At 36.8% G+C, this 144,179-nt stretch overlaps 1 protein-coding gene across 1 annotated transcript; it reads left to right on the top strand.

The window, feature by feature from the left end:
* Positions 1-42,355: 42,355 nt before the first annotated feature.
* SYT10 (synaptotagmin 10) lies at positions 42,356-104,583 on the top strand. Its single transcript, XM_036458657.2, has 7 exons — positions 42,356-42,589; positions 59,982-60,342; positions 75,091-75,658; positions 92,539-92,659; positions 95,931-96,102; positions 99,002-99,131; positions 102,516-104,583. Exons 1-7 carry the CDS (start codon positions 42,439-42,441, stop codon positions 102,585-102,587), a joined length of 1,575 nt encoding a protein of 524 aa, XP_036314550.1. The 5' UTR covers positions 42,356-42,438; the 3' UTR covers positions 102,588-104,583.
* Positions 104,584-144,179: the final 39,596 nt, after the last annotated feature.

Genomic DNA, 144,179 nt, shown 5'->3' with positions numbered 1-144,179 from the left:
CAGGCTAAATGCCTTCCTCTGGTTACCAAATCTACACATAGAGAAGAGACATAAAGCTGGTCCAGTATCAAAACTCCCATGTTCCAAGCCCTAATTTTTTTCTTAGTTTCTGCTGGAATTAGTTAAATCTCAATTAACCTTCTTAAGTTTTAGGGTCCTCATATGTCTATTTTAAAAACAGAAATATTTCCCATGTCATGAAGTTAAAAAGAATCAGTGAGTTGAAGCCTCAGAGTTGCTATTATTTTCATTATTGTAATTAGCAGGTATCCATTTCCCCACTCTAGTAAAAGGTCCCATTGATATAAACATTTATTAAATTTTCAATAAAGAGTTGTGGATTAGCGTTCCTCTCTTTTGCATTTCTAACATTACTTTTAGTTAAGATGCAAGAAACTAGATGTCAAATAGATGCTGTGAGAGTAAAAGTTGTAATTATATAGATTCTTATCATGATTAAATTTTCTCTAGGTATTCATCTAGGTTGCTTAAACATATTTACATGGTTTCACTTAAACAGTCTTGGATAATAAATTTTAGAAGCAGGTAACTAAAATTTATTATCATTAGAATATTACTTTTCTCTAGTATAATTAAGCAATAAAATCTGTTATGTCTACAGGAAAACACATTTGTTGTAAACCTTTAAATATTATCATGTTTTCATTTCATGTAATCAAGAAGAGAAATTAAGAGTAAGAGTCTAAATTCACTTTACTTACAAGCAATCAAAATAGATTCAAAACAGAGATTTAGTCATTTATTTTCTGCTAACAGCTATGAGCAGCTCATCTCAATATTCTTCTCTAATCTTTTTTTATATATATTTTTAAATTGGTTTCAGAGAGAGCAAGGGAGAAGGAGAGAGGGATAGAAACATCATTGATCAGCTGCCTCCTGCATGTCCCTTACTGGGGATGGAGCTCGAAATCCAGGCATTTGCCCTGATGGGGAATGGAACCCTAATCTCCAGGTTCATGAATCCATGTTCAACCACTGAGTGGTCATTAGCTGGGCCCTCTCTAATTTTCTTCCTATTCTCTAGCTTCCTTCCTATTCTGCCCTAATCATGATCATCTTTTCCATGCCACCAACTCCAGCCCATCATATTCTCTTCACTCTCAGCAGATGATTTCACTGGAAGCTTAAGTAAGGAAATAAATACCATAATATCCTCTCAACTTCCCACCCCACCTTTACATTTCCAAATGGTCTTACTGCGGCTAAAGTAAGTATCTTCCCAAGCTGAACCTGTTCCTCACCTCCTGACTCTATCCCCCATCCCTACCTCAAAGATTTTTCATCCGTTGTCCTTTCTTTTGCATCTCTAATCTTTCCCATTACAATTTCTTAAGTTCCATCTACAAAAAGGTTCAAGTTCACATAGTCCTTAAATACCTTTCCTTTTACTCTTTTTCCTTCTCCAGCTCCAGCCCCATTTATCTCCATTCATGTTTCTACAATTTTTTTAAAAAGATAAACCTATATTCTGTTTGGATTTTTTAAAACTCTCACTCACTTCTGAATATTATTGGACCTGTGGTTCCTACTCTCACCATGCCACTGAAGTTATTTGTCTTGTCACCCATGGCATTCTAATCTGAAACTGCTTTTATTATGTTTCCCTTCATCACATAGCTTATCACCCCTCTGTAATGTTGCTTATTTTTGGTCATGTCTTCTGAACTTCTATTTCCTTACATTCATAACACTATTCTCTTCTAAATTTTTCCTTATATCTATCCGCTCTTTCTCAGTCTCTTCCACTTTCTAAATATTAATGTTCCCAAGTATCTGTTCTCAAGTTCTCTCCTGCCTAAGGTCTACCCAAGCCAATTCATGATTTTTAAATCATCCATTCACCAAATACTTTTAAGGCTGTAGCTCCAGTTCATTTTTCTTTTCAAAAGCTTATACTTTTATTTTAAGTTACAAACCCACATTCCCAAGTACTTAGTGGCCATCTCTAGATAGACCTTTTGCACACATTATAAACTCAACATTCTTAAAATAAAATTCACCTTCTTTGAAAGCCACTTCTCCAGAGTTTCTTAAATTCAATGAGGACAACACTATCCAACCAATCAAAAAAAGCTAAAATTTTGAAAGCCATAGTCAATAATTTTTGTTGATTCTCTCTATATATAATATATATGCATATGTGTTATACTCAATTTGAACTATTAATAGCTTTTAATACACTATCTGAATATAGAACCACTATATAGAACTATATTTGTTTTTAATATGAAGTAAATATATAGTTTAAAATAACTTTAAATATGATGTGTCTATCAATATCACAAAATATGTTTAAATCTTTACAGATTTAATTATTTAAAATGTTTAAAATTTAAGTCCTAATTAAATGGACATTTTTGCTGGGCTCATGCCCAGGAAATTAATATCTTAAGGACATGTGCTCCTTGGAATGAAGTATTTATTATTCTTGTATTGTCTACAATATATATAGTTGAGTTCATTATACCTAGTAGCTTACTTCATAAATGTCTATTGAGTGAAGTACATAGGTTAATAATAAGCTATTCAATTGATATAAAATTTTATTTGTGCAAGATAAATAAGTTCTAGAGATCTCTGTAGAATGTGTCTCTAGTTAACAATACTGCATTATAGGTAAGACAAGTAAATCATATATATTCACTTCTTTAGTATGTTCTCAGTAATTTTCCTTAAAGTTTAAACCTTAATTTCTTTTTTTATCTGAAGTTATGCTGAGATTTGGACAAAAAAGAACAAAGAGAAACAAAGTAAAATAAAAAAGTTAGGATAGAACTTTCACTGAACAAGGTCAGCTGTCAGGTACATCAGTAGGAACAGTGCAGCAAGACTTGGGGAGAATTAGGAAGAACCCGCGATAAGAATGGAATATGACCGTGGAGTGGAGTGACTTCCTTTCTGAGGCAGCGGTGCCTCTTGTTTCCCACCTGGTGCTAAGCTTAATTTGACCCTGCAAATACCAAGAGGAAAAGACTATAAGAAACGAGAACAGTTCTCAACGCTGCATTCTACCAATAACCATTTTTAAAATACAGGTCTCAGAGAACCAACACCTTATCTCCTACACTTATTTTGTGCTTAGCCAATAAGACACACAAGTGATTCCAGAATAAAGATTTTTTTCTTCTGCTGAATGCATTTGAAAATAGAAAGGTTTCCCCTTTAGGTAAAATGGTGATTGAAGAATTGTCATCACCATCAGGTAAGGAGCAGGAGATTAAAATGATTCTTCTTTTAATTTCTGAATACACTTATCCTTCTCTGATTTGATGATAACCCAAGTCACTGGAAAGAAAAGTTTAGTAGTGAAGAAAATAAATAACACTGATAATTTGTTTCATAACTTTCTACTGAAAACCTATCCTTTGGGAATAAATATATTTTCCTGAAATAAATCTATTAAATCACTTGTTGAAGAAAGTTATGATTTAATAACAATCTCCATTTGCTATTGTTCACCCCTCAATTCAATCAAAATAAAGTTAGAATAAGAAAATGTATAATAAAACAGATCCTAGTAATGCAACTGTTTCTGGATCTCTTTTCCATTTCCTTCATATTAAAATTTTTTAAATTACCAAAAACTTTAAAAACCTGGTTTGAGAGTCCTATTAAAGGAACACTAAACATTAGCTATAAAAATAAGCATGGTCTCACTTGTGCAGAGCTTAAAAGAAAATTACAGTGGTCTTATTAAGAATCAAAAGAGAGTCTTAATGAGAATGAGTCAGCAGACCTAAAAAGAAATTTTAAAAGCTCCATGCTCTCTTTTTCATCTCATTTTGGCTTGATATTTTTTTGTGTGTGCTGCTCTCTGTTTTGAAGACAATTTAGAGTTTTATGAGCTCTTAGAACATTTTTAGTTTTCTGTATATTGAGCTGGGAAAGAAGAAAAGAATGATTGAAATTTAGGAAACAAAAACTTTTTCCCCAGGCATTTGTATATTATTTTAAAGATGTTAACATTACTATCTGTGCAGGGAAAATTATAAAAAGGTCAAAGACTTATTTTCTATAAGCCCAAGATAAAACCTTACTACAGAAATAACTTTCACTTATTTATAATATGCCTAATCACTGGCCAGGTTGAAAAAAATTAAAGCAACAACAGCATTATCTGGGTTGCATATTATTACATTTCAATTACTTCTATAGATTGTTTGTGGTTTGGTTTTATCATGTGTGTGTATGTGTGTGTGTGTGTGACCAAATATAGAAAACAAAGGAACTAGTTATTTCTAAGTCTGTTACTGATTTCTTACTGATTTTTGTTCTTTTTGTTTAATATTTTCATGCCTTAGTTTCCACATTTCTAAAAAAAAATTGATGTCATTTTATTGTACAAGAATATTGTCAAAGTATTAATAATGCTCTGAACCAAATAAAATATCTGAGCAAATTGAAAAATGAACATAAATAATACTGCTAATAATTATTCAGACCCAATGTCATTTGGAAACATGAGGAAAGAAAATTGTAACTTCACTTGATGTTAGAAAGTTCAAAGTACCAGGATATAATTATGCTTGACCCAAAAACTTCCAATGCAATTATGACTTTTAAGAATTTTTTTTTCATTTTCTGAGGCCAATAGTACCCTAAGGCCAAAACCAAATAAAGATATTACAAGAAAACTAAAAATCAAAATATGTCATGTCATATATCCAAAATTCCTCAACAATATACTAGAAAATTGAATCCAGCAATCTTCAAAAATAATTATACATCATGGTCAAGTGGGATTTATCTCAGGTATGTAAGATTGGTTCAACATTAAAAAATCAATTAATATAATCTATGATAGTCTAAAAAACAATAACATGATCATATCAATAGATGCAGAAAAAGCCTTTGACAAAATCCAATAACCATTCATGATAAAAATTCTCAGGAATATAAAAGAACTTTCTGAATTTGATAAAGAATATATACAAAAACCTACAGCTGACATCATAAACAATGATGAGAAACTTGAAGCTTTTCTACTAATAGCAGATGAAGGAAATGATGTCTCTTCTCACCACTGTTTTCAACATTATAAAGATATAAAACTAAATTTCTTCAAAGATGACATGATCATCTATGTAGAAAATCTGAAAGAATTGACACATAGAGAAAAAATGCCCTAAAACTAATAAGCAATTAGAAAAAGGTTGCAGTATGCAAGGTTAATATACAAAAGTCAAGTCATTTCTTATGTACTAGCAATGGACTAACAGAATTTGAATTTTTTTAAAATGTAATACTATTTATATTAGCATCTTGAAAATGAAATACTTAAGTGTTAATCTAAAAGACATGTATAAGATCTGTATGAGGAAATTATAAAACTCTGATGAATAGAATCAAATAACTAAATAAATGGAGAAATATTCCATGTTCGTGGATAGAAAGACTCAATATTGTAAAGATGTCATTTCTTCCCAACTTTATCTATAAATTCAATACCGAAGCAAGTTATTTTATCAATGTCAACAAATTGATTCTAAAGTTTATAGGGGAAGACAAGAGACCCAGAATATCCCAAAACAATGAGGTATGTTAAAATGTCCTGTTAAAATGTCCAAAATCCAAAACGCTGACATTTAATGATGATGAGGATATGAAGCAACAGGAATTCTCATATATTGCCAGTGTGTATGCAAAATAGTAAAGCACCCAAAATGGTACACTTACAATACAGCGCAACAGTTTCTCATATAACTAAACATACTCTGATCATAAAGTCCTAACAATTGTGTTCCTTGGAATTTACTCAGAGGAGTTGAAATCTTGTGTCCACACAAAAACTTACACACAAATGTTTATAGCAGCTTCATTCATAATTTACCCAAAACTTGGAAGCAACCTAGATGTCTTCAGTAGATGAATAATTAAACAAGTTATGGTACATCCAAACAATGCAATATTATCCAGCAGAAAGAAGAAATGAGCTATAGAGTCATGAAAAGACATGGACCAACCTTAAATGCACTTTGTTAAGTGAAAAAAGCCAATCTGAAGAGCCTACATAAGGTATGATTCATTCCAGAATCATCCCAGAAATGGCAAAATTGTGGAGACAGTAAGATCAGTGGTTGCAGGGAGTAGGGGAGATGAATAGGCAGAGGTCAGAGGATTTTTAGGGCAGTTGATCAATGTATGTCATTATACATTTGGCCAAACTCATATAATGTGCAACACCAAGCTTGAAACCTAAGGCACACTATCAACTTTGAGAAACTTTTTAAAATTCCATAAGGCCCTAAAGTGCCAGAAAACATCTTCAATCTTATTAGATAATTATTATGAATTTTTCCATCCTGAATATTATGAATGCCATTATGAATTGGTATTAGCTGATAACTTCAAAAAATTTTTTCACTAGTTCTGCTCTGGGTCTTTTGCTCTCCAGACAGCAATTTATTACCATGGAGTAGAGTAAGAAATATGTGAGCAGACTGGCTTAGTGTTATGTTTTGCTCTCTATTTTGATTGTAGCACATCCATTATGCAAAGCAAAAATAGCATTTTAAATTTATTGCTGCATAGTTTTTCCTGCTGTACAATGTGCATAAAATGAATTATTCCTTAAATAAAGAAATCTGTCTGTTTGAGTTTAAAATATATAAAGAACTTTAATTAAACGTGTGACTCATTATTCTGGATTTGTAAATGCCACCTTTTTAAGCCCTGAGAGCATGCCTCAAAGATGTTCTTTTCCCCAGCTGAAAGGCAGTACATCGTGACATGTACACTGATCTTAGAACATAAATAACACTTAGAATTCAAGCATCATTTCCTCAATGGAATCTCGAGAATGGATAGGAAACTAGATGAAAATTTCTACTATAGATTATTATTTCCCAAGATCACTAATTCTTTTTTTAACATATATTTTATTGATTTTTTTTTACAGAGAGGAAGGGAGAGGTATAGAGAGCCAGATACATCGATGAGAGAGAAACATCGACCAGCTGCCTCCTGCACACCCCCTACTGGGGATATGCCCACAACCAATATACATGCCCTTGACCAGAATTGAACCTAGGACCCTTGAGTCTGCAGACCAACGCTCTATCCACTGAGCCAAACTGGTTCTGGCAAGATCACTAATTCTTACATGTAGTACAATTTGAAATTAAAAAAAAAAAAGTATACAGTTTGCTTTCACTTAAAGTATTTTCATTAGAAAGATAAGGAAATCACAATAAATATTTGGTATTTTTATTTTGTTTTTTATATTCACGCATTTTTTATCTTAATGTGAAGATGTAGTTATCCAAAGAACTTTAGTTTCAGTTGCATAATGCTATGAAACCATTACAACAGCCCTGCTGAAGTGAAAAGGTTACCTCTGTAGTGAATACTCATAAATGCTTGTTATGAAAGCCATTAGAGGTCTGGCTATCTCTACTAAGTGAAATGATATCAAGAAGCTTTAGATTTATCATCAGGCAGAAACAAAGCTAGAATGCTTCCATATCATACATATTTTAATGAACTTGCACAGAACAAAAATGATTGTCAGTCTGAGGCCCGACAAATCCATTTATTATGTGTAAGAGACAGAAAAACTTAGCTTATTAAAGAGCTCTTAAATTCTTTATCATATCTAGATACCTAACTCATATAAATGAACAAGCAAGATTGTCACCAAATTACTAGCATAATATGTTACTTGCCTCATGCTGTGCAATAACCAAGTAGGTTTGCAAAAGAAACAAAAGTTGCCACAAATTCCTTATAATGTAAAATACTGAATGGAAAAACTATCTGGCTGAGGGCCCCCCTCCATGCACAAATTTCATGCACCAGGCCTCTAGTAACACAAATAATGTTGATGCCTTAAAGTTTTTTATTAGGAAGAAGGTGGAAATCATCATATAAGAATCACTTGTTTGTAATATATATATATATATATATATATATATATATATATATATATATATATATATATATATGTTTTACTTATTTATTTTATGGTATTTTTATCCAAAAAACTTTGGTCTCCGTGATTATGTATTATTACCCATTTGCACAAAATTTTCAACTATGTACATTTTGCATGATATACATTACTACAAGTTACATTTAAATTATCTTACTTACAGAGATTTGTTCTCCTAAGTTCTTATAGTTTTAATGCCTGTTTTCTGAATCCCTTAGCATAAATCTCTATTTTTAATGCATTTTTTTCCAAATAGTTTTATACTGAGTATTTTTATTTTAGTGATTACTTTAAAGTAAACTCTGATGTTCCATTTGGAAAATAGACATGGCATGTGCCTTATTTAGTTCTGCCTCTAATGACAAAGTGTCTCTAATATCTCATACTATAAAGCAAAGATGCAGTTCATGAATATCTGCCATACCAACCCTGTTTTCTCAGCAGAAAACACGAGGTAAGTGTTATGTTTTTAAAAGTTAAACACCTCTTATAAATCATATCATAATATTACAGTATAATGGATACAATTATCCATTCCTTTGAAAAGGAGTAATTCTGTATTATATTGGATACTATTGTATCATGGATTATCAATCATTGTTTTCAGGCATATTACAGTTGTGCTAAACATAAAGGAAGGAAAGTAGAAAATACACCGATCATTCCCTACATGAATCCTAAATAGCTACCATAGTAAAATATTTATAACTAAAGTTACTCACATGGAAAATACACATAAACTACTTCTGATCTATTTAAATGTAACGTCTAGATTAGAATATTTAAAACATTGTCACAATATTTCCCTGAATGCTAGTCTTAAAAACAGCATTTGTAGTTGTAGCCCTTCTCGTAAGTATATTCTTACTGTTCTCTCAAAGCAGAATAATAAAACAATAACTTATTATTATTTTTTATTAATAAGATGCCACGTATACCTCTGTTCACATGCCATAATAGCAGAACTTAATGTTACAAGTTATAATCAGGTTCCAAGGTAAAGTTTCTCTTCTGAATTTCAACTACTTCCATAAATATATGTGTAGATGTATATTTATAGGTAGAGATAAATATATATTACAGGTATAGATAGATAAAGACATAGAAGCTGGAGAGAATTTCCCCATAATTCTAATTTAGTAATCAAAGGACACAATATCGTTCAGTTTCCCATTTAATCTGACTGTTAGAGCCATAACATTGAAATAGTTAAGAAAGAGTTCAGGTGCAGTTGGATTCATCCAGGAAAACAGAAAACATCTACATATTTCCACCAAAGAACTTCAATATAGAAAATTGGTTACATAACTTTTGGAGTATTGAAAGAACAAAGGGAGATAGTAGGATAACTCAGAGATCACAGCCATAGAAATTAGCATACCACCCTAAAGAGAACATAGAATGTTTATCTCAATGTCTTAAAAAGTAAAATATTATAGTACATAAGTAACCAAAATGATAATTATTTCAATATTGGACTTTAAAAAGTTTAAAGGACATTATTGCTTCCCAAACAGATATACGGTATGTACTGAACAATTAAATAACACCATCCACACCACATGTTCCTGGACATAAATGATTAACGCTGCCTTTGGTGATACATACTCTAAATTCCACACACACTAGTAGAGACAGTAAAATAGATGTAATACTCACTTCACTGTTTCTTAGTTGGATATATTGATAAACCTTAAGAGGTAATGTATTATGCTGAACTGATGTTGATCTGCCAGGAATCTAGATAATAAGAATTAGTCACATAGTTGGAATTTTGCAAGTTTGCACTTGCAAACGTTTTACCTCTCTATGAGAACGCCTGATCTCACTGACTTGAGTACATAGGCCATAAAATCTGATGCTGTTAAGCATAAAACACTATTTGTAGCTCCCATTGCTCAAGGCTATATGTATTCACTAAAAGTCCTGCTGATAACTTAGCTTCTTCTGTAGTTTTTCTGGTGTAAGTAATCAACTACTCAAGATGATTTGCTATCTGTGTTACTGAAAACTAAAATAAATGAACAACTTGACATTCCACATTACACACTGAAAAGTCTCATGATTTTGGTTGTGTCGCCGGGATATTAAAGATCAAGAGTCTGGACTCGAATGTCTGTCATATCTTTGCCATATCCTGCACGTGTGCCTGCCTCTGCATTGAAATACCTTTACTTCCAAAATGAATTACTTTAAACTTTAACACTTTTAAAGCTATTTTCCTGGTTTTGTAACGTAATACGCCATTTTCTCATCTCCTATTAGGTTATAAATGACAGGAGGTCAGATACTTTCTTTGTAAAAATTTATAACATAGATGGAATTACAGAACAAGAAGGGCCTTAAAGATTTCCAAAATCCAAATCCTGATGCCAGGTGTTGTGGTTAGACCTTGAATGCAGCTCTTTAATTCTACTCGTCACTTATCAAAACAAATGTGTCTCCTACTAGGTAATCAATAAATTCTGTTGAGGAAATGAATGAATACATGAATAAAGGTATCAATGAAGTAATACATGCATAAGATAGAACATCTTAAATTCACACAAATATAGAAATTCAGTTTCCATAGAGGCAAGATTTGTTGAACAAGCTTCTTAATGTTATCATTCATGACCCTGTCAGCAATTCCTGTATGTCAACTTTACAATACATAGCACAGGTTATTCGATCTGAATACCAAAGTGATATTGCCAGTTTCAGATAAGGCAACAAATCTTGAGCTTGATATAAAATATTATACTTTGGGCTTCTATCATCCTGCCTCTGAGAAATTCTACCGCATTATGTCAAGGATAAAAAAAATTGGTCTTGTTTCTACTTAAAATACATTGTACACATTCTTTGATGTATCACTAAAATAATGACAAAACTATACAAATTATTAAATTCTTGGTATAAAAATAGTTTACATGGGTATTTAAAAACTAGGTCTCCTTTTAAAGAGGAACCACTATACCAATTTCCAGCTAAAAAAATATTCATAGGAACACAGAGGATAATAGTTGACAAAAGTTCAGCCAGAGTTACTGCATTTCATTTCAAGTATATATTTGGTAATGAAAGAAATATTTTCTGCCACATTTCTTATAAATAATTGATACTCACTATAGTTTAGCTATAAAAAAGGAAACCGTTATATCTTTCTGATTGTTCTTATTACTATTATATATGCTATATTTTTAGGCAGTAGGTTATATTTTTATATAGGAAGACAATATTTAATAAACATTACTCTCTTGGAATAAATCAATTTTAATTGTTATTATTAATGGTTTATTTTAAATTTAATTTTTTTAAGTAATCACTTTTATTTAATGCATATTTATAAGTTACATATTTTCTTGTGCCTAAGAAAAGTTCAAATTATTCCCAAGAGTGTAGAATGCAAAATGAAAGTCCTGCTCTCCTACCACTTCTAAATACATCTATAATATTAACAATGGGACAGAGGATCACAAAGAAATGAACTGTCATTTCCAGTTCTTACTGACAATTGCATTGTCGTATTTTCTTTTGTGAAAAGGAAAGTACACGGATAGAAAACATACAGTGATTCATGGTCCTGGAAAAGACTGGGTACTTTGATGAAGCCACCTCAGTGTTCTCAGGAAATGAGTGTCTTGTCACTCTGTAGTTATTATCATTATAAATGTGGACAGCTTTAATCCACCTTGCCTTCCTTGGAACAAACTATATTTCCCCCTTTTTATTGCTTTTAGTGGGGTGACGCTCGTTAACCAAGTTATAGAGGTTTCTGATGCATAATTCCGCCACACATCATCTGTACTTTACGTTGTGTGTTCACCACACCCCCCAAGTCGTCTCCTTCCATCATCATTTATGCCCCCTAATTTTAAACATTTAGCTTTTTACTTCACTTATATAGAAATGCCATAGATTTTTACATTTCTTCCTTTCTCTTACATTTAAGACTACCTGTTTCTTTCATTGTACAATTTCAAAAGGCTGTACCCACATTTTAATAGGTGATATTTTCAACATACTTATACCTATATTATCATGTACATAAAATATTATTCTTTGTTCTGCAAGGCACTTACAAATATATTATCTTTAACATTTTATTTGTTATTAACTGAGTTGTTCTCAGAGCATATTATCTGTATGGTTTCCAGTTATTTGAAAATTTTGAGTCTTCATTTATGGCATACTAATTTCCAATTTTGGTAAATATTCCATGAATGTTAAAGAAGGACATGAATTGTTCAATTTTTTATTTCATTTTACTTACTTTACCAAGCTTATTAATTTTGTTATATATCCTTATTAATGTCTGCTTGATCTGTCAGTTATTTAATACATATGTTGAAATTCACAAGGTGAAGATAAATTTACCCACCAATGTTTATAACTATTTCAATGTTTTTCTAATATATTCTGAGAGTAGGCTATTGCAAGTTAATGTCTAGAAGTAAATTATGTTCAGAGTCCTAACCTGTTAAATTATAGTTTGACCTTTCTTAAATAGATTTTGCTATAAAATACATGTTATATTGACAATGTAATATAAATATTATTTTAGTAAATAAAAAATAGAAAATTTTAAGTGCTATTTACTTATCCCCAGCTATTTACCTGTTCAAGTCTTATTTAAAGCCTGATTTGGAGAGACTATTCCTGTGTTTTATTTAAGAGTAGAAAATAGAACACTTTATCATTCAAAATATTATACCCTTAAGTGTAAGACTTTTTTGTATAATACTCCTTGATATTGCCCAAGGAATATTTATATAGGAAATGAAAGAAATAGACACACAGAGACTAAGACACATATAAAAACACCATGAAAATATCTCAAAAAAAGCAAAAAAGGATCCATTCATATTTTGGCTTAAACAGCAGAGAATATTTCACATTTGTGATCAAATATTCAATATATTTGTGTGTATTTGGTTATTTTCAGTACCACCTGCGATGGATTGAGTATTTAACATGAGGCAGACACTAAACTATGCATTGCGTGTATATAATCTCAATAAGTATGTACACATGGGAAGTTCATTTGATTTAACCTTTGCCCCAATTTCCTCATCTTTAAAAGAACACAGTAATATCAATTGGTCTTTTGAGCTGCTTTTTAGTGTTATAAATTTTTGGGAGATACACTCTTCTGTGAGTTTTCCTTAGGGGCAGAGGGGAAGCTTTTGTAAATTTATAAAAAAAAGAAAACTCCTAAGTCTTGTATTCCCATACTTAATACATTTGGATCAATAAAGAGAAAAATATAAGCCTTCAATAGGAGAGTTTTTAACTTAAAAACAAATTGTGCATGCACTCACACACAGACAGGACTAATAATTACCTCTCTGAAAATATTTCTAAGTAATGAGGACAGTGATAAAAGGGCAATTTAATAACAACAATAACTGATCTGCTCAGTGCTAGAAATTCATTGATATCCTATCTAATAAAGAGGGAATATGCAAATTGACCATCACACTGTCACAAATATGGTGGCGCCTATAGCCACAAGATGGCGGCACCCAGTCCCCTCAGCCCCTTCCGAGTCCCACAGTCATTTCAGCCATGCTGCGGGGAGGAGGTGGCAGGCAAGCAGTGTGGCCAGATCCACCCTCAGCCTCCTAGCTATCGATACTTAGGGCCAGCCTGAAGGGCAGGCAAGCCTCGGATGTTGGCTTTCCGGCCGATGCCCGAGGCATAGGCAAGTGAGCCTCAGATGGCAGCTGCCCAGACACCCAGGGCCGCCAGAGGTTCAGGTACCAGGGCTGGCCAAGGCTTGTGCTGCCGGCAGTGGCAGCAGCAGAGGTGTGATGGGTCCATTGCCTTCCCCTGATCGCCAGCCCTCCTGTGCCTGACAGCTCCCAGACTGTGAGAGGGGACAGGCTGGGCTGAGGGATCTGCTCCCTCCAGTGCATGGATTTTCATGCACTGGGCCTCTAGCACTTGTCTATAAAAATAAATTTCCTTGCACAATAATTTGTTTTTATTACATTTAGAGAATTTGCCTCCTTTCCTAAATATTCTTATGTATCACTAGTTATACATTCCTTCAAGAAGGGTCGTTTGAATGGAAGTATGAGGAAACCATGTAAAAAGGGGAGGATAGACTGCCAGGCAATAAGAAGGCCAAGGCTCAGAACCACATTCCTGGCCCTTTATTTGGGAACTGGAGCACCAAGAATGATAATCTCTGGCAGGAGGAGAGGAAAAGGCAGTGGTTCAGAGGAGCATAGTGCAATATATTTCATTTTGGAAAGCAGGGCAGGTGAAGAGAGGTAGTATATCATTCCCTAAGGAGCACAAGATGGTAGCTAATAGGCTGGGGAAGTTTATGAAAGCTCTCTGTAAAAAGATAGGAAGTCCTGGCAATTATTCCTTCTGTTGTTCCCTCAAAGGATCTATGAGTGAGTATGCTTTTACAGAATAAATGCCTATCAAATATCTATACAAGATATTTATGAGTGGAAGAGACTTTGGTAAAGACTATAGAACTACACTCAAAGGTTATTTCAAGTTAGTTTCTCCTTTTCTTGGTAGTTTCTCTCTCCATTCTGGCCATACCAATAAAGAGATCGACTATCAGAGGCAAATCTGAATACCTGAAGATTATTTTTTAAATACTCTGTGTGATCATAGTGTCTCCAGAAATCTTTGTGCAAAGTATAACCTTTGTCTGAGTTGCACTTGTAATTAAGGTTTGTATGTTTTCCAGTCTCCTCAATGAAGAAGGAAAGAACAATCATCAGCTGGTAGGAGCCAGCATACACAGCACACCAGGTTCAAGATTAGTGGTGGCAAAGATAATTAACAGATAATGTCAATGCAGTGAAGTGTTGTCACAGATAATGGCCTCCTGCTGATCCATAAATATTGAAGGGAAGCCCATTTTTCAAAAACATACATCCAACTTGAGATGAAAATTATCATCCCATAAAATAATAACTTTTAAACAATCTCCTATTGCAATAATTTTTTCTGATAGATCATAACTTGCTCTAAAAATGCTAGAAAAGTTATTTTATAAGAATGCTATCACTGTGACCTAAAGTTATTTGTTATCATATTCAATGTTACGGTTATTCAACTTGATAATAACTGGGCTTTTAAAATTTTTAACTATTTAGAGATATTTATTTTAGTGTATATTCTAGGACAGCTGGTTATCATCTTCCTCATTATACAGTTACCTTGTACAAGCTCTACTTGAAATAATGATTATCAACTGAGTGTCTATATGGCAGATAATGCCTTTTAATACCAATAAACATATCTTAATTCATGATGTTTTTAAATTAATTGTGACATTTATTTAATACCTTCAATGGAACATTATAGCTTAACTAGAGACCCAGTGCACAAAATTCATGCACAGGGGAGAGTGGGATGTCCCTCAGCTCAGCCTGCAGCCTCTCTAATCTGGGACCCCTTGAGGCATGTCCAACTGCCCATTTAGGCCCAATCCTACCGGTCAGTCATCCCTCTCACAATCAGGACTGCTGGCTCCCAAATGCTCACCTGCCTACCTTCTTGATTGCCCCTAACCACTTCTGCCTGCCAGCCTGATCACCCCCTAACCACTCCCCTGCCAGCCTAATTGCTCCTAACTGCCCTCCCCTGAAGGCCTGGTCATCCCTAACTGCTCTCCCCTGTAAGCTTGGTACCCCCCAACTACCCTTCCCTGTAGGCCCAGTCACCCCCAACTTCCCTCCTCTCCAGGCCTGGTCACCCCTAACTACCGTCCCCTGCAGGCTTGATCACCCCAACTGCCCTCCCTTGCAGGCCTGGTCCTTCCTAATTGCCCACCCCTGCTGACCATCTTGGGGCAGCCATCTTGTGTGTTGGAGTGATGGTCAATTTGCATATCACTCTTTTATTAGATAGGATATGCCTATCTCCCCCCAGCCCCAACTGAGGAATGTATCTTTTCAACTTCCAGATGATTAGAAGTAATAACACAAACCCAAATGACAGCAAAGTAATCACATGATGATTTTTACATGCCTCACAAGTCAATACTGAAAGCTATTGCCAAAATTAGAAATCTTTGTATAACAATTCATCTAAACTTACTTTGTTAAATTAATTTCGTCTCAGTTAACAATTTTATTGTTTCTCAGCTAAAGATGCTCTTTTGCGTCTTGCTATGCAATAATGGAAATCATAATGTGATCTTGTAAACATTTCTCTTTTGCCAGTTGGCACAATGTTCAGCTCTGCTAGTGCCAAGTGCTGGAGGGACCCACCAGGAGGAAAGGTGTTTTCTTCCTGGTTTCAGGGTGCTCCTCTTAGTAAAGACCTACATAGGACAGTAGCAGCAGCACTTCACCTGGGACAGCCTCCCCCAAAAGGCAGCTTCCCGGGTCATCACCCTTGCAGGACATTAGCAATGAGTTCACATGCTGCACCTCAGCAAACATTCCTGTGTTCTGGGTCTCAGCTGTGGAGAGAGATTCTCCCTTGTTCATTCCTTCTTTGGGTGTTCTGTCTCAGCCAAAAAGACAGGGACATCTCCTCATATCTGCTCTTCTTGTATTCTTCAGAGTTCTCTTTTCCCATTAGTAGGTAATCTGTTATAATTAATAATTCTTCATATTAAATTTTCACTGTTACTCTGTGCTTTCTGTCTCTTGATTGGATTCTGACTAGTATGCTTTCAGTTTCATCCCACCTGTTTTTTTAAAAAAATGTAGTGGCCTCTTTACTTTCTTTTTGAGGTGAAATTTACTTAATATAATATTAACCACTAAAAAGTGTACAATTCAGTGCATTTATATATTCCCAATGTTGTTTCACCACCACCACCTACCTCTAGCTAGTTCTAAGACATTTTCATCACCCCAAAATAGCACCTGCTTTCACTAAGTGGTCACTTCCCATTTCCCCTTTGCCTCAGTTCTTGACCATCACCAATCTGCTTTTCGTCTTTATAGGTTTTCCTATTCTGATTATTTCATATAAATGGAACCGTATAGTGTAACCTTTTGTGTCTGCCTTCATTCACATAATAATTATGTTTTCAAGCTTCATCAATATTGTAATTGATAGATCCTTCCTTCTTAGGGGTGTCAAACTCAATCAGAGAAGGGGCCAAAATCTAAAATCCAGCCTAAATCGCGGGCCGAATGGTTTACTGAACAGTCATAAACTGTCATTGTGATGGAAACGCAGCGGAGTGCAGTGATGACAGCGCGGTGCGGGCCACATTGCAAGGCCTGGCGGGACGGATTTGGCCCGAGGGCCTTGTGTTTGACACATGTGCCTAGCTGATGGATGGAGAATGATGTAAACTAAACCTGCAGCATGGACATTCCTGAGCACCTAACCAGGCACCTTATATGGACTGTATGTTGAACCACCAATCAGACCCTGCCAAATACCCTAAACCACCCCCACTCCGCCCCCGATTCCCAAGTCCCTAAATGCCTAATCATGTGCCTTTATGAAACCACCAATCAGCGTGTCCCTAGTACTCTAAGCCCTATCCCTTCCCTTTTCTCCCCTCAAAAGGTCTGTTCACCTTTGCACCTGTTCTCTCTTCCTTTGGGAGTCAGCCCAGCAGGGGTTCTTCTTATCTAATAGAGCCTGTGTCCTGGTCTTCGGCCCTCTGTCTCATCTTTCAGTAGTATGTATTAGTACTTCATTCCTTTTCTCTTTGTAATTTATCACCAACTGATGCATTATGTAAGCCTGGGTGTTTATTATCTGTCTCCCCACCACTAAAATGAAAGAGCCCCATGACGGCAGGGACTCCCTGACATATGCTCAGTGTCTGGACATGTCAGTCTTCAAATAGGAATTTGTCCAGAGGCTGAAGAAATATGTTTTGACACTGACTTTAATTATACAATGCTTTTGATTCAGAGCTTTACAAAAGTAGAAAAAAAAATAATGTGACTACCCATGTGTCCATAAATTTGATGCTAAATATGTTTTTCTTATTCTCTCTACTAAAGAACTGCTATTAAAATACAATTATGCCTTGTTCAACCAGGGGTATCCATTAGCAACATGAATTAATTAAAGTATGAGTCATCAGCAGATGACATGCAGATCATCCCCCCCCCCAAGATTATTGTTTTTCTGTTTTTGTAATTATAAAAATAATACAGCAAAAAGCACTTGCTATGTACCGTTTTGAAAAGATTTCCAAGAAGTGATTTTCATTAAAAAAAAAAAAAAAGAAGAAGAAGAAGAAGAATCGTGTTCATGATATGCTTTTATCCGAGTGGTTAATAATATAATGGTTATGGAGAGCTTACTATTTGCCAAGCACTGGATTATATATGCTACATGACTGATCTCATATAATTATTTCAACACCATGCCATACCTATATCTTTCCCAATTATATATATTTAACGTTTGTTTTTTTAATAGATCCCTTCACCATTATTCTACTACTACTCCCAACAATCTGTTCTCTGACCTAAGAGCTTGCTTTTTTAGATTTCACATATAAGAGAGATAATATGACATACGTCTTTCTCTCTGACTTATTTCACTTATAATTCCCTAGAGGTCCATTCATGTTGTCTTAAATGGCAATATTCCATTCTTTTTTATGGCTGTATAATATTATTCAGCCATAAAATATATATATATATATGAATATATATATATATAGAGAGAGAGGAATATATATAGGAATATATGAATATATATTTCTATATATTCCTATATATATTTATGGCTATATATACATATATAGAAATATGTATAGGAATATATATAGGAATATATATATACACACACACACACATATATGTATACACACACACACACATACATACATATATATTGGAATATTATTCAGCCATAAAAAAGAATGGAATATTGCCACTTATGATTATAGATATAGATATAGATATAGATCTAGATATAGATAGATAGATAGATGAATATAGATAGATATATTGACATATGCTCAGTATCTGGTCATGTCAGTCTTCAAGAAGGGATTTGTCCATAGGTTGAAGAAATGTGTTTTGACACCAGCTTTAATTACACAGTGCTTTTGATTCAGAGCTTTACAAAAGTAGAGCTCTTTACCCATTTACCCATTGAAGTGCACTTAGGTTATTTCCATATCTTGACAGATAATGCTGTAATAAACACGGGGGTGCATATCTCTTATACACTTAGTATTTTCATTTTGTTTGAATAAATACCCAGAAGTAGAATTGCTAGCTTGTATGGTAGTTCTGTTTTTAATTTTTGAAGGAACTTCTATTCTGTTTTTCATCGTGACAGCACCAACTACAGTCCTACCAATAGTGCACCAGGGTTTCCCTTTTCTATATCCTTGACAGCACACATTACTCCTTGTCTTTTTTATAGTAGCATTTTTAACAAGCGTGAGGGTATCTCAGTGTAGTTTTTGTTTGTATTTCCCTGCTGATTAGTAATGTTGATATCTTTTCATGTACCTCTTGGCCCTCTTTAGGTCTTCTTTAGAAGACCTAAAATGTTTGCTCAGATCCTGTGCTCATTTTTTTAATCAATTTGATTATTTTTTTGCTATTGAGTTGTACAAGTTCTTTATATAATTTGGATATTAACCCCTTATCAGATATATGATTTGCAAATATTTTCTCCCATTCAGTAGGTTGCCTTTTTATTTCATTGATAGTTTTCTTTGCTGTGCAAAAGCTTTTTAATTTGATGTGGTCTCATTTACTTTTGCTTTTGTTGTTTTCGCTTTCGGTGTGAAATTTAAAGCATCATTGCCAAAACTTATGTCAAGGGGATTATCACCTTTTTTTTCTATGAATTTTATAGTTTCAGGTCTTACATTCAAGTCTTTAATCAATTTGGAGTTCATTTTTGTGTCTGATATAAGTGCACTTCACTCGTGCACTGCTGGTGGGAATGCAGACTGGTGCAGCCACTGTGAAAAACAATATGGAGTTTCCTCAAAGAATTAAAAATGGAACTCCCATTTGACCCAGAAATCCCACTTCTAGGGATATATCCCAAGAAATCAGAAATACCTATCAGAAAAGACATACCATATTTTCCGGCGTATAAGATGACTTTTGAAACGAAAAAAAGTCAACCGAAAATCAGAGGTCGTCTTATACGCCGAGTATATCCCGAAAAATGTCTCGATATACCGCTAAACAAATTTTCCAACTCGATCCCGCACCAATCACTGCAAGACTGCTCGGACCGCCTCTCTAACTCAGCCAATCCAAGCAGGCTTTTTATGCATGCAAATTATACATGTTCTGTATCCGAAGCTACACTGTGTTCTAGTAAAAGCCTGCTCAGATTGGCCAGAGTCAGAGAGGCAGTTTATTAAAAAAAGAACTAGTGTTGCCTTGGAAGTAGGGGGTAGTCTTATACAGAGAATATAGGCCTAAACCTATGTTTTAAGTGTAAAATTAGGGGGTTGTTTTATACGCCGGAAAATAAGGTATGCATCCCTATGTTCATAGAAGCACAATTTATTACAATAGCTAAGATTTGGAAACAGCTTAACAGACACTAGGGGGGTGAGGGCATGTGCTGGGGGTGGGGTAGCCGGGAGAGGTCAATGAAAGAAAAAGGAGACATATGTACTATTATATACTTTAAACAACAAAGAATTAAAAAAAAAAAAAGATAGTGGTCTATATTCATTCTTTTGCATGTGGCTGTCCAGAAATGAAGAGACTGTCATTTTCCCATTATATATTCTTCTCTCCTGTGTTTTAAGAGAATTGCTTGGAGCTTCTTATTCTGTTCCATTTATCTATGTATCTGTTTTTATGCCAATACCATACTGTTTTTGAAAGATGAGATCTTTCTTTTTTTTAAAAATATATTTTATTGATTTTTTAGAGAGGAAGGGAGAGGGATAAAAAACTAGAAACATCTATGAAAGAGAAATAGACCAGCTGCCTCCTGCATACCTCCCACCGGGGATGTGCCTACAACCAATGTACATGCCCTTGACCGGAATCGAACCTGGGACCTTTCAGTCCGCAGACCAACACTCTTATCCACTCAGCCAAACTGGTTTTGGCATAAAGGGCTTTCTTTAACATTTCTTATATAGCTTTTGTTTCTCTCTGAATGTCTTAATTATCCTTTCATTTTTGAAGGATAGTTTCCCCAGACATACAATCTGGGGTTGATAACTTTTTTCTTTCCACTGTTTTCTGGCCTATATGATCTCTAATGGAAAATCAGTTATTAATCTTATTGAGGATCATTTGCAGGTAATGAATCACTTCTCTCTTGCTACTTTCAAGATTCTCTCTTTGACTTTTTTTTTTAATGTATTTTATTGATTTTTCACAGAGAGGAAGAGAGAGGGATAGAGAGTCAGAAACATTGATGAGAGAGAATCATTGATCAGCTGCTTCTTGCACACCCCCCACTGGGGATGTGCCCGCAACCAAGGTACATGCCCTTGCCCAGAATCGAACCCGGGACCCTTCAGTCCACAGGCCGACGCTCTATCCACTGAGCCAAACCAGTTTCGACTCTCTCTTTGACTTTTAACAGTTTAATTATAATGTGTCTAAATGTGAATCTCTTTTACTTTATCCTATTAAAGTTTGATGAACTTTTGGATTTGTAGCTTTATGTATGTCATCAAATTTTTAAGGTTTCTCCAGCTATATGTCTTCTTATTTTCTTTCTTCCTCTTTAACTCTTTCTCCTCTCTTTCTGGGGCTCCCATAATTCTATGTTACTACAATTGACAGTGCCCAAAAGCTTCCTTAGTATCTGTTTATTTTACTTCATTTTTTTCTTCCCTATTACTCAGAACTGGTAATTTTATTTTATTTATTTTTCTATTTTTTTATTTATTAAATTATTTTCTGTGTACAAATTTTAACATTGCCCCCCCCCATACATACCCTCCCTCCCCAGAGTTTTGTGTCCATTGGTTGTACTTATATGCATCTATACAAGTCCTTCGGTTGATCTCTTCTCTCCCCCAGATCTCCCTACTCTCCCCGCTGTAATTTTACAGTCTGCTTGTTGCTTCACTGTCTTTATATCTATCTTTTGGTTTGTCAGTTTATAATGTTTTTTAATATCCATAAATGAGTGAGGCATGTGGTATTTCTCTTTCATTGACTGGCTTATTTCACTCAGCATGATGTTCTCTAGTTCTATCCAGGTTGCTGCAAATGATGAGAATTCCTTCTTTTTTATGGCAGCATAGTATTCCATTGTGTAGATGTACCATAGTTTTTGGATCCAATCATCTGCTGATGGGCACCTAGGCTGTTTCTAGATTCTAGCTATTGTAGATTGTGCTGCTATGAACATAGGGGTGCATATATCCTTTCTGATTGGTGTTTCTAGTTTCTTGGGATATATTCCTAGAAGTGGGATTACTGGGTCAAATGGGAGTTCCATTTTCAAGAACTGGTAATTTCAATTGTCCTATATTTAAGTTTATTGATTTCTTTTCTGCCTACTCAAATATACATTTTATCCCCTTTAGGGAATCTTTTATTTCAGCTAAGTATATATTTTTTCAGCTCCAAACTTTCTATTTTGTTCCTTTTTATAATTTCTAAGCCCTTATTGGTATTCTCTATCTTAAAAGACATTAGTCTCCTGATTTCATTTAGTTCTTTGTTTCATTTCAATTCAAATGAAATAAGCTCCATAACGTTTCAAAATTTTAATTCCATTTTTGTTTATAGTGCTATTCAAATGTTAATTAGAAAAAATGCACTTATATAACAAACACAATGTTGTCTATTTACCAACATTCACACTGCAAGGGGGGGTGGGCATATTGCTCTTGACACAATGTCCTCAGCAGGTACATTGATATTCCAATTCAAGGGTAGGCACAGGGTTCACTGGTGTCACTTCTTAAAATTTTTTATAAGTTGTGAACATCTTCCATGTAATTCTGATGTAAAAGTATAGAAAAATACATTTCTAAAAGCTTCCTTGGTGTTTTAAAACGTATCTTAAATAGAAGGGGCACGCTCCATTTCTTTAGTGATAACTTCTGTCGTGCTGCAATTCATCCTCATGATTTTGTGCTCCTTACATAATATTGTAAGAGGAAGAATCCTACCCCTTCCAGATAATAGTCCTTACCATAGCACCCAGTAATAATTTCATTTATGACAAGCCTTTGTTCAAACATAGCGCATGGTCTTTCAGTTTCAAAAACATGAATCAAAAATGTTTAGCTGTGAATGCAGGTTTATGCTTTTTTGACACCTTAAGTGCCCCTAGATCCTGAAACATTATAGAGGATTCACAATGAACTTTTCAATATTAACACACAAGCTTTATGAAATATAAATCACATACCATACATAACACTCAGGCTTTTAAAGATGTATATTCTAGTGTTGTTGTTTTAATACAATTGCAGAGTTGTCTAACATCACCACTACAGAATTTTTAAATGTTTTCATCACCCCAGAAAGAAATCCCATATCCACTAGCAATCATTCCCCATTCCCTCATTTTTCCCTCTTACTCTAGAGCAGTGATTCTCAACCTTTTTAATGCTGTGACACTTCAATACGGTTCCTCATGTTTTGGTGATCCCCAAACATAAAATTATTTTCATTGCTACTTCATAACTGTAATTTTGTTACTGTTATGAATCGTAATGTAAATATCTGTGTTTTCCGATTATCTTAGGCGACCCTGCTAGTGGTTCGCAACCTGTGGGTCTTGACTGTAGCGCCTAAGACCATCCGAAAACACAGATATTTTCATTATGACTCATAATAGTAGCAAAATTACAGTTATGAAGCAACAATGAAAATAATTTTATGGTTGGGGGTCACCACAACATGAGGAACTGTATTAAAGGGTCGCAGCATTAGAAAGGTTGAGAACCACTGCTCTAGAGTGTGATTAATGGGTTCTGGCTCTATGGATTTGTGTACTCTAAATACTTCATATACTAGTAAATGGAATCAAATAATAAGTGGTCTTTTGTGATTGACTTCTTTTGCTTAATACAATGTTACAGGGTTCATCCATGCTATAATATAATATTTACCAATACTTCATTTTTACTGGCAAATATATTCCATTATAAGAATATAACATGTTTGTTTATCCATTCATTAGTTCAGGGGTGTGAGGAAATGTCTGACCCACAGGCCGTATAAGGCTCATAAAATCATTTGGTCCGGTCCTGCCAAGGCATTAGGGGTGAGTTAATTAAATGTTTGACCAAATATAGCAGGCTAATTTTTAACTTGATAATTTTGAGCGGCCCACAAATGATGTTATCAATATCCAAATGGCAGCTGGCAGAAAAATGATTCCCCTCCCTGCATTAGTTGATAGATATTACTAAATATATAAAAATAATGATGTTATGAATATTAGTGCTCAATTTTTGTGTGTGTGAACATATGATTTCAACTCTTTTGGATAAATTTCTAGGAGTGGAATTTCTGGTTGTATGTTAACCTATATTAAACATTCTCAGAAACATCCAACCTATTTTCCAAAGTGGCTGCACAATTTACATTCCTTGCTTCTTTGCTCACTGCTGTATCTCCACCACTTAGAACACTGCCTACTGTAGTAGGTCTCAATGAATGAGTAGGTTGAATGAATGAACAAACAAATTAACATTTGTAAATTCTAGTACTTACTAACTAGTTCTCACTTTAACTAATTAGTGGCAAGTGATTATTTATAAGAAGAGGTTGTAAACAAGGAAGTCATCCCTAATCTCATTCTCATTAGTTAAAGCATGAAGTCATTTCAAATAGTTACTTACAACCCAGAAGCCCATCTCAAGGGATAATCCTAATGAACATCATTTTTCTCAAGAATGCAGGATTTATACATTTAAAGTAACAAATAGTGACATATCATGATTTATTCATAATTAATACTTAGCAGCTCAGCTCAGTATATGCCAGTAAAACCAAGGTGATAAGCTTGAATTTTATAAAAGATGGTTTCCTACTTGTTTGTGTTGTGACCACAGGTTGCATTCCTCTCCTGAGGCAATTCAGCATTGCAAAAGAATGTGACTGCAAGGACATCAGTGGAAACCATTAGCTCTACTAAACAAGGAGCTTTGAGCTCACGGACAGTTTTCGAGATATATGGATAATCACACGATATTTAGGTGTACACATAAATACTCTGTGTACTTGAGTTAAAAACCATTCAAAAGCATATTCTTATTTTAAATTTGTCGGAAATTCACTGTGTGCCCTCATTTGCTATCTACTCTGCTAAGACTTGTGATGTGTATCTATGAAAGCACGGACTCCTTAATTATCAGACATTGATGTGCTGCTGTATTTGAAATACCAGGCTGGTACTTGTTTCAATTTGAAACAATTAGTGAGCTGAAAGAATCCTACTAAAGTCACTTGAGTCCAAAGTAACATTTGTTTTCTTCAGCAGTGTCAATGATAATGAAGTATGAGCTCACATGGAGAAATATTTTCATTCTCCTGGCATCTAATTTAAATGAGATCAGGACATTTTTCAAGGTTTATTTTGATGTGGTATAATGAAGTGCAGTTCAAAGAAAAGCATTTAAGAAAGATATACAAGGTTGTTCTTATGACCATGATGGAGAAATGTGAGCTCTATGAAAGTTTAAGGGAGACAGCAAAGGCTCCCACCATTTATTAAATTCCTGTAAAATTTAAACTTTGAGATCTCTGCTTTATACAATTATCTCATTTAATCTTCACATCATAAATTGGCATATTTTTAGTTTATAGAAAATAACTTTGAAGTTTTGGAAGTGTTATTGCTTAAGAATTCTCAGAGAGAAATTGCAGTGCTGGGATTTAAGCCTACAATGTTTTCAGAGCCCAGACTTTTAATTATTAAACTATAATACTTTGTTCCAATGCACTTGAAACCTATATACTCTTATTAACCAACTAGAGGCCCAGTGCACAAAATTCATGAACTGCGAGGGGTCTCTCAGCCTGGTCTGCACCCTTTCAGTGTGGAAACCCTCACATGTTTGACTGACAGCGTAGGCCCACTCCTCCTCGGAGCCATCAGTCAAATATCTTTAGCGTTACCATGGAGGCAGAGAGGCTCCAGCCAGAGGCCTAGATTCTGGCTGAGCAGTGCTCCCCTGTGGGAGTGCATTGAACACCAGGGGGCAGCTCCTGCATTGAGCATCTGTCCCCTAGTGGTCAGTGTGTATCATAGAGACCAGTCGTTCCACTGTTTGGTTGATTTACATATTACCCTTTTATTAAATAAGATATCACACCAATAAATTTAATTTAAAAATGTTTTAATTGCAATCTTAAAAGAAACCCCGTTGTAAACTTTAGGTTTATTTCAAACATTATTACTATTGTCATTACCACTATTATATTGTTTTTATATTACAGCTAGAGGCCTGGTGCATAAAATTTGTGCACTGGGGGGTGGGGGGAGAGGGAAGGTAGTCCCTCAGCCTGGCCTGTGCTCTCTCACAGTCTGGAAGCCCCTGGGGGATGTCCAACTGCCACGGAGGCAGGAGAGGCTCCTGCCACTGCCACTGCGCTCACCAGCCATGAGCCTGGCTTCTGGCTGAGCAGCACTCCCCCTGTGGGAGCTCACTGACCACCAGAGAGCATCTCTTATGGTGAGTGGGATCAGTCCAAAATACCATATTTTTTGGACCATAAGACGCACTTTTTTCCCCCCAGAAGTGGGGGGAAAAAGTCCCTGCATCTTATGGTCCAAATATAGCCTACACATATACTTTTAAAAAAAAAGTTTTTTTACTTGCCCGGCTCTGTGTGGTCTCTGTGTGCTTGCCCGGCTCTAAAATGATTCTAAATGCTGCTGTTTACTTTACAGGGTTGATTACATGTGTTTATGACTGTGATGTTGGGTTTTAATGCACATAAAATATTTTAGGACACTATTTGTTTCAGAATCTTTTTTTCTTCATTTCCCTTCTCTAAAAACTGGTGCGTCTTATGGTCCAGTGCGTCTTATGGTCCGAAAAATACGGTAGGTTCTCCAATACCTCCTGAGGGGTTCCAGATTGTGAGAGGGCACAGGCCAGACCACTAGACCCACCAGTGCACAATTGCCAGGCTGGGGAGAGATGCAGGAGGTTGGCCAGCCAAGGAGGGCTCCAGGGCATGTTCGGCCCTTCTTGCTCAGTCCCAAACCCCAGCAGCAAGCTAACCTGCTGGTGGGAGTGTCTGCCTCCTGGTGTTCAGTGCACATCATAGCAAACAGTTAAGTGGCCTTAGCATATCATTAGCATATTACACTTTGATTAGTTGAATGGACGACCGGATGACTAGACACTTAGCATATTAGACTTTTATTATATACGAAAATGATACACAATTGTGGTAAAACATTTAAATAATGCATATAAACTAAGGAATGAAAACAAAAATAATCCACTTGTATCAATGTTCAGTGTTCATTTGAGAAGGAAAGAATCTTTCTTCCAGTGTTTACTAAGATTTTACTAAGTCCTAAAAGGCTTACCTAACTTTTGTATAGAGTAAGGAGACCGATTCCAGCTTATGCTTTCAGAAATGAATCCCAGCCGAAACCAGTTTGGCTCAGTGGATAGAGCGTCGGCCTGCGGACTGAAGGGTCCTGGGTTGGATTCTGGTCAAGGGCATGTATCTTGGTTGTGGGCACATCCCCAATGGGGGGTGTGCAGGAGGCAGCTGATCAATGATTCTCTCTCATCGATGTTTCTAACTCTCTGTCCCTCTCTCTTCCTCTCTGTAAAAAAATCAATAAAATAAAAAATAAAAAATAAAATGAATCCCATAGCCATACTATTGATTCCTCAAAGATTAGAAGTTAGGATTCAAAATAGTGCCGCCACTGCTCAGCCTAGAAAACTGTTCCATTATCTACCCTGGGCCTGCCATACCCACAACAGCAGAATGGATGTTCCATGCACAGCTTCATGACAATCAGAGTGGCTTGACTTTGGGACCTATGATGATGCTGCAGCAAAAAGTAATTCAAATGTGTCTAAGACATGCTTGCAAGTAGAAACAGAGAAGTAACAGAAGTATATTTCTGCCTTGCTGGCACCTTCCAAAACTCTTGCAATGACATGGGGCTCGCGGATGTTAATTACATACAGAACACAAGCTTCAGAGGAGTCTAAGGAGTGGAATTTCTAACTTTCTGGTCTCTACAGTATAGAAAACCACTAGAGAAGAATTCAGAGGACAATGCTGAGCACCAGTGAGCATAGCCACTAATCCCAATTTCCAGCATAAGAACTGTGAGCAGTTTGTTGCTTATTCTTACTGTCGTAAAGTCAACACACTTGTATCTACTTCCCTGTAATCTGATTTTTAAAAATTAGACAGCTAAATAATTGTTCAATTTTATGGATATACAACAATTGATGTAATAAATTGCCCATTTTGAAAATGCAGATTGTTGTAACATTTTAATATTACAAATAATATTGCAAGAAGTATTTTTATTGCTAAATCAATGAACACATTTATGATATTTTGATATTTCCCTTAGATGAATTGTTAGAAGTCGATTTCTAAGTATGCAAAGCTGTACTGATGTTAGGTTAGATAAATATTGTATCAATTTATTTTCAAATCAGCAGTGCCACACAATTTCCATTTCCCCCAAATCTGGCCCACACAAGACTAGATCTTATCGTTTTTAAAAGGATTATCATATTGTTAAACTTTGTAGATACTTGACTATTAATGTTTATTTTTATGTATTTATTTGTGATATATACATTTTTTCAAAATATGGTTTCTTAATTCATTATTAAAATTTGGATTTGGTTTTAGTTAATTTGTAAGAGATCTTTATTATTAAGATGTTATTTTAATATTGTCATTAACCTTTTTTTGCTTATATGCAAGAATTCAATTACTTTCAGTTCAATTTTTAATGGAATCTTTTCAGTATATTTTTATCCTTTATGTTTCAATGTTTGCAATTTAAGATTCTCTAAAAGAAATTTTCATTTTATGAATAATTTTACGTATTTAAGGCATTTAAAATAAATAAAATGAGCTCTATGGGGGTAAATTAGCTTTAAAAAGATAACTTCAGTGAGATATAATCCACATACCATAAGAGTTGCCTTTAAAATTCTGTGATTCAGGGGGCTTTAGTGTATTCATAGACTTGTACAAACACCCCATTATTTAATTCTGGAACATTTTCATCACTCCACAAAGAAACCCCATCTCTATTAGCAGCTATTCTCCATCCACTCGGACCCTGGAAGCCAGTAATCTATATTCTGTCTCTATGTATTTATATGGTGGACATTTTGTATAAATAGTATCATTCACTATGTATTCTTTTGAAACTGGCTTCTTTCATTTGAGATAAATTTTTGTGACTAACCTATGCACGTGTCAATAATTTACTCCTTTTTATTGACAAAAATATTCCACTGTATGGATATGCCACATTCTGTTTATCATTCATCAACTGATAGAGGTTGCCACTTCTTGATTACTAGGAATAAAGCTGCTGTTAACATCAGTGTACAATTTTTTGTGGGTGAACACGTTTCCAGTTTTCTTAAGTAGATATTAAGTAATGAATTAGTGCATAGATACCTAGTAGGAAGTTTCAAACTATTTCCCAAAGTGACCACATCATTTATATTTCCACCAGAAATGCATGGAAGTTCTATGTACTTAGTCCACATTCTCTCCAAGTCATATTATGTTTGTCTTCTTAGTAATAACTGTCTTAGTAAATCTGAAGTGGTGTTAACATTATAGTTTTAATTGGCATTTCATTAATGACTAATGTTGAGCATCTTTTAAAAAAGTTGTTTATTTGTTTTTGTTGTTGTGCATCTTTTCATATGCATAATGATCATTTATTACCTTCTTTAGAGAAATATCTATTCAAATCCTTTGCCCATTTAAAAAAAATTGTGTTATCTGTCTTTTTATTGTTGACTTGTGAGTTTCTTAAATTTTCTGGATTAAGAAATCTTTTATTATATGTGTGTTTTTCAATATTTTCTCCACATGTGTGGGTTGCCTTTTCACTTTCTTGATGGTTTCCTTCGAAGCACAAGTTTTAATTTTCATGAAGTTGAATTTACCTTTTTTCCTTCATTAATTGAGCTTTAGGTGTCATATGTAAGCAATTATTTTCTAACAAAAGGTGACTAATGAATTTCCTATCTTCTAAAAAGTTTATAATGTTAGCTTTTATATTTAGGCCTATGATTTATTGTGAGGTAATTTTAATAATGTGAATAAAAAGGCCCACCTTCATTCTCTTGTATGTGGGTACCAGTTGTGCCAGCCCCAGTTGTTGGAAAGAATATTCTTCTCATTTAATTGTGCCGGTACCTTTGTTAACTATCAATTGTCCATAAATATAAGGCTTTATTTCTGGGCTCTCAATTCTATTCCATTAATCTATTTGTCTATACCAATGCCTCACTAAAGAATTACTGTCAAGCTTTGCAGTAAGTTTAAAAATGTGAAGTGTGTGTCCTCCAACTTTCTTCTTTTCAATATTATTTTGATTATTCTGAGTGACTTACATTTCCATATTAATTATAGGAATATTCCATCAATTTTTGCAAAAAGGCAGATAGGATTTTTATAAGGATAGTGTTATATTTTCAGATGAATTTTTTGACTCATCAATAAGGGAACTTTTCATTTATTGAAGGTTTTTAAATTCTTTCAACAATGTTTTGTAGTTTTGAGGGTTCTGGTCTTGCATTTCTCTCATTAACTGTGTTCTTATGTATTTTATTCTTTTCTTGCTATTATAAATAGAGCTGTTTACTTAATTTCATTTTGAATTGTTAATTGCCAATGTATAGGAACAGTTTTTAAAATATAGGCCTTGTATCCTGAAACCTTGCTGAACTTGTTTATTAGCTGTAATAGTTTAGATACAGAGTCCTTAGGATTTTTAAGATCAAGTCCTCTGCAAATATAGTTTTACTTCTTCCTTTCAATACGGACACCTTTTTATTTCATTTTCTTGCCTAATTTCCCTACCTAGAATTTCCAGTACGAAGTCGACTGAAAAGGGCCAGTAACCTGATCTTAAGAGGAAAGCTTTCAGTCTTTCACCAGTACTATGATGTTGCTGGGTTTTTTTGTGGATGCCCCTTATTAGGTTGAGGAAGTCTGCCTATATTCCTAATTTACTGAATGTTTTTATCATGAAAGTTTTTTAATATATTTGTTTGTAAAGTCGATCATATTTATCAGCCAGTATTCAAGATTGATAAGTAAAATATTTAATCAGATAACACTATTACAATTTGGGTTTAAACATATTAGTGTTATCCTGGAGTTCTCTGGGTTTTCCTAATAACAGGTGAAGAAGGAATCCCAAAAATATTTTTGTGGTTGTAGCAATATGAAAATTAGTGGTAACCCTATAAAAATAGCTATTCAGAACAATACTATACTGTTTACTTTCCAGGCACAGTCTATGTGTTAGTGCTTACTCTTTAATGTTGGGAGCCAAGAATATTACAAACGCTTCAACAAATTAAAATTGAAATATTGTGAGAACAATAATCATTCTCAGGCAGTAATTTCTCATATTAACCCAAAGCTGCCTTCCTGGAACCTACACCTTTTATCCTATTTCTGTTCTCAAGAGTAGAACACAATTTCATGATCTCTTCTGATGGAAAGTGAACTTGATATTAGGAGAATCATTTGAAGTCTACCAAGTTACTATTGCTTTTTCCTAGGCTAGCTGTCTTGCAAGAACAGGACTTGGAATTCAAAAGTTGCTGAAAATGTACATGCTATTTTTTTAAACATATATAAATTATATGAATATTTGCTCAATGAAGACATTGTAATCGTAGTAGTTTACGAAGCCTTTGATCAACATATTCTCCCTATGACACTTCTCAAAACTAACTAGTAATATTTACATTTTCTGATATTTTTTTAAAAATTGGTATAGCACATATAAGTTCCTAGTTCAAACTTGTCAGTCCCAGATAAAAGTTGCTTACAAGATATTATACAGTTTCATTTTATCACTAAAAAGCTAAATTGTTGTTTTATTTCTAATCTGCCCATCATTGTTCTCAGTTTTGGGGATGTAGTGGGTGAAAAAGTCAGAGATGTGGCTTTCATGCAGTCTGTACCCAAGTATGGGAAGAGAGAATATAAACACGTAGACAAGCAAGCAAGAGGTACAAACTTCCAGTTATAAAATAGTATGTCATTGAAATAGAGAATAGACAATAAAATCAATAATGCTGTAATAACTTTGTATTGTGTCAAATGGCAATTAACCTTATCATAGGAATACTTTTGTAATAAATATATAAATATCAAGTCATATTAGGTACACTTGACATAAGATATTGTATGCTAATTCTACATCTTTGTTTCTTAAATATGTTTTTCAGAAAAGGGCTAATGCTATAGAGATATCCTAGTATGATTTAAAACAACTGGGACTTCACTTTAGTAGCCAGTTTTGCTCAATGGATAGAGCGTCAGTCTGTGGACCAAAGGTCCCAGGTTGGATTCTGATCAAGTGCATACCTTGGTTGTAGGCTCCTCTCAAGCCTGGGCCCTGGTCAGGGCATGTGTAGGAGGCAATCAATCAATGTGTTTCTCTCACATTGATGTTTCTGTCTCTCTTTCCCTCTCTCCCCCACTCTCCCTAAAAATCAGTGGGAAAATATCCTCAAGGGTGAGAATTAACAACAACAAAACAAAACAAAACAAAACACCTCCATCCTCAGTAAGTAGAAATTGGAGAACATTGCCTCAAGAATGATTTTTAGGAAGGTTAATGGTGTGCTGTGTGAGGTTATTCATCACTTCTTGCCTCTTGAGAAAGGTGCATTGCTACTCTTTAAGGATTTTGTGGGTCTCAACTGTTTTACTTTAGAATAAAATCTTGATTTTGAGAGAGGCCTTGACAGGGAGTAACAAGGCTGAGTTGTCACTGGTTCATATATCACGTAATCCTAATCCAAAGAATGATGGTGATGATTTGTATTGGCATAGTGTTCCATATGTTTTTGAGCACTTTCAAACTCACTGTCTCTTTTGAGTCTCGGGACAATCCCTTGATAAAAGTAAAACACACTATTAATTCTAACAGTAGAAAAGTAAATCAAAGCTCAAAGAGTCGGGGTAAGTTATATACCACACAAATGGCAAATGACAGAATCCAGAGCACGACTAAGGTTTTCTATCTACTTTGACTAACACGCACAGTCTTTTGCTATTTTAGATTGGTTATTTGAATTGAGTGGTCATAAATGTTGGAGAACTGAGTTCTGGTGTACATTGTTAGGGATACTTTTTGGTTTTAAGGAGGGCATACAGAACAGCGACTCTCTAGGTGTGGTCCCAGGACCAGCAGCATCATTACCTGGGAAGATGTTGAAAATGCAAATTCTCAGACCACACTTCAGGCTTATTGAATCAGGAACTCTGGAAGTGGGGCCCAGAATTAACAAATGACATACAGTACATTATTCATGGTCCCAGAATTTTTATTTTAACAAGCCTTCAAGGTAATTCTGCCTACCTCCTTTTTTTAATTAAAAATATTTTAAACTTTCATATTAACTTCATTTATATACAAAAATATTATATAGATTAAAATTTACAAATATGTATAAATATGGCCATATAACTTACAATTTTCTAGTGCAGTCTGTGAAAAATATACTCAAAATAATGGCAAGAATTCAAAAATAGTAGCACCTATTTTTGTAAGCAGGGATTGTGAAGAAAATATATTCTTACATATTTTTGGTGGAAATGTGAATTTAAACATGATTTCATGTAGCAGAATTCTCTTCCTTGGGAACCCAGATCATATAAATGAAATCTATCTCAGTATATAAATAAATATTAGGTCTAGTAATAATTAATGTCGTTTTCTAATACTTTTTTTAAATCAAATTTATTTAAACAATACAACAAAATTTAATCAAAAATATAGTTGTTGTTATTTTCTACTACTTGTGCCCAATGCTCAGGAAGCATTTTAATCCCTCTGTTGTAAAATTCTTGTGATTTTGATGCAAAAAATTCGGTCAATGCATTTTTGAGGCATTCTTCATTATTAATTTTTTTTTTCCAAGAAGAAAGTTTTGCAAAGAACGAAACAAATGGTAATCGGAAGGGGCAATATCAGGAGAATATGCAGGTTGAGGGAGAACTTCCCATTCCAACTGGCGCAGTTTTTCAACAGTGATTCTTGCAGTATGCGGTCATGCGTTATCGTGGTGAAGAATTACGCCCTTCCGATTAATCAGCGCGGGTTCTTTTTCTCTTAAAGCTTGGGCTAACCTTTCCAATTGGGCATTATACACTGCACTTGTAATGGTTTGGTTAGATGGTAAAAGTTCATAATGAAGAATTCCTTTAGAATTCCACCAAACACACAACATCACTTTTTTCACATGCAAGTCAGGTTTTGGCGTGGGCTGCGGAGCCTCATTTTTGTCCAACCATTGAGGCCGCCTTTTCAAATTAACATACAGCACCCATTGTTCATCTCCGGTAACAATTTGCTCTAAAAACGGCAAACGGTTTTGACAAGAGAGGAGCGAACTGCAAATTGTGACTTTGATTATGGTTGTTGTCGGTCAACTCATGAGGAACCCATTTTCCAAACTTTTGGACTTTGCCAAGTGCACGCAATTGATTGGAAATTGTTTTTTGTGAACAATTTAAAGTTGTCGCAAGCTCTTGTTGGGTAATTTGAGGATTTTGCACCAAAAGAGCTTGAAGAGCTTCTTGATCAAAATTGGACACACGGCCTCGACCACTCTTGTCATCTAACGAAAAATTTCCCTCGCAAAATTTCTCAAACCAACACTGGCATTTTCTGGCGCTAACTGCATCTTGACCAAGAGCACTACAGATGTTTTTTGCAGCCTCACTTGCTTTTCTTCCTAATTGGAACTCGTAAAGCATGCAGTGCCAAATATGCTCTTCATCCGCCATCTTCTTAGCCCTAGTTTTGCAACAAAATCAAACCAAACACAAACTTTTTCAAGCAAAACTTGTTAATTGCACTTCACACGTTCTGTAGATACCACGTGTTTGAAGGTTATGTCAATACAAGTCAACGCCAAGCAAGATTTTAAACGAATGTTTAAAAACGACATTAATTATTACTAGACCCGATATTACAAGGATGTTTACCACTATGCACTACTACAACATGTGTGAATGCATGACAGAGGACACACAGTGGTGAATAATGAAACATAAAGTGAATCCCCATGAGTAGGAAAACAGTTGAGTAAATTCTGGTATATCATCCCATTGAAAAACCTAGTCATTTAAAATAACTAGTTAAAGGTACTCAGTTGAACTGAAAGGATTTCGTTGATTATTGTTGGGTACAAACTGCACTTTTTTGGAAAATAGACAATGAGACAATGACAGAACAACACCTAATTATCTACATGCTTTTTAAAATTATATCAGAGAGGAGAAGAATTTGACAAGATGCATGGAAATTTCTTAAATGTCATCATTATTGGGGACAAAGACTGGTTGCTAATGTGAATGAAGAAGTAGGTAAAGGCCATGCTATACTTTTATCATAACATGTTTTTATCAAGTACAGCTGCCAGGCTGAATAGCACTTTAATCTCATTCTGCCTACTGTATAATCATCTCATGAGGTTACAAGAAAATCAGCATCTGCAATAAGTTCAGAACCTAAATTCTATAACCTTAAGATCTTATTCCAGCCCCTGTCTGCTACCAATGCAGCATGGCCTAAAACAGTCTACTCCCGCTCTCTGTGGCTCAGTTTTCAAACCTGTAAAATGGGAATAGAATACTACCTATCTCACAAGTTTATTGTAAGGAGTAAGTGGCTTCACATTCTAAAAAGCTTAGAACTATGCCTGCCACTGCTCTACATGTTAGTACCTGAGTTACTATAACAATGAGCTTACAAAGTACTTAGTTTTATGTAGCAAATATAGATTATCATTATTAAATCATATGTATAAGATAAATAGTAGAACTGACACAAAGCAGGTGCTCCAGAGTTAGTCTCTGTGCTTAAGATACAAAGGACCATGTTACTCCTTTAGGCCAACTACTACCACTCCCTCCTCTCCCAACTTCCTTGGAAAGAACCGTTTATCAGTTTTTACTACACCCTGGTATTCCTGAAACAAGAATAAGGCTTTTATTGATGACAACTAGAAGAAAAAAAAGATAGGGTTAATAAATGGCCTACATTATTCACTCAGCAAATATTTACTTAGTGACTATTATTGATGGCACAGTACAAGACACTTGGAAAAGAACAGAGACAAAGGAAAAAATGTTCTCTGCCTAACAGAGTTTACCCAATTATTTGATTTAAGTTCCATGTGCAACAAAAAGGAAGTAGAGAATGAAAAAAAAAGCCCAAAGTCAAAGAATTCCGAAAAGGAAACAGACAGAGGCCAGGTCAGGAAGGCCACACTCAAGGAGCTTGGTGTATCTAAAGCACAATGGGAAGGCACCAGAAGTGACACAACCAGAATTGCCCTTTAAACAGCTAATTAAGAATGACGGGTTAGAGACATGCAGGTGTTCTTTTCCCACCTAAAATTACACTGAAATGACAATAGAGCAATGAAAGCTATAAACCCAAAAGAACATAAAAGAATAGAAGAGGACTCTGAAGACAACAAAAGGCCAAAAGATGTCAGCTGTTTCTGAAGATGGAACAGGTGAAGGCATAGAAACTGCTGAGCAGAGGGAGCTAAGCCTAGAGGGAGACAACACTGGGGAGCTAGTGCTTCACCTCTCAGAGCCTCAGGCAAAGCCAGAAATGGAGGTACCTTGTACTGATTCTGCAAAAGAGGGGGCAAGGTGAGAGGCTGAAAGAGGTGGGGTTAAAGTTGTAATTCTTAAGGCCTCTTGAAGCTCAAGTCTCCAATCACACAACTGTTTAGTCAGGAAATTACCTTTCCCCAAACTTGCAAATAAGAGAGTCTATCCCTAGCACTGTTAAACTAGAAAGGCTCCAACTCAAGACACCAAAACTACAGGAGAGCAGAAGGAGGCCCGAAATTGAAAATGGAGGGTTACGTACAAGCAGGCAGATTTCAATTATTATGCCACATCCCTAATTAAATATTCCCTCTTTAATATCTGGGGGTTCTCCAATTCAAAATATCCTGAATTGCCCCTCAGTGAAGCCCATGGTTATACTAGTAAGCCTTACTCATGCATTTGGAGCTTTAACTAGTATTTACATTTAGTATTTACATTTAGTCATTTATATCAGCAGACACCTGAAATATTCCTACAGCATGAAGAATAACTAAACAACAACATTAGGATGTCATTTAGAGAAAAAGGACACAGACAAAAATGGGGAGAGTAAACTAAAATGCTTTGTTAATATGGTTAAAGAAATAAGCACAGATTATCCTATATAATAAAAACCTAGCAACGTTGTCACAAGATGGCCACCACAAGATGGCTGGCAGAGAAGGGCAATTGTAGGCTATCAGGCCAACAGGGGAGGGCAATTAGGGCAACCAGGTCTACAGGAGAGGAAAGTTGGGGGCAACCAGCCTGGCAGGGGAAGACCATTGGGGGCCTTCAGGCCAGCAGGGGAAGGCAGTTGCGGGTGACCGGGCCTGCAGTAGAGGGCAGTTGGGGCAATCAGATTGGCAGGAGAGGAAAGTTGGGGGTGATCAGGCCTGCTGGGGATGGCAATTGGGAACAACATGGTTGGCAGGGGAGAACAGTTGAGGGTGACTAAGCCTGCAGGGGAGGGCAGTTGGGGATGACTGGGCCTGCAGGGGAGGATAGTTAGGGGGGGGGCAAACAGCAGGGGAGAACAGTTGTGAGCAACCAGGCCTGTAGGGGAGGGCAGTTGGGGGCGACCAAGCTGGCAGGGGAGGGTAGTTGGGGGTAACTGGGTCAGCAAGGAAGGGCAGTTGCGGGTGATCAGATTGTCAGGGGAGCAGTTAGGCATCAAACAGGTTGGCAGGGGAGCGGTTAGGTGGCAATCAGGAAACCAGACAGGTTAGGAGCCAGCAGTCCCAAATTGTGAGAGAGATGTCACAAATTGGAGAGGGTGCAGGCTGGGCTGAGGGACAGCCTTCCCCATGCATAAATTTTGTGCACTGGGCCTTTAGTCTATATATATATAAAACCCTAATATGTAAACAGACCAAAATAGAGAACAAGTGGTCGCTATAATGTGCATTGACCACCAGCAGGCATGCAAGGAACATGCCAGCATCAACTAAGGCAGGATGGTGGAGCAGGTGAGCGGACATTGCCAGATCAAGGCAGGGTGCTGGTTGCTGTCATCTGGGCGAGCTTCTGGTGATTACTGAAAATTCTTTTCTCCCACACACTGAGGTCCCGCCTGGTGCTCACACCCACTGCTGAAGCCAGAGCTGCCACTCACACCCACTGCCAGTGCATGGCACCAGTCCCAATGGCTCGGCATGGTCAGCGGGTGTGAGCGGCTGTGGGCTCCAATCACCCCTAAGGGCTTCTCCACCTTGCTCTGCTCCTGAGGGGTGATTGGGGCAGTAGCCACCACTCACACCTGCTGATAATGTCATCTCATGCTTGCACCCACTGCTGGCGCTGGCCCCAATCACTCTGCACTGTCAGCACATGGGAGAGATGGCAATGAGAGGGCTGCTAGCAGACAGGGGACCAGGGGCATGGTGGAAGTACCCAGGCAGGGGCACAGAGGATGGGCCGAGACCCGCCCCTGTGCCACCTGCAGCCTCCCAGTTCCTTTCAAAGTGCACAAATTTGTGCACTGGGCCCCTAGTGTATTCATAAAATAAAAAACAAAAAATAAATAAATAAACAAAAAGTATGCATATTTTAAAACCATGATAACTAATAGTTGAAACCGCAGTGATATCATTATGCAGGAGGCTCAGAAGAAAAAGTCAAAGAAATCTCCCTAAAATCTAAGTACAAGGAGTAAAAAAAAAAAAAATGATAGAGATGGAAATTGAAGAGAAATACACATTGGAGATTCAATTCTGGTAGTAAAAAATCCAACATAAATGAGTTCCAGGGAGGAACTGCACACAAAAAATGGAACGCAGAGAATTATTGAAAGAATAAATCAATAGAATTTCTCAAAATTGAAGAACTCAAAACTGAATCTCTGAAATATATAGTACCTGTCAGGATGAATGAACAAAGTGAATAAATGGACAATGAAAAGACACCAAATCTTCAGAGTTGAGTTATAATAGAACTGGACTTCTCAGTTCCAATACCCATCCATGCAAATCAGAAGTCTGGTCATCATCATTCTTCATTTTTCTGAATTAAGGAATACAGGAGCAGGTCAAAGCATGGACAGGAAGTTAGAATTGGACTCTTATAAATCTGAGTTAGCTATAGAACACAGAGAAGTAAGGTAGAGATTTTTTTTTTTCCTCCCAGGCCTTTAACTAACTTCTTTCTTTCCCTCCCTTCCATTTTCCTCCCTCCCTCCCTCCTTCCCTCCTTCCCTCCCTCCCTCCTTTCCTCCTTCCCTTCTTCCCTTCCTTATTAAATTAATTGGTTGACATTAGTTGACATGAACATACAGGTTTCAGGTATGGGTTTCTTTGTTACAAGATCTGTCTATTGCACCATGTGATCACTACGGAATTTTTAAGGTAAACTGAGATTTAATATGTGTCTTGGATTTTCATCCAGACCAAGCTCAGCTGTTGTGAGATTTCCTCATTTACCCAACCTCTTAGTTCTTGTCTTGGAGTTTAAGTTACGTTTAAAATTATAATCTCAGAAATGATCCCCCAATTCCTCTTACCTTAGGGATATCTCTGCTTGAAGAGATAACCTCTACCCCTCCAGGCTTTGACAGGGGCTTGGGAAGGGGAGAAAGAAAGAGTCTGAAGAGGCTTGAGCAAGAAGGGAAATGAATGTTGAATGTTCAAGTTTATCACTCAAGAGGCTAGGTTAGCTCACAAGAGAATTCTCTTAAGTTCTTCCCCTCCAAACCAACTCTTCCTCTACTTAATGCAGAGGTTACAAAGAAGGAAGCTGAAACAGACACAATTACAGTTCATATATTTTTACTATCAATATCTCCTATAGCACTTCACACAGCAAATGGTGCTCAGTATCAGTCTAACATGCTCTCCTTTATTGTTTAAGCAATTTCAAAATATGGGTGAAGAAGAATATGCAAATCTGTATTGTTTGGCATACTTATCAGGCTCTTGCTAGTTGAAATAACTGTTAATTTTTTTTAAGATTGTAAATTGAAATTCTTGCCATCTTATCCTTCATTGTTGAAAAAAAAAATTATCTGGAATGCAATTTCTACTTTTCCCTAGATCTTACCTGAACTGTTAATACATAATAAGAAAAACTGATGAGTTGTGAGATAATCTAAAGAACAAAGGAAAAAAACATCAAAACCTTATGGTATTAGTTTTAGATGAAAACAAAAATATGGCAAGCAAATTCAGAAAAATTAGTGAATATCCAATTTCTGTTTGTTGTGGAAACAGCAGTAAGACAACAACGGGTCAGGAACAGCATAAACAAATACTAGAAAAAATTATTCTCTGAATGTGTTTACTTAATATTTAACACTGAAATCAAACCTAAGAGGGTCATATTAGACAGGTCTTCTGCATTACTCCAGTTAAGCAATTAGAGTCTGCATGTAGTATATAAGGTACTCATTCGGTCCTCCCACACAGCAGTGTGTTCATACAGTAAATACAAAGCACAGCACGACATTTCAGTCTAGATTGTGGAGAGCTGGCGAGCAAGGACAATTGGAGAGGGCCTTGTTAAGGTGTGTTACTTCTATTCAAACACACAGCAGATATTTAATATTTTAATTGACAGTGAATTTATTTCTTTAGTCAATCAGACATAAAAAAAAAACACCCAAATCAATGTGCATAAAGACAAAAGCAAATGAAGCCTGCAGATTTTAGTTTGTCTTCATTCATGATAAAAACAGTCCTAGTTATAGCAATTGCTCTATGAATCAGGTCAAAATGATTCAACTACTGAATGCTAGCCTTCTAGGAGTCTGTGCCTAATAATTACAGTAAGTTTTATCATAGTTTCCTTACAAAGGAAAGAATTTATCATATACTGACCAGTAATTGGAAATAAGATTATCTATTCTACTAGTAAAAAATATGCTAACAAGTTCTGGATATTCCACTTCAAAAATCAAGAATCCTCATCTAATTAAAGGTTAAATCAATTCTCAGGTTACAATATGGGATCAAACTCTGCCTAAAAACAATTTAAAAACAAGGTAAGTGCATGTATTGTAACCTTGTGGTACACGTTTATCAACATTATTTTGCAGCGTTAGCTCCATAAGTAATTTGCTCCAGTTCACATTAAAGAAGTATAAAACAGGAAGTCCAAGCCCCTCATTTTACAGACTGGGATGAAGACCTGAAAGCAATTTCTTCAAGAGTAAGCAGAGGTTGTGTGACTGATTTGAATTTAACCTCTCTTCCCTTTAACATATGGCGCCTTGTCTTTTCTCTACTCAAGTCCCTTGTACACGTGGCAAAGGGGACTTATCAAGTGGTGCGTTCTTGATTGCCATTAAGGGACTCATCAACAGAATTCTGACTACTTATACAAATAACACACTTCGTTTTGTGATCTCCTTAAAAGGATCAAAAAAAAAAAAAAGCAAAAGCAAAAAATTTAAACGTGCCTGTTCACTGCACTTATGCATAAAGAAAAACTGGACTGGGTGAAAAATAAACACACCTCCTGTTGAATTTTACCACTATTAATAATAAGACCCCTAGGTAACATTCTGTGTGAAACGATCACTGTTAGAAATCATTTTAAAAATGCTCTCCATGGATGTCTTTCTTCTTCCTATGGACGTCTGATTAGATTTTTCATCTATACATTTTAAACATTTAACTTTTCCCACGAGTCTCCAGTCGGATTGACGCTTCATTAAAGAAGTAGCGGAGAGAACAAGGGAGCACCTGTCTGCACTAAAGTTGAAAGGATGAGGCGGGGGCGGGTCTGAGCCTGGGAAAAGTACAGACAACCAAGATCTCTCTGCCCTGCTGCGCACCAACCCGTGCACCCCGGGCCTCATCCGGGGAGACCCCGCACCAGCGCCGGCCGGCACCCTCCCCCAACTGCCCCCCCACCCCCCTCCTCCCGGCGGAGTGCGGCAGGGGCGCCGCGAGCTCCCCCCGGAGCCGCCCGGACCCGCGCGGGGCTGCGATTGGACGCGCCAGCCTCGGGCGCCCGCCGGGCACACAAAGGCGCTGGGGAGGGGAGGGAGGGAGGGAGGGGGGCGCGCTCCGGAGCCCGGGGCTTTGGCTTCTCATTCCGTCTCCCCCTCTCCGCCGCACTCCATACCCCGGCTCTCCAGGCGGCTCGCCTCGGCTGGCTCTCTGCAGCCGGGACTCGGCGCCCACCTCGCCGCAGCCGTCGCTCCGCCCGCTCCCGCGCCCCCCGCGCCCGCCATGGGGCCAGCGCGGGGCTCCTAGGAGTTGCCGCCTCTATGGCTTAGGGCGCCGGAGGGGCCAGCCTAGAGGTCCAGGCGCGGGGAGGGCAGCCGGCAACTGAGGCAAAAGAAGCCCAACGATGAGTTTCCACAAGGAGGACGGAGTGAACAGCCTGTGCCAGAAGGCGCTGCACATTGTCACCGAGCTGTGCTTCGCGGGCCAGGTGGAGTGGGAGAAGTGCTCTGGCATCTTCCCCCCGGACCGCGGCAGCCGGGGCGGAGGCAGCACAGGTAACCGGGGAGGGAAGGGGAGGGTCCCGGAGGCTCCCCTATCGCGCTCTCGCTCCCCGCTCCTGGCTCCCAGCTCCGTCCCCCCGCGCCGCGCCGGCGGCACCGTTAGGACGCAGCGCCTTCTTCCTACCTGGCTCCTTTCTGGCTACTCGGGGTGCGGGCTTTGCCTGCGTTGTTGTCTCCCCATCTCCACCCGCCCGGCTCCTTCTTCCACTTCTCAGCTCTGCTCCCTGCCCGCCGCTGGCTCCCGGGCTCCCGCGCCCCTTCGCCGCGCACTCCCACGCCCGCGTCTCCCGCCCGGAGCCCAGCGGCTGGCGCGCAGGCTGCGGCGCGGGGACCGCTCGCCCGGGGGGACTCAGGCTGCCTGACCTGGCCCCGTGCCCCTTGCCCCGGGCTTTGGGGGAAGGGGCCTCGCGCATCCGTGCTTTGGTGCAAAGAATTTCCTTGCACAAGGGGCTGGCCGTCTTGGCCTCGGAAGGCAGAGAGCATCCTGGAAAGGGTAACTCGAAGCTGCAACCTGTTGAGCACTTGATAGTTTCCAAAGCCCTTTTATATATATATGTGGTTTTCCAAGGCTTCGTGTCCAGGTTGGGGGAAAAAGGGGGATTATTGATCGCCCCTCAGGACACACGCAGAGTGAGTGGAGGAGAGGGAAAAGGTGATAAATCCTTTCCTCGCACACGCTCTTTCTCATACACACCCCAACCCACAGGCGTCTTCTGGAAACTTGGAAATAAATGGGGTGGGATGAAGGAGGACGATGGCCATGAGAAATCTGGAGACTGGAAGAAATCTCAGGTGGCAGACTTCTCTCCAGAGGGAGGGACGGAGGGAGGGGCCTTCTCAGAGCCTCTGTTTTGGACACGCTTTGGGGCAAGGGACTTAACCAGCTGCGCAATGATGCGGTTAATGCCTGTTGTGCTGTTCACAGGGGAGAGATGGACTCCGGGTTTGTGGTTCGCGTGTTAGCCAGGGTCCCCCAGAGAGCCACTTGTTGCTTTGGGAGATAGACACTGGCTATGGGATTGTTGGCATAGGGTTTTCATGCCTCCAGTCCAGAGGGTCTGGTTTCTAACCCTAAGCTTCCCCATCCCTTCAGTCTCCTAGAGGGGCTTTGTGCGTTGCAGGTAGCCAGGGCAACAAGTGAGAGCTGGACCTCTGAGCCCTGGGAGGAGCGTGGCTGCAGAGAGCCTTGCTTGCTAGGAGGGAGGCCAGAAGGGTGCGACACACACCCACCCTCCCCACCACCTCCACCACCAAAGCAGAGGGAGAGGGGATGGAGGGGGGAATACATTTGGTTTAGCTTTTATGCACCATAATTAAAATGGAATGTCTGCAGGGTTTTGAATCCTCTGATCATAGGTAAGAGAAACCTTGAGAGGCTCCCGCGTGCACCTGAAAAGATGCTGCTCCTTGGACCCGGGAGCAGCAGGATCCGTTACTGCTGCTGTCCACGTGCTGGAAACTTAGACGTTCTATGAATCTCTAGTAACCACAACAGAAGTCTTTCCCACTTGTTCAGTAGGTGTTGAATTCCTAGGAATGGACTATACTCAACTATTAGAGGAAGCGACTGGGTGAACATCACATAGATGCGTGTCATTTGTATGGTTGCTAAGCATGGAGTAAACTGTCAAAATAGTGCGACTATATAAGGTTCTCTGTGGTGATACTTAAGCTCTTCTGAAATAGGGTTCGCATGTTAAAGATTACACTCAGAAAAGGGTGTACAGTGGAAGAAACGGTCCGTCTGAAGACCCGTGTTGTGTGTGTGTGTTGGTTTTTTTGTTGTTGTTGTTTTTTGAGGGGGGGGGGCAGTCATTTAACAGATGATGCTGTGGAGAAAAATACTAACTTCTTCCCTTCCTTCCCCTTTGTGGTCATTGACCAAGTAGTGTTTTCCTAGGTCTCAGACTGGCTGATAATGCGGAAAAATTGTGAGGGCTGGAAACCAAATAGTACTAGCTTCTCAATCTTTGTGAACGTACAACTCTATTAGCCTAAAGTAGAACACAGTGCTGTATATGAATTGAAGAAAGGGTTCTGAGCTTAGCCTAAGAAGTAGTGGTCCTCCTAATTCCTTTGGACTCTCCCTTGGGAACAAAAAGGGGAGGTTAGTCTAAAACAAATACATGGACATTTTTCCCCTTACTAGAAAATATTGTATATGCTATTCACAGGTGGTATTTAACTTGACATATGAATATATATTGAGTGGCTGTCACTAAAGAAGACACTCTGCTAGGCTGTGTCTGACGTATAAAGATGCACCAGGTTTCATCACACTTTCCATTTGTAAATCTGGGAAACGGGAGTAAAATGCTTTAATTGGCAAATAAACTCCCAATAGCAAGAGGTGTCTATGAAGTGAATCCAAGGATTAGTTAGCAAATCTTTAAGTGTATTAATCAGCCACTCAGCCTCACGTGTTTTAAAGTAGATTTTCTTGTAGCTTATGCTCCTGTGCCCTTTATCATAGGTTCCAAAATAACACTTTCAGTAGGTGATCCTTCTACTGACTGTTCACCTAATTAGAAGCACATCACTGGAAGGACCTCGACATTGAATGGTACAGTGCCTATTTACTTTGAATGTTAATCAGCACTGCCCAGATGGTGTCAGTTTGTCTAAGGTTGCAGTGACAATTGCAGGCTTCCAGATTGTGTGTATTTTTAGATGCTTTCACACAGAGTAGCGGGAGAGAAATTGAGGTAATCCCAGTCAAACTCAATCTGCATTAAAGAAGTCATGAGTAACATATATAAATAAGACATTATCCTACAGGTTTTTAAAATGTCAATAAAGAGCAAGTTTCACCACCCCTTTCTCCATATCAGCAGTAGCAGTGATATTGCTATTGAGAGTTTACCAATTAAGTTAACCAATCCCATATAACAGTAAAAATTTTTAAAGACTTAGACTTCCTGAAGCTACCAGCATTAGTTAATTTACTCTTTTGGAGTAGTTTGCTAAAGACATCATTGTACACTAGAAAGCTCATTATGTGTAATTTTTAGAAAATCATATTTTCACAATCTTTTCACCACTGATTCTCCCCTCCCCTTAAAGAGATATGTCACTTTGGCTGGTTTTGCTCAATGGATAGAGCGTTGGCCTGTGGACTGAAGGGTCCCAAGTTTTGGTCAAGGGCACATGCTCAGGTTGTGGGTTCACTCCCAGTAGGAGGCATGCAGAAGGCAGCCAATCAATGATTCTCTCTAATCATTGATGTTTCTTTGTCTCTCTTTCTCTCTGAAATCAGTAAATATCTATAATAATAAAAGCATAATATGCTAATTAGACCAAACAGCGCAACGACCATACAGATGACCTTCCAGATGAAGGCAAGGCTGTGAGGGCCGAGGCCCTTGCATGAATTTTGTGCATCGGGCCTCTAGTGTGTGTGTGTGTGTGTGTGTGTGTGTGTAAAATAAAAGAGATATATCACCCCCTAAATTATCTTAATGCACAATATAATTTAATACTAAAACACTTAAGGAAAATACAAAACAATATATTGGTCTCAAATATTTTTTTTAGATATACTGTGACTAAATATATGTAATATTTTCTGAGCCTGATTTGGGTTCATTTACAGTCAGTCTTTAATTACTACTTCATGTCCCAATGCTTTTAAGGTTCTAGAAAACTACGTAGGTTGTTTGTAAGGCAGACCTCATAAATCTTGGCTAACCAAACCCACTTAAAATCAGTCATATCACAATTGTATACGTAAATAGATTTAATGTAAATAGTTGAAATAAACATTTAATACATCAATGATTTAATTTTGCATTTTGCCACTTTTAATTTGAAGCTAAAATTTTAAAATAAAAGTTTTAGATGTAGTGCTGAGTAGGCAAATGGCAAAGAATTTCACTGAAGTTAATTATTAAGAAAGGAGATGGCTACATAAAATTTTAAAAGTTTTATCATGATTTTTCTCTGTGATTAAGGAACTTAAATTTTAACATAAGAGCTTAAAATGAATAAGGGGACTTCATAAGTTTTTATCTACAGACATAAAGCAATGATTGCTCAGTTAATTTATTTATAATCACAATATCATTAAACTGCTGAGTTTTACGCATTCTAATCAGTGTATAAAGAATTACAATTTAGAAACAGTGAAAAATTTTTTGTTACTTGTAAATTTGGAAGAAAGCAAGTAAATCCAAATGAATTCAGAAGAATAGACCATTTGAAGAAGATGCATGAGAGGATTTCACCCTTCCTCTCCATTGTGGCTCCACTGATGAATGACCTGGTTCTTATATTTCTGGTCTCAGTTTTGCTTGCTCATCAATACATGTTGTGCTTTGTCTAATTTCCTCTAAAGGGAAATGGACCACTACTTTCAAAGGCCAAACAGGTCCCAGCAAGCATCTAATTTTCTTAATTCTAAAACATCAATATTTTTTTCAGTATTAGCAGCATATTTTCTCTTGTAACAAATTAAGATCTATAAATTATCTTTATTTGGGCAGTAAGTCTCTGATATCTGATTCTTACAAGATTGATTTTATGAATAAAGTATATAGCTACCCATTTTATTCAAATCACATTTTCTTTAAAACCCAATCATTAGTGGCAAAAGTATTTTATTTTGGGGGTATATCTGATTCATTTGTTGTATAAAATTCTGGCAGAAAACAAACATTAACATAAATATTTAATAAAATTTCCAGTGCCAATTAAAATGATCTATACTTGAAAATATAATTGTGTTCTTCCTGATTTACATTGTAATCTACTAATGATGTGCGCATTAAATCAATAAAATATAAACTCTTTGAGGACAATAGTTTGTTTACTGTTTTGTGCTTAGTGCCTAGAAAAATCTGTGGCTCCTAATAGAATCTCAGTGAATGAAAGAATGAATAGTTGAATCAATGAATTTGTCCCCAAGAAGCCTCAACTTTCTTATTTATAAAATTATGGGTGGTATTTAGTAACCTCCAAATCCCTTTTGTAAAGAAATTGTATATAGTTGTATGTTTGTGCCTCCAGTTTCTAATACAGTATCCTATTTGGATAAGCATCAAAACATTTAATTTCTGGAATGACAGAAATTATTGTACTTGAGGCATTTAGAAGCTAAAATGTAATGAGCATCATGCCCATGAAAAAGCAATAGACACTGTCACTATATTTGTGTTGTATAATAAATGTATGAGTTTACTGAAGTTCTACTAAAGTGTATATGTCTATTTAATATATCCATGTATAGTGGTAAAAGTAAAGCCTGTTTCCCTAAGTAGAAATGAGCTTGAAAATAATATATTATTATTCAAATTGCTATTAGTCATTCCAGTTAGAACTGGACATCATTGTTTTGCAGATGTGTAAACTATTGCAGGAAAAGTTGGCAACTTCCCTACAAATCACACCTAGTTAGTGATGGAGCTAGGAACCCAGGGCTCCTAAGAACCTACTCTCAACAAACAGTAGGAATAAGAAGAGATCCTGGTGCTAAAGGGCACTGGGACAAATGTTTGTAAAGATAGACTATTATACTGTTGGCTGTAATTAGTGGTATACCATAAAGTATCAATAAGATTTCTTAATATAAAAGTATGACCCAAACCTTAAACTTCCTTTTTATTAGATTTGCTGTCATCCAAATATAAGCTACAGTGTTCATTTTTTTATTGAATGTATTCATACATATGCACTTAAGTATAACAACTGTTTACTCATATTTTGTGCCAAATATATAATTGATTTATTTCAACAGTAAATCTTGTAAAAGGTTTTAGTGTGTTACAAATACACAACTTTGAATTGATATAATTGTAAATATAGCTCCTTTTATATGTTCATTAAAAAACTGATAATGAAAGCAGATATTAAATTACCAGTTACATTGTTTTTAATTTTTTTAAATATATTTTTATTGCTTTCAGAGAGGAAGAGAGAGGGAGAGAGAGAGAGAGAAACATCAATGACGTGAGAGAATTATTGGCTGGCTGTCTCCTGCACTCCCCACACTGGGGATTAAGTCCACAACCTGGGCATGTGCCCTTGACTGGAATCGAACCTGGGACCCTTCAGTCCCTTAGCCAATGCTCTATCCACTGAGCCAAAATGGCTAAGGTATTTTTTATTTTTAATTATAAAAACAATACATTATAATTGCATTGGCTTATTTTCCCACCATATTTTAGCTAAGTAATTTACAGCCCATATTTTATTAAAATTCAATATTATGAGCATTGAAGACAGAATATTACAAAACAGACGAGACCGGTTTAGCTCAATGGATAGAACGTCGGCCTGCGGACTGAAAGGTCCCGGGTTCGATTCTGGTCAAGGGCATGTAGGGGGTGTGCAAGAGGCAGCTGATCGATGATTCTCTCTCATCAATGTTTCTAACTCTCTATCCCTCTCTCTTCCTCTCTGTAAAAAATCAATAAAATATATATTTTTTTAAAAGAATATTACAAAACAGATGAGAGTTATCTATTTATTTAAAGATTCCAAAATATAATTGGTATGAATGTGTCAAAGAAAACTAGACCTCCTGATAGGGAATGTTATTAAAGATCAATAAATTATTTTACTTGTATCTAATTTGTACAATACCAATTTGTTTTGTTGGTGGAATACCTAACACTGGCCAAATTTAGAAACAAAATCCCTGACTGAAGAGATAGCTTCTTGTTATTATCTCACACATTAGTTCTTTTCTTCATAACATTAACTATCCTAAGTGGCCACTGAAGCTGTGAGTGATGACATTAACATGACCTATGTAGACTATTAGAAAACAAAACACCACATATAATTGGAACTGTGCTGTGATGGCTTCAGAGCTACAAAAGTAGAATCATCTTGGGGTGGTTGGGATGGGATGGGGGAGGCGACTGATATTAATAACTCTTTATTTCATTCAGGTACATCCTGAAGTGTGTTATAATCTACTGTCTAATTTAACATTTCATCATTAAATAGGAAACAATTACAGTCAATTTTTTAAATCTTGTAGATGTCAGTTTGTTCATAGGGCAGAATTATTTTAAATGAACAGCAAAGACTGTTGTATTCTCTTCAGCCTTCATATCCCCATAGTTCTCTTTCAGAAGTCAAATTTAAGGGATAATTGATAAAATAGTATGAAAAAACTTACTATCATTTCTAATATATTTCTGTATGAGTTATTAATGTATACATTAAGTGGTTTTTAGTCTTATACTTTTATCCAACAACTATTTATTGAGCACTTACTTTGTGAAAGCCACTGTTCCAGATAGTAAAATTTACTGGTGCCATTAATTGAATGCTATGCATAGTTGTGCAAGTTAATTTAAATATCTAATTAACATACAATCACAGGTTATAAATCGTTTACTCAGGAATGAGCATATATAAAGACTTTTGTTATAAATTTGGATATTTGAATACCATATTGGGATATCATATTATCTTAGAGACTAATCTAATTTTTACTGAATCTAAGATGTTATTGATTATGAGATGTACTGTTATTTTACATGGTACCAGAAAAATAAAACAACCAGTTGGGCTCAAGTAACTTTAAAGTTCTGAATCTCATCTTTCTGAATGCTTTTTTGACTCAGAATTGAAGATGTATTTGTTATTCCACTCATTATTAGACTGTATGCCATCAAGAGTGCTGTCAAGAAAATTATTGACGCATTTTTTTCTTACAATAATTTACAAAACGCAAAGGCTATTTTTGTTGTGCTCCTAAGCTAGCTGTACATTCGGAATGTAGACAATATTGCCAAACTCATCTGACACACACTAGTTTCCCATTTAATCCCAACAAAAATTCGGCTTAACGGGTCAAAGGTATGCTTCACTGTTCTCTCCAACGTTTCCTTCCCAGCCACTGAGATTCATTCACTGGCCTTCAATAATGTTGCTTTTCCTGTGGTGCATACATAGAGAAAGCAATGGCACCATGACTTCCTGGCTATCAGTGATTGTAACAAGCGATTAATACTGATATTCACTCTGATTTCAGGAAGTGAAAATGTTTAAAAATATTGATTTTATAATCAGATCTATAATAATAAAAGCATAATATGCTAATTAGACTGGATGGCTAAACAATCTTAAGGACGACCTTCCAGATGACCTTCTGGATGAAGCCGGGACTGCGAGGGCCATGGCTGTGAGGGCCAAGCCCCCTTGCACAAATTTCATGCATTGGACCTCTATGTACGATACAAAGTTTTTGTGGGTTTTTTTTTTGTGTGTTTTTTTTTGTCATTTACTGAAATTCAAAGCAAAGACAAAAGTCAATACTATTCAAGTGGAATCTGTAAGAGGCATTGCTGCCAGGATAAGTACATTGAATGATTATGTATTGAATTTGTAGATGTGGAAAAGACTGCTAGTTGTTTCCCAATATTCGCTTTCCCCTTCTGTTTCACAGATTGGAATTCTTTCTTTTTAAGTGGCATGTGGCAGAATTAAATTAAAAAAAAAACAAAAAAAAACCAGAACTTAAAAAGGACAACTTTTCTCAGTCTCGCTTGTATTTTGGTGCAGCCATATGACTAAGTTCTGTTGCTAGGAATGTCAGCAGCAGAGATGTGCATTTCTTCCAGATTGTGCCCTTAAAATGAACGGACTGTCACTCAGTGTCCCTTGTCCCTTGTTATTCTTCCTCCATTCAGCCACCTGGAATGTGGACATGGTGTCTTGCTATCTTGGACTTGAAGGAAAAGGCAAAACCCTTTGCATAGCAAAGCAAAAAACGCAGGAGAAACCAGGATTCCAGACACCTGGAAGCTAATGTACTGCTCTGGCCTGCTTACGCCAAGAAAATTAGTTACCTGAGTGAGAAACTTCTGTCTTGTTTAAACCACTATTAATGTTGTCCCTTGTTTTAGAAATCAGAAGTATGCCCCATTATAATAGTATTAGCATAAGTAATTTCAAATTTTCTTCTTAGCAGCAGCTTGCCTCAACTTCCCTGAAGCAGCTCACTTCAGCTTTTTTGAATAGGAGTTTTACTTTGATAAGTTTTACTCCCCCTCTTTCTTGACAGAATGATGCCATAAATGTGATCTGTGGTCAGGCAGCAATGGGAAACCACTAAAAAACAAAAGGTTAGGAATATCTGTGAACTAAATTAGAATTTGATTAATTATGAGAAATAAATTTTTGTACATTCTGAAAATTTACTACCATTTAGAAATTTGGAAACAAGATGCAGAAAGTGCAGATATCAACTGAAGTATCAACTAAAGCAGTGGTAATTGGGAATTCAGAGCATGCCAGTTGGTCTATGCTTTTCTGTGCGATAATAGCCATCTGCATGGGGAGTAGGTAATTAGAGTTAAATTTTCACAATCCACAGTGAATAGGACCATGTGGATATTATGATCTGGTTATACAGAGTTTAGTAAATGTTTCTGAGAAATTGGCATTGTTAGGCTTACTCTGTTTTCTCAGTGTTTCAGAACTGTGTCATTTTATTTTAAGATATCAAGATGTGATAACAAAAAGTGATTTCTACAAAAAAAAATAAATGAGTCAGATATACAGTCAGACAGATAGAGAGTGGTAGAGCAATGGTTATATATGTATGTAAGTAAGCCAGAAATTGAGCAATTTTAAATCTATTATCTTAGAGCCTACCCTAATTTTTAAAAATTTTCATTAACTCTTAGTCTTATCAAGATATAATAGGATGATTATATACTAGTAGTGAGTTTTATAAAATTATACAAAGACTTGCCAAAACCGGTTTGGCTCAATGGATAGAGCATCGGCCTGGAGACTGAAAGGTCCCAGGTTCGATTCCCGTCAAGGGTATGTACCTTGGTTGCGGGCATATCCCCAGTAGGGGGTGTGCAAGAGGCAGCTGATCGATGTCTCTCTCTTATTGATGTTTCTAACTATCTCTCTCCCATCCTCTCTGTACAAAATCAATAAAATATATTTTAAAAAATTATACAAAGACATTAAAAATTTTAGCCAGCAAGTCCTAGTCGTCAAGTTGGCCCATTGCAATGAGCAACTTCATAGTCCTTATGGAAAAGGCAAGCCATTCATACTCATCACCCTGGTGGCACCTTTCCTCCAGTGACCTTCTCCTCTTCTCCACCTTATCTCTTTTCTTCATGATCATGCCCAAACACTTGCTATAATGCTGAAAAAATACTATCTTAGAATTATAAATTCAGGTATCTCAGCCTACAACCAAAAGCTCCTATGATTTCATCTTTCTCATGTAGAAACTTCAAAACATTCACCTTTCTACTTATCTGCAAATTTCCTATCAATAAAATATGGCATCACACTTATGAAACATCCTTCATCATTGCAGTCACTTTCTCCTCTGAGGTTTATCACAGTCTCCTGGGTAGGGAGGGACCTCATTCACCTGTCTCTCTATCCCTACACCAAAGCAACTGAATAATTAGGCAATTTTAAAACCAGGCAGACTAGTATCACTGACTCTATTAGTATAAAATTTCAAAAGAAGCTTCAATTTTGACCAAAAATCTATTTTTTTTTCCTATTGAGTTTTCTTTTGTCCTCTATGTTCCTATTTCGAATTTTCCCACTCTAGCTAAATATTCCAAACTATTCCCAAATAACTGGCGGTTAACCCTCACTTCCACTTTGGAGAGAAAATACAAACAAGAATTTACTTGACTTCCTGCCAAAGACATACAAACTTACTTCATTCCAGAACCACCCTCCTTTGCTTACAAAGGAAGAAGTGATCCAATTATTTTACCTTTGCGTCAGGCCCCATCCATTTTCATGTGTTATGGGACTTCATCATTAATTATTCACTCTGCTTACTTCCTATTTTTTCCTGTCTACTCATTTCTTCCCATAAATTTCTTCCCATAAATTTTAAAACGTACTTGAGTATTACACATCCTACTGAAAGTACCTTCATCAACGCCACATTCTAGTCGAGTTGTTGCTCTAACTCTCCTCTTTTCCTAAATCTGGTTTCCTGAAGGAATTATCTACTCGTAGAATTCACATCCTCATTCCATTAACCTAGTTAACACCTTTGTTTCTCTAGCTTCATTAAATTCATTAAAGACCTGCTTGTTAAAGTTAATGGTTACTTAAACCTCAAATTATTCTCCTTCAAACTTATGAAAACATATTGATCTGATTTTTATTTTTATACTCCTACTCTTTACCAAACTTTATCCATGCAGGCTTTTTGTTCCTTGAAGTTATAGTTCTTAAATATTGGTGTAATCAGGATTTTGTGGAGGAGTTTATTTTTCTTGGATTCAGATTCCACTATTTAAGTAAGTCCTTCAATTTTATCTGGAGTTGCAGTTTGCTCAGAATTTCTACTAGCATGACCACAGGTACTGGAAACTCAGTAAGGCCAAAGCTGAAGTCAGGGTCTTCCTTACATCATCATCCTGTGTGTCTCTTAAAGTGTCACATTCTTGTCCTTCAGTCCACACTCTTACACTATAACTTTGACTTCCCAATTATCTCCGGAATCTGATCTTTTTACCCATTTGAGAAACCCTCATTTGGAGCCGCTATAATCTTCTATGTGGATGACTATTGTAATTCTGCTAACTAGTTCTCTTTTACTCTGGCTTGCACTCTTATCTTCTCCCTAGCCAGAAAAACATTTCTGAAATGTATACCGGACCATTTCAGTAATTGATTTAAAAATGTTATTAGGGCTACTTGTTTTTCTCTGCACTAAATCCAAAGTTATAATATTCTTTATGTCATGGTTAAATGTTGAAATACAATAAAAAAGAGTCATTAAAAACATTTTGATGACTATAAATCCTCCCATAATCTTTTGATAGATTATTTTTTTATTCGGTTAAACAGATTTTGTTGAAAAACTCATGTCATAAAAATCTAAGTATTAAACAGATTTTAAAAATATTTCTAATGATTAGTCATGATTGCAAGGAATGTAAAATTATATAAAATGCAAGAAGCTTATTTTTATAGTCTTTTTTTCATTTTTCAAAAAATAAAATTGCATTTAATCTACCTTCTTTCACTTGTTGCTATTGAGGGGAAATACCTTGTCCCCTTGCTTTATATTTCTGCATGGAAGGAGATTCATGATGGGAATATTTATGGAACTTATCCCACTCCCGTCTCTGAGCTATGACTTCGCAGTTACCCTTCCATTGAGGTGTATGCTCAGGAGACAAATATCCTCTGCTCCTCCATGTAGTGAATTTTACAGGACTGAGTCCTGACGGGGAACACCTATGGTTATCCAGCCAGGCCTATGCCCATATGGGTAAGTTTAATGCATTCAAGGTGATATATTAGCAAGTCCACTTTCTAATAGACCTAAGGTGATATTCCCAAGTATTTTAGTTGCTACCAGCTTGAATACTGTGTCTGTCCCTCAGCTGTGCTCTGCACAAGTAAATAGGAAAATAGAATGTTATTTATTAGCTTCCTAAACATTAACAGTTACTTAGAAATATTGGTCTCCATTATAAAAAATCCACTCTTCAGTACCAGATATCATCACAAGATGAGTCTCTGCTCTCCTTTCTAAACTGTGACCCATCACTCAATTTATACCCAATCCATGTCTTTGCCTCTTTTCTCCTTATTACTTACTCTTTTGTTAATTTGGTATTAACACCTCACCTGAATTGGCATTAACTACTTACAGTCTTCAATTATCCCACTCAGTGTTAACTAATTTGTACAATTCATTATAGATATATTAATGTGTTTAATTACTAGGTGTTATCCCGGATAATGTGTACCATGTTACCTTTGTACTATCCAAAAGAAAATAATGATAATTTTGAAAGATATCATGTTCTAAGAGTGTGGGTTAAAGAATTACAGGCCAATCAATTATTATAATACTAGTGTTAGAGTGGCGGTTGTGCTTTAAAAGCCTATAGGAATAGGAGAAGCAGAGAGAGCTTCAGACAAGAGGTATTATTGTATCTCATTATTGAAGAATGAATAGAAATTTTTCAGGCAGCCGAATAGGAGGAGAAAATATAGTGGAGCTACATGAAACAGCCTGAACAAATTCCTGAGAGAGTAATGGTGTCGTCAGAGTAAGAAATATATGTAGGAGAGTGGCAGAAGAATGAAGCTGGGTCAATAGCCAGGAGTCAAATCACAAAGATGCTATGCAATACCATGCAAAGTTTGGCTAAGGAGGGACCTGGAAGGATGTGAGGCTAAGAGAGCTAAGACAGTGAGTATGTAACTCAGTTGCCAGGACATGACTTGGTGTTACTTCGTGCTACCCTGGAATTATTGATAGCACAGCCCTTCATTTTCTTTCTTTCTTTCTTTTTTATTTAATATATTTTATTGATTTTTTACAGAGAGGAAGAGAGAGGGATAGAGGGTTAGAAACATCGATGAGAGAGAGACATCGATCAGCTGCCTCCTGCACACCCTCTGCTGGGGATGTGCCCGCAACCAAGGTACATGCCCTTGACTGGAATTGAACTTGGGACTCTTCAGTCCACAGGCAGATGCTTTATCCACTGAGCCAAATCTGTTTCATCACAGCCTTTCACTTTCAAAAGCAACTTGGTCGAAATGTTTTATGGTTCCCCCAAATGATAGAACCAGATATTGATTTTAGAAAGAGAATTGTCAGCAAAAGGCAAGATGGAACTGGGATCAGCCACAGGGCTTTTCTCTAAGATGAAAACAACATTATGAATGCCAAAGCCTATCACTAAGGAACAAGGACATAAGAGAATTTCATGAAATCCTTGTGGGTGGAATAATAAAAGATCTCTAATGTCTGACCCCTGTTAGTAAGAAAGGAGGAGTGTTCCATTATAGACTGAAAACTACTCCCCTCCTTTTCCCTACCTTACATTGTCCCACAGTTTTCTTGTTTCTTGATGTTTGGAGAAGTTAGCCTGTTGGAGAAGGTAAATAAAATACAATGTAAATGGAGCTGAAAATACATGAAGATTAGGAAGCCAGCCCTAACTGGTTTGGTTCAGTGGATAGAACATTAGCTTGTGAACTGGAAGGTCCCAGGTTCAATTCTGGTCAAGGGCATGTTCCTTGGTTGTGGGCACATCCCTAATAGGAGATATGCAGGAATCAGCTCATCAATGTTTCTCTCTCATCGATGTTTCTAACTCTGTATTCCTCTCTCTTCTTCTCTGTAAAAAATCAATTTTTAAAAAAAGATTAGGAAGCCAAAATTGTCATATTTATTCTTCTATTGTAAAGCCATAGTTAATACTCAGGAAGAACTTTAATTTTATATTTTTTTTGTCTTTCCCACAAGTATGGTGCTGATTAAAATAAAAAGTAAAAATAAAGTGAAGTACAAAATATTAAATATGATCAGAGATTCCTCACCAAGGGAATATAAATGGGAAATATATTCAATTATCAATGACAGGAAAGTGAGGAAAATATTAATGTCTCTATATCACATATCAAATTAATATTTATCCTTAAAATTAAGTAGCAATAAAAACTTGGAATTATTTTAATCTCTGAATGGATTTCCATTAGCTACAAATTGGGAGTTTAAACAGAACCATTTTATCTTACTAATCAAGAAAATGTAAATTAAAATAAGGTATAATTTCTCCCATCAGTTCAGCTAAAATTAAACTACAACAATATTTGTCTGAAGTTATAGGAACTGACAAACTCACAGATGTTTTTGTTACAGCCACTCTGGGGTCAAAATTTGGAAATATCTAGTAAAATTAGAATTGTGCATAACCTGTGGCCCTACAATTCTTTCTAGATATTAACCTTAGAGAAACATTTCCAGATATGCATATGGAAGAGGGTACAAGGACACTAATTATAGCTGTGTTGTAATAGCAAGACATTGGGCAGAAACTACATATCCATTATGATGATGTATTATACAATAGGTTGCTAGGTGACATGAACTTGGACCTCAAGTGTTGCTGAATAAAAAAAATAATAAAGCAAATTGAAGAAATATGAAGTAAACCATTTATGTAAAAAGTATGTTTTTGTGTATATATATATATATATATATATATATATATATATATATGTGTGTGTGTGTGTGTGTGTGTGTGTGTGTGTGTGTGTGTGTGTTTATTTATTTCGGAGAGGAAGGGAGAAGGAGAGAGAGAGATAGAAACATTAATGATGAAAGAGAATCATTGATTGGCTGCCTCCTGCATGCCCCCTACTGGGGTCAAGCCCACAACCTGGGCATGTACTCTTGACTGGAATCAAATCCAGGACCCTTGAGTCCACAGGCTAACTTTCTATCCACTGAGCCAAACCAGGTAAGGCTGTAAAAAGTATGTTAAACAATTCTGTGTTTTTATGCTTTTCAAGAGATATTTTTGTTTATTAGTGCTTGGCCTGGATAAATACACACCTAACTGAGATCAGTGGTTGCTTCTGGGGAGGAAAAGACGCCCAGATTTATAGTGAAGGAAATTGGGTTTATTCTGTATTTGTTTGCTAAGGTTGCCAAAACAAAATTCCACAGGCAGAGTGGCTTGAGATAAAGGCGTCAGGAAAGGTTGATTTCTTCTGAGGTCTCTCATCTTGGCTTGCAGAGGGCCACTTTCTCCCTTTGTCTCCACATGGCCATCCCTCTGTGAGTGTCTTTGTCCCAATCTCCTCTTCTTGGAAAGATGCCAGTCATATTGGATGAGGGCCATCCATATGACCTCATTTTGCCTTAATCAATAATTTAAAGGCTCTATCTCCAAATGCAGTCACAGTCTGAGGAACTGAGGGTTAGGATTTCAACATAAGAATTTGGATGGGGTAGAGGAACAGACATAATTCAGCCTATAACATATTCCTAACATTTTTATTTAAAACAAATGAAAGAAATTGGATTCATATTTGACACGGAGGCTAAACTATATTTGTGAAATAAATTGCAAAGTTATTTGAATCTAGAACAATTTTCCTTCATAGGAAATCTATTTGGTCTTCAGAACTTGAAGAATACTAGAACACCAGATTGCTAGCATTGATTACCTAGGAATATGAAAATGGAAGCAGATAGGGAGATATTTACTTTTTTAAAATAGACTTTACTTTTTAGAATGGTTTTAGGTGTACAAAAAAAATTGTGAAGATAATAGTAATTTTCTTTTATTATGATTTTATGTTAGAATAGTACATTTATTGCAATTAATGAACCAGTATTGGAACATTGTTAACTGAAGTGTATACTTTATTCAAATTTCCTTAGAGTTTACCTAATATCCCTTTTTACTCCAGGATTCCATCCAGGATACCACATTGCACTTAGTTGTTATGTCTTCTTAGTCTCCTCTTGGCTATGATAGTTTCTTAGACTTTATTTTATTCTTGATAACCTTAACAATTTTGAAGAGTACTGGTCAGGTATTTTGTGGAATGCTCTACTACTGCAATTTGTCTTACATTTTTCTCATAATTGGACTCAGGCTACAGGTTTAAGGGAGGAAGACCACAGAGGTACAGTGTCATTTCCATCAGGTCATATGAAGTGTACATGCTATCAATACGAGTTATCACTCTTAATGTTCAACTTGGCCATCTGAGTGAGGTTTCTCCACTGAAGAGTTATGCCTTTTTTACCCTTTCCATACTGCATTCTTTGTCAGGAAGTTACTACATGCAATCTGCACTTGAGTAAGGGCATGTGCTCCACCTTCCTGAAAGCAAAATATCTCCATAAGTTGTTTGTAATTCTTCTGCATAATTGATGTCACTTCTCTCTCATTTATGTAGTCAATCTTATTAATGTTTGTATTATATTTCTTTGAACCATTTTACATAATAAATATATATTAATTTGTAAATATTTTGCAATGATTATATTGTAAAGGGACTTAGATAACAAATCCTAAACTAGCTTTGGACTTTGGAAATTAAAAGCATGCGAGGTTATCAAACTATGGAGTTTGAAAATACAGCTAATAGTGCACACATTCTTTATGAGTAATATGTTATTCTCATATACACTATATAAAGTGGTTTATACAAATATTTAACATTACTTCCTGCTTAGAGAGAGAAATAGAGAGAAGGTTGAAGTAAAGATGAAGCAAAGCTTTTTCTGCTTATGCAGTTTCTGAGTTTAAGCCTCATGACTTCATGGCAGGTTGCAAGTAGCCAACCTTCATTTTTCAAACTCTTTGACCCTTTGCCATGTCCTTGGAAATAATATGCATCGATCATGCTTTTTTTTTTTTTTTTTTTTGGTATACAACCAAAACTCTCCCTGGGGTGGGATTTTTCAAATATATCCTTTGAGAATTTTCTGACATAATTACTAACTTCTCCCTACCAAGATAACTTGAAATTAAATTTTTGAAATTCTAAATGAGGAAGCTATTATTAATAGCTATCATGTAAAATCACCTCACCACTCCTGCTCTTTTATATATGTATCAATGAACTAATATTTCTTCCCATTGTAATTTCCCCCCAGATATTTCGGTCAGCTTGTTAGCAGTCGTCGTCAGCTTCTGTGGCCTGGCCCTGCTGGTCGTCTCTCTTTTTGTCTTCTGGAAGTTGTGCTGGCCTTGCTGGAAGAGCAAACCAGTGACCTCCAACATCAATGCTCCCCCGCAGACCCCTGCGAGTCCTCCTGCCGAAGTGCTTGAGACAGAAGAGAAGAAAGAGATTAAAGAAAATGGAAAGCCAGCACTGAAAGCTATTATTGAGCCTGCAATAAAAATCAGCCACACTTCCCCCGATATCCCAGCAGAAGTTCAAACTGCTTTAAAAGAACATTTAATTAAGCATGCACGTGTGCAAAGACAAATTACTGAGCCTGCATCTTCAACCCGGTAAGGGAAGTTGAAACATTTAAAACTGTGTGTGTGTGTGTGTGTGTGTGTGTGTGTGTGTGTGTGTGTTATGTATGTGTGTTGTGTGAGTATTGCGTGATTTCAGAAGAAAGAAAAACAGGTGGGAAAGGAGAAAAAAGATAAATAGAAGAAATGAGAAATACGTATGAAACATAATTGAATAGAGGAAATGGGTAGGACAGATTATTATTATTGACTCTTTCCCCTGAAATATCATTAGTTGATAATTACTGCATATAGTCTTTCTTTTTAGTTGAATTCAACCAGTAAATATCAAGAAAACAGACATGGCATGCGATCATCTAGAAGTTCACAATCAAAGCCTAGGAACAGAGATTGATGTTGACTCTACAGTTGTTTAGCACGACATCATAAACGTGGGGTCGCTGGAAAGTTCATGGCTCCTTTGAATTTACTGAGGCCATACTCTTACTCTGGACAGAGAGTATAGTAAGTTCCACAAGAGCTCTGTTGAATATCAGAAACAGACATAAAAGGAACAAAGAGAGAGAGATTTTACCTCAGCCTGGAAAGAAATCATTTAAAATTTGCTTGAATGAAAATAAGTTGCTATAGTGTATTTTAGATTGTGTTAACTGTAAAGGAAAGAGATATTCTTATGAGGAGTCATTTTTTTCTACTAAGTGTGTGTGGTCTTCAATCCTTAAAATGAACAGCATGCTAGTAGCAGTTTTTCTTTATTTCCCAGAAGTAGTAACTAATTTTAACCTAGAGCGGGTAAGTTGTTAATTGATTTTCTGACCTTCCCTAAGTTGAAGGCACAAGCCTAGCTTTCTGACATGACAAATTTTTGTTTAGAAATCTATTAAGTTGAAAAAGTGGGCATTCGTCATGTTTACTACTAGAATTGAAAGAATACATTCAATATATCTTTTATGAAATTAAAAGAATTGTACTTACCAATAAATCCTCTTTCTGAAATAAATTCCAAAAGTATAACTAAAAATAATTATTGTTTGGGGGATAAGAAATTTTGGGATAAAGAGGATATATAAGGGTATCTTTTCAATGTTGTACTTTTCTATTTAAATTTTATTACCAAGGTATGCCTCATATATAGTTATTTTGACAAGTCTTCCTGAGTGGTGGTACTTAGTGTTGTGTTTAAAATTTTTTATGATTTTTATGTAACATGACCCAATAGATGTTTATTATGGATATTTATAAAATAATTATCCCATGTGCCACTTTTTAAAATATCTATAGGAAAAACTTCTTTAAAATTATCTCATGTAGTTACTTGGTAATCTCTTCTATGAGGGCTGCATACTGTGGCCAAATATATATGTAATAAAGTATTAAGACACCTAGGAATTTCACAGTTAAAATATTCAATTGAATTATAAACATTTAAAAAATATTAACAACAGCCATGAATAGATGTCACCTTATTAGCATTCAGAATTATTCAACTCTTTTAGTCAAGAAGTGCACTCTCCATAAGGACACTCAGTTCATGAAAAAAAATTGAGGTAAGCTATGAAAATTGCTTGTTTTTCTCTGCCCAAAAGCTTTTTGGAAACCTCAGAAAAAACACTCTCTTTAAAGTATTATCATCTCTTGAGTGTAAAGAGTTGGCTTAACTTTTTATTCCTAGCTAGGGGAGAATGAAAGAATATGTACTGAGAACACATGTGAAGACTTGGTCTTAGTACAAAATTGGTTTCCAGAAACAATATACAATAGGATTGAAGACACATCATTCTAGATCTCCTTTCCTCAGTAATTATGTGCAATTGAATAAATCAGAAAACACTTTTCCTTTGAATCTTAAAAAACATAAAATTGGATTGAACACATCTCATATTTTCTAAAAGAAAGAGTGAAATAGAGATTCATATTTTTTTTTGGAACCTAATATTATTTCACCAGCCTCTCTGAATTTTCTTGTTTATATGAGTGGTAGGTAAAGAAAGAAAAAAAATATTCTTTTTATTGCTTGCAATTTAGTCACTTTGCCAGGCACCCTTCCTACAAATCCTCCACCAACCTGCATGAAGTAAGTGTTGTTAATTATACTTGTTTGTTAACTGAAGTCTAGAGAGATTTCAAAATTTGCCCAAAGTCATGCAGCTGGTGAAGAGTTAGAGTTCAAATTTATCTAGATAAAATACATTTTAAGCAATAAAGCCAAGCAGATACAGTTTTTCACAAAGATATTGGTTATAAGTCTGCTGAGGACAGATAGTTTGGAGGTTAAAGAATGAGGGCATCATTCTGCTCATTCTACTCAGAAGTAAGGAATTATATATGGTTATTATGAATGACTAGAGTGATGATTTTAATATGTTTGGCCTTGGGATGAATTCCATGCAGAAAACTTAATTATATCTAGTTCTCAAAAATCCCAATCTACATTAATTACTTTATCATGCTAGAAATTACCTTTACATGGAGAGGAAGAGGAAATTGCTAAGTTCATTATGCAGTCCACTTAGGCATAGAGATCAATGGTGCATTATTATAAATCAGATTATTCTGCTCAAATGCTAACTTTTCACTGAGATGTAGCAAAATCAAACCATATATACACCACAAAAAGTGAATTTAACATTAATGCTTGGCTTCCTCACCTTATTAAGCTATCCCAGCTACTCTTCTCTATTTGGCTCAGGCAATAGATGACAAACATCATACTCTTTCAAGTTTTAATTGTCTCTATACTTAACATCCTGATGTGTTCAGAAGTTAACAGCATTGCTGGAAACTGCCACATTTTTTAAATTTCTCATCTCCCTGCTCAAATACCTAGACAGTTGGCCCCATCAGCCTGCCAGGCAACCAAACAACCCAGCAGACTTTCATGTGATAACTTCATTACACATTCTTCTAGTATCCATCTTGATTGATTGTGTTTTTTTCATCCAATAGGCTTATTCTATATATATATTTACTTTTGGGAATAGACAGTGTATTCTACAGACTCTTCCACTCTGCTAACTGTAGGGAGCTGGAAAAAAAATGGCAATATAATGCAGAGATGAGATACTTAACACCAACTTCAATATAAGGAATTGCAAGTGTAAATTGTATAGTGGAGAATGCAAAATTCAGATAATAGGAAAATTATTGCCAGCTGAGGCATGGAGGAGTGCCATCCAGTAAGTTGAGGCTGAAGGAAACTAGGAATTTACATAAATGGCAATTGGGAGAGGTTGTGCATCCCACATGGAAACAATTTATGTGAAAAGACACAGAACAAGAAATCTCTAAGAAAACAGAAGGTAAATTACCTTAATCAGAATATAGGGGAATAATGGAAAATAAAATCTGATGGAATTAAAGTATGAGAAGTCATAGCCAAGATATTCAAAGTCTGTCTTGTGAAAAATATTTGCAGAAGACTCCCTTGAATAAAGAGCTGTGTTTTAGGAAAATCAATTTGGCAAAAGTCCATAGGATAAACTAGAGGAGAAGACATCTTCTAGTATTTTGTATATAATACAGTATTTAAAACATAATGAAAATTAGGAAGTAGCAAGCAACAACAAAAAGACAGAAACCTGAGAAAAGTTGTAGAGGAAGAATGTAAGATTCCCTTATAAAAAATTAATTAAATGTCATGTTAGTCTTTTCAAGTTTAGTTCAAACATCTTAAGAGCCTGACATTCAAACTATTACAATCTGATGATACCAAATTACCATTATAGCACTTTTGGTACTTCCACATACATAGCACTATACTGCTTTCTGAGGCAGAGAACCGGCCAAATTCATTTCTGTATTGCTCTTAACACCTTGACAAAGCACTGTGGGAACTAAGGGTATATAAGGTGGGGGAAAAGTAGGTTTACAGTTGTTCTTATAGAAAATAATATAGAAATTAATAAATAATAATACAAGAGTAAACTTACATTTTGCATACTTAACAACTGTAAACCTACTCTCCCCCACCTCCGTATTTGTTGAATAAAAAATATCAACAACAAATGAATGTAATTACTTCATCTTATCCTTTTTAATAGATATTTCATGGTTGCCAATGAGGAGGGTCCCTGTGTTTTGTTTGTTTGTTTGTTTGTTTTTGTTTTTATCCTCCTATAGACCTTAACTCTGCCTCTGTGCTTTTTGCACATACTGTTTCCTTGGTCTGGAATGATGACCTTTTTGTTTACTGTAAGATCTTCAAAGAAAATGCATCTGGGAGTCTACTTTTTCTGCCCAATCATAAGCTACTATCCAGTATAATTTAAAATCACAGTTACAATGTAGCATTTAATGCTTATTGTCTTAATATTGAAATACTGCTGTCCTGCCAAACTACATCCTAAATTCTCAGAGAACAAAACTTTGAAACCTGATTTCCTTTGCTTTGTAGGTTTCTAATAAACATCAAGTGAGTGCTTTTGATTGACATCTCTCCACTTCACTTTCTCTTTTAAAAGCAGCATCAGGCGGTGATATAAACTGTGCTCATATTAAAAAGAGGTTAATGATAGTATACTCCCAGGAATGAGTATGAGGACCAATTTCCAGGGCATTCATTAGTGGTATAAAGGTAAAGTGAAAAAAAAAATGGCAAAATAATTTGTTGAGGATGATGAATAACACAGGTTAGCCACTATTAGAGAGGATTCTAGGTACCTATTGAAAATAATTAGGAAACCTAATGGCAGACCCAATGAACAAAGGCAGAAAAAGGTACATGGAAAGAAATCATTGACTCATATGTGCTGATGGATTTATAATTAGTTTTGGTTGCTTAGAAAGGTAAGTCTTAAAATCATCACACACAATGTCAGAAAGAAAACTCAATGTATACTCTCTTAAACAAAAAGTGAAGAATTATGTAAAAATATGTAAAACTGGATTGAATAGTATTCTTTATGATATTTTTTTAAATTAAATTTCTCTCAAAAGATAGCTAAAATTGCAGTTATCCATTCCAGGACACTGTAAGGACTGGAAAGCAACATGTAACACCAAGGGACAGTTTAAAGAGTATATAGTTGCCCTGGCCAGTGTAGCACAGTTGGCTGGGTGTCATCCTATGTATTACTACAGTTGGTTGGGTGTCATCCTATGTACCAAAACGTTGCTGGTTTGATTCCTGGTTAGGGTACATGCCCGGTTGTATAATATGTAAGAGGCAACTGATGCATGTTCTGCTCTCCCATGAAAGTTTCTCCCTCTCTCTTCCTCTCTCTCTAAAAAGCAATGAAAAAAAATTAAAAAAAAAAATTTATAGTTAACTAGGATATCAAGAAGCAGGATTTGTCCATAACCATAGGAAAAACTGATATCTAGCTCCTTGAAATAAAATTGCATGAATCATGCTATACAAGTGCTTGAAGTGGTTAAATAATCCCCTTTCTGAAACATATGCATTTGGTGTACCCATTACCTTTTTCCTGAAATGGGATGGCTCTTTGAATCAATCAAGGTCATGTTTAAAACCTTACAAAATAGATTCAAATTTGGGGAGTTTATTTTTCTGACACTGATAAATATCATCTCTTTAGAAACACTGATTTTAAATTGACTGGGCCCTCCTTCTTCACAATACAAACAATGTTTGGGGGGGGGGGGTTGATTCTATTAGTCACAGAAATGTTAAGGTAAATTATTTTGCTACAAATTTTAAATCTCATTTCCTTAGTTCCAGTATATATTATTATGAAATTCATAAAATCATGAATACTATGACTCCACCATCATAAAGACTACAATCAAATAAAAGGATTTTAGAATGGAATGTTAATCTGCAAACAGGGAATTTTAATACACTATTTATAGTATTCTCAATGAAATGTGAAATATAGAAGAGGTGTCACCCAGGGTGGTAGGTGAATTCAGTGGGAAGACTAAGACATTTTCCTCCTCCAAAATCTAGCTGTGCTCACCAGGAAGTAGGCTCATGATAACTAGCAGACACACTGAGCTAGAAATGTAAAGCTATAATACATAGTCTAGATCAAAAAACCCTCTAAAGAACTGGTTATACTAAATAGAAAGTTCTTAAATTTATTATTTTGACCAGATGTTTTTCTGTATTATTATTACAGAGGGTTCTTTTTAATATATATTTAAAGCTTCATTTTGTATTGCTTCTTTTTAGTAATATTAAATATGTTCTCAGAACTTTATTTGTAGATTGAAAAATACCAAGATATATTTCCCAACTTAATTAATAGCTTCATAACATTTCTGTAAATAGATATTAGAGCAAAAGCAATTATTTGTCACCTGTTATGATTTATATATATATATATATATATATATATATATATATATATATATATATATATTAACATGGAGAAAGGGTTAGGGGAAAGTGTTTTCAGAATAACCTTTGAATCTTTATTTTATTAATTTCAGTTAATTTATAGATTGCTGATAAGTAATTTGAACAGAATAAAAATAGATTACTTAAATGAATTTTAATTATTATATTGCATAATTGAGAGGAAAACAGTTTTCCCTCTAAACAACTTTTGTTGTTATTAGATTGTTAATGAAATGACTAAATTTTTTGGGGGGAAAACATTCAATTAACTTATTAATTCAGTGATATTTATTGAACACTTGTTATGTGCCAGGCATTTTTCTAAACATTTGATATATATTAAGGAACAAAATGACCAAAAATTCCTACCCACATTCTTGTGAAAAAGAACCACACAACATGTAAATTACAGGATGTATTAGAAGATAATAAGTTCTATAGAAAATAATAGTGCAAAATAAAGAGATTGGTGGGTCTAAATGGGAGAGTGGGTAGCATTGTAATTTCAAAAATGACAGTCAGTATAGAATTTGCTGAGATGTTTTGGAACATCTTGAAGTGGTGGGAGGGTGGGCAGGAGAGTGCCTGGGAGAGCTCTCCATGCAAAGGCCCTGAGGCTAGAACTTGCCACTTGTGTTCCAACTGCAGCCAGGAGGCCAGTGGCTGTACCAGAGAGAGTAAGACGGAGAATGCTGGGGAGAAAAATCAGAATAGTAACAGAACCTGAAACATTTGAGCTAAAACATTTTTGGCTTTTACTCTGAGTAAAATGAGAAGCCACTAAGGGTTTTTACTCAAAGAGGTGGCATGATCTGACCTATGCTTTGAAAAACTAATTCTGTTGTTTTGAGAATGAATCTTGACAGAGGCACAAGGATAGAAATAGAAAGGCTATATAATCCAGACCACAGGTAATGGTAAATGAGACCAGGAAGGTGGTATTAATGATGGTGAAAACTGGCTGGATTCAGGATCTATTTTGAAGATAGAACAAACAATATCTTTTTTTAAAATATAATTTTATTGACCTCAGAGAAGTAAGGAGAGGGAGGGGAATAGAAACATAATGAGAAAGAATCATCGATTAGCTGCCTCCTGTATGCCCTTCACACACACACACACACACACACACACACACACACACACCCCACTGGGGAATTGAGCCTGCAACCCTGGCATGTGCCCTGACTGGGAATCAAACTGTAACACTCAACCACTGAACCACTCTGGCTGGACTAAACAGAATTCTTTGACAGATTAGCTGAGGCATATGAGTAAAAAGAGGGGAGTCAAGGAAGTCTCGGAGGCCCTGGCCTAAGCAGCTGGAAAGACCAAGTTGAGATAGACAAGATTGTAGATGGGATGAGTGGGAGATTTATTTCTGTTGAGTTTCAGAATTCTATTAGAAATCAAAGTAGAGAATTTAAGTAGGCAACTGGATAATACTTGAATTCTGGAGAGAATCTGTGATACGTATATAAATTTGGGTTACAGCTAGTGTCCAAAAATAGTAGATATCATCAAAGAGGTGATAGTGGACTAAAAAAGAGAGAGAGAAAGAGAAAGAGAGAGAGAGAGAGAGAAAGAGAGAGAGAGAGAGAGAGAGAGAGAGAGAGAGAGAGAGAGAGAGAACCAGAGATGAATTTCTTTTTTAAAAAAATATATTTTATTGATTTTTTACAGAGAGGAAAGGAGAGGGATAGAGAACTAGAAACATCGATGAGAAACATCAACCAGCTGCCTCCTGCACAACCCCCATCGGGATTGTGCCCACAACCAATGTATATGCCCTTGACCGGAATCGAACCTGGGACCCTTGAGTCCGCAGGCCAGGGATGAATTTCTGAAGGACTCTAGTGTTAAGACACAACAAACACACAGTAGAATGAGAAGTAGAGATGCATGAAGTAGGAGGGAAGCCGGTAGGAAATAACTCAGAAGCCAAGCTAAGAGAGTATGTGAACAACCAAGAGTGACTCCTCTCTTCCCAGCTTGGTTGAGGACTATGGATTGACCTGTGAGTTTAGTCATATGGGGGAGACATGGGTGATGTTCTCAAGATCAGTTATGCCGGAGTTGGGATGTGAAAAGCTAATTAGAGTAAGTTCAAATAGAATGGGAAGAGATAAACTGGGTGGTGAACATACCATCCTTAACTCTTTCAAGGAATTTGCTGCAAATGTGTTAGAGAATCAGAACAGTACAGAAAGAAAAAGTGAGGTGAATAGAAGATTCCTTTGAGATAGGAGAAATAAGTGTATGCTGTTATACTTATGACAATAATCTTGCAGGAATTAGAGAGGAGAAGATAACATGAGAGAAAATGGGAATTAGTCTACTACAAGTGGAGAGATTGACTTTAGTTAGGAGCATTGGTGGTTAATTTAATATCAACTAGAAGGCAAAATATATAAGTACAGATTCAGATAGGAGTGTTGATGAGGTATTGTGAGTCTGGAAAGTTTCTGTTCTTTGCCTCAGTTTTCTTAGTGAAGTGCAAAGTCTGGTCATCAGTGGAGACGTACTGAGGAAGAAGTTGACCAATGTGTAAAAAAATATGGGAAAGCGTGAAATAGCCTTCTTGAGATCTAGGAGATTTAAGAGAGAGAATGGATTGCTGTGCAGCATTAGGGTCAACATGAGAAATGTGGTCTTGAATTTAAAGTGAAACCGTGAGAGTTGTTTTATGTTTTACTCCAGTCAGATTCACTTGCATACGTGCAGGTGTAGCAATGATGGAAAATTGAATTTAACTGGTGCTGTGGTTTTGCTCTAGAACTAAGAAAGTAGAGAGCAATAAGGGAATTGGGGATGTGTGCGAAGAGTGGCTTTAATGACTAATCGTGGGATTGAAACTGGGTAAAAAGGGAAAATTATATTAAGGAATACGTGATTATGAAATGGTAGTAAGATCTATGGATTGGAGGTTCTATTAAGTTGGAAAAGTTGAATAAGTTGGAGTAGAAGAGATGAGATGTTATCAGAGAGAGGCATGCATCAAGTAATATTGACTATAGCTACTTTCAGGTGTTCAGATAAGGTGGGGAAAGTTTTCCTTCACCATCTGTGAAAGTACTTGGGTGGTGCTTTCCTAGATTTGAAGGGAAAGAATGGAATCAGAAATAATCAAATGGCCTACACTTGGATTGGTTGAATATTTGTGTGACACTAAATAGCCACTTATCTCTGTCATTCCAAAAGAAAGAAGAGAAGAAAAAGCAAGCAAGACGATCTGTGTTGTCATGGTAATAGTTTAACATTGTAATAATTAAAGCTTTTCTTAGCTGACTAGCTCAACTGTGACTTAGAATATGCACTATTTACCCTGTAATTAGGGCACTGGCTTACTAGAACAAAAATGTTACTACCCTGATTCCTGTTAGAAAGGAGCTCTTCACAGCTCTACAAGTATATTCTGAAGCATAAGAAAGAAATTACTGATTTTTAGGGAGAAGGGTAAAAGATTAAAATTTAATTATATTGAAAAGTATAAGTGAGTGTGAAGTTAGGGAACCAATCTATTGATATAAAAAAATGAGGAATTAATTTTTAGGGGGTTTCTTTTATGCTCACAAAAAATAAAAACTGGTGCATAAGTGAAAGTGATTTTTGATAGAAATATTAGATTATTTTAAAATATTCAAAATCTAGTAGGAACATTGAATATTTAAACTGGGTTATACCAGGCACTTTTAAGAATTCATAATAATATGAACTACCTGTATGCCTTTTTACATTCTTATTTCATATGTACTCTCTGATAGTTCCTTGACACTAATTTAGTCTCTGATTTTGATCTAGTATATCTCAAGGTCAAAATATATTTAATAGTATTATTAATGCATTTAAGTGGGATCAATCTGTGTAGCAGATTTTTTCAAGTTTAATCCAATAAAGATAGATATAGGTACAGGTATTGATAGATATAGATGATATAGATAGATAAAGACATAGATATAGATAGATACAGATATATGCAGAAATTAAAATATTGGGTCTTAAATTCAGTATCATTTTAATTAGGAGCTAATTTCCTCATAAGAATAATCTTACTATATTTCTTTACATAGAAATACTATTTTCATATCTTAGTTTTCAAAGTATAATACAACATAATTACCTTACAAACTTCTTTTTGGTACTTAGTGTTTTAAAATATGTTATTTCATATAAAATAAAAACTACAAAAACTGTAGAATTAATAGGAATTTTGTATATGTAATTATCATAACTTAGAAATTAAACATCTTTGCTTTCTTTCAATTTGTGGTAACTAACCAAAAATATTTAAAACATCTCTAAAAAAAACTCAAATTATTTTAACCAAGTAAACTTTGTACTTTATTGGATTAAATAATGTCATATTTCATGTGTAAGTAGAAAAACTTAATAGATCATATACTATAAATATTGTTAATTATTTTATTCCAGTGGCCTGGTGCATGAATTTGTGCACATTGAAAGGAAACTAATTAGAAGAAATATTTTAATATCACTATTTGCCCTTTCTCTATAATAGAAGTGTCAGCCAAATTCACAATCAACAATGACAAATCGAAATACACAGATGCGATTGGCACCAACAAGAGTTATATATATATATCATGCATACACGAGTCAACTTAGCCTTTTATATTTATACTCGAGACCCAGTGCACAGATTCATACACTGGTGGGGTCCCTCAGCCTGGCCTATTCCCTCTCTCCAGCCGGGGATCAGGCTTAAACCAGCAGTGCGACATCCCCTGAGGGATGAAGTAGTGCACGAAGTGACAGGTGGCTAGGGAGGAGCCTGAGCCCAGGCTGGGCACCACAGCGCTCCCACTCATCCAAGCCCCGCTGCTCCTGCTCCCACCACCACTCAGTAAGCTCGCTGACCCCCACTGAGTAGCACACTGACCACCAGGGGCAGCTCCTGTGTTGAGCATCTGCCCCCTGGTGGTCAGTGCGCATTATAACTTCTGGTTAAATGGTTGACTGGTCTAACAGTTGCCATGCTGGTCAGGGTTTTATATCTATAGATAGAATAAACTTGCTTAATTATACCTGCTTTCTGATGTAGCTAAACTTTTTCCAGCCAGGGAGGCACCCAACTTCTCTTTCAGATAATTGTTAGCAACACAGCAATAAATATCAACATGAAGCAGATTATTATTGTATTAATAGATCATGCAGAGATAATAAAGCGTAAAATATTTAACTGCAGCAGTGTTCAACTATATTCTGCCTAGTGAGAAAACCTGAAGTAATTTTCAAGGTCCACCATTTCTTCTTTCCAGTCCAGTCAAGTTTCTAAGCTTTCTAAATCTCCTTTTTTTGGCTAATGAAAAGAAAATAGGATTCCACTGAGTCTCCTATCTACTGACTCCAGGACTTAGGTTGAATTTGTTTCAATACAACTTAAGCATTTTTTATGGTGTTCAATTAATTGTTTGGTATTTCAGTCCAGTTAGAGAAAATAAGCTAATTAAATGTAAGAGAGTGAACTTGGAACACCTCAGATTATAATTTTTATTTAAAAAAAATCTACTTTATTAATATACATAATAATGAATATTAAATATTTAGACACATAAAATTATCAAAGAACCACAGAATGACAGAGAATCATAGAAATTAAATATAAAAAAACACTTAGAGGTCAAGCATCTCACCTGAGACAGAAATGCTTTTGTTCAACCTCTATCTTTCTACATTTCCTGTTTAGGAAAGTTTATTACCTCTCCATTTTAGACAGCTCTATATAAAAGAGTAATATGAAAATTAACCATTACTCCGCTATACTCATAGGCTATGCCTACCAGCCAATCAGGAGCGAGTATGCAAATTAACCCAATCTAGATGGCTGCAGCCACGGAGCGAGCGGGAGGCTTGCGTTTCCCCAGCAATGGAGAAAGCCAAGCTTTCCACATACCCTGGCTGGTCCAGGCCTCCACTCAAGGTTACAAATTTTCAATTATAGAAGATAAATAAATCCCAACAAACATGGCTGTAGCCATGGAGCAAGCAGAAGGCTTGGCTCTGCTCAAGGCTACAAAGTTTCAATCATAGAAGATAAATGAATCCCAGATACCAGGACCTCTGCTTGGGTCATTGGGGGGCATGCCGGCCTGCCCCACCCTGATTCAGGAAACCTTTCAGGGAAAACTAGCTGGTCCCCACCCATGCACCAGGCTTCTATCCCATCTAATAAAAGAGTAATATGCAAATTGACCATCGCTCCATTACACAAGATGGTTTTCACATGATGGTCAGTAGGAGAGGCCAGTTGGGAAGAACCAGGCTTTAAGGGAGGACAGTTGGGGGCGATCAAGCGTGGAGGAGAGGGCAGTTGGGGAGGGGGGTGAGGCTGGCAGGGGAGGGCAGTTAGGGGTGACCAGGTTTGTAGGGGAGTGCAGTTAGGGGTGAGAAGGCTTACAGGGGAGGGCAGTTAGGGGCAAACAGGCTGGCAGGGGAGTGGTTAGGGGATGATCAGGCTGGCAGGCAGAAGTGGTTAGGAGCAATCAGGAAGGCAGGCAAGCAGTTCGGAGCCAGCAGTCCTGGATTGTGAGAGGGATCCCAGATTGGAGCGGGTGCAGACTGGGCTGAGGAGTCCTGCCCCCTCCACCCCATGCATGAATTTTGTGCACCGGCCTCTAGTCTCTTTATATAAAAGCCTAATATGCAAAGTGTCCCCTTAGGAGTTCCATCGCTCATTATGATGTGCACTAACCAGTAGGTGATGGTACAGAATGAAAGAAGGACCTGGCTGGCAGGGACCACACCCATGCATGAATTTCATGCAGTGGGCCTCTAGTGTTTAAATGTTCCTTTATATAAGCCAAAGTCTGGCTACCTCTAACTCCCACCAATCTGATTAATTATGTCATGACATTCCTTCAGATATTAGAAGACAGCCAGCATTAATCCCATTTTGTTCTCTACTTCTGCTTCTTAATCTTCTTTCTGGATTTAACAGTCTCAGCTCCTCTACTTCTCAAATGGTTAGGTATTTTACTTCTGGATATTTACTAACTTTTTGTTACTCTTAAATGAGTCCTTATGTGTGCATCATGTATTTATTAAACAATGTCATCAGTATTTGTGCTATAAAATATGTAGACCTGATGTAGACAACAGGTAAGTAAAGAATTTTGGAGTAAGTGCTAAATAGGTTTTAAATGTAAGAGAGAGCTGAAAGGAAAGTCAGCTGAAAGCTGCTCTAAGAAAACAAAGTATAAGATGATGAGGATCTGGATTGTGTAGCGATAAAAATGGAACAGAATGGGCAATTATATGTGGTGTTTCAATGCAAACATTATCAGGATTTAGAAAACTGAGTAAATCCCATAGATAAAGGTGATTCAAAGCATACAGTTTCCTAACATGAGTGACTGGTAAAAAATGTTAACACTATTGTCAAAGACTAGTATAGAGACCTAGTTTGAGAGCAAATCAAGAAAATAACAAGTTTGCTTGAAATTGAGACAAAATTAGGACATCCATTTAGAACTCTCTCTTGGAGATAATAGAGAATGAAACTGGAAATGCATGTATCTGAGATATATCTAGATAACCATCAGATTCAAGATAATAATTGTAGTCTAAGAACTGATTAGTTTAATGGACAGATAAGGAAAGAAAAGAACAAAAGACCTGGGACTAAGTTTTGAGGATGCTCACTCCAGAAATCAGGGAAGGAAGTATAAGAGTAGCAGATCTTAATGTCAATCACATTTACAAGACACTAGTAAGATTATAGAGCTAATGTTCTGGAAATCTTGACTAGGTGAAACTATAAGAAAATCAGTTTGAATTTTAAAAACTTGATTATGTTATTATGTCTCAAATTCTAAAAGTCTACACTTTGTTAATCCTTATAATTTCTAAGGATTCACTCCCTGTTGAAAAAAGGAAAATGTACTTATTTGGGCTGCCACAACTTTTTAAAAGTAAATATGCTTTTTAAAAGTAAATAGTCATTTAGTTATCTTAAGTATTAGAAATAATTAACACTCTATAAGAAAATTAGGACTAACACTTTTTTATTTTAATGCTCCAGTCACTGAAACATGGAATCCATGAGACATAAATATCCAGATGAAAAGAAACCAGCCATCCGTATGATGTTTTTACACAATGTTTACATTTGGTTATGCCCAGACAATTGATGATTCATAGTATTTTGTGAAATAATGAATTCAGTTGGTAATTGCGTTTCTTTACAACTAAAATTACAAAATTTCAAAGGACATAAATATTTGCATTTTTGTGTTTCCAGTGTTTCTACAATTTTAGGAGACCTTTCCTTTGAATTATTGCATTTCTGGTTTTTCGTGTGTGTGTGTGTGTGTGTGTGTGTGTGTGTGTGTGTGTGTGTTTTATTGATATAAATATAATGCTTCCATTTCATGGGAGTGGGGGACAGTTTATATGCCACTATTAGATATTGTCACCAATAGTCTGCCTAAATGGTCTTGTGTGTATGTTTGTGTGTACAGCCACAGTTCTTTCAAGAGACATCTACCACGGCAAATGCACGTGTCCAGTGTTGATTTCAGTATAGGCACAGAACCCGTTTTACAAAGAGGAGAAACAACAACCAGCATTGGGAGGATAAAGCCAGAGCTCTACAAACAGAAATCAGTCGACTCCGAGGGCAACAGGAAAGAAGATGTCAAAACCTGTGGGAAACTTAACTTTACCCTCCAGTATGATTATGAAAATGAACTTCTGGTTGTTAAACTCATCAAAGCTTTAGATCTCCCTGCTAAAGACTTCACAGGAACGTCTGACCCGTATGTGAAGATGTATCTTCTCCCAGATAGGAAAAAGAAATTCCAGACCCGCGTGCACAGAAAGACTTTAAATCCTCAATTTGACGAAACTTTTCAATTTCCTGTAGCATATGATCAAATAAGCAACCGAAAACTGCACTTCAGTGTATATGACTTTGACAGATTTTCTAGACATGACATGATTGGAGAAGTGATTCTTGAAAATTTGTTTGATATCTCTGATCTCTCCAGGGAAGCCACAGTATGGAGAGATATCCATTGGGCTACCGCAGTAAGTAATAGTTCTACTAATATATTGCTTTTTATTTGACCTACAGTGGTATATAAAACAAAGAATTACCAAGCTTATTGAAATAAGTTTACAAAGTTGTGGAATTTATGTGCAAAGAACCTGCAAAGGTAGGACTTGATTACATCTAAGTAAAAACTCAGGCATCTAACAGTACATACTAGTAGCTTACATTAGTGATTGGATAAATCTTTAAAAAATGTTCTTATAAGTTACTAAAAATAATAGTTTTTCTAAGAATACCAAAACATCAATCAGAAAGAATATATGCACCCCTCTGTTTATAGCAGGTCTATTTACAATAGCTAAGATCTGGAAACAGCCCAAGTGTCCATTGAGGAATGGATAAAAAAAGCATATTCCATAAGTCATGGAATACTATTTAGCACTAAAAAAGAAGGATTTCACCCTTTGAGATAGCATGGAGGGACCTGGAGAGTATTATGCTAAGTAAAATAAGTCAGTCAGACAAAGTCAAGTATCACATGATCTCACATGTGAAATCTAATGAACAAAATAAGCTGACTAAAAGAATAGATCCAGAGACATAGAAGCAGGGAACAGACTGATGAATTTCAGAAGGAAGAGGGGAGGTAGGGGGTAAGAAGAGATTAACCAAAGAATTTATATGCATATATGCATAACCCATGGACCCAGACAATAGTACAATGAAGACCTGAGGGGATGCAGGGTGGAGAGGTCATTGGATTTTTTAAATTGGTCATCTATAATACTTTCAATAATAATGATACATTTTAAAAAATAAACATAAATAAAATAAAATATTTATTTGTCACCTATTCTCATCACTTATTTACCTCATAGTTAATATTGATGTATTTCCTCAGATCAAGCCTAAAATGTATTTTGGTAATATTTTGAATGGTCTTTGTTAGGTTTAAAACAGCCCATTTCTTCAGAAGCATTTTTGGAATAGACACAATTATAGTATTAGAAATGCTGAATGGTCAACAAGTGATTTTGTACATTAGAAGTTTTTACTACAAAGTGCCTTTTCTGATTACAAAATAACTTCAATTTGAAAAAAAACATAGAGTTAAAGTACTCTATAATGCTATCAATCTATACTAATAAAAGGGTAATATGCTAATATCTTCATATTTTAAATCTTTGACTTTATTCTTGTGATCCTCTAGTCTGCTGTTGGAATTCTGTATATTATTATTTATTTCAGACAGATATGCTTAATTTCTAGTTGGTGCTTTTTTATATCCTCAAAGGACTCACTAAATTTATCGGTGGTTTCTAGAAGATTCTTGAATAACCTTATAACTGTGGTTTTAAACTCTATATCCAGTAGTTTGCTTTCCTCCATTTCTGTCATTTGTGATCTGTTTCTTTGTCTCAGCATTTTGGCTGCTTCCCTGTTGATAGAGTGGCTTTGTGTGCTAGATGTCCTATAGGGCCCAGTGGCTCAGCCTCCCAGTTACCTGAGATAAACACTCTTGGTGCACCCCTTTGCGGGCTGTGTGTACATTCTTATTGTAGTTAAGCCTTGGTTGTTGTTGATATCACTGGGAGGAACTGACCTCCAGGCCAATTGGCTATGAGGATCAGATGTGTCTATGATGGGAGAACTGTGCTCGAGACACCCTTTTGGGGCAGGACTTGCTTCAGTAGGGCTTTGGTGCTCACTGAGTCTGCCCCTTGAGTATGTCCCTTATGGATCTGAGGAGTTGTAATCTGATGGTCCCACTCTGACCATAGGGTACACTGGCTCTTGGATCTCTCAGGAAGCACAAATTTAGCTCTGCCTGAGGCCACCCAGCAGGAACTGCAGATTCCATTTCTTTGTTTGTGGTTTAGAGGTACCCAGATGAGGCCCAGCTGTGAAGCAATGCAAGCTGCTGTGGAGCCTTGGGCCTTCTTTTGGAAGTTCTAGGGCTCTCTGACCCAGCTGCAGTTTGTTAGGTAATTTTAGATTGCAAAGGGCCAGGCCATTCATATGCAAAAGCCTCTGTGCACAGCTGGAGTGGGGTTGTAAATTGGGTGGGGCGGGTCTCAGGGAATATAAGGGGCAGAGCAAACAGCAATGGCTAACCTTCAGCCCTGCCCTAAGAGGCCCCCAGGTCTCAATGTTCTGCGGTAATCTCTGCAAGCACCTCAGAGAGAAAACTGCCCTCGTGTTCAGACCTGATGCCAGACAGTCCAGTGCCCTTCCCCCCTCGCTCCTGTATGAGTCTGGGTTCCCAGAGTCTCACCCAGAACTGGAGTTCAGAGTAGTCGGGAGCTTGTGATTTCCTCCTGATTGAAAAAGACAACCGTGACCTCAATTGCCAGTCCTTTCCATGCGTACTCTGTACCTCCGTACCTCTGCACTTTATTTCTGCACCTCCTTCTGAGTCTCAGTGTGCTTTTCTCTCTCCTTCTAGTTGTAGAATCTCTACTCAGCCAGCCTTCCTGTGGTTCTGGATGATGTCCGTGTCAGAAATTCTATCAAATTGAAACAAAAGTTACACATTTTATATTCATAATTTCCTTACTAATAAATTATTTTTTACAAGAAGTATTTATTTTTAAATTTTTTAAAATTTTATTGTTTAAGGTATTACAAATAGTAGTACATATATCTCCTTTCCCCCCCCATTGACCTCCACCCCCAGCCCTGCCTCCCCTACCTTCCTGCACTTGCCCTCACTCCCCAACCCAGTGTATTGCCTCTGTTGGTTGTGCTTACATGCATGCACACAAGTCCTTCGGTTGATCTCTTACCTACCCAACCCTCCCCCACCTTCCCACTGTAGTTTGACAGTCTTTTCGATGCTTCTTTGCTTCTGTCTATTTTTGTTCAGCAGCTTATAATGTTCTTTATTATCCATAAATGAGTAAGATCACTGACTGGCTTATTTCACTTAGCATATTGCTCTCCAGTTCTATCCATGCTTAATCAGAACTAAGCATATTTAAAAGTTAAATTAGTGCCACCAGATTTAGACTTAATTCAAAACTGATGCCATACTTTTTAAATAAATACAGAATTGTTAAGTAAGCACAGTGTGATATTTTGATTCAGTGAAAGAATATCATCAGAACTTAGTAGTGAAAGCTAACCATATTTTAATCATGATATTTGTTGTTGTTTATAAAGCAGGATGGTTTTTTTCCATATTATTTGTATCTACATAATTTACAATCTAAATTTCTTCATTGTTCTACCTCTAAAGATTATAATTGCCATCTGGCTCCTCCCTCCACATGCCTCTCTCTTTCTCTTTCTCTCTCTCTCTCTCTCTCTCTCTCTCTCTCTCTCTCTCTCTCTCTCTCATTAAAGCAGTGTAGCCTATATGGCTTTGAGCATGTTACTAAATCTCTCTAAGTTGTAATTATTTTATCTGTGCAATGGGAATTATGACAAGGCAAGAAGGCCAACCTTATTTGTTAAATAAACTAAATAAGACACGCCCAGGCATTTGTAAATTCTCACTGTATGTTAACTCCAAAGTATTAGCAGAATGATATCTCAGGATACATTTTAGGTTGTTGATGTAGCTTACATTTTAAGTAGGAAAGTAGATCTTGGTGCTTAAAATGGCTGTCCTATTACTAGGGAAGGAGCTACCTGTAAGTTGTGTTTTTCTACTTGGGTCAGAAAGTTTTGTGTGAGAAGTAATTTAAATCTTTTTAGTTACTGTATGCTGTGACTCTGTGACTCATGTCGCCTAGCATGCCCTTGATTTGACTCTTCCCTTTCCACTAAGCACTTCCTCCTCTGTGTTCCTTCACCAGTCTGTACATGCTCTTACAAAGTGCACCTTTTAAAACCTCAGGAGCTAAGGATGCTGGGTATCTTCTGTGTGCCTTTTAGGCTCACTCTCCACTGTTCTCTTCCCTGTTTGGTGCCACAGAGGCTGCCTTATTTGGTGCCTAGATTCTCTGCCCTCTTCAGAGATGTGAGGTCAGGAGGAGAATGACATTTGGATATGTATTCTCTTCAGATCTTCCTCTGTGAGATTACCCCAGGCTGGTATGTCCTTCACCTGAGGTAGTTCTTCTCAGAGTAGACTTTTCGCTTGAATCCAGGTAACTGTCCCCTCCCTTGCCCTTTCAGACTTAGGGGTCCTTACAGCCTCTCCTGTCACCAGCCTCAGGACAGTTGCACCAGCTCTTATTTCCTACTCCCTGCTCACATCTCTAAATGGTCCCTTGGTTAGGTCTAATCTGTTCATGTCTTCTGCTTCCTCCTGGATCCCTGACTAATAACCTGAAAAAAGAAAAATATTCCTGATTACAATCAGGTTAATTTCCTTTAACCACCTAGGATGGTGCCATGTAACTGTGATACTCTGTGTGTTTATTACCTTGGGAGACGCCAAATTAATTCCTTAAAATCTTGATATCAAGACAAGTCTTTTCTTCCACCATAGAAAGTGAGAGGGAGCCATGACCATTGCTAAACCTCCTAATCTTCATGACACAGAAAATTTCAAATGAACTCTTTAAACTGGAATGTCACATTTCATCAGAATTTTTAAAAAGCTAGAGTTCCTGTCACTTAAACTTTAGACTTCAGTCAAGAATAAGACATTATTTATTTAGAACAACCTGGAAAAAATATTTTACATTCATTTTATAGGATTTAAAACACAGATTTATCTATTCAATGTCTTACTTTAGAAATTTAAAATAAAAATTTCAGTGCTACTTCTAAAATTATATATCTGACCCTTCTTTTTAGGTAGAATCTACTGAATAATTTAACCTTTTCTTAATAGTGGTGATCTTTAGCACCAGGAACCATTACAATACATTTTACAGCAGGCTTTTATTTCTGTTGATTGCTCTTCTATTACACTGTTTTATCTCCACTAAAAAGGTACATGTTTCCTGCATTCTTTACATCTCCAATTTGTTGCTTTTGGATTGTATAATAAAACACCTAAATTGGGAGACTTGTGTATAAATTAAATAAATAAATCTTAAACAATGCCCTGAGATCTTGTTCTCAGAGTAAAGTGCATGAGATTTGTAACAGGTCAGGAGTGTTTTCATATTAATTTAAAAGTTCATGGATATGAGCTGAGTAAAATTTCTGAGAAGTCTTAATGTCTAGATCATATGATCATATTATAGAACTGGTAGAGTTCAAGTGTGATCACTCCATTTTATAGTTTTAAAAATCACTTAAATTCACTCAGATGATTAAAAAAAAAAACCAACTAGGCTCTAAACCTTTAACTCTTAGTTCAGTGTTATTTGCCTTGACTTATATAAAAATATTACCATGCTAAAAAAAAGTTGGAAAAGATTGACTATTTTAACATGAAAGTTCAACTTTTGACTTACAGAATTGAAATCATAGAATACTTAATATAGTTTTAATTAAATAAAATGTTAATGATACGACAAAATATATATACATGATCTTTACAACTTACAATCTTATGAAATCCATCTTAACAATTTTTCTCTAAATTCATGGATAACTAAGCAGTAATTCTGAGCATCATTCAAACAAGCAGTAGGTATATCAGTGTTACTTCAGGAAATTTGTAGGCAATGTTTTTTCTTTCTCTTAAATGTAATTAATGAAAACCATATAATTGGGAAATAACTTAACTGGATCATTTGCATCTTGCAGTATTTTACAACTTGGAGGTAGTAGGATAAAAGGAGAAGCTTTTTAGCCCCACAGTGTTTTAATAACATATAATGTGTTGCAAGTTTTAGGAGTTTAGTATATTTCTAAAGGTACTGTTGAGCTAACCTATCTCTCTTGCATGTAACTATTTTAGTCATTAATTATTAACATGCTACAGTGAAAAGAATATGCAGTTCAATTATAAGTGTGAATGTTCAAAATATTCTCCTCCATAATAGAAGGCATTAAACAGTTTCCTGTAAATCAGGTCACTGATTTTCTAATTTCTAACAATTTTTCATCTGTTAGCTTTGGCATCTAAGATCATGAAAACAATTTTGTCTCCTTCTCTGACTAGTAACATTTTGAAGCACTATTTCCATTAGGGAGGGTGCAGAGGGGAAGAGAAAACTCCAGAAAGTGAAGTGGGTGTTCTTTAACTAGAATCCTGGCTCTGCTGCCTTCTATCTCGCTGACTTGAGTAAGCTGCTTAGCATTTCTGAACTTGTTACTTCATCCATTAAAAAAATAGGTTTATAATAATATCAAATCCATATGATATCTTGAAGTAAACACGAAGTTTTTGTAAAATTTAAAGTTGCAAGTGTCATAATCTTGCACATAAAAAAAACCAAACTATTCGCTACCTAGTTGATTTCTAATATCCCCTTTTCTTTCATGTCTTAAATATCTCACCCTAACATTTAAATTTTTTAAAAGTATACCCTGGTATATTTTTTAATGAGTGAGTGATATTTGTTCTGTACTATTTTTTAAAAAGTATGTTATTGATTTTTTTACAGAGAGGAAGGGAGAGAGATAGAGAGTTAGAACATTGATGAGAGAGAAACATTGATCAGCTGCCTCCTGCACACCCCTGACTGGGGATGTGCCCACAACCAAGGTACATACCCTTGACTGGAATCGAACCTGGGACCCTTCAGTCTGAAGGCTGATGCTCTATCCACTGAGCCAAACTGGTTTCGGCTATTCTGTACTCTTTAACTTAATCTTGAAATTGAATAAAATACAACAATGTAAAAGATTATACCATGGCATATATCGCATGAGGTCTTTCCATAAACTAAGTAAACCAAAGATCTTACTGACCGAACATCAATTTTATTGATGTTTTCAGGGGTGCTTTTAATTTTTTAAAACTATGCACAATCCCATACCCCATGGTAAGTAAAGGGATGCTTTACAAATGTTGTAGGCACCTATCAAATCCCAGACTACAGAAGAGCATAGATGGATAACAAAAGCAGAAAATTATGCCAAATAGATTGCTATCATACCAAGTAGACTGCAAATGTTTAACTTGTGACCTAGTTATATGGAGAGAAGCAATTGTTATGTCTTGCTCATCCAGAGAAAATAATAGCTAAACAAACATTTGTAATAGAGGCTTGTTACCTGCTCTGTCCACTTGTAGAACAAGCCTGTGTTTTTTGTTTGTTTTTTAGAAGAAGCATTTTAAGTTCATCAATTCAACCAACTTCTGTTTAGTTTTTCTATTTACCACCCACTCTCCTGGATGTTACAGGACATAAAATGTCCCCATTCTCTGAGTCCTACTTTGTAAGAAAGAAGACATGTAATAATAACAAAGGAAATACATAATATGCCCAATGAATGCAAGTGCTTTAAGAAACAGGAGGCAGAGTAGGGGACAGGATGTGGCAGTAAGGCCTAGATAGGGTGGTCAGATAAAGCCTTTGATAAGAGTGATAACAGATGAGATCAGAAAGACAGCTGAGGGTCAGATTATTGAGAGGCCTTAGGACATGGAAAAAACTTTGAATTTTATTCTGAATGCCTCTGTAGATTATTCATGACTTTTCAGAAATTAGCGTAGTCTCATTATCAATAAACCCTGGCTACTACGTGAAGAATAGACTTTGGGGAGCAGGAGTGAAGCCATGTGAACCAATTTAAGGTAAACTCGAGAATTGTGAAGCCAAGTTCATCCAGTCCAAGGTTATGTCCAGCAATACTGACAGGATTCTTTTCGTTAGGGATTTTGTAAAGGCACTTAAAAGCATCGAATGCTCCAAGGAGAGCTGTATATTAGTGCAGTTTATTACACTAGTTTCTATGCCCCTATCTATAAATAATGATTAAGGTTTGAGAATAAGCCTTTAGCCCTGCTCACTAAGAAGCTTAAGATATATTTTATCCAGCCAAAACTGGTTTGGCTTAGTGGATAGAGCATCGGCCTATGGACTGAAAGGTCCCAGGTTCGATTCCGGTCAAGGGCATGTATTAATACATTGGTTGCGGGCACATCCCCAGGAGGGGGTGTGCAGGAGGCAGCTGATCGATGTTTCTCTCCCATCGATGTTTCTAACTCTATCCCTCTCCCTTCCTCTCCAAAAAAGCAATAAAATATTTTTTTTTTAAAAAGATATATTTTATCCAGTATGATAAAAGGGAAGAGTTCTCATCAGATTTGTGTCCTCAGGAAAGATTCTTTCCAAAAATCGGTTCTTTTTTAAAACGCCGCGGGACAAATTGTTAAAAATCGGTACTGCCCTGCCAAAAGCAGGACGTCTGGTCACCTTATCTTATATCCTAGGTTGCTCTGGTCCCAGTGTCTGAATTGGGCTTTGCCTCAGGCCCCTCTCTGCTTCAGGCTCCTTATATCAGAGGTATAATAGTTATGAGACTTGATTTGCTAAATCGGGAAAGGCCTCAGCTCCATCTCTACAACCGAGCATGTCCTGGCTGGCGGTGGCTAAGTCCACAGCGGTGTGGGATAGAATAAGAGCTAAACCATTTTGGCAGGCAGAGATATTTCCCACTTGCATTGGAGCTGAAAATGGTCCTCCCACTGAGCAACCACATGGCAGGATTAAATAGCATCCCTGGCAACAATTGCTCTGAGTTGCAGCTGTTAATCACTTAATGCTCCTTGGGGTTTGTAATTACCCGGTCTCTGACACTGCGGTGTTCTCTGCCCTTTTCTGCCCCGAGTTCAGAAAATTTCACCTGGATTGTGTACCATGGCCAAGCACAATTCCTAACAGTATATGCTTAATGCAAAGGGCATCTCTCCTTCTTGCAGAAAAACAAGCAGGTCCTACTGAAGGGAACCTGGTAGCATTTTCTCTGTCTTCAAGTGGAGATGGCAGGAAAAAAAGCCATCAAGGGAAATGTGATAGAAAACTCCAGGAATCTAAGTTTCCTGAGAGAACCCTCCTTTGCCTCTTCCGGACCCCACCCTGATTGAACAGGATGAAATCTAATTTAATCAGAATCACCGGGAGAAGAAAGGGCAGGAAGGAAGTGCTGTGTGAAAACTGGAGTTCTTTGAAAGAAAAGGAAGGAAGCAGGCTAGAAAGTGAGGAAGGGTTAATTATGTTAAAATGTTAATTACACTTCCTAATTGTATACCAAGATAGGAAGCATATCAAACAGCTCCCTCCTTCTCCTGTGCCTCTTGGACTCACTAGACAGCTTCTGCTGCTGGGTTGGAGGAGGTGGTCAGATGTTCAAAGACAAAAAGCAATGTACACACCTTAGGGATACATTTGGCTCCGAAATGCCAATGTGCTATGGAATGACAGCACACAGTATGCCAAGTCACACTAGACCAGAGGCACCTGTGGAGAAATAAAGTTCAATAAAACTAATCGATAAGTATCCTCTAACTTCAGCTCCCCAAACCATAAATATGTCTTTAAATGGCTCAGAACTGTTATGACTGTTAGTGTATTGTAACTCTCAGGGCCACAATATACAGACATGCCCTTGCACAGCCCTCAGGGGTCCCACTCACAAAGCCCACCACACCCACAAACAGTGTTGCAATTTGCTCACTTGTCCCCCTGCTTACTGAGTAGCCTTCACTCTTTGAGCAGCCATCCCTACTGCCATTGAAGTCATGATCAGGCCTGATGCTTTTTCAATTTATTCATTCACTTCTTCATTCAATAAACTTTGTATTAAGCATCAACCTTATGCCAGTCAATGACCCCAGAAGAATTGTTTTAAACAAGAAAAAAAAAAGTAATGTTTGAATATCTACTATGTGTCAGGCAGCAAATGAAACCCATGATATACATTCTCTTTTTAGATTAGCCCCTTTAAATCTAAAGGCAACCTACCCAGGAAGTTGTTATTGGCTATGGAAATGCATCTCATCCTGACTGCAGAGAAAATCAGGGTTGACCTGAATAAGTATTCTGAGGGGTCCTGAGAATGCGGCCAGTGTGTTGCCATTTAAATTGTGGTCTGGCATTGCCAGATCCTGTGGTCTCTGATTGCCTTCTGTTTCTTGTGGGACATTCCAACCCTCAAAGCTTCTTTATATGCATTTCCTTCTGTTTTTAATTCCCTTTACCTTTCCTCATTCTTAAAGGTTCAGATTAAATGTCACGCATTTAATTACCCTGAAGTCCTCTGAGATCCTCATAGGAAGAATCGGATACATTTTTTATCTCTGTTCCTATAATTAAAACCCAAGAATTTCTCTTGAAATCACTTGCAACAATGGATTAAAAAAAATCAACAAAAACAAACAAACGAAAAAGAATGTATTGTAAAATTAAGCAGACATGTATTTTGCTAGCTTGTTTCTTGATTAATTACTTGATATCCTGAGAAGTTACATGACTTATTTAAATCACCTTATAATGAGAAACATTTTGTCTTGATCACCAGTGTTCCCCCAATAACAAGAACATTGCCTGGCATTCTGGATGCTCTCAATAAGTAAGAGTATGCTAATGAATGAAAAAATGTTTAAAGACTGACATGGCATTTGATATCGCTAGAGGGAAGAGTTTTGGAGTTGTGGAAACATCACGAGAAATTTGTAAGGTGAATGTAGAAAAACACATAGGGACCAGATTCTTAAGAACCACATGTGTAATGTGGAGGTGAGTGGACTCTATATTTCAGGCCCTGTGTGTCCAACACATATCAGAGATTAAAAAACAACCCCCTTGAGATTTTTAGCATGGCCAGCCAACAATATAAATGATAATCATATTCATTATCTTGTAAGGTCTTTCCTTATGATCCCCAACCAGATCAACCCGGATGCACACTGCCTTAAGGACTGCATCCTCCTCAGCTAGCAGTGCATCATCTGGAAATCAGGACGATACCCATTTTGTATGACTATCTGCTCTTGAACTTGAAATCAAGTTATTAGCACCAGTTGATCCTTTGTGGTCTTTCTGATGAAGCTACACCAATTCTTTAGCAAACAGGGCTTGAAAATGCCTGTCCCTACATTCCTAAACATGCCTGAACTGTATGTGCTAATTAATCTTCATTTTGCCAGTGCTTAAAATGAAAAACTTTTAGAAATAAAGATAAATTCGTTCATCTCTTTGAGCACCCTCATGCTACACCAAAAAAGCTGAGATCGAGTGAGGTTAAGCGTTTTGCTCAAGGTTAAATGCCATAATCTTTTTTAGGCAAATGGGTGGTGTTCATCAGAGAGAAGTAAAAATGTTAGGGCCCTTTGAATCCAGTAGAACTTTCTGAGTCTGTATGTCACTCTAGCTTCATTTTATGAACAGGTGGATGAAGGACTAGAGTAATGTGATGAAGAATCTCGTTTGCTCTAGTAACTCATTGTTTAACAGCGTGTGGAAAACCATTCATTCTCTTGCCAGCCAGGAAATGTAGAAGGCAGGCTGCATTTAGGGTGCTAAATGGATTTGATGGCTGCTGTCACCTTGGCAACCAACTGCTTGTTTAATGGTGTGTGTTTTTTCCCCCAATAAGTCTTAATGATTTTTACTTTCTAATATATCACCAAATTCAAACCTTTCTTCAGCCAGCATCTTCCCACACTGGTTTACTTCAATGCCTTCCCTCTTCTATCTTTTTCCATTCTAGACTAGCTTTCTCAAAATAGACATTTTTCAAATGTTGTTACCATTCCTACTAACTATAGTTCTCACATACATCGTTATTCCTCTTCTTCCCGCTAAATCCCATCTGTTTAATTTTTCGAGCTCCAGTGTAACGATTATTCTCCTCCTGGAATACTTCCCGTGGCTATCACACCTTGGAGTATGGAGCTCTCAGTGTGCCTTCTCTGGGTCTCTTACACTCAATTGCTGCAGTTCGAGCTTGCTATTAGTTCTGTTAGTTCTGAAATAGGATGTACAGTGCAACTATTTGTGTACCAATTTATTTTTCCAATGGTTTTTATTTTGGTGGAATAGTGCATGGAACAAAACTACTTTACCACTGTGACTTCTTTGTTTGTAAGATTGACAATAGCCCATCACCCAGCTCTGTCTGTGGAGCCAGAGTGAAGAAATCAAATGTATAGACCTTGACCCAGCCAGAAGACTGGGTCAGGGTGAATGTTCAATCAAATACATTAGCGTGTCTGAAATGAGAGAAAGTTCTTAAAATACTATATCCTAGACTTTATAGTCAGCTTTCAAATTATTATTTGCCCAAAGATACCAGTGTTTTAAAATGTACTATGTAAAGTTCATATTTATATAGAATTACAGTAAATAAAATTACCCATAAAGAAACATTTCAGAAACTCAAAGCTTTTCATTGTAGGCCAAAATTACTTCAAACATTTTAAGGATTTTAGATTTAAAAAAAAAAACTGTAAAAAATAGTGTACATGTCTATATCTTCTTGAACAGAACATTTAGGATATTTTCCCTTAGCTTGATGACTCAGAGTCATCATTTTGAATATTAATTTTTTTTCAAGTCTGTAACAAACTCTTGTTTGTAAGTTGCTAAGGCATTAATGTTAGTTCCCCATGATACAAAATGACCTAGATTGCTATCCTTTTCAGAATATTGGCTTCTCTTTTATATGTATGGGGTCTTTGCAGATATCATTTATTTCTGTCTCCACTAGATCTAAAGCTAAAAGTTTTCCCACCTCCCATTCCATACGAGTTTTGACCTGATATATATTGAAATACTAAGTAAACATTCTTATTAGAATTTTGTCTAAAAGAAAGTAAATGGGTGTTGAATAAGAAATGACGTAGTCTCCTTAAATAAGAGGCTTATTTACTGCATAATTTTTTTTATATATTTATGCTTGTTGTTTAAACACTGTTCAACTTATTTCCTGGTTCTTTGCTAGGCAGCAGAGGGTCCAGATTGTTGAGACTGAGTGTGGCCTTATAAACATAGTGGTCTGGAGCAGAGAGAGAAGAGGCAGCAATTAGAACTTGACGGGCTCCCTGGAATTGGGCCATCAACCAGGACAGACTCGGTGGTGGGCAAGGACAGACTCGGTGGTGGGCATTGGGGATCAGTGCACACCAGCTCAGAGAACTGTGGCTAAAATCCAGAACTCTGCTGCTACATCTGCTGGAGGACCTTTTTTAAGGTCCCATAACCATTTTTCTTCATTAAGTTCATTTTTCATGATTATCTCTTTGATCGCTTCCAGGTTTTAAAAGTTGAAGAATAATGGCATTTACCTTAGAGAGCATTCTGCCCTTTTCAGTATGTAGGTAGTCCTAGTTCTTCCACAGCTATACTTCCTGAAGGATCATTTAGTCTACTGAAGAATGAAACTTTTGTGCAATTATCATGGATGCATGTTATAAATCAATTTTTACCACCCAGTTCATTCCAATTAAAAACCCCAAAAAAACTCTTGACTACATGTAGTTTAAATATTAAAGTAGGTTTCTTATTACTGGATTAGGCATAAAGCCAGCTAGCTTGTTAATCGGAGCTGCTCAGAGATCATGCTTTTTGTTTTCCATATATTGGGGCTAGTTCTTTGGTCAACTCCTCACTTTAGACTCTGTGTTTACTAATACCTGTTAATAACGATCAACATTATGTTGCATCTGGATCCATAGGAAGGGTCTTTGAGAGATAGGACCAAACATGATGAACTTGCTTTGTTTCAGCTAGTAAGCATGTCATAAACCCAGAGAAGTATAAAATTACTCCCTCTGATTACTTAATGTGTAAAAGTAAATCCATGTCAGTCAGACACATGAAAATGTTTTGTTTACGAATCCCTTTGGGTGCCTCTTCACACTTTTTTTGAGTTTGCACCTGGTGCACTTCCCATTGGAGTCCGAGCATTTCATCTCTGAGATCGTGTCTCCTATTTCATTCCTTGCTCCTCCATCACCACCGCTCACCCCCATGTTTCTCGGTGGAACTTGGTACCTTGCTCTACATTCATAATTTTTACCAGCTGACAACACAATATGCTGGCTCTCATTGATGGTTCCTGGGAGGAGGAATACCCAATGCAGGAGGGGGATGGCTGCTGACAGGAAGCTTCAGCCTCTTGACTAAGCCTAAAAGAGCATTTGGAAAAAGAGATAGAAAGTGAAACAAGGAGAGACTCATCAGATAAAGACAGAATTCAGAATTATTTTATTTGCCCTTTGCAGACTACTCTTCCTTTTCAACTGAGATCTCCAAGGGCAGAATCCTGCCACATCTATCTTGGTGTCTGTAGCACCTACCGGAAGTAATACTCAGTACTTGCTTGGTGGTGTAAAGAATGAATCCTTGGCAGGAAGCTGTTTTCCCTGAAGCCTCCCCTATTAAGTCTTGCTCACTACTTTGGGTCTGCAACAATCCAATAGCACAGAAGAAACCCAGTTGGATATAACTTTTTAATAAAATACTTATTTTTAATAATTTTCTTAAAAGATAATAATTGCTTCATCTTATTTTTTTTTTTTATCCAGTACTTACAGAGCACATGATATGTTTAAGGCACTGTTCCATGAAATAGCATTACAGCAATGATAGCATCTTTTACCATATGCCAGATACTGTTAAATAAGTTGGGGTTTGTTTAGAGTAGGGGTGTCGAACTCAATCAGAGAAGGGGCCAAAATCTAAAATCCAGCCTAAATCGCGGGCCAAATGGTTTACTGAACAGTCATAAACTGTCATTGTGATGAAAACGCAGCGGAGTGCAGTGATGACAGCACGGTGCGGGCCACATTGCAAGGCCTGGCGGGACGGATTTGGCTCGCGGGCCTTGTGTTTGACACATGTGGTTTAGAGCATGTGGATTAAAACCCTGTGGTATGGGGATTTCTCTCAATTTAAAAAGAAGTTTCAGAGACTCAAAGCTTACTAGTAATTAACTTTTGTAGGATCTCACAGGTGAGAAGCAGAAAACAGGAGTCAAAACTAAGTTTAACTGACTCAAAGTTTATTCTGTTAATTATTTGGCTTTACCACTTCTAGACCATGAGTAAAGAAATGGGGATACATAAATCAGAACCTGATCCTTAAGAATATGTCTAATAAATGATAATAGCTTGTCCTGAACAATTTTTGAGAGCCTAGTTCTTTGACCTAAATGCATAGCAACCTATTTCCCCCAAATTAAATCCAACACAGAGTGTCTTAACGAGGAATGATTTGATTAAATCCTGTAAATGACTTTTTTAAAAAAGATACATATTTTATTGATTTTTTACAGAGAGAAAGGGAGAGAGATAGAGAGCTAGAAACATCGATGAGAGAGAAACATCGACCAGCTGCCTCCTGCACACTCCCTACCGAAGATGTGCCTAAAACCAACGTACATGCCCCTGACCGGAATCGAACCTGGGACCTTTCAGTCCGCAGACCGACGCTCTACCCCTGAGTCAAACCAGTTTCAGCCTGTAAATGACTTTTTGAGAAGAATCCTAAATGCACATTGTTCACACTCATTTTCATTTGTCCACAATCTATGCGCCAATGACAGCAAATACATCTATATCAGGGCACTGTGGACAGTTTATAAATGAAACAAAGTAGGTCATTTTTTTAATCCAGGTTACTTAATAATCTTTTCATTCTTTCAAAAAAGTGCACTGAGAGCTAGCTATGCATCAGCCATTTCAGTAGGATACAAAAATAAGACAGGCAAGAACCCTGCTCTTATATGTGGGAACCAGGGAAACAAAAAGTGAATTTCAAGGATAATTCCTGATAATGGTAACTTCTGTGGGGGGGGAAAAATGTGAGGGATCTGTGAGTAGGGTGAATGCAGGATAGGAAGGGGGAAGGCCTCATGGGAGAGATGCTATTTGAGCTGAGTCCTGCATGGTGAAAAGGAGTCATGTGAAGATTTACAAAATAGAAAATAGAAAATTCAAGACCAAAAGCAAGAACAAAATTTATTTGTTTGAACACCAGAAGAAGAAAAAAAGAGGCAAAAAGGCTTTTGTATCTGCATCAGAGTGAGCTGAGGGGAGAGCCACGAGATAGAGTTAGAGATAAGCGTGGTCCAGATCACACAGGGTCCTGTATGTATTATACAACCTTGTAATGCATTGTCCAAAGGCATATATAAGAATAAAATAGGATGTTCTTAATAATTACACCAAACAATAGGTAGAAAGCCAGAATTTCCCAGATACACCAGGATTTATAGTTACCCCACTTATATGCCAGATAAATAATACCTTTAGATGGTATTAAGTAGGAAAGTGAAATAATTCGATTTGTATTTATAAATAACCTCATTGACCACAGTATGAAGATTAACTCATGAAATGGGAAGTCAATTTTAGAGACGAAATAATCCTGATAAGAGGTGAAAATGGTGATAATGGCTCGAATGGTAGTAATATAGTTGAAAAGAAACTCAGTAATTTGGGATACATTTGTATATAATGTAGATAAGACATGGGTTGGATGTAGGCATGAGGGAAAGCTAAGAATAAAAGTGACTGCTAGCTTTCTGGCTCTAGACTCTGATGAATTATGCAACTATTTGCTGATTGTGGAAGTACTGACAGAGGCATTCATTTCTGAAGACGATGGGAAATGAGTGGAATCAACAGTCTGGTTTTGACTCTATTAAGTTTGAGATTCCTGTTAAAAACAAAAGTGAAGTCTGGCTGGCATGCCTCAGTGGTTGAGCTTTAACCTATGAACCAGGAGTTCACGGTTCAATTCCTGATCAGGGCACATTCCCGGGTTTCAGGCTAGATCCCCAATAGGGACTGTGCAGGAGCATCCAATCAGTGATTCTCTCTCACCATTGATGTTTCCATCCCTTTTCTTCCTCTATGAAATCAATAAAAATATACTTTTAAAAACAAAAATACAAGTAGAGCTGTTAAGAAAACATCTGAGATAGCATATATTCTCTTTTCTTTCTCCACGTGGAACAGCTTTCTCACAATGTTATTTGTATCCTCAATAAAACAATTTAAAATAGCATTCAAATATTCTATTAAAGTGATTTTTCACTTAACCCCTTCAGTTACATTTTGTATTCACTCTCTGATGTTTGAAATTGCTAACATTACCAATTGCTTTTCTAGGAAAGCGTAGACCTGGGTGAAATCATGTTTTCCCTTTGTTATTTGCCAACTGCTGGACGTATGACATTGACAGTCATCAAGTGCAGAAATCTGAAGGCTATGGATATTACTGGCGCATCAGGTATGCACAAGAGTGGTTAGTGAGCCAAAGATACATTCCCGAATAAAATAGTCCATGTACCTACCCAAAAGTATGTGTGACGATGGAATGAATGAGTTCATTTGTCTGCATTGGGTACAATAAAAGTGGAAAAAGAGATTACCAACTGAAGTGCTCCAAATAACCTCTTTTATTTGCATTATCATAAAATTTTAAAAGGTGTTACCAAATAGATTGACTTTGAACTTGAGTTTTTATTTTTGTTTCTTCCTCTATTGATTAACTCTTTCTGAAAAGTATGTGACTTACCATCCACTTCCCTTCTTGCAGCTAATCACTTGCTTATAAAAGATGATTCTTGGACTTGAAGGCATGTACTTGGAACTTGCATTAGTCTATGACTGGGGACTACTTGAAGACATAATTAAACTGAATTTATTTCCCTAACCTGATCTGCAGAGGAATAACCAGGTTTCAAGAACACTATTTGCATTTGCATTCTTACTACCTAACTAAAAATTAGGCAATAATTGGAAGTATGTTCTAGCACATGTGTCAAACACAAGGCCCTCGGGTCAAATCCGTCCCGCCAGGCCTTGCAATGTGGCCCACACCGCGCTGTCATCACTGCACTCCGCTGCGTTTCCATCACAATGACAGTTTATGACTGTTCAGTAAACCATTCGGCCCGCGATTTAGGCTGGATTTTAGATTTTGGCCCCTTCTCTGATTGAGTTCGACACCCCTAATCTAAGGGATGGAAAGAAATAATAAAATAAGTAAATGCTTCTTGAAGTTTCTTGAAAACATTCTTGAAGGAAATGTTTTTAGTGCTAACTTTGTTAGTGTTAAAGCCACATCATTCTTTTATCCTTTCATTTCCATCATTGCAGTTCTGGAGAATTATTTATAACTGAATATGGGACCTTTGGCATACTCTGGGGAAAGAAAACTAAGAGTAGGGAGGCCAGTAACCATTGATTGAAATGAACAGAAATAATAAATATTAATAGAGCTACAACAAAGGATGATATGGGGACAATTTATAATGTTGTGGTTCTTAAGAACAAAAATACCCCCTAAATTTGCAATACAAAAAGCCTGAGGAAACTAAATTCTAGTGTGGGAAGAGGGACAGGATTTAGTATATAAATAAGAAAAATTAGATGCAAATGTAAATATGGATATTATGTTCCCTTTTATGTAAGAATGGGAATTTTTAGGATATATGTTCATGTTGCTAATATCATAAATAAATACTAGAATGGTACAAATAAATTGGGGTTGGAGTTGAGAGGTATGGAGACAGATGGGAGAGTGACTTCTTATTGCACATCCTTTTCTAGCATCTTGACTTTTGAAATATGTCATGATTTACTATTTATTTATTGTATTTGTTGCCATTTTATTGGTCTTTTTTTTTCCTAATCTTTATTGCTACATATGTCTCTTTCCCCCCCCCCCCCCCCCGTTGACTCCCTCCAGCCCACTCCTGCTCCCCACCCCAGGCTCTCATAACCCCACTATTTTTTTATTATTATTATTGGCAATACATAGTTGATATACAAATGTAGAAGAAGGTAAGTAAATTCCACATTTATTTTTAAATAACCCAAGAAAAATTATTGGGTCAACAAATGTTGAAGAACTTAAGTTAAATAGTGTACTCACAAATTATTGTTTATTCTTTTCTTTCTACCACGAATCAAAAGAGATCCAATTTTGAGACAAGCAAACAACATCAAAGTTGTAATTAAGTACAAGATTACTTTTTATTTATATGAGGCTTTTTATGAGATGAGTGCGTGCTTTACCAATACCACCTCATTAATTCTCACAAAAGACTTGTGAATCAACTCAGGAACCGGTAAATTATCCTTGTCATGAGGAGAGTAGAGAAATGTCATCAGAGACATGATGGGGACATGGAAGGATAACCCAGGCCTTGTTCCCATTGTTAATGAAATGCCTTGGCCTAGGGGCTCATACACAAAAATAGAGCACAAAAAAATGAGCTTCTTCCTTAGAACATACTTCCAGTTATTGAAAAATCTAAATATATACATTTTTTTTTGCAAAATAAATAAATGAAAATAAATAGAAAATAGCCATTGAACATTGCCCTTTCACCTTGTTTTCTTCTCCATACCTCAATTCTAGCCACCAGATATGTTTATAACCCATGGAGGATATGCTTATAAAATACATAGATACATTTTTCTAAAGATCAAAAAATATTAATTTGCTCAACTAAAGTTAATATTTCCATCACTTTGGCCTATTCTAAGAAAATAAGATTTATTATGACATTGGTGGAAAGAGAAAAGGTGGTGGTGCTATAAGTTGGAGGGTGACCAGAAAATAAAAAACATAAAGATAGAGCATAGAAATTGATTGTTTTAACCATCTATCATGCCAATACCCCCGCCCAAAACCATGCCTTCTTTTTATAAAAAAGTGAAGGTTTTAAAAAAACTTTTGTGTAATACTATATAACTTTCTATAGTGCTGTAACAATTGTTCTACATAAGGTGTCAGGAGTAAGACAGTAGAGACTAATATAACCCAACTAAATTTTTCTCTTTTCAGTTGGCATCATATAAACAATGTCATAATAGAAACCTTTCTTGTGGCCATCTTTAAGGCACATATTGCCCTCTTTTTGTATGTTCTTGAGCCTCTGATAATTATGTGTAGTAATCATTTCTCAATCTGAGATCTTTATTAAGCACTAATGCTATGATTAAAATGAGACCTCTGATTGTAGTATCTTTTCCAATGATTGCAGAAAATGCCAGCTATTGTAGTTGTTGCTTTCTAATTTCTACTTGATATGATTATATATACTGGTCTAGATAGAGTGTTGCTCTTTCATACGTTTTAGTATTCTTATTCTAAATTATTTTGAAAGAAATTAACTTTAATATAATTATCCTTACTTGTTAGGATCCTATTCCTTAGAAATCACTGCTAGTACACTGTGTCCTCAAATAGCTATGTCTAAAAGACTCACTGTAGCTCTGGATTGGCTCTTGAGAAACAAGTGAGTTCTCTCTGTTATAGTACAAATTGTGAGATCAAGTTAATTATTTTCAAGTTTATTCAAGATAAATGCTTTTACTTAAAGTAAGACGTCCTAGTGAGTCTACTGCTCCCAAATAAGTCATTTGGATTTAAAACTGGTAATATTAAATAGCTTAAGTGCCACTTTTCTTAGTAATAATTAACAGCAATTTTATTTCTACTTAATACCATTACTTGTATTTTAACAAAATTACCTTCCCACTCCTAGATCCTTATGTCAAAGTGTCTCTGATGTGTGAGGGTCGGAGATTAAAAAAGAGGAAAACAACTACAAAGAAAAACACTCTAAACCCTGTGTACAATGAGGCCATTATTTTTGACATCCCTCCGGAGAATGTGGAGCAGGTCAGCCTGTCCATCGCGGTCATGGATTACGACAGGTATGTGTATCTGTGTACTCACTGCTGAACGGTCATGTTTAGTTATATGCAAACCATATTCCACTGTAGTGGTTTTAATGTCCATTGGAAGAGGAAAAAGTTATTCATTCAAAACTCATTTATTCCATATTATAATATTTCTTTTTCTGTTTTTTTTGTTTTTTTTTTCTTCTTCCTCTCCAAAAGAAGTCACTGTTAAGTTGAAGAATGGGACACCTGGGGCTGGAGAAAGAATGGGTACACAGATGCAGTATGGAGCACATTATAGACAGCACTGTGTGAAGCCTTTTGGCAGTGACAACAGAAATTAAAACCCACGGAGTTTGTTTTCCCAACGGAGCTGGAATATGAATATTATGATTCTTATCAGAGCTCTATCATTAACTGGCTGTGTGAAAGGGAAAGTTATGCAATCTTTTGGACAGTGGTCGGCAAACCCATTAGTCAACAGAGCCAAATATCAACAGTACAACCATTGAAATTTCTTTTGAGAGCCAAATTTTTTAAACTTAAACTTCTTCTAAAGCCACTTCTTCAAAATAGACTTGCCCAGGTCATGGTATTTTGTGGAAGAACCCCACACTCAAGGGGCCAAAGAGCCGCATGTGGCTTGTGAGCCGCAGTTTCCCGACCATGGCTCTAGGATAGGGGTGTCGAACTCAATCAGAGAAGGGGCCAAAATCTAAAATCCAGCCTAAATCGCGAGCCAAATGGTTTACTGAACAGTCATAAACTGTCATTGTGATGGAAACGCAGCGGAGTGCAGTGATGACAGCGCGGTGCGGGCCACATTGCAAGGCCTGGCCAGACGGATTTGGCCCGTGGGCCTTGTGTTTGACACATATGCTCTAGGAGATTTGCTTTTCCACTTGTAAAACATCAGCATAATATGGAACTGTGAACAGTGAGCATTAAGAGAGGTTGACTCGTGGCCATAGGAATGCAGCCTTGAGGCTCTCACATCTATCTTAAAACATTGCTGGGTAGCCAGCTCTTCCAGCTCACACACATGGAGTCACTTCTCCTTTCATGAGAGAAATTGCAAACCTTCAGGTACAGCTCTGAAGGTTCCTCCTACTTCAGCCCTTACCTTTTATCTTCCTACCCTCCCCTTGCCTGAGATAGTATCACCTTGCTCTGTGTATCTCTTCCCACCCATGCCTTACAGCCCTGCTCAAGTCGTCACTTCTGTCTTTCTCCGCTAACCCATCCCTTCTTCCTCTGAACTCTTGTCCCACCTTAAATATTCATAACTCTTCTTTGGTCCTTGCTCTATACTTCTTTCTATTGTTTTGCTTTTCATATTTATAAATTCTTTTTGGAAAGGACTACTGTATGTTTAACCTACAAAATTATCAGCAATAGACAGTATCTTGTTACATTTTTGTTGTTCTAATAATAACACAAGTGGAATGGAACACACATATGTAAATATTTTAAAAGAGTGCCCACTATATAGAATCATGAAAGTGATAGTAACCAGGACCCCCTAACCTTGAGTAATTAATATGCTATCTTTTGGCTCAGAGTTAACAAAATGAAGCAGTGAAAAATAAAATGACATGTATCATCTAATATCTGAAATTAAATTATATCACAGTTTACAAAGAAAGCTATCCTACCTAAGAAAAAAGAGAACTCTTGAGTTAGCTGAAATTTCAAATGCTAAACATGTGCTGTTTTCATTGGGAGCCCTTGTCCTGCTTTACCGAGAAAATGAAGAAAATGACTCCTATTGATTTCTCACCCCAGGGATTGCAGGTAGATCCAATGGAGAATTTGTCATTCAGATAAGTTTAAGGAAATGGATCCTGACAATATCCAAAACAGGAGGATGAAAAAAAAACACAAACGTATTTTTAAAAGTATGTTTGTTTGGGAAACTTAATAGTGAGGAAAATGTTAGTAAACATAAAAACCGATATCAGTGACAGGAAGAAAGCAATGAAATGTCCTAAAAATAACCTCAAAGTCTTCTTAGAGGTGTCTTTCAAAATAACCTTTAGAAATGCCTTTAAATTATACTCCATTCTTGAGAAGCAACCTAACCATTTGCACATTTGAGTCAATTGTCTAAATTCAAATGCTGTCTCAACCTTTTACTAAGCAGGCAGGTCCCTGGACTTCTAGCTGTTTGTCTGTAAAATGAGATGATGGTGATGACACTCATTGTCTTGGTGTGAGGATTAAGTGAGGCAGTACCTTCAAATTACTTAGAACAGTGTCTGGTATATAATAAGATCCCAAACTATTAACTGTCGTAATTATTTTGATTTATTGCTGTAAAAACAGGACACGAATGGAAAATACAATGTTGTTCAGTATGCTCTGCTGCTATGCAGTGATAAATCTGTGGTATTGAACATAGCCCTGCCCTGTTTAATTATAGTACAAGTATAACAGTCACTGACACATCATTTAGAGTCAATTAAATATGGTCTTTTATACAAAAAAAAAAAGTGGATACTGAGGTCTTGATGAGAAATATGAGCATCATTATAAAACACTAAGCCTTGTAGAAAGAACAAGATTGTGATTCACCTCACTTAACGTTAATAGGATTGCTTCCAAGAAAGAAACTCATCATATAGGTAAAGACCAGCTGGCATTGCTCATTCACGCTGTTTATTATGGTGCAGTGTGCTCAAGTCACGGAGCACTAAGATGGTTTGTGTGAGCACCTTTACAAATTCATTTTTTAATGCTGCTTCTGTTTAATAACTTTTAGTTTACTTAAGACTTTTTTTATTTGCCCTAAAGTAGTTTGATTTGCAAAATCTTTTAGAACCTGTCACAAAATCCAGTGTTTAAATCATATGTTTAAAATTCTGCTAAGATGTGTAACACTCCGTGTACTTTTGCATATGGAAATGAACATGGAACATTCTCTGAATTGTAGGGTGGGACACAATGAGGTCATAGGAGTGTGCAGAACTGGACTGGACGCTGAGGGCCTTGGGAGAGACCACTGGAATGAAATGCTGGCCTATCACCGAAAACCAATAACACACTGGCACCCCTTGCTGGAGGTGAGTGTGATTCCCTGACATCTATTCCTATTGAAAATCTCTTTTGCTTAAGTATGCTATCTGCTAACCATTCTCTGATGTTTTATATATTCACCTATTCTTTTAAAAACACCACACAGATGTTTCTCTTGCTTTGCCCCACAGACTCTGTCATCCAGTATTCAAAGTTCTGTGTGTCTTGTTAGATTTCCAAAATCGCTCAACTTTCTGGGCTTGATATTCCTTTGGACAGTAAGCCCCTAAAAACTGCAAGTCTATTATTTTCTTTCCATAGCGGGAAAACTTACACCAATGAACGGTGGGGCCCTCCAGTAAATTCATTACTATAATAACTGGAAATGGAATGTCGGTGTTTTTCTTTTGTGAAAACTGCCACCTCACCTAAACTTCTCCAGAAACCTTAGCTGGAGGTCCTATCAATGAATACCACTTATCTATGTAAGAGGACAGGTGTATCTAGCCCAACTCTGGCCAGGAAGGAAAGTGCTCTCAGATTTTTTAAATATAGAGGCGTCCGCTTGTTTGAGACCAAAGCGCGCCTGTGCTGTGTGACTATATATTGGAGAAGCTTGGGGCGAGTTACTCTAAGTTCTGCTATTATTCTGTCTCTTAGTAAACGGAGAGAGTAAAACTAAATAACACGCTGAATGTTGAACTCTTAGCCCTGAGTGTGATGCAGTGTTAGCTTCGAATATAATAATAGCTATTTAGCCAGAATGGGTAACAGTACCAGCTTCTGTCAGGATTTTTAGCCTGAAATTAATTGTCAGTCTACTCAAAACACTGCATGTTGCTAGATGGATAAGCAATTTCTGGAGCCTCTGGAAGAGTCACAGAGTAAGTTGTTTATACGACCTGGTTAACTGAAAGGTGATGCATGTTGGCAGAAGGATTTGTGGCAGATGATGGAATTTATGCAATTCAATAAAAAGAGCAGTTATGATAACCACATGGTAACTGGATGATGGATTGCTATCTCGCTGTGGATATGATTCTGCTCCTTGTTCTAGCACTGGGTGCAATGTAATTAACTACTAAATGCCAGTGGGCTCAGGTCCTAATCTTAGCTTAGTCACAAAAATGTGACCTTGGCCATGTTACTCAGAACATTATAGAGAAAACTGGATGAATGCGTTGCCTGCTCAGACAACAGAGGTGAACTGTCATCAAAGATACCTGCTAGCCAAAACCAGTTTTGCTCAGTGGATAGAGCGTTGGTCTTCGGACTGAAAGGTCCCAGGTTCGATTCTGGTCAAGGGCATGTACATTGGTTGTGGGCATATCCCCAGTAGGGGGTGTGCAGGAGGCAGCTGGTCTATGTTTCTCTCTCATTGATGTTTCTAGCTCTCTATCCCTCTTTCTTTCTTTCTGTAAAGAATCATTAAAATATATTTTGGGGGGGGAAAAGATACCTGCTATATGTGTATGTTTCACATGTTTACCTCACCTTATCACTTAAAAGCCCTACACTCACAGAAGTGCACCTGTACACAGCACTTTCCCCTAGAGTGGTTCAGACAGAGGGACAAGTATATCCTCTGAATAGTTCAGTGAGTCTTGGGAAGGTTGTATTTTATTTCAACAGTGTTTTTGTCTAAAGTATAAAGTTTACTGCTTATGATCATTTTCCTGATTTTCATCTTTGTTTTTATTTAAGGATTGAAAAGTGAATATTGATTTATTTTTTAAAAATATGTTTTTATTGACTTTTCTAAAGAGAGAGATGAAGGGAAAGGGATAGAGAGGTAGGAAGACTGAGGAGAGAGAAAACCACCAACGGGCTGTCTCCTGCTCACTCTCCACTGGGGACTGAGCCCACAACCTGGGTATGTGCCCCAAGTGGAAATCAAACCAGTGACCCCTGGTTCACGCTGGCTGGGTGAAAGTATATATTAATTCTAAGAATCTAGGCATGGGAGTAAAATTTGCTGGGCCAAGAACCGCACTGAAGGGGAGATGTAGATTCTCATTCTCTGCCTGGATTTTCCTGGGCAGACTACCATTCTGCTTACAGTTGCATTTCTCCATAGTTAGTGAAAATGGAAATGCATGCCCCTTAGACTTCACAGGCACTATGTAGAGAGGAATGAGGAAATATGAGCAAGAACTTTAATGAAAGGGCATATGTTGTGCAACCCAGGGCATATGATAATGACATATGACTAATAAGCATTTATACATGTATCTGACAAAGGGGAGCAATGGGTTTGGCAGGTGTTTGTGTCAGGCATTGTAGGATATACAGGAAGAATAAGCTACAATATGAATATCAGAAGATCACAGACATTTTTCTAGCAGTGGAGTATCAGAGGATAAGTGGACTAAAATATGTAAATATACTTTCTCCAGCAAACAGCACCTTTTATCCAACTCCTGTACCTACATTCAATGGTCAGACAAAACATATGGACTAGAGACCTAAGAACTGGCTGGATTTTGCACTGTGGGAAAGTGATACGTGTGTAATAATGTGTTTTGTTGCCAGAGAAAGGATTAAAATGAGAAGGGAACAATTCCAGAGCTGGGTAAGTTGGTGGGCCAGAGACTAAAGCATCATTTAGAGAGTCTGGTTAATTCTACCTAGATGGTCACAAATTTATTCTGTTGTAACTAAACTTTTAAAATACACATAATATTTGGGGACTGAAAGAAATTATTCTTCATCACTTGTGGCTTCCATTTGCCAAACTTAACCCCTGTCATCTCATTAATTGCTCCTATAAAAGTCACTTTCTGCTTTGGAGCAAGTAAAATGCAGTCTCTTGTGCCTAGACTTATTACATTTACCTAGCAATTGCCAACCCTCCACCCCATACAGTAAACCAGTAATTAATTTACAGTAAGAACTAAGCGCCTGTCATAGAATGTGAAAGGAATAGTTGTCCATGCCTGGCTGCTCTGCATACCATCTGTGTGCCATACCCTGCCTACATCTCTATGATATATTGGTGTCCTCTCATGTGACTTCAGGAGGTGAGTAGTGGAGGGCAGGGGGGGTTATGTATTGTATATTTTCTCTTCAGAGGCTTGCATATCATGAATATTCATTGTTAAAAGGTAGCAATAGCTAGGCCAGTGTGGCTCAATAGATGAGTGTCCACCTATGAGCCAGGATATCAAGGTTCGATTCCCGGTCAGGGCATGTACCCGGGTTGCAGGCTTGATCCACGGTAGATGTGCAGGAGGCAGCTGATTGATCTCTCTCTCTCGCTTTCTCTCTCTCTCATCATTGATGTTTCTGTCTCTCTTTCTCCCTCCCTCCTTAACCCTTTCTCCCTGAAATCAATAAAAATAAAATTTTAAAAAATAAATAAAAGGTAGCAACAATTACCCACTTTATTATTTTTATACTAGGTCATACATTATGAAATTATTGTCTTTCAGTTACCTGGCCGGGCGAACAGTTTTGATAGTCAAGGATCCTGTTCATCTCCCAAACCACCTTCCACACCGTAATGCCTCCGAAATAAGATCATTGTAGTGAGGACCCAGGACATGTGCTCATCAAATCAGAAAAAAAGAAAATAAGGAAAGCAGGTTTGATTTCCTCATTTAAAATATATCCTGGTAGTAAACAAAATTGTGCAATTTTTCGTTTACCTTTTTATCTGTGTATTGACTTTGGACATCTTTATATATTTTACTTGAAAACAGATAGTCCTTACTTCCACAAGGCATTTTATTCTTCTTGTCACATGGCTATTAGCACAAAGAGTGTTTTATTAAGTTGTCATTATTTGCATAAGTAAAGAAATACATTTTAAAAAAGAATCAATACTTATCTAAAATGTAATATAGTCTATGCTGCTATTGTATAAAATAGCACATTTCCTATGTGTGGTTTGGATTTTATTAAACTGTTCATTTCCCATTATGCACATATTTCCAAATAAGCTTTAATGGAAATTTTTAATGTGATTTGCACAGGATTAAATCCTTGTGCCATCAAATTTTCTGAAAATCTTTCATTCTCAGTAAATTATTTTCTTGATGAGGTTTGGCTCTGCTAAACTCAGAACGTTGTCTCTCAAGCTTATTGTTTAAAGAAACATTTTTACTATAAATGTAAAAAGTAATATTTAGTAGCTAGAAAATGGAGGTTGAGCCACTTGGGCTACCATTTTATACCGTCTTAATGTTACATTAGTTCACCCATCTGTTACCTTGTTTAACTGATACCTTAAAATTCTAATAATCTTAATCTCAAATGTAGCACTAGTATTCTTAAGTAAATAGAATTAGAACTTGTTCATTTTTTGTGTTCGTAAGGTTTTCAAGTACTGTGACGTATATTTTGTGACATGAAGCGTCTGTGTAGACCTTGTGTTTCTGACAGATCATACTAACAGACACCAAAGGTACAATGAATATCTGTGCTCATTGTCATTCAGGTTGTACACAGTACTGGTGACTTTCAAACCCAATCAGAAGCTAATGGTTAAAACTCGGTATTTTCTTAAAGAAAAGGATGACCTATTTTTTAGGAAATTATAGAATGTACCATAAATAATACAATTTCAATATTTAATAAAAATAAATTCTGATGGCCCAGACCCATAGTCCTTTCATAAAAGGCATTTGCCTTAAATAAGGATCAAGGATCAGGCCACTGGCGTAAAAACTATGCAAATGTTTTTACAAGACAGAACTTCCTTCTAAATCATGTCAACTTTTTATTGTCCTACTTCTTGGCCCTTTTGAAGGTATCTATATTGAACAACCCAACCTTACTTTTGAGATTTGTACTGTAGATAGTGCATATTTCAAACTTATTCCAAGATAGGTGGTTAAAAGAATACAACAAAAAGGCAAGAAAATATGTACTTAATATATAAAAGCACCTTCATCAAAATGAGAAATTTGTATTTAGCAGTTTTAAAATTTTATCCCATATTTCTAAATATTAAAACATAAAAGTTTTAAAAATCTTGAAATTTGTTTATTGGCATTTCTCATAATGATGGCATCACTGTTCATTAAGATGTAATTTGCACTTTTAACAGTATAAAGGCAAACACAATTTCCCAAAATTTCTCAAATGCTTGTTAGCATCCTAATGAAAACAAGTATTTCTAGCTAAATTTTCTAATTGAAAACAGTAGAAGAAACCTGTTTGAAAATACCTGACTATCTTATCAAGCCCAAAAGAATCATTGCTGTAGACAGAATCACTGAATATGACACTCCCATTGTGGAATTCTTTATTTTACTGGAAAACAGCAATGGTCATATGGGAAAACAAATTATCCTCTTAATAAAATGACATTTTTGGAGGCACTTGTTTTATTAGTAGATATAACTGCAGCTTACGATTGACTAGTGAATATATTTCCTAAGTGAATGTAATAACTATTTTCATCTGCAAACATATTTTTAGGACTTTATACTCATTCTTAAAGCTAATGCTTTTCTTTGCCTCATATGGAGAAAAAGCTAATGATTGTGTTGGGGGGAAAAAATGCCATCAGCCAAACAAGATTATAGATTAAAATAAGTTTTAAAGATAATTTTTAAGAAATGTTTCCCATGGATTAAAATAAACTCAGCAAGTCGTCTTTCACGCAATATATGAGAGAGGTTTACACTCATAATTGATCAAGCATAATCATTTAAAATGATTGTTCATATTATAAAATTGTAATCCCACCGCTTTTCAATACCATACCTCCTCACTCCACAGAACCAGAATTTATCCCCTTCCTACTTGTGATTGAAGGTAAAATGTGTTTATATTTCCTCCACTAGTTTGTGTGGGATACCACATTTTAATGATAACACTGACACATTATGAAGTTGCAGTTTAGGTAATGAATGCCTAATTTTCAGGGATTTATTCAGGGACTTGCCAAACTTAAGTCTAGGAAAAAGGAGCCAATGTTGATTCATTTGCATAACAACACCAATGTTCTTTTTTCGGTATTTATTTGTTTGTTTGTTTGTTTGTTTATTTATTTATTTTACCTGATCCTCTTAAGTCAGTGGTCTGTAAACTGCTGCTCTCTAGCTACATGCGGCTCTTTGGCCCCTTGAGAGTGGCTCTTCCGCAAAATACCACATGCCAGCGCGCACAGACCGTGCGATTAAAACTTTGTGGCCCATGTGCAGAAGTCGGTTTCAAATGAAATTTCAATCTTTGTACTGGTGATATTTGGCTCTGTTGACTAATGAGTTTGCCGACCACGGCACTAAGTGATCAGGAGAATGAGGAAACTGAATATGAAGAGCATTAGTGTTTGTGGAATATGTAATCTCACAGAATTCTGAACAATTGACTTTTTTTTACACTGGCTCCTTAAAAATATTTTTCTTGACAATTTTAATTTTTTGGTCAGGCCAGCCCTGTTTCTGGTACTTTATTTACATGGAAAACTCATGATATTCATATACCCACTGTTGAGTGAAAATTTCACCCAGATTATTGCCAGGGAACAAGACACAGGAAGGCAGAGCCAAGCACCCACTTTCTTATGCAGTTTTGGGGAGTGAGTGCGTGTTCTATTGTAGTTACTGCAGGGAGATCACACTGATCAATACTGACTCAGGTTTTAGATAAAAGCAAATATATTTGAACCTGTTTGATTGTGATATTTAATTGACATTTTCACCTGTGTTTATTCTCCTGTGATATTTATTATTTAAACATTTGCAGACTCAATAAAGAACTATCAATGTCTTAAGGCTTTCAGTAAATGATTAACTGCTTCAAAAATGAAAAAGTCAAACTTCCACTCTTTTATCAAATTTTACTACCCATAAAAAAATTGTAAGTTATTTCACAAAGAGTTATCCAAAGAGCCAAAGGACTATTACAAATAAAAAGACACAAAATGTTAACATTGAACACGTGGTCATTTCTTAAGTTACTTCTTTAAAAAGAGTACTAGATATTATCTCAGAATAAAAGTTTTCATAGAATGGAGTTCCATGTGAAAAAAAAAATTTTTTTTTGCTACTTTAGTTGTGACTATGACCAGGTAATTTAATAACCTGATAATTTAAAAAATGAAATTAGAGTTGATAAGGATGTAAGAAAGAGATTTCTATTAAATCTAAGTGAAAATGCAGAGATCTGTTTTCTTCACAACTTGTTTTTGAAACAACTCCGGTTATTCCAAGGTACTTCAAATTAATAAACTAGTTTCCAGTATAAAAATGTATTGCTGACAATTAGAAATTATACAAAAGCAAGAAACATAAAATAACTTAAACAAAGAATCTGCATTGGTAAATGAATGTATTATAGCAAATGGAAATAAATATATTTGAATGCAAAACAAAAAAGTCCTTAGTATTTTAACTTTTAATGGAAAGTGAATCCTCTACTATTATTCAAAAAACAACAACCCATGACACTATTTTATTAGTTAGTGAAATGGCTCAGGATATGATTCATCTGAACCTATTATGACCCAATATGTAGAGAAAATAGTGATTTGTATTTTACATAAACAACAAAGCTAATCAAACTAAGTGCTATTTCTAACACGTTATTCAGTGATGCTCTTTAAAGTAAGAATTTTCTGTTTCATTAAAAAACTTCCTACATTGACTCAATCTTACATTAATTAGAGTGGACTGTAATTTAATAAAGGATGTATTGTCTTCTGCCATTAACAGTTCACCAAAAGTATGTATATTTGAACAGAGGCATTTAATAATCAGTTCAGGTGTTTCTCATCAAAAGTAAAGAATTGTTTTTATTTTTGTCCTGTTCATCATAAAGATAGGTAACCAGGGTTTGACTTGATATGATGACAATATCATGCCATAGAGACTTAAAAAAATCAGTAAATTAAGGTTTGAGATGGAATTTAATGATTTATTGAATACCAACATTTTAAATACTAGAAATGGTGATTGAAAGAAAAAGTGGAAGATGTTTAAGAGAAAAATAGATGTTTTCATGCCTAAAATGACTTAAATATACTCCTACAAGGAGGAATTGATTAGAATAATCGTATTTTTACTAGTATCGATGCTGACACACTGGAAGTGACTTGATATTGAGGATCTAGAGATAGAGATAGTATTTATATGGAAACACTTTCATCTCAAACTGACAATAACTTCTAAGCTCACCTGGGTCATGAGAACCTTTTCCAAAGAACAAGCTATATCTGATGTGGTCATGAAAGGGTAAAAATAGACCATTTTCTTTGGAAATTATGTTGAGATTTGCATTTTCTTTGCACAGAATCCCTATTTACTGTACAGGCTGGTGGATTCCAATGACTCAATTTCATGTTTTGTTCCCTCAAAAACTAATTTGCTAGAAAACAATGCATGTTATAGAAATGAGTCAAAATTGTTAAGAGAAGTAAGTCTCAATGTTGAAAGGTTAATACATTGGATTTTTGTCTTTTTCCGTCTTTCAAAGAAAATTTTCCCCATTTAAACACCAATACATGAAATTATGTTTAACTAGCTAGTTGTAGAATAAAATTTGTGAACCAAAAGAATTCCTATCATTCCTAAAGCTATGTACAAACTGGCCACAGAATTGTTTGTTATAAAAATCGCATGTTTTTTTCTATTTATATAGATTGTTTGTGGGTTTTATTATAAATTTTTTTTTGCTTTTTTCCTTTAAAAAGACCCTCTAAGCTTTCTATTAAAAAAAAAAACAATAACCCCCAGTGTAACTAACTTTATAGATTCTATTACTGTATAAGAAAGAATCAAGTAGACAAGACATAAAATATTTATAATTTTTTGTAAACAAATAGTTCAACCAGGTTCATATCATTCACATTAATTTTTTATTGACCTTTCCAACTGAAAATGTGATTTAGTTTATCTGCAAAATAGGGATAAATTATGGATCACAATGAAGTGAGACCTTCATTTTATTATGAAGAAAGAAGAAGTCAAAATAGAAAAGAACTGCCTGACATTGTAAATGTAGCAATTTCACTAATGGATAGTCTAATATATTTTCCAATTATTCTAAACTGGCAGCAACCATGAAAATTGAATAATTTGGATCCATCATATTTAATCCTTCTTTGTATCCTTCAGTCATTGTTCATAGGTGACTTTTTAACTGAATTTTGTGATGTAATACGTAGCCATTGTTCAAATCAATATTGTTGACTTCCGTAATATAGAAGAAACATTTTTAAATCGTTTGAAATTCGTGTTTCTGGCTTTTGTACACAGTAACCAGCCATTTGTGAAACTTGACAGCATATAATTGTATTCCTGAGAACAAATGTTTTGCAACTCCCTTTAAAAGATGTACACATTTCAGTATTTTTACAATGTCTTCTTTAGAATGTGTGAACATATTTGTCAGGTTCAGATGAATTATGTAACAATGAAACCTCAAAGCTGTTATGAAGTGTACAGTTTATGATTACTTTTGTAAAAGAAAATGGAAAAGCACTTGAAATATAATTTTACTGTTTCATATGTATTTTGAAAAAAATAAACAAAGTGATTATAAATTATTTTTGTCTTTGAAAGAAATAACTTTTTTCATATCTAATTTTGAGACATCTGTGTTGCTAAGTGTTTCTGTATTAGTCATCTTTTTGGCACTCATGAGAGAGCAGTGTAAACCATGTATCAATATTTTAACATTTCAAGCAACTATCTATATCTATATTTATGGGTGAGATAAATATTTTTAGGAGCCATTACATAGGTGTATATACAGATCAAATTGCTAAGAAGGTAATTAATATACCAAATTGACTCTGACATGACAAAAAAAAAAATAGCAAAGAAGGAAAGAGAAGGAACCTGGTGATTAAGCTTAAGTTCGATAGATTTTTGCTAATCACATCTCATTTTAAAATTACTTTTCCATTGCAACAATTTTGAGTTCAGGCCCTCGAACCTTTTATCCACATTTTATATGTCTTGCCAATTGATTTAACAACGTCCAGATCCTTCTCATTGAAGACACTCTCTAGTTAGGTTGCTTCCATAAATTGCCTATTGTAAATAGTACTGCAGTGATCTTCAGAGTGTATGTATCTCTTCAAATAATTTTATGAAATTATTAGTGTTTTTGTTTTCTTCAGATGAATACTCAGAAGTGGAATTGCTGGATTATATAGTTCTATTTTTAATTCCTTGAGGGATCTCCATATTGTTTTTCATAGTGGCTGCAACAATTAACATTACCACTAATAGTTTATGAGGGTTCCCTTTTCTCCACATCTTCACCAACGTTTATTATTTTTTGTCTTTTTTATAATAGCTATTTTAACAAGTGAGAGCTCATATCAGATTGTGACTTTGATATGCTTTGCTCTGACAATTAGTGATGTAGTACATCTTTCCATGTGTCTGTTGGCCTTTTGTTTGTGTTTTTAGAAAAAAGTTTAGTGAAAGTGTCTTTTGTTTTGCTGATCTTCTCCTTGGATTTTTATATATCAATCTCAACAGAAAAATTGGGACAGCTGAATTCTCTTGCAAAATTAAAGAAAGAAGTATTTGAATTAACAGTAGGTGAGATTGAAGCCAACAAGACTTGGTAACTATAAGGAAAGTTCAGAGAAACTTCTGGTGACAACAAAGCCAAGGGCATCAGAGAACATAGTGCCTAAAGAGATTTTAAGATTCTGTTATTACCCCCTCCTTAACATTCTTTCTTCTATAAAGCCTTCATTGTTCGCATTGACATTTGTGTGAGCAGACAGATGGTGTAGGGGACTTGTAAATGTGCTAAGTTCCAAGGTAGGGTGATGGAGAGGAGAGGAGAGAGAGCACACCGCAGTGTAGAAGAGGTAGAGTGGTCTTATTGGCATCTCAGTTATATCTTCTTCTATAGAAAAAGTTTAAAAGTGGGTAAAATGGTGACTGCTTCAGGATAGTGCGCTCTGGTGTGATTGGTTTCTTCTTTATTTAATACATTTTACGTACAGAGAACACATTTTACAAAACATGCCAATGATTTTCTAACAAGAAAAAACGAAAAGACAATTCTTTCTTCATTAGTTCATTCAATAAATACCTACTGAGCAGCTACTTTGTCAGCCATTTTTCTTGAGTTGTAAAAATAATCAAAATCTGTGATCTTATGGAAATTAAATTCTAGCCAAAACCGGTTTGGCTCAATGGATAGAGCACCGGCCTGTGGACCGAAAGGTCCCAGGTTCGATTCTGTCAAGGGCAAGTACCTTGGTTGCGGGCACAATAGGGGGTGTGCAAGAGGCAGCAGATTGATGTTTCTCTCTCATCGATGTTTCTAACTCTCTATCCCTCTCTCTTCCTCTCTGTAAAAAATCAATAAAATATATATTTTTTTAAAAAGAAAAGAAAAAAAAAAGAAATGAAATTCTAGCCAGATAGTTAGACAATAGAAGGGTGGGGCCAACATCTGACTCGGAGAAGGAAAGCAGGGGTTAAGAGATAAATTAGAGGTGAGGGCTTTTGAGTCAGTGAACAGGAGATTTTTGTAAAGAGCAGAAGAATGGGACTATATTTAGTGGCGAAAGTGGGATCAAACAAAGATTTAGTATTTTTTTTTCATATGGGAAAAATAACATTGTACTTCTTGAGAATAACAGTATAAACTGGGAAAACATAATATTAGAGGGGGAGGGGCAGATTTCTGGAGCAATGTCTTTACCTGAGTAGAGGAGCTGAGGTCAAATACACCGGTGGAAGGATCCACCTAAATCAGGTGCAGGGGTGTTATATTGTTAATCAGAAGACGCCTTACTCAATAAGCCAAATTTATTTGGAGTCCTTTTCATTTTGCTAGTGCTAGCGGGCCCGGAGGAAATCTTGCCTCTCAAATTCTGGGGGCCCAATATGGAGGCAGTCTTTTCTATTTATATGTTTTTCAGCTCTTTGTTTTCCAAATTTGGAATGAGATTTCTGGACCTTCTGAGAAAAAGTCCTGTGTGCTGGGACAGGGCCGTGAGACCATATCTCAAGGCCTGGCCTGGCGCCAGCACTGACAACTCCGCCTGGAGCATAGTTTATGGCCTCTCTGGAATGGGAAGCAGTTTTATTTTTCCCTATGATTTAAGCAAACAAACGTTTACAGAAGCCAGAATAGCAAGGTTAAATTTTAAACAGCAGCTTTTATCCAAGATGGAGGTTACTATGCTTCAGAGGCAGCTCATGCACCAATGTGTTGTCAGAGCTTTTAGCTACAGGTGTCGGTACATTAGTAGATGTGATGGTGGGATCTAGTAGATGGGGAGCGCTCCTTTGAATGCTTCAGTGTTCTAGGGGGAGAAGGAAGCAATGATGTCAGTTAAGGGTGAAGGCCACAGGTACGTATTCAAAATAAACTGATGAACAAAATAGATCCAGAGACATAAAAGCAAGGAATAGACTGGAACCCCAGAAGGAAGGTAAGGGAGGATGGGTGGGTGGGAAGAGACCAACCAAAGAATTTGTATACAAATATACATAATCCATGGTCACTGACAATTGGGTGGTGAAGGCCTGGGGATGGGGGAGGGAGGCAGGCTAGAAGAGATCAATGGGGGATAAAAGGGAACATATGTAATACTTTCAACAATAAAGATTAAAAAAAAAAAATCTTGAGAAAGGAAGAGATGAGAAAATCTTCCAGAAGAGTGGAGAGTGAGCAGCCTGGGGGAAATGTAATATGATTGCTGGCCAGAATTAATCTTTGCTTCTAGGTTTGTGACCATGAATTTAAACTAGGAACAGTCAGCATGGCTGTGTGATTTTCTCCAGTCATGCTCAGCTTCAGGGGCATAGGCACAGAATTTTGATAGAATAGGATTAACAAAGAAAGTACGCTGGAAAAATAGGAGCTAGTGATCCAAGAGCAGGCATGAAATTGAGAAAATAGAAGGGCTGCAGTTATTTATGTCTTCTAATGAGAAAAGAAAAGTATACAGCTGCTAGTCACAATAAAGAGGAAAAATTGTAAGGCATTTTAATTAAATTTATGGAGATGATATCTATAATAATAAAAATGTAATATGCTAATTAGACCAGAGGTCCTTCTGGACAAAGCCTCCGTGGCAGGGGTGGGGGGCAAGCCCCTTGATTCTATGATACAGTATCTGTGTATTGCACTGTGGTTACCACCCAAAGTCAAATCCCCTTCCATAGCCATATATCTGATCTCCTTTACCCTTAATACTCCTTCCCTCCCCTTTCCCTCTGGTAACCACCATACTGTTGTCTGTGTCTATGAGTTTTTGTTTGTCTTGTTTGTTCATTTGTTACTTTCAGTTTTATACACTACATAGTGAAATTATATGGTTCTTTACCCTTTCTGTCTGATGTATTTTGCTTGGCATGATAGTCTCAAGATTTATCCATGTTGTTGCAAATGACAATATTTCATCTTTTCTTACAGTTGAGTAGTATTCCATTGTATAATGTAACACATCTTCTTTATGCAACTCTCTGTCAAAGAACATTTCAGTCGTTTCCATGTCCTGGCCACCATGAATAATGTCACAATGACCTAGGGGTGCATATATCTTTGCAAATAAATGTTTTCTAATGTTTTGGGTAGTTACCCAGAAAATAGGTCATTGTGACATATGGTACTGGATTCTTAATTTTGAGGTATCTCCATACTCTTCCATAGCAACTACATCCTTTTACATTATTACCAGCCATCAATGAGGATTCCGTTTTCTCCTCTTGAACACTTGTTATTGGCTTTCTTTTTTGATAATAGTCATTCTGACAGATTTGAGGTGGTATCTTATTTTAATTTGTATTTCCCTAAAAGCTAAGAAGTTGAGCATCTTTTCATATAACTGTTGGCCATTTGTATGTCGTCCTGGGAGAAATGTCTGTTCAGGTCCTCTGCCCATTTTTTTAATTAGATTTTTTTGGGTTTTGTTGTGTTGTATGAATTCTTTATATATTTTGCAATTTTTAAAGTGTAGTAAACAGGCTGATTTGAAGTCATTCCTTCATTTAAAAAAAAAAAAGTATATTTTTAATTAACTTCAAAGAGTGGAAGAAAGAGAGAGAGTGGCCGAAGCCAGTTTGGCTCAGTGGTAGAGCGTAGGTCTGCAGACTGAAAGGTCCCAGGTTCGATTCCGGTCAAGGGCATGTACATTGGTTGCGGGCACATCCCCAGTTGGGGGTGTGCAAGAGGCAGCTGGCTGATGTTTCTCTCTCATCGACGTTTCTAGCTCTCTATCTCTCTCCCTTCCTCTCTGTGAAAAATCAATAAAATATATTAAAAAAAGAAAAGAAAAGAAAAGAAAGAGAGAGAGCGATAAAAACATCAATGATGAGTGAGAATCATTGATCAGCTGCCTCCTGCATGTCCCCTACTGGGGATCCAGCCCACAACCCAGGCATGTGCCCAGACTGGGAATTGAACCTCCTATCCAGGTTCATAGATCAATGCTCAACCACTGAGCCATGCTGGTTAGGCCATTCACTTTTTTCATGGATGTTATCGATCATCTATATGAGTAAACAAAATTGATCCAGTCTCTACCATTATGGAGCATAAATTGAGGTAGGAAAGAGATTTTAATCAATACTTCTAATTGAGACATGCAACTTTTTAATACTGTGTTACAACTAGACCTAACCTAGTCTGCTGGAGCTTGGTCAGTGGAAATTTCATTAGAAGAAGGGATATTTCAGTTGAGTCATGAAGTCTGAAAAGGTGGTAGGTGTGATGGAAAACAGAGAGTAGCACCTGTGCAAAGATCCTGGGTATATAAAGAAATAAAAGATGCTGACTATGGATGGAACAAAAAGATTAGCAGTGAGGAGCCATACAATATATGACTGGAGAGATAGCTAGGTGGGTGCCAGCTTATGCAGCTTCTTTCCAATAGAAGAATGGGATTACCCTCCTCCCCCCTCCAAGACAGGAGAGTTTCCAGTTTACACGTTTAAAGTATTGATAGAATGGACTGTAAGGATGCAAGAGTGAAACAGAGAACACTGAAGAAGGGGTATTTTTGATGGAGGAGGGGAGATCATAAAACATTTTCCACATACTCAATTTGAGATGATGGAAAGATCTAAATATCTGTGGAAAGCAGTCCAAATTATTTGCTAAGAATAAGATGGAAGCAAGGTGCTTAAGGAAATAGATGACAATTCTAAAATACAATAGTTACTGAAAAACATGAGAAAGTTACTTGTGTTCGCTACCCTTATTGTAGTAATCATTTTGTAATATCCACATCTATCTATCAAACTGGTACAGTATACTTCTCAAACTTACACACTATCATTATATGTCAATTATATCTTAACCAAATTGGGGAAGAACAATTATGTCAATAGTCTATATAAGCTGACAAGCAATATAAGAAGTTGTGGCCTTAAGTGAAATTTCTGAATTGGATATTTTAAGGTTAAAAAAAGGTACAGGATGAAAATGGGGAGGTGAGTCTCTCAGGTGTATAAAATAACACCACTTCGGGCAGGTGGCCAAGGCATAGTAGCTTAAGTATTTGACATGATCTGACCTAGAGATGAATGCTAGCAGGTGAACAACCAGGAGGTGGTCAGGTAAAGACAAACATGTGAAAGACACTGAGGCTATGCAATGTTTTGCTGATCGTGGATTAGGAATAGCAAATGGCACACACAGAGAAAGGGGAGTGTAAAAGGTGTGAAGGACTACAATAGTAGAGAAACCCCAGAGCATGGTGAGAATGTAAACCTGAAAGTGGTTGAGAATGACTAGAGTGTCTAAAACCACGGGAATGCCAAGCAGCGGATTTCACTTCAGAAGTTCCTAGAGGGTGGTGGGCTCTCAGCTTCCCATGGTCGCTGAAGTTTGGAAAGATGCCCTGTGGTTTGAGATGGGGTAAGGGGAAAATATTTCTTGATATCTTTAAGTGACAATTTAGGAATTTTAAAAAAGAGGTTTTGCTTTAAGCTCTCTCTTTTTTTTTAACCAAAAGCACTGAGCAAACTCTCAGGAGATAAACGACACAATATCCTGGCTTCTCATTCCCCAGAATTCAAAACTCATCTCCAATAGCATGTATTCCTTTCCTTAGTTGGGAGAAAGACTGAGAGCAAGAGCCCTCCACAACCCCAACCTGAAAAGGTACCATTTCCCAAACTTCAAATGAGCATGAACCTTCCTTTGCTTTCTGAACTTGGTAATCCTGTTTCTTCTTTTAGGAGAGTTAATACAATTAGTAGTCCTAACAGACTTTGAGTGCTTATTAAGAACCGTTTATCCATAACTGACCATGTTTTTGGTAGGAGTATTTACAACTCTAGTTTACTAACAGATGAAGAAAGTGAGTCATGGAACATTTCAACAGCCTCCCCTGAATCACACAGTAGGGTCAGGTTCTTAGTCCATAAACCCAATTCCAAAGACTCATACACTGAAAGTTGTACTCCACCATTTTAAGGAGGTTGAAAGAGAGGGTGGATTTTTTCCTTCCCTCCCAGAGTATAAGATTTTTGTTCTATTGTCTCTCAATCTCTTTCTGTGCTCAATTCAGTGATTATAATCCCAAATACAATATCTCTTGTTCTGAAATGAAATTGATAGCATGCAGTAAAGGATTAACTCAGCCGACCTGAGTTGTCCAAACCTTGCACATTCCAAACAAAGGTTTGGCCCTTGACTGGCTCTTGGAAGGTAATATCTGAGCCCTTAAAATGTTATGCCTGAAAAGAGTGTCTATGTTTACCTATGGCTTTGGGTCACAGCAGACGGTTTATGTTAACGAAGTAATTTATGGGGCCACACAATGTCAATTTGATCTTGAAGTTGCTGGAGACTGAGTAAGGTCAGCCATATTGGTATTCCATAACTATGTGACTGACCCCCAGCAAAAATCCTGGGTGCCATGGTCTAAGTGAGCTGGCAACACTTCCTACATGTTGTGGCTGAAGAACTCAACACTGTCCATGTGACTCCACTGGGAGACAACAATCATGAGCTTGAATCTGATCTCCCTGGAGTCTGCTCTAAGCATACAAGATATTTACTTTAATATGAAAGAACACATGAAGGAAAGTTATCTATAATAAAAGTGTAATAGACTAACTAGACTGGACAGCCAAACGTCCTTCCAGACAAAACCGGGGCTGCGAGGGCTGAGGCAAGCTGCTGCGGCCGCGAGGGCCAACCCTCTCGCATGAATCTTGTGCATCAGGCCTCTAGTTTATAATAAAATAATAGATATTTAAACATGAAATTGTCTGGGCCTGATTACACTATGTAATGTAGTCAGATGATTGGACTTAGACCACTAAAGAGCACCATTTATCTTTGGAGGAATGATTTTTCCAAACAGTTAACAACTCTCAGCAAATTTCAAAGTATAATCTACCCCCAATAGCATTATTCCTGGAAAATTAAATGCATTTCAACACTATGCAAAAATACTTTGTGTTTATATGTAAAACAGAGGTAAGTTTTGAGTTTAGATAATTATGAGTAGCTTTTTATCTATTTGATGTTCTGTAGATGAATTGAAAATCATGTAGGACACTGGACAATTCTTTCTTGTAAAGGCTGCCCCTAAAAATTTCAGGACAATATCACCCCTGGTCTTTTCTCATTAAATGAGTTAGGACTATGACATCCTGGGAGAATGTCATTCTTACTGAAAACTACTGATCCAATGATATTACTTCTTTCTCCATGGTTTAAGCCTGTGTGACATTTCTAAACATGCTCCCGGTTCTTTAAATTCTTCTTAAGAATCTATTAATAGAAAAAGGCTCATAGCATTTTACATGCATACATGAATACAACCAGTGGCATAACAAGCATTTTTAGAGGTTTGGCATTGTTGTTGCTTTTTCCTTCCTCCTTGGAGTTTACTTTTTCTCACCTGCTTTCTTCTTTTGCTTGCCACAGTCAAAGCAGCTGTACAGTATTTTCCATGATCATTTTCTCAGGGGAAAAACATGACAGAAGAAAAAAAAGAGTTTCTTCTTGGCTTTTTTGTTTCAAAAGCCAATACTCATTGGGGCACAGACATGGCTTAGTCAAATTAAGGCAGAGTTTTCTTCCGTTTCAACTCCTGTGAGTCTAGAACAGGTTTTATAGACTGAATGATGGGGAGCTGAGCAGCCAGGATGAGAAGGCCTGACATGACAGGAATGAGGGATTTTGAAGCAAAGGATCACTCTCAGGAAGCATTTTACTCAAGGACTTGGCAGCTGCAGAAAAGCTGACCTTCCCCAGTTACAGTGAAGGAAGCACTGCCCACCACCATTCCCATTGGTTAAGCTCCCTACTGATTACAAGACTTCTCTGGCACCACAGCCAACTCTAAACTGAGTGTCACCTAGCAGGGAGTGAGTCTGCCAGTGCTGTAATGCTGCTGGACCCTTACAGATGTATTGCAACTACAAAGTACTCACTTCGATCTCATAGAAGAAGGGGTAGAGATTTGACCTAACCTTACTAGTAGGGGCCCACCCTGAACACAGCAGTGTGGGTGCCTCACATGGTCCTCGAAGTCCCCATGTCAGAACATCTGGAGCATAGGTTCAGTGAACCCCTCACACATAACCTACTGCCCAGTGAAAACAGGAAGAGATTCTGAAAGCAACTTGTAAGCATTACATTGGGCACTGGATTACATGTGTGTTAACAGAACAAGACTAGGATAACTTACCATGTATTCACAAAATGTTTTATTAATAATAGGTTTTAAACTTAAAATTTTTTAAGACTTGATTGTACTGAACTGTCACCTACAATGATAATGTCACATTGAAGAAGACAAACATGGTTTTGATAGGTATATCAATGTTCAGGAGCTGGAAAGCCAGGCTGCTGGCCCCAGTGCTGTTGGTCTCCAACCCCAAATGCACTTTGGAGCTGTCTGACCTCCGGTTAATGCTAGGTTCTTTGTTTTTTGCCTCATGGCTCAGACAAGGTAGACCCAGGGAAGCCAGGATTCACAGTCATGTCTACATGTTCATACATGATTCTTGGTTTGAGGTTTTGTTTAGGGGAGAGGGGCAGATAGTGGTGTTTTATATTTGAATTTTATGCTCACCCAGCAGATTTAAGCAATAGTGTGTACATGTCATGGAGAAGATACATCTCAGCTCCTTTTGGGCTTTACTTCTCAGATTAAAACTCTGAGGTATGCCTGCTGAGTACAATACAGTGAACAGTAAAGGGGTACGCCACTAATCTCCAGGTAATGCCCCAATATCGTTTTTCTAACTCCTGGACATTGCAACCAGTTCTGCACAGCATACTATTTCTTTACTGGTATACTGGGTGTTTTAGGTCTGGTCAGGCTGCTGTAACAGAATACCACCGACTGGGTGGCATAAGCAACATACGTTTATTTTCTTATAGTTCTGAGGGATGGTAGTCCAAGATTAAGGTGGCACCAGGGTTGGTTTCTTGCAAGGCTTCTCTTCCTGGCTTACAGACAGCCACCTTCTCTCTGTGTCCTTTATATGACCTTGCCTTTGTGGACATAGAGGGAAAGAGAAAGAGAAATTTCAAGTGTATCTTCTTCTTAGAAGGCCGCTAGTCCTATTGAGTTAAGGATCTATCCTATGACCTCACTTAATCTTAAAAGCTCTATCTCTAAATATAGTGACATGGGGGGTTAAGTCTTCAACGATGAATTGGGTAGGTGGGGAGACATAAATCAGTTCATAGCAGTAACTTTTGAATTAAAGAAAAGAGCTGATAATGGTATTTTATTCATCATCCGGTCTCTCTCTTTCTCTTAGCCTTATTCTCTCTCAGTTTCTCTGTCTCTATGTATGTCTTTCTCTCATTAGCTTAATCCTCTTTGTATCTCTACTTTTAATTTCTTTCACATATACAGCATAACACTGGAAAAGTCCTATGCCTTCTGAATTTTGATAACAAGAAAACAAATTTCAAGTTAAGTTGTCCTAAATCATTTTCCCTAACTTCCCAGAAGCCACTAATCTTAAATATTTCTATTTGGTATTAAAAAATCCCCTGCTCACCTAGCCAATGTGGCTCAGTGGTTGAGTGTCGACCTATGAACCATGAGTAATGGTTCTATTCCCAATCAGGGCAAATGCCTGAGTTGTGGGCTTAATCCCCAGTAGGAGGCATGCAAGAGGCAGCTGATTAATGATTCTTTCTCATCCTTGATGTTTCTTTATCTCCCTCTCAATTCCTCTCTGAAATCAATAAAAATATGTTTTTAAAAACCCAACCTCTTTAGAGCTACTTAAAATTTGATGCATGCTATACGCAAAAATTGTCAGCATCACATGTTACTTCTTCCTTGTGATATATTTCACCAAATTTTGTTGTTGTTTTTCTCCAACATACAAAATATATTTCAGATTCTAGTACCTGAAACAATCTTGGCCATATGTCTGCTTTATTTCATTATTCAGCTCAGAACATTTTGTCTTTCCTTTCTGACTCACAATTTGATCTTACCAGTTAACCTCCTATTATTGAAATAAAACCTAAATAACTTCCAGAGCTAAGGCAGTGTCTCAACACATGTGGCAAAATTGAAAAACATTGAATGTGTTCTAATTCAGTTGTTATAATTCACCCCATGAAGCCTGTTCATTTCTATGAACAGCAAGAAACCTGGAAATCCTAGAGTTCTGATGGAAGCATTATTCACATTGTGGAGGGTTGGGCCAATGAAATTGGGGATTAGACAAAAATTTACAGCCCCAGAAGGAAGAAGTTTGCACACCCTTTGATGGAAACTGGCCTCTTTTCTATTACATCTTCTCCTTTTTCCTCCTGACCCATCCAGTAATTTAATGCCTAAACTCCTTTTAAAGATAATCAAAATCACACACCCCCTAATTAATGTCCCCTTAAGATTTCAACATGCAGACTTTTAAAAATATTTTAGCTTTTATGTTATAAACTAGAACTTAATAATATCTATAATGGATTGCCCTTTCTACTTGTTTCCTTGTCATGATTAATAAATTTACAGCAGCAAAGGAAATGAATTTCTTCATATAGGGGTTTGAAAATGTAGGTTTATAGTTGTTCACAATAATATTATAATACAAGAATAAACTCCCATGTTTTGTGTACTCAGATCCACAAATCTACTTTTTCCCATTTCTGTAGTAAACAATATATAACTACGCACATGTCAGGATTATAATAAATGTGGGGTTTTTTTTGCTTTTTTTTTTGTCTTTATTGATTAAGGTATTACATTTGTGCCTTATGGTCAATTCTTAATTCAATTAAGATTCCACCTCCAAATTTTTAATTGCACAACATATACTTGGTTTATTAAGAAAAAATTCTGAAGAACATGATCATATTAGCAGAATCAATAAACCATAGAAAGGCTGAAAATACCATAATGTAGGACTAAAGTTTTCATATAGTATATTCTTGTTTTAATTTTCTCAATTTTATTTTCTATTTGGTCTGGATGAAAAAAAAATTATTCTGCATATATAAAAATATCATTATTTTATTATTATAAATACAAATTGTCAAACCTGAGTTTAGCAAAGCAGCTTATTATCATTACTCTATTTCTCCTGGAGAGAACTAATGAAAGAGCATGCCTTAGAATTTGTAATGGTAAATTTCTGCACACACACACACAAAATTATTGTGCTGTGTCTTTTTCCTCCAGAGAATATCCAATGTTCTCTCTAGCAAAGAACTTAGATGTAAGAAACTATGAAATTTTAATCACAGAAATAACCCTCTCAGCTTGATAGTCAACAAGCACTATTGCAGGGAATAAAGATTTGCTAAAACAAGAACTCAAGGTAACTAATAAAGAAGTGAAGGAAAATACTTTGAGATAGAGTAACACTGGTGTATGGTCTGATTTTAGATCAGATCGCCCATGGAACTTGTATTGGGCTATGCTGTGAACATAAATAAGGAAGGCAATGGCGTTTCTGTGGACTAAGAAAATTAGAAACAAGAAAGCTAAGTTAATAAGAGGCGAGATGACTACAGAGGAACTCACCAAGGGAACCATGATCAAAGTGAGATGACTAGAGATTAACTCACCAGAGGAATCATGATCAAAATAAGAACACCTGAAAATGTTAAGACTCTGTTTCTAATAAAACTCAACTGGAAAGTCAGAGTCCATTATATGAATATAATGATATCTCCTATTTTTCATTTGAGATTATTTGTAAGAAAAATTCAAGTCTTGATATAACTAAAAACAAGTGAAACACAATAAAAGTGGAAATACAAATCAAATACATAACTGCATGTCCAATGGGTATAAAGTAAGATGAGAAGTGATATAAGTTGGAGTAAAAACCAGGATCTAGAATAGTAATGGGGAAAGCAAAGGATAGATGACCCAAAAAGATGGACATAGCTGAAAAAAAGGGGCTGACTGAGTGTGGATGCTGGCTTCTGTGGCATTGGAGTGGTAAATCTTACCACTGCCTCTTGGGGAATCTCAGGTTATATTGGAAGCAGCAATGCTAACTCAATAAGTATGGAGTATGTCTACACCTACAGAGGAGGTTAAATAGATTCAGTTTAGAGAAATGCAAAGGTGAGCTTTCAAGAGCTATAACATCCTCTGAAAGTCAACTTGACTTTTAAAAAGAATAAATTTATTTTAGAATTATCAAATGCCAATGAACATAGAAAATAAAGCACTGGCTGTTATAATCTCATAGTTTGATTTAAAATAATTTTAATTATATATTAAAACCTACTTGGTAATTATAGTGTTCATGTGACATGCCTCTCAAATAAATGTGCTTAAAATTAAATTGACACAATCTTATCCACAAAGTTTACTCCCATGTTTTTAAACTTATGAACTTCAAAAGGAATCATGGGAGAAGATTATTAGAAATAGAAGTGTATGACACTATAGATTTCTATTTTAAGAACATTAAATCAATATTTAATTCAAGTAAATGATAATCTTCCATACTTTAGCGCTCTCAGTTTAGTTTATATCTAGAGTGAAAATAATTAACATAATGTCCTCCAATAATATAATTTATTTCTAGAAATTAAATACAGAATTACAAAGTAACAACAACAACAAAAAAGACTCAACATGTGGTACACATTTATTCATTCTATTACCTTTCTCAAAATGACTGCTATCAGCCAGGCACTGCTTTGGTGCTAAGAATATATCAGTAAGAAGACACACAAAGTTGCTGTGGTCAGAGAGTTTACATACAGATCTGGGGTAGAGAGATAGACAATAAAAATAAATAAAAAGATAACTCCAGATTGTGATAAATGCTCAGATAAAAATAAATAAGGTGATATTGTTATCAGAGAATTGGGTGGATTGCCCTTCTCCATTGCTAGTAGGAGTAGGATTCTTGGGGTGTCACTGGAATATGAATTCCCAGAGGCCCCCACAGGAGAATGAGATGTGATAGAAAGCTTTATTTGTGTGGAACGTCATTTGTCGGATTGCAAAGTCCCTTTTCCCTTAAACCAGTCCTGGAAAAGGTGCAGCTGAGGATTGAGCAGAACTAGAAGCAGAGACAGAGTCCAGGTTCCATTCCATGGTGGAACTTGTACAGCACCAGGCCACTTCGAGTCCATCAGTCCATTGTGTGTGGGTCCACATGGCTGTGGGCCCTGTGGGTGAGTGCAGAGTGTGAGAGCACTGCAAACCAAGAGTCAGGCTGAGCAGCAAAAGCAGGCAAGACTGTAAGAGATGGACCTCCTTTGTTCAAGAGCTTATGTATCGATATCTCAGATTTAGCACCCTTTCAGTGGCCACACCTATTCTTGCCAAGGACCTGCTTCTAGGTATGGCCGAAAGTCAACTATCTTTCCTGAGTCACCCAGACTTTACTGGGAATGCCTATAATATTTGTTTTTTCACATTGTTTCTTTCCAGTTAGTTAATAACTGGGTTAAATATAAAGATAGCAATCTGAAAGAAGAGTAAATGAGTGAACCCACTTTAAATATGATAATCAAAGAAGACCTTTCAGAGGATGGCACAGTTAAGCTGAGACCTACAAGATGAGAAGAGAACAAGAGACAGCTAAGATGGAAGTCAACAGCAAAAGCCAATCCCGTAGGCAACGAAGAGACTGGAGGAACCTGGAGAAGACACGCTGGGACCAATGTCTTTTCAGAGCAAATTATTGCACTGAAATAGCCTGTTCTCCATCTCCCCAAAGAGACCACCTCTAAACCTTTAATACAGACATCCAAAACCTGCAGAAGACCTATTGCTGTTGCCTGAAGCAAAGTGAATGGGATAGAGTAGCTTAAGATTAAAATGGAGCACCCACTGAGAGGGCCAGGAGCAGAGCAAGCAGTTAAAGAAGGGTGTAGACATTACTCATTTGCAACAGGAATCCAAAGAAGAGTATTAGTCCATATACTGTCGAACTCAATCAGAGAAGGGAGGGGCCAAAATCTAAAATCCAGCCTAAATCGCGGGCCGAATGGTTTACTGAACAGTCATAAACTGTCATTGTGATGGAAACGCAGCGGAGTGCAGTGATGACAGCGCAGTGTGGGCCACATTGCAAGGCCTGGCGGGACGGATTTGGTCCGCGGGCCTTGTGTTTGACACATGTGGTCCATATCATGACATGAAGCCATTTATATCTGTGATCTACCGAATCAATGGCTTCCATGTTTCTTCCTTACTTCTACTGGTCCCCTCTTAGGAAATGGCCAATCCAACAGCAGCAAGATGGAAGCCTTGCCAGTTGAACAAACAGTGTAAGCTCCACGAGTCTGTCCTTTGCCCTGGCCTCATGCATGGATACTGTGTTCCCAATATAAAAGCACTGCCTCCTCCATCACAACTGTTAACTCGCTAGGGCTGAAAGGTTTTCAGAGCTTTGTAATCAAGGAGTCACAGTGACTGTTGGGGTCAGTCTGTCAATCTGTTATTTTTTTTCAAGAAAATATCACCCACAGCAGGGGCCAAGGCAAAGGAGCCACAGAAGAAACACCCCAAATTCTGTGTGTTCTCTGAGGGCAATTATCACCTTGACATGGCCCTGTTTCCACCTCCTGAAACAGGCTGCTTCCCAGCCCTTAATAGAGATGTCAAAAACTCAAATGCCTCCCAGAGCCAGGCAGGGAATAGAAATGATTGAAACAGGCATCACAGGGACCAAACCATATACTTCACCTAAAGAGGTTATCGGCTTATTAGCTATAGCAAATTGTTGCCTTGAAAATGCATATCTTTTTTTTAAAAAAAATTATTGTTGAAAGTATTACTTATGTCTCTTTTTCCCCTCATTGACCTCTTCCATATTTTAAAGAGCAGCCAAAATCTCTATGTTAAATGCTAGTAACTAATTAAAAACTTATTTAACTTAACTGAAAGGATCAAAATCTTAATAAGCAGCAAGGAATTGCAGTCTTACATCTTGGTGCTGCTCTGTCAGTAACAAATTTGCAAATTTTCCTTTTAGGTACCTTTGGAAGCTCACACCAATTTAAATCTGTCTAGACCTCCTATTGCTTCCTGAGCCACCAATAGAGTCTACTAAGATCTAGAGAAACTTCTCAGAAGATCCAGTAAACAATACACTAGGGGTAGAGGGTCATAATGTATGCAACTTTGTCTTAAATTTTTCAGAGAAGAAAAACTCTCTGATCTTCCACATGGATCATTTACTCACACACTCATTGTTCATTCACTTAACAAACATCCTCTATTACATATGCTTTATACAACATTGCCCCCTCAAATAAATTGCCTGCTATCTGACATATGCTTAATAGATATAATACACAAAACTATGTTATCTTATCACATTCAAAATATATAGAAGTCCAGTTCCTTAAAACATTAAAAATATTGCTGGCCATTATTACAGTTCAGTTGAAAATGTATTGGAATTACTTTCTACACTAAACAGTAAAATATTCGCTGGGACGGGTTTGGCTCAGTGGATAGAGCGTCGGCTTGGGGACTGAAGGGTCCCAGGTTCGATTCCAGTCAAGGGCATGTACGTTGGTTGCGGGCACATCCCCAGTAGGGGGTGTGCAAGAGGCAGCTGATCGATGGCTCTCTCTCATCGATGTTTCTAACTCTCTATATCTCTCCCTTCCTCTCTGTACAAAATCAATAAAATATATATTTTTTAAAAAACAGTAAAATGTTCCCAACTCCCTCTAAGTGTCGCTTTAAATAGCAGCGACTGGAATCTCTAAAGCAAAATTCAACAAAGCCTCTGACTTCCAACCTCAGATAAATTTCTCTTTGGCATTTCCTATACTGGTGATCATCTTATCCTCTCAGTTTCTTCCAGTGTCTCTACTCTTATATTTAGCATGTTTAGAGTCTTGTGAGCACAACAAAGACTTTTAGATGACCAAGCTACAAGTCATTCTTCCTCCTTAGAAACCTGGGCCAAATGGGAGAACAAGTTTGGAGAGGAGATGGAAGTAAAAAGGAAAGAAAAAGACTTCTAAGCAATTTTCCTTTATTACTATTGACAGGGGCAGAAATAGAATATTTGGGACCAGCTAAAATTGTAAGAAATATTAACCATGCTCTTTTAACCGTGATTGTTTTGCTCTGTTTAAAGAAGGCACATTCTAACCTGGCTGGGAGTTGCATATGGGACCTGCAAGCTCACCTGGAAATGCAGCCCATCTTCCTCATCATGACTATTATCACAGAAAGATTAACAACCTTGTTTGCAGTAACCAGAGATGCCAGCTCTTTGAAGACCTCCATCCTTTGCATACCCTCAGGTTTTTGCAAATCTCCAGCCTGCATTACCTAACTGCCCATTTGGCATGCCCTTTTGCCTTCGTCCCCATGTAATCTTTGTCCTACCCAATATAACCAGCTGGGTTATGGTGGGAGGCAGAGTAGATTTTTGTGGATGACCTGCTGCTCTCCCATGCTGCTGGCAGTATTGGAATAAATGCTCATATGTGATTCAACCCTGTATTTGCTGAATTGGCTCAAGTAGTGACAGGCAGCATGGATCCATTAATTGTCCAGTTCCACTATCACATGTATGTGGAATAAAACAAAAAACAAGACTCCTTTGCAGTTTCTTCAAAATGAAATAAAGATAATGTCTTGCCTTGAGAAACTTCCAATCTGATACTCAGTCTAGATCACATGTGTCAAACACAAGGCCCGCGGGCCAAATCCGTCCCGCCAGGCCTTGCAATGTGGCCCGCACTACGCTGTCATCACTGCACTCCGCTGCATTTCCATCACAATGACAGTTTATGACTGTTCAGTAAACCATTCGGCCCGCGATTTAGGCTGGATTTTAGATTTTGGCCCCTTCTCTGATTGAGTTCAACACCCCTAGTCTAGATAAACTCACAATCCAATCCCCCCAAAATAAAACAAATAACAAAAGAAAACAATCTGATTCATGGAGTAACAGAACCAAACATACTACCAGAATTTCTGTTGGTGTGGTGACCATTTACATCACCACAGTGCTGATTTATGACAGAGCTGGTTTATCAGTGTGCCCTTCACTCTCATTGTCTCAATTTGGGTGAGAAATTATGTTTGCCATATCCATCAGCAAAGCAGAGTGAAGTTTAATTTTAATATGACAGAAGTTCCATTTCAAAGACAGAGGTGGCCTATATCCATAGGACTTCATAATAGGCAAGTTTTCACTGGAAAAATTAATTCCTCAGGGGAGATGTAAGCTAACCTCTGACTGCTACTATTATGATAAAAGAAGCTCCCTGTGAGCTGTACCATTAGTTAGGCCCCTTGGGAAACTGCATACTCTCTCACCTGTTCAAATACCAAAGTCCTCCAGCATTCTGAGTTCAGAGCAGTTGGATGCTGAGGATATTTATTCTAGGCTGGACCTTTCCTGACCTCCTGGGGACTAGCTGGACTTTGGGTGAGACAATGAATAAGATTTAAATCCTGATTCTCTCCAACTTCAAGGACTAATTTTGATAATTCCAATGATGTCAACGTGTTATCTTAATAGAATGGTCAAACAAATCAATGATCAATTCTGAAATGAAATTAAGAAACGCTTCATAGATATCTACAAATTGATACAGAGTGATATTTTTTAAAGCAGAGGTTCCAAAACAGGAAGAAAAAAAAACATACTCTATACATATGAATGAGCATATTTTATATATCAGATGGGTTTTTAAAAAATCTTTATAGAACTGAAGATAAAAGAATTAAATATAAATCATTTTTAGAATTTCCTTCCCTGTCTTTCCACCTTTGATTTAAAGATTTTCTTCCTCAAACATCAGCTTTAGGCAACCAATTAAATAAGTAAACATTTCTCTCAGAGAACTCAATTATTTGAGTGGAGTGCTTAGTGCAGCTTCTTGGCTATTCCTTTTCTATTAAATGGTTCCAACTTAAGTTCATCACTGCTAAAATTTGTATACAAAGAATGCAGGTCTTTTAAAGGATATGATTTTTAGGGCCTATACCCCATTTTGTAAAAAGCTCCCAAAGGGTTACTTTATCCTCTCATAAGAAACACAATCTGAAAATGACAACTAGCAGGTACCAAATGGCATCCATTCATTTTGCCATCCTATACTACATAACCCTACTAAACTCTAATGAGGTCCGAAGCTATACTTTATAGTTTTGCACGTCTTCTAGCTTCATTTACAATCATCTTAATCTTCAGAGTAAATCATTTTGATAAAACAAGTCCTATTTAAGTGTAAATGTTTTATAAATAAAACTAGAGGCCTGGTGCATGAAATCTGTGCATGAGGTGTGTGTGTGCATCCCTCAGCCCAGCCTGCACCTTCTCTAATCTGGGACCCCTTGAGGGATGTCTGGCTGCCCACTTAGGCCCAATTTGACATCCCTCTCACAATCCAGGACTGTTGATTCCCAACTGCTCGCCTGCCTGCCAGCCTGATGACCCCCTAACCACTCCCCTGCCAGCCTGATGACCCCCTAACCACTCCCCTGCCAGCCTGATTGATGCCTAACTGCTCCCCTGCCAGCCTGATTGCCCCTGACTGTCCTCCTCTGCTAGCATCATCACCCCTAACTGCCCTCCCCTGCAGTCTGGTACCCCCCAACTGTTCTCCCCTGCAGGCCTGAGTCCCTCCACCAACTGCCCTTCCCTGCAGGCCTGGTCACCCCCCACTTCCCTCCTCTGCTGGCTGCTCACCTCTAACTGCCCTTCCCTACAGGCTTGATCACCCCAATTGCCCTCCCTTGTAGGCTTGGTCCCTCCCAACTGCCCTACCCTGCTGGCCATCTTGTGGTGGTCATCTTGTGTCCACATGGGGGCAGCCATCTTGTGTGTTGGAGTGATGGTCAATTTGCATATTATTCTTTTATTAGATAGGATAGAGGCCTGGTGCAGAGGTGCAGGCAAGCTGGTTTGCACTGAAGGGTGTCCCAGATCAGGATCAGGGTGGGGGTTTCCTTAGGGCACATGTGTCAAACACAAGGCCCGAGGGCCAAATCCGTCCCGCCAGGCCTTGCAATGTGGCCCGCACCGCGCTGTCATCACTGCACTCCACTGCGTTTCCATCACAATGACAGTTTATGACTGTTCAGTAAACCATTCGGCCCGCGATTTAGGCTGGATTTTAGATTTTGGCCCCTTCTCTGATTGAGTTCGACACCCCTACCTTAGGGCATGGTGTGGCCTGGGCAAGGGGCCTGTGGTGGTTTTCAGGCCAGCCACACCCCCTGGTGACCCAAGTGGAGTCTCTGATATCTGAGATGTATTCATCTTCTATAATTGAAACTTTGTAGCCTTCAGCAGAGGCCAGGGCAGTCCAATAACTTGGCTTCCTCCATCGCCTGAGAAACCCAAGCCTCCTGCTCATTCTGTGGCCATAGCTATCTTGGTTGGGTTAATTTGCATACTCACTCCAGATTGGCTGGTGGGCATGGCTTGTGGGTAAAGCGAATGTACAGTTAATTTGCATATTATTATTTTATTAGATAGGATTACCCTGAGGAGATACTGTTCAAATTGAACAGAATAACATTTGAGCTTTATTATTTATGTATTAAGAGAAACACAAAGATGAAGATGACACAACTAGTCCTCCAGGAATTCATAATCTAGTAAAAGGGAGAAAAACACATAAATAAACCATGCAATATAGACTAAATAAGGTCCAAATTAAGGAACCATGGAAGAGTTGAGACAAAATGAAGTCTCACCCTGGAGGGATTTATAATTTCCTGGCAGAGACAAACATTCTACTAATGCTAATACTAAGTAGGATGTCCTAAGTGGTTTATTAGAAGTATAAAGTAAAATCATCTCAGGTACAACCATTTTAAAAGCTGCTACATTTTCCCATCTCTATGTGTGACTCTGGCAAATTCATTAGCTCACTTAAAGAAAGCAGACATTAATTCTGAAGGGAAATAAAGGATGGTTTGATTGTAATATACAGACTGGTACAGAAGCAGCAAAAGCAAGAGTTTATCATCCTGGCTGCTCAAACAGGTTTGGCAGTGTTCTCTTTCTCCTCTCCAGCACCTAGACATCTTTTTTGTGAGGCAATTGCACAGACTGCATGGGCAGTAGTTATCATCAGGTACACAAATTATGGAAAGGTGATCAGGAAAAGTATGGAAACAAGTAGTGTTTTAGTAGGCTTATTATGCATAGTAAAGTCCTTGTCTTTCCACTATAAGAGTTATTGAAGATGATTCCTCTTCCTGATAAACTCATACAAATAGAAATTTACTTTTTAAATGTAATTTTTTTTTTTACAAAAATAAAATGTATCCTATTTTTAGATCCTTTCCAGCATCTGCAGGCTCTCAATGGTCTTTTGATAGTGTTAGCTAGATAGCTTAATTAGGCAGACAGAAGGGGAGATCCAGGAAGAATGGAGGCATTTCTGGCCTGAGCAATTAAAACAGCCATAAACTAAGGTCAGAAATATCTCTGGCCTGAGCAGCTGGGAGAGCCATAATGGAGAATAAAAGCAACTCCAACCAGCAAAATAAGGGGGAAGGAAGAGGGGGGCACCACGTGGACTTTGAGCTTTGAAACTTATACTGTGTAGTAGTGTGACCAATGGGGAAAGCATGGGGATAACAAGTTAAGGAAAGGGACCAATTAGAAAAGGTCATGTTCAGACAAAGAGCTTTTATAAACCAGAGACAGAAACTCAGCAGATTCGGTTTGTTTAGATTTTTTTCCCATTAGAGGGAGAGAGAGAGAGTGCAGGCCTTTCCCAAAATGGATAGCTTCCCCCTGTCTTCCCCCTCTGCTCCCCCCCTGCTCCTCCTGCCCTCCACCCTCCCCCCCATATGAAGTTTATATATACTTACAATAAACTTCTAGATTTCTATTAATGACTAGAGGCCCAGTGCATGAAATTCATGCACTGGGGGGTTGTCCATCAGCCCATCCTCTCCATTCTAGGACCCCTCAGAGGATGCCCAATTGCTGGTTTAGGTCCCATCCCTCTCACAATCTGGGACTGCTGGCTCCTAAACACTCACCTTCCTTCCTGCCTGATTGCCCCTAACTGCTTCTGCGTGCCAGCCTGATCGCCCTCTAACCTCTCCACCGACAGCCTGATTGATACCTAACCACTCCCCTGCCAGCCCAGTCACCCCCAACTTCCCTCCCCTGCTGGCCTGGTCGCCCCCAACTGTCCTCCCTTGCTGGCCTGGCCACCCACAGCTACCTTCCTCTGCCAGCCATCTTGTAGTGGCCAGCTTGTAACAACATGAGGGCAGCCATCTTGTGATAAATTGAGGGCATTGCATGAGGGTGTGAGGGCCACCTAAGCTTTTATTAGTATAGAAGGCTTTAGTCAACAAATTTATTCTTCAACTTCCTCAGACAAGAACTCATGAGAAGTCTGCACCCTGAACCCCTTCATTTTACTTTGACTCAAAATGTTGCCTTATTCAGTATTCTTAAATACATTTAGACTTCTTCAATCTGCATTTTGGTTCTTCAAAAAAACAACTTATTTTCTTCCTGGCATTAAAGTACTATCATTTATCTGATAATATATCAAATTTTCTGGAAGACTACTGGTGAAAATGTTGATGTATGTTTGGAAATGCCTTTATATAAGTATTTTTTTAAAATATATATTTTATTGATTTTTTTACAGAGAGGAAGGGAGAGAGATAGAGAGAAACATCGACCAGCTGCCTCTTGCACACCCCCTACCAGGGATGTGCCCGCAACCAACATACATGCCCCTGACCGGAATCGAACCTGGGACCTTTCAGTCCGCAGACCGATGCTCTACCACTGAGCCAAACGAGTTTCGGCTATATATATAAGTATCTTTTAATTTTTAATAAATATTTTTGTATCAACTGTTATATAGGTTTAGTGCACATGATAAGCTAGCTATACTTTGTGAAAAGAAAAGAAATCTAAAATCTTAATGGTTTAATAATGATTATTTCTTGCTCATATCAAATCCAATATGAGTTGGCCAACCCTCCTCCATCTTGCAGCTATCTCTGTAGCATATGGTTTCCAAAGTCCCCACCTCAGAGGAAGAAATACTGTGAGTTGATGTTAAGGGACAGACTTATGTATAACTTACCTTAGAAAATGGCCAAGACTCAGTTACTCGTACCCAATTTAACTACAAGGGAGCTTGGGAAATGTTGTATTCCAGTGTACCTAGGGAGAAGAAAATGAAATTTGATGAACATATAAGCATTGCCCTTGCCATGCCAAGTCTTTAAGAAGAATGCCAGTGGGGGTGGAAAAAACAATGAAGAATTTTTTTTTTTTTAACTGAGAAAAATTTGGGTTAACTTCATGCTAGAGTGAACTGTGAACTGCCATTTTAAGTCATGGAGACAATGAACTTCATTGTAAGGTAGGAACTAAAAATTAACTTCTTTATTTTATTTATTTATTTATTTATTTTTTAAATGGACTGACAGCTATCCTATGATTATTTTTTTATTTTATTGATTTTATTGATTTTTTTAGAGAGGAAGAGAAGCGGATAGAGAGTTAGAAACATCGATGAGAGAGAATCATCGATCAGCTGCCTCTTGCACACCCCCTACTGGGGATGTGCCCGCAACCAAGTACATGCCCTTGACCGGAATCGAACCTGGGACCTTTCAGTCCGCAGGCTGACATTCTATCCACTGAGCCAAACCGGTTTCGGCTAACTTCTTTATTTTAAGACAAAAAAGTACCATATGCTTTTCTGTGTAAGCTACAGTTACTGTTTAAAATGTAACACTAGTTTCCTACAACTGAAAAGCAAATTTTATATATATATATATATATATATATATATATATATATATGCAAATTATATATATATTATATATATATATTATCCAATATATATATAATTAAAGCACACAAATTTGTCTAATATAAGTTTATAGTATAAGTTTATAGTTTATTCTGACATGGAAGCATTCATAAGTAAATGTTAAATCTGAACATTTTTGTACTGGGCTTGATGAAGACTAGAAAGCTGTGAAAAAATATGACAGGACAAAGGGGTACTAGCCAAGTGCAGTAAACTGGGGAAAACTTAGCAAGTACTGCTCAGATTCCTCTTGATGTACCTCCAGTCTTCACAGATAAGGATGTGCCTTTCTTTGGGGTATAGGGAAAGCACCTCCCATTTGGGGGTCTTATGATACTTCCGAATACATGCTTGCAGATCACCTGTAATGAAGAATAATTCTCAAACCCAACATGAAAAAGATGAAAAGTCCCATATTAGTCAGGGTTCTCCAGAGAAACAGTAAGATATATTTTTTAAAAAACACTCAAAAACTGTTTTAAGGAATTGGCTCATATGATCATGGGTTGGCAAATCCCAAGATCTACAGTGTGACTTGGCAAGAGGGAGACCCAGGAGAGCCAATCCAAAGGCCACCAGGTTAGAGACCCCAAAACAGCCAATGTGTTTAGGTTAAGTCTGAAGGCAGGAAAATACCTGATGTCCCCTTTTGAAGACAACCAAGAAAGAATCTCTATTATTCAGGAGAGGTTCAGACTTTTAAAATATATATTTAAGCCTTCAACTGATTGGATGAGGCCCACCCACATTAGGGAGGTGGTTCCATATGCTTTACTTATTCTACCAATTTAAATGTTAATTTAATCCAAAAAAAAAAAAAAAACCCTCATAGGAATACCCAGAATATTTGGCCAAATAACTGGTCACTCCAGAGTCCAGAGTAGTTGACACATAAAATTAACCATCACACGTGCCTTTTCCAAAGCCTCCCATGGCAACATTGCATTTAAAGAGTTTTTTAAATATTTCAGACTCATGACTTTTACATTTTAAGTCCATCTTTGATGAAACAAGAAAACCCACGTCTTTTAATGACTTTGCTGACACATCTCTAAATAAGGCACTGCACCCATTTATTCCAACTGAGTCCGTTAGAAGCTGAAACAATAGGTGAGCAATGGCATGTCATCCAGAAAAATACAAAAACTTAAAAAAAGACTAAGTTTGACTGAAGACAGACCTTTGGATAGGCTAATTTTACTCCCATTTTTCTGTAAGATCTGTTTTAAAGCTTCCATAGATATTTTATATTCATGAAGAAAATATGGCTTATAATAAAGAAGCACCTGCAGCACCCGAGCTATATAGAGCTGTATTATCCTTCTCAGATAATACAAACTGCTAACATCTCCATTGGAGAAAAAAAAATCTTATAACTTTGATTGGGCTCTGAGCCTACAAAGATACTAATAAGAAAACATGAGAAACAGTTACCCTGTCCAGAAAGGTAGCTGCTTTAAGACCCCAGAGATGTCAAATATGACTCAGTCTTCTGCTGCCTGAACACACACTACCAAGGTGCATGAGACCTAAGAAGGAAGTCCCCAAACATTCAAATCACTCACTCTAAAGCCTAGTCATTTACAGTATTAATTTTTAGATCTGCTTATATTTTCATTCTACTCAGATATAAAAGTCAACATACATACATGCAGACCATGTGAAGTGGGTAAGCTCTATGGTAGAGCTATTTCCAGGGATTAATAGCTCAGGGCCCATCGCCTATTGCAGTGTTTTTCAACCTTTTTTGGGCAAAGGCACACTTGTTTCATGAAAAAAATCACGAGGCACACCACCATTAGAAAATGTTAAAAAATTTAACTCTGTGCCTATATTGACTATATATAAAGTAATTCTCTTGAGTAGGAATCAAATAAACACAAAGAAAGTATTTTATAATTACTTTATTATGAAATATTAAGTAAACAAAATAGTGAAAAATTATAAAATTCTTGTCTTGTCTGCACCTACGGCACACTGCCGCGGAACAGCGGTTGAAAAACGCTGGCCTATTGTATGTCAGATTTGCAGACTGCTTCCTTGAATCTGTTGTATATAACGTGCTCCACTTAAGCAGCGTTCTCCAGGCAAACACAGAGTGCACATGTGTTCTCTCTCTCTTATCTTCTGAAAGCTTAATTGCAGTCCTGTCATTAAGATCACAGCAAAAACTATTCATTTCTCATCATTCTCATTCAAGTCTGTCTTGCAACAGTGTGCTTGAATTTTGTTAAGCAGGAAAATGATTATGTAAAGTGTGTATTTTTATAGTATGAATGAGTAATCTGTAATAGGTCTTTTTTAAAGTGAAAAACAAGAGCACTGAGTGGACAGAATATTTATTGGCTCTACTTTGGAAGACATGGTTGAACTTAAGTTGAACTCTCTGAGCAGGGTGGACAGAGGTTATAACAGCAGCAATCTCCACTTATCTGCAGTTTTGATTCCTGTGTTTCAATTACCTACAGTCTATTGTGGTCTGAAAAAATACAAATGCTCATACTGAGTATATACTGAGACTTTTTTTTTTTTTCAAATCCTTACTGGAGGATGTTTTTCCATTGATTTTTAGAGAGATTGTAAGAGACAGGAAAGAAAGAGAGAAGCACCTATGTGAGAGACACAGATGGATTGGTTGCCTTCTGCACGTGCCCTGACCAGAACTAGGGGATGGGGATAAATATGCTCTTGACCAGAATCGAACCCAGGACACTTTGGTCCATATGCCAATGCTCTATCCACTGAGCCAAACCGTTTTGTAATGATTGACAAAATACTCATGGGTAAGTGAGATGGCAACATGTACCCCTCCTCAAAATGGGTTCTGAATAAGGATATGTTTCTTTTTCCATTTACCTCTCAAACATAGGATTCTACTGAGTGTAACTCCTGACAGAAATCTGGTTATTTAAAGTGGATTATAGTTATATTGTGAAACACATTAAACACCAGATTACTTCTGGTCACACAGAGATTGCTTAGAACCCCTTTCTTTAAAACTGTTTCACTGGCTCTACTGCAGAAGGCGCAGCAATGCTTACGTTGAATCCTTTCTGCAGCAGTGGGCAGAGGTTGTAACAACAGCAATCTCCACTTTATCTGCAGTTCTGATTTCTGTGTTTCAGATAGTTACCCACAGGCTACGATGGTCCAAAAAAAATATAAATGCTCAAATATTTTGAGACTTTTTTTTTTTTTTTTAAATCCTCACCTGAGGATGTTTTTTTCCATTGATTTTTAGAGAGAGTGAGAGAGAGATTTCTATGGTTTCGGTTGCCCACAGCCTACCAAAGTCCAATAAATACCACGTGGGAAATTTCACCAACAAGCAACCCATGCGTTTTTAAATGGCACACCACGCTGAGGGCGGTGATGAACTCTCGCGAGGTTCTCCGAGGACGGGAGTCTGCGCGACACACGACTCTCGGTCACGCACAGCGGCCCCGCTATCTTGCCTGCTGGACGGAGTGGACGCTCCGCTGTGAGGCTTCCCCACGGCTTGGGCTTGTGCTCGGGTTACACTTATTTTACTGAACCGTGGCCCCACCGCGCAAAAATTAGTGACGCTGCGATGCGAGTATGCAATGGGAAGCCCGTGGTGCTTCTTTTAGGTGAAAATTCTCCAGGTCATAAGGATGCCAGAGATCATGATGGTGAGAAGGGGGTCTTCTATCCGTGAAACTGTGAAGAAGGAACAAGAAATGCGGGCTAGTTTTTGCTGTCTCACCTGAAACTGCGAAAGTGACAGCCGCGTTGCCCGATGCGTGCTTCGTGGAGATGGAGAAGGCATGAGTTTGTGGGTGGAAGACAAGAACAGAGATTGTGCTCCGGTTGGTGGCGACATGTCGGGCCGGGGAGTGTGGAGCCGCACCATGACTTCACCCAGGGACCCCGTGAAGGAAGCCACGTCGGACCTTTTACCACAGGTAAGGGGTGGTTACCAGATTCAGGAATTGTTTCCACATGTTCTCTTCTCTCAGCACAAGAAGGTGAGTACGGTTCGGTTAGATATTTTGAAAGATCCCACATCCACAGACTTTTTTTATTACACCATGGTGTTATAATTGCTCTATTTTATTATTGTTCATCTCTTACTGTGTGTAACTTATAAATTAGACTTTATCACAGGTATGTATACATAAGGAAAACAGTGTATATAGGGTTTAGTACTACCTGCAATTTCAAGCATCTATTTGTGGATGCTTGTAATATGTGGGTCTTGGAACATATTACTCGTAGATAAAGGAGAGGGGGTAGTATTATGGCAAAAATGAGGAATTATGCATCTAAGGGACCTTCCCTATAAATCTACACAAAGCAGTGGTTAAGCAGATAGAATTATCTTTTGTTTCCCATATCAAGATCTTACTTAAAACAGCATATCGCCTTAGATTATTTTAGTTCGAGCTTGGGAGTAGAATAAAAATGACAGCAATATTATCTATCAGTGAGAATGGCATTTAGCTGCATGGGACAGAAAGGAATCCAGCAATACTACTAGCTAAATGTATGTGGGGCTCTTTTTCTCTCAGTTTTGAAGAAGTCCTGAAACAGAGGCCAGGTTTGGTATTACTGTTTCTTGGTCATTAGTGTTTATGTTTCTATTTGGCCATCCTCAGTGCATGAGTTTCAACTTCAGTTTCTTTGTGTTCCAACACGGATGTTGGAGCATGGTTATCAATTATTCCAGGAAGGAAACAGCAGGAAAGGAAGCTAGAAGGGAAAAGAATCAATTTATATAGTTTCAATAACTCCTGATTGTTTGGAATTTATAAAATTTTGTGTCTCATAATTTTAAATCACTATTAAAACTATATAAAATGTTTATAATTATTCCATTGCCACATGAGAAACGTTATATTCACTATAAATTATAAGAGTTTTTCTTTATAGATTTCAAATAAACCTTGTCATTTAGCACCTTTATTTTCTGACATTATGTTTTATAGATTTATTTTTACAGCTTGAAAAAGCTCTCCATGTGATTACATTTCTAAAAATATTTCCCTCTATCTTTAATACTTGTTTTTTCATATATTTGAGTGCGATTCTATTCAGTGATTATAGATTCATCATCCCTTCTGTGGCATATTTAACCTTTTATATATTCTTTTCCTTATCTATAAAACAATGATAATATCAATACCTTTCTCAGAGAGATGTCATAAAAATATACATGAAATATTTAGCAGAATGCTTGTCACATATTAAGTGCTAACAAGTAAAATATGGGATGATTTTAAATAATAAATGGGATAAAATTGAAAAAAAACTTTAAACCTTCTTGTTAGAAACATTCCTTCAGGTAGGCAATGACAGTGACACTGGCTCCACAGAGTTGAAGAATTCAAGAAAATACGAGTTCTCTAAGGGCATAGTTTATTTACTTATCCTGTTTACTGTTATATTTTTGGTGCCTAAAACAGTATCTGACACATGATAGGCACTTAGTAAATACTTGTTGTTCTGGGTGTAAATCATGTCTGGTATCAATAAAATAATTGGTGTGCTTACCAATTTTCAACAACTAAAGTCAACCTGTGGACAATGTACTAATCCTTGGTTTGGGTTGAAGAACAGAATGTAAACATGGGTAGTCTTTGCAACATAAAACTAAAAGTATAACTGATAGGTGGTAGGAAGTAAAAACAGAGAAAAGAGATAGTATCATGATAATTCTTATTTCATATCGAGCAATGGCAAGGTATTGAGGAATGTTGACTAAACACAAAATAGGGGTACTTTTATTATTTAAAAGTAGCCAAAAATATAGCAAACATTTGAAGGATGAAAAAGGAGATTATGAGGTGAGATAAATTTGCTCTTCATAGCAGAGCTGACAAATAGTTATGTGAGCATATTATTTCAGTTTAGCACTTAGGGCTGTTATATGCAGTAATCCACTGTCATACTTCCATTTTGTGAAGAAAACCAATTATACAGAGAAGACATTGTGGCAATAAACAAAGGTTTGGATAACTAGAATTGCATTGCATCTTTAATTATTTATGTTCTTCTTGAGATTGCTTTATAATTTACAGGTATGTGTCTAAAGCCAGACTGGCTGCTTATGTTCTGAAGCCAGGCTGGCTCAGCCTAATGGTTAAGATAATTAACCGTATTTTTCGGACCATTAGACGCTCCGGACCATAAGACGCACCAGTTTTTAGAGAAGGGAAATGAAGAAAAAAAGATTCTGAAACAAATAGTGTCCTAAAATATTTTATGTGCATTAAAACCCAACATCACAGTCATAAACACATGTAATCAACCCTGTAAAGTAAACAGCAGCATTTAGAACCATTTTAGAGCCGGGCAAGCACACAGAGACCACACAGAGCCGGGCAAGTAAAAAACCTTTTTTTTTTAAAGTATATGTGTAGGCTATATTTGGACCATAAGACGCAGGGACTTTCCCCCCCCCACTTCTAGGGGGAAAAAAGTGCGTCTTATGGTCCGAAAAATACGGTACCTCACTTCTATGTAGCCCTAAGAAATTGTATCTATCTCCTGAACTTGCAAGATTTAAATCTATTTATACATTTTAAAAATGTTAAAAACAGAATCTGTTGAGATAGACTGAGACTAAACTTTCCCTATGTACAAAGTCTCAAAGACAGCAGTTTGGAGAATTAGAACATAGACTCTGGAGATTTGAATCATGGCTTCACCACTTATTCTGTGACCTTTTCATCTTTTCTATCCCTCCAACTTCCTCATTCATAAATGGATTTGTTAGAAAAATTGAGTTTATATTTCTAAATTAAATGAGTTAATTTGTGATTAAGTAAGTTAGTTTGTAATTAAGGTGAGATATATATATATATATATATATATATATATATATATATATATATATGCCTGGCTCATAGTACCTATTATGACATAACTTTAAAATAAATTTTAAATTAGCACATAAGTCATCATGGAGACTACATTTTTCATAATTATTGTAGCTCCTGTTCTTTATGTTTTGGGGGTTCTGTTTTTTGTTGCTTGTTTTGTTTTTGCTGTACAATAAGGCATATTGAAATATTCTGAGCTTTTCTCCCTGTTATTCCTATTAAGTTCTCTCTCTCTCTCTCTCTCTCTCTCTCTCTCTCTCTCTCTCTCTCTCTCTCTCTCTCTCTCTCTTTCTCCTTGTCATCAGTTGAAGTATGTATCAATGGAAGTTAAACACTTCTCATTAGTCACCTGGAAATTTTTGACAGATCGTTGATAGCATCTGAGTGATATGGTTTTTTATAGCACACTAATCAGTCACTTCAACCTCTCCTAGCTTTGAAAATTTCTGTGTTCTATTCTCAGAGATTTCTTCTGTCACTAAATTACTTGACTTGTGACAAGTAATCTTCTGTACACAATGTAACTTTACATTTCAATGCGGCATCACAATGCAGTCTTTCCAAAGACCTTTAAGCAAGAATTAGGAATTCAGAAATAACTTATTCTATTGCCCGTGGAATTAGTTATCAATTTAAGTGAATCTATTGAGGTGACAATCAAAGGAACCTCTGTAAAAAGGAACCTCACAAGCAAAGGCAATAGAAACTTACTCCTTGTCTTGGTGGCCAGCAAGTTTCTTTTGACATTGTAAGATACATCCCCATTTCAGAAAGAAGATAGAGAAAAATGTGCAATTTGAAAGAGAGGAAAGAAGAACAAATTATTGAATACCTTGAACAGATTCTGTGCAATTTATTTTACATATTTTATCTCAACTCCTTGTAATCTTTTTTTAGGTGAAAAAATTATAGCCTCAAAAAAAATTGAACTAACCCCAAATCACACAGTGATACACATATACCTCAAATATTGCTAAAGTGGGAGTTTAAGCCAGGCATATCAACACATAAGGTTCAGTTTATTCCATTATGTTCCTTGCCTATCAAAGTAACGTACTATGATATACAGGATTACTTTAGTAAATAAAATCTAATTTTCCATTAACATAACTAGCATATCATAATCTTAAAGATAACATCAAAACTTACTGAAGCAGAAGCATTTTGGTAATCTAAACTTAAAAATTATCCCAATTCCATCCTTTGATCCATTTTCTTTAAGTTCCCATGGAAATCATCTATTTTGGCTCTTTTATGTATTGCTATACCTTGGTTACTCAGATTTGGGCTACTCTTGGTCTTTATAAAATATTCTTGAATAGAATATTGCAATCATACTAATTTTTATATTCTCTCTTTCCCTTTACTAATATATTAATGTTAATTATTCTTGTTTCTTTTATTTTTCTTGCCAGCCTACTTAACAGTTTTATATCTTACCACATTTTAATTGTGCCTGGAAGTTTTCCTGCACAATCATTAAATATTGAATCTTTCTTGATCTGCTATTTTCATAACCTTAAACCTTTCTGCAAAATTACTCATTTATTCTGTGATTTTGCTATTTTTGTCTAAATATCTTCACCTTTAATTTTCTAGCCTATAACTTAATTAATTGAGCATGTAGTAAAGAACATCAATTTTTGCTCTTTGAACCTTATATTATATTCTTTTGCATGATAATTCTCTGTATTTTATATTTTTTGTCTTAACTTTCTGACCTTTTGAAAAGGAGAATTCATTCTTGTAATTCAATTGACCTACATTTCATTTTATTGTTTCCATATGAAGTTGAAAATCTTCCATACACTCTGCATAATTAAAAAATTTAATATATCCAGAGCATTTAAAAACAATACATATCCCAGTGAACATTAATATATGTGTGTGTTTATTTTACGCCTACTTTTTTTTTTTTACATCTCTCATCTGGACTCGTAAAATAAAACATACTTTGTATTCTGTTTTTTAAAACCTTGTAAATATTATATTTCAGAGTATATTTAGTTATTTGCATATTCGTTATCTCAAAATAGAGCTAAAATTCCCAACCCAGAAAGACTCTAAATTTTCAATTTTCCCTTTCACATAGCTCTGTAGGTTAACAGTTACAGATTTGACCCATTGCTTTCCTTAGTTCATTTCCATGATTATACATCTGCAACCCAGAATTCACATATTTTGAAAAGCTATGATACAAGAGCCAGCATTTCTTGAATTATTAATTTAACAAATACATACTGATTACCAATGATGTGTCAAGCCCTGTATTATGTGCTGAGCATAGTAAGAATGCCAACTAGTCTAAGCACTTCCCATATATCAGCTCATGTCAATGCCCTTTAGCTGACCCCTGCCATGAAGAGAGCTTCCCAAACTGAGAGGAGGAGGCAGCAGCTTCCTCTCTTCTTTTTAAGGACTGGTCTCTTTTTAGTGACAATTATACAAGAACTCCAAGGATATAATTTAGAGAAAAGTTACCAGTTCATGTCTTTCTCTTCCCCTATTCTTGAAAAAGACCAGATACAGCAGTCTCCTTTATGATAAGCTGTATCCTTATTTACTATGGAACCTCTTTTTTATGCAGAAAACTCAGTCGTGTCTTTCTTTTCTACATCCAAAATACTTTTCTGATTGTACATTTCACTAGATGAATATTGGAGCCGCATCTATAGCCTCCCTTTCTTTGTTCCCAAAAAGAAAAGAAATAAAGAACCTAGTATAGTGTTAGGTTATTAAATGCTTGTGGGTAAGAAATGACTTAAAAGAAAATTCCTGAGCTCTGTTGTTAACAGTGTTGTGGAATCCATATCATTCTTGTGTCAGGGGAAGGCAAGGAGGTAGTTGGCTATAGAGAAAGAATTTTGAACTCGCCATATTGAGAGCCTCAAAGCAACTCCAACTGATGTATTTTTCATGTCAGTTCCATTGGGGCCTACAGCACTATCCTATTCTCTCTTCCTTTCTCTTATTTTTGTCAGAAGCTAAAAACATCTCTGTAGAAAGTAGGATTCTAGTTTTCATAATATTAAGGTATGTTAAGATATAAAATATGTATAAACTAAACTCTCAAATAATGTGATTCTGAACAGGCATCTAAAAAGAAGGTAAATTAGGAAATTGATTCCCTGATATACTTTCCACATCTTAAATTATAGTGAAGCATAGGCCATCTTGTTCAGTAACCTCTATGTTGTAAAAAACTGCTGTTTGAAAATTTCCACTAAAATGGTCTTTTGTTCTGTGAGTTAACTCAGCTATTTTTGGTTTCTGTAAACAAGCTTGCTCAAATAATAGGGAAAATGAGCTCACTTATCTGGTCCTGTAAGACCTATTTACCCAAAGTACTACACCCATTTTAGAGAGGCCATAAACCATGAACTACACAATCTCAAGACACAGTTATCAATGCTGGCTCCAGGCCAGACCTTGAAATATGGTCTCACTGCCCCCATCCCAGCACACGGGGCTTTTTGCAAAGCTGAGAAAGGTCTAGAAGTATAATCCCATATTTGGGAAACAAAGACACTGGGAAAGTATAAAGGGAAAATTTCCTCCATGTTTTTGCTCAGACTTTGAGAGACAACACCTCTGAGACCACTAGCATAGGGGTGTCGAACTCAATCAGAGAAGGGGCCAAAATCTAAAATCCAGCCTAAATCGCGGGCCGAATGGTTTACTGAACAGTCATAAACTGACTATGTTAACCAGAAATGTGAATTTAAAATGAGTGGAACAATCTTTTCCTTAACAGTGCTGTTAACCAACTCACATGCTATCAAGGATTTGGCCCGCGGGCCTTGTGTTTGACACATGTGCACTAGCATAATAAAGACTCCAAATTTGGCTTAATAAGGCATACTCTGTTAAGTTTGCTGATTTACAGTATAACAATAGGACACATTTGCCACTTCAGTTACATGGGAGTCCATGCTGTAAGATGCCCTGAATGTTTTGCATTACTGCCTTTTCATAGCCAGTGGTCCCCAGGCAAGTCCACATTAGTCATCTATAAAAAAAAAAGAGAGGGGGGATTTGTCACCTACTGTCACCATAGAAATATTTCCTGATGACAGCAGGTTTCATTCATTTGCTTTGCAGTGGCTGTTGTAGCAGAAAGAAGTTTCAGAGTATGAAGCCTCATAGGGGTGAAGGTAATAAAAGAAGCCTGAAGCCTAAAAGGCACCAATTTTTAGATTCTAGATTATATGAAATATTAACTCAATTCACATACATTATTTATAAAAATAATAGTTATAGCAGTCCCTTGGAAGGTGACTGAGACACTTCTATTACTTGTGTCATGTATGTTTATTTTGGATCCTTATTTTCTAGTTGCTAACCACATAAAGAAGTCAGAAAATCATATTTCCTAAGATTTGCACACCTCTTGTCCCTACTGACTGAAACCTTGGGGATGGGAGGGAAAATAAATGGTAACCCCACCAGGATGATCCTTAGGCGCTTACTGCAAAAACCCACAGAAGCCCTTAGCCTATGGCTCAAAGACCAACATGTAGTTCTCTTGGATGCTGCCATCTGAAAGAAATGTAAACATTCATCATCTGGCATGCTGGGGTGACAGGAAAGGACATTTCCTCTACACTATTTGGCAAAATGTCTGGTACCAGAAAATGAAGACAAAGCATTTAGGTATTTGGAAGAAAAATCCCATTAAGGAGAATATTTTATGCTTACCATAATGCTAAAGTGGGATGGAGGGTAGGGATGGGGGAGTCTAGAATAAGGACAAGAGGTTCTAAAGCTGTGTAATGCCAGAGAGAGAGATATTGGTAATTCAATGGATGACTTAAATCACAAGAATAGCAAGATAATAAACCTGTAGGCAAGAATGAGACTGTCCACTCATTGCTCTCAGCTCTCCACTACACTAATTCTGTGTTTCACTCCTTCCCCTGAGACTGACAACTGCCTTGCTGAGGAGAGGCTCATAGTGTGGTCCCTCTCCAGTTTCCTGTATTTCTCATTCCTCCCAACTCAGGAGTCTTTACCATTCAACATTTAGAAATACAATGGTCTATTCTCTCTCTCTTTGTGTGGGTAATGCGAATCCTGAAGGTACTACAAATTTATGCTTGAACCTAA

Source organism: Pipistrellus kuhlii, unplaced genomic scaffold, assembly GCF_014108245.1.
Source record: "Pipistrellus kuhlii isolate mPipKuh1 unplaced genomic scaffold, mPipKuh1.p scaffold_m20_p_3, whole genome shotgun sequence".
NCBI classification, from domain to species: domain Eukaryota; kingdom Metazoa; phylum Chordata; class Mammalia; order Chiroptera; family Vespertilionidae; genus Pipistrellus; species Pipistrellus kuhlii.
The sequence above is the reverse complement of the archived record's forward strand: the minus strand, read 5'-3'. Positions and strand labels throughout refer to the sequence as shown.

Coding starts and splice junctions, on each gene's coding strand:
- SYT10 (XM_036458657.2), top strand. CDS start 42,439: ATGAGTTTCCACAAGGAGGACGGAGTGAACAGCCTGTGCCAGAAGGCG. Junction 60,343..75,090: donor GAGCCTGCATCTTCAACCCG/GTAAGGGAAGTT, acceptor TTGTGTGTACAG/CCACAGTTCTTTCAAGAGAC. Junction 99,132..102,515: donor ACTGGCACCCCTTGCTGGAG/GTGAGTGTGATT, acceptor ATTGTCTTTCAG/TTACCTGGCCGGGCGAACAG.